The 126,363-nt window shown below is 32.0% G+C and overlaps 17 protein-coding genes and 1 non-coding gene across 30 annotated transcripts; 11 read left to right on the top strand and 7 right to left on the bottom strand.

The window, feature by feature from the left end:
• Positions 1–9,111: 9,111 nt before the first annotated feature.
• On the bottom strand, positions 9,112–12,058 carry LOC101211195 (transcription termination/antitermination protein NusG). The gene is made up of 5 exons (XM_004147848.3): positions 11,521–12,058; positions 10,929–11,107; positions 10,250–10,553; positions 10,056–10,159; positions 9,112–9,526 (listed from the first exon to the last, which is right to left on the bottom strand). The coding sequence occupies exons 1-4, from the start codon at positions 11,935–11,937 to the stop codon at positions 10,079–10,081; spliced, it is 981 nt and encodes a 326-aa protein (XP_004147896.1). The 5' UTR covers positions 11,938–12,058; the 3' UTR covers positions 9,112–9,526; positions 10,056–10,078.
• Positions 12,059–12,620: 562 nt separating this feature from the next.
• On the bottom strand, positions 12,621–14,959 carry LOC101211447 (fructose-1,6-bisphosphatase 1, chloroplastic). Its single transcript, XM_004147849.3, has 4 exons — positions 14,421–14,959; positions 13,763–13,987; positions 13,009–13,515; positions 12,621–12,923 (listed from the first exon to the last, which is right to left on the bottom strand). The coding sequence occupies exons 1-4, from the start codon at positions 14,841–14,843 to the stop codon at positions 12,852–12,854; spliced, it is 1,227 nt and encodes a 408-aa protein (XP_004147897.1). The 5' UTR covers positions 14,844–14,959; the 3' UTR covers positions 12,621–12,851.
• A 763-nt stretch (positions 14,960–15,722) lies between these two features.
• Positions 15,723–18,434, bottom strand: LOC101211927 (fructose-1,6-bisphosphatase, chloroplastic). The gene is made up of 4 exons (XM_004147851.3): positions 17,928–18,434; positions 16,757–16,981; positions 16,151–16,657; positions 15,723–16,008 (listed from the first exon to the last, which is right to left on the bottom strand). Exons 1-4 carry the CDS (start codon positions 18,360–18,362, stop codon positions 15,937–15,939), a joined length of 1,239 nt encoding a protein of 412 aa, XP_004147899.1. The 5' UTR covers positions 18,363–18,434; the 3' UTR covers positions 15,723–15,936.
• A 1,874-nt stretch (positions 18,435–20,308) lies between these two features.
• LOC101219027 (laccase-7) lies at positions 20,309–24,258 on the bottom strand. The gene is made up of 5 exons (XM_031883891.1): positions 24,128–24,258; positions 23,096–23,247; positions 22,190–22,563; positions 21,149–22,117; positions 20,309–20,592 (listed from the first exon to the last, which is right to left on the bottom strand). Exons 1-5 carry the CDS (start codon positions 24,248–24,250, stop codon positions 20,462–20,464), a joined length of 1,749 nt encoding a protein of 582 aa, XP_031739751.1. The 5' UTR covers positions 24,251–24,258; the 3' UTR covers positions 20,309–20,461.
• A 7,879-nt stretch (positions 24,259–32,137) lies between these two features.
• On the top strand, positions 32,138–35,323 carry LOC101212170 (transcription factor MYB1). 3 transcript variants are annotated; one of them, XR_004216261.1, is made up of 3 exons: positions 32,138–32,562; positions 33,362–34,588; positions 35,114–35,323. XR_004216261.1 is itself a non-coding variant. In XM_004147852.3 (2 exons), the coding sequence occupies exons 1-2, from the start codon at positions 32,223–32,225 to the stop codon at positions 34,153–34,155; spliced, it is 1,134 nt and encodes a 377-aa protein (XP_004147900.1). In that variant the 5' UTR covers positions 32,138–32,222; the 3' UTR covers positions 34,156–35,318. The 3 variants fall into 3 exon arrangements, 1 of the variants encoding a protein (XP_004147900.1); XR_004216262.1 differs by having other exon boundaries at positions 33,362–34,916; positions 35,114–35,318; XM_004147852.3 differs by having other exon boundaries at positions 33,362–35,318.
• A 3,946-nt stretch (positions 35,324–39,269) lies between these two features.
• Positions 39,270–43,379, bottom strand: LOC101212414 (serine/threonine-protein kinase BSK6). The gene is made up of 10 exons (XM_004147853.3): positions 42,914–43,379; positions 42,565–42,785; positions 42,327–42,462; positions 41,897–42,030; positions 41,709–41,814; positions 40,981–41,066; positions 40,608–40,796; positions 40,301–40,465; positions 39,913–40,026; positions 39,270–39,615 (listed from the first exon to the last, which is right to left on the bottom strand). The coding sequence occupies exons 1-10, from the start codon at positions 42,993–42,995 to the stop codon at positions 39,373–39,375; spliced, it is 1,476 nt and encodes a 491-aa protein (XP_004147901.1). The 5' UTR covers positions 42,996–43,379; the 3' UTR covers positions 39,270–39,372.
• Positions 43,380–47,602: 4,223 nt separating this feature from the next.
• LOC101212659 (phosphatidylinositol:ceramide inositolphosphotransferase 2) lies at positions 47,603–51,790 on the bottom strand. 2 transcript variants are annotated; one of them, XM_031884310.1, is made up of 13 exons: positions 51,437–51,790; positions 51,246–51,335; positions 50,952–51,038; positions 50,794–50,862; positions 50,160–50,240; positions 49,881–49,952; positions 49,647–49,704; positions 49,458–49,560; positions 49,244–49,339; positions 49,104–49,150; positions 48,889–49,016; positions 48,706–48,796; positions 47,603–47,910 (listed from the first exon to the last, which is right to left on the bottom strand). In XM_031884310.1, exons 1-12 carry the CDS (start codon positions 51,467–51,469, stop codon positions 48,713–48,715), a joined length of 948 nt encoding a protein of 315 aa, XP_031740170.1. In that variant the 5' UTR covers positions 51,470–51,790; the 3' UTR covers positions 47,603–47,910; positions 48,706–48,712. The 2 variants fall into 2 exon arrangements, with proteins under 2 accessions (XP_031740170.1, XP_004147902.1); XM_004147854.3 differs by lacking the exon at positions 47,603–47,910 and having other exon boundaries at positions 48,429–48,796; positions 51,437–51,789.
• Positions 51,791–56,422: 4,632 nt separating this feature from the next.
• Positions 56,423–64,461, top strand: LOC101212893 (signal recognition particle 19 kDa protein). 3 transcript variants are annotated; one of them, XM_011655371.2, is made up of 4 exons: positions 56,423–56,645; positions 57,653–57,844; positions 58,013–58,112; positions 63,975–64,461. In XM_011655371.2, exons 2-4 carry the CDS (start codon positions 57,668–57,670, stop codon positions 64,103–64,105), a joined length of 408 nt encoding a protein of 135 aa, XP_011653673.1. In that variant the 5' UTR covers positions 56,423–56,645; positions 57,653–57,667; the 3' UTR covers positions 64,106–64,461. The 3 variants fall into 3 exon arrangements, with proteins under 3 accessions (XP_011653673.1, XP_004147903.1, XP_004147904.1); XM_004147855.3 differs by having other exon boundaries at positions 56,503–56,650; XM_004147856.3 differs by having other exon boundaries at positions 56,513–56,650; positions 57,630–57,844.
• LOC116403580 lies at positions 57,207–57,308 on the bottom strand. The gene has a single exon (XR_004216385.1). It is a non-coding gene; the product is annotated as a U6 spliceosomal RNA (small nuclear RNA).
• Positions 64,462–65,643: 1,182 nt separating the features above from the next.
• On the top strand, positions 65,644–75,429 carry LOC101219268 (calmodulin-binding transcription activator 3). Of its 5 annotated transcripts, none has more exons than XM_031884385.1 (13): positions 65,644–65,809; positions 66,121–66,222; positions 66,859–66,978; positions 67,422–67,537; positions 68,450–68,538; positions 68,778–68,823; positions 69,195–69,462; positions 71,075–71,265; positions 72,031–72,333; positions 72,415–73,106; positions 73,275–73,848; positions 74,125–74,442; positions 75,165–75,429. In XM_031884385.1, exons 2-13 carry the CDS (start codon positions 66,183–66,185, stop codon positions 75,237–75,239), a joined length of 2,832 nt encoding a protein of 943 aa, XP_031740245.1. In that variant the 5' UTR covers positions 65,644–65,809; positions 66,121–66,182; the 3' UTR covers positions 75,240–75,429. The 5 variants fall into 5 exon arrangements, with proteins under 5 accessions (XP_031740245.1, XP_011653671.1, XP_011653672.1 ...); XM_011655369.2 differs by having other exon boundaries at positions 65,644–66,028; XM_011655370.2 differs by lacking the exons at positions 65,644–65,809; positions 66,121–66,222 and having other exon boundaries at positions 66,947–66,978; positions 67,422–67,560.
• A 1,356-nt stretch (positions 75,430–76,785) lies between these two features.
• LOC101213304 (proteasome assembly chaperone 4) lies at positions 76,786–79,810 on the top strand. Of its 4 annotated transcripts, none has more exons than XM_004147857.3 (7): positions 76,786–76,961; positions 77,093–77,230; positions 77,865–78,033; positions 78,152–78,220; positions 78,680–78,755; positions 78,847–78,911; positions 79,334–79,810. In XM_004147857.3, exons 3-7 carry the CDS (start codon positions 77,875–77,877, stop codon positions 79,412–79,414), a joined length of 450 nt encoding a protein of 149 aa, XP_004147905.1. In that variant the 5' UTR covers positions 76,786–76,961; positions 77,093–77,230; positions 77,865–77,874; the 3' UTR covers positions 79,415–79,810. The 4 variants fall into 4 exon arrangements, with proteins under 4 accessions (XP_004147905.1, XP_011653670.1, XP_011653669.1 ...); XM_011655368.2 differs by lacking the exon at positions 76,786–76,961 and adding an exon at positions 77,331–77,486 and having other exon boundaries at positions 76,989–77,230; XM_011655367.2 differs by lacking the exon at positions 76,786–76,961 and having other exon boundaries at positions 76,990–77,230.
• Positions 79,811–81,429: 1,619 nt separating this feature from the next.
• Positions 81,430–86,248, top strand: LOC101219506 (probable sugar phosphate/phosphate translocator At1g48230). The gene is made up of 10 exons (XM_011655365.2): positions 81,430–81,824; positions 82,165–82,471; positions 82,689–82,796; positions 83,155–83,186; positions 83,294–83,344; positions 83,614–83,675; positions 83,765–84,026; positions 84,215–84,480; positions 84,567–84,661; positions 85,726–86,248. The coding sequence occupies exons 2-10, from the start codon at positions 82,388–82,390 to the stop codon at positions 85,888–85,890; spliced, it is 1,125 nt and encodes a 374-aa protein (XP_011653667.1). The 5' UTR covers positions 81,430–81,824; positions 82,165–82,387; the 3' UTR covers positions 85,891–86,248.
• Positions 86,249–92,223: 5,975 nt separating this feature from the next.
• LOC101213546 (pyruvate dehydrogenase (acetyl-transferring) kinase, mitochondrial) lies at positions 92,224–95,640 on the top strand. The gene is made up of 6 exons (XM_004147858.3): positions 92,224–92,643; positions 93,758–94,019; positions 94,218–94,398; positions 94,574–94,721; positions 94,799–95,012; positions 95,415–95,640. The coding sequence occupies exons 1-6, from the start codon at positions 92,395–92,397 to the stop codon at positions 95,471–95,473; spliced, it is 1,113 nt and encodes a 370-aa protein (XP_004147906.3). The 5' UTR covers positions 92,224–92,394; the 3' UTR covers positions 95,474–95,640.
• A 755-nt stretch (positions 95,641–96,395) lies between these two features.
• LOC101219743 (glutathione S-transferase U8) lies at positions 96,396–97,744 on the top strand. The gene is made up of 2 exons (XM_004147883.3): positions 96,396–97,125; positions 97,230–97,744. The coding sequence occupies exons 1-2, from the start codon at positions 96,808–96,810 to the stop codon at positions 97,572–97,574; spliced, it is 663 nt and encodes a 220-aa protein (XP_004147931.3). The 5' UTR covers positions 96,396–96,807; the 3' UTR covers positions 97,575–97,744.
• Positions 97,745–101,472: 3,728 nt separating this feature from the next.
• LOC105435370 (probable glutathione S-transferase) lies at positions 101,473–102,521 on the top strand. Its single transcript, XM_031883828.1, has 2 exons — positions 101,473–101,884; positions 101,978–102,521. Exons 1-2 carry the CDS (start codon positions 101,561–101,563, stop codon positions 102,326–102,328), a joined length of 675 nt encoding a protein of 224 aa, XP_031739688.1. The 5' UTR covers positions 101,473–101,560; the 3' UTR covers positions 102,329–102,521.
• A 2,456-nt stretch (positions 102,522–104,977) lies between these two features.
• On the top strand, positions 104,978–106,138 carry LOC101213782 (probable glutathione S-transferase; the record flags this gene model as incomplete). The annotated part of the gene is made up of 2 exons (XM_004147859.3): positions 104,978–105,364; positions 105,503–106,138. Coding segments are annotated over 2 exons (729 nt in total), but the record flags the coding sequence as incomplete, so codon positions are not given.
• Positions 106,139–107,159: 1,021 nt separating this feature from the next.
• On the top strand, positions 107,160–108,186 carry LOC101214027 (probable glutathione S-transferase). The gene is made up of 2 exons (XM_004147860.3): positions 107,160–107,513; positions 107,670–108,186. Exons 1-2 carry the CDS (start codon positions 107,199–107,201, stop codon positions 108,021–108,023), a joined length of 669 nt encoding a protein of 222 aa, XP_004147908.1. The 5' UTR covers positions 107,160–107,198; the 3' UTR covers positions 108,024–108,186.
• Positions 108,187–121,809: 13,623 nt separating this feature from the next.
• On the top strand, positions 121,810–124,510 carry LOC101214270. Its single transcript, XM_004147861.3, has 5 exons — positions 121,810–122,568; positions 122,659–122,964; positions 123,044–123,395; positions 123,488–123,622; positions 123,739–124,510. Exons 1-5 carry the CDS (start codon positions 122,278–122,280, stop codon positions 123,846–123,848), a joined length of 1,194 nt encoding a protein of 397 aa, XP_004147909.1. The 5' UTR covers positions 121,810–122,277; the 3' UTR covers positions 123,849–124,510.
• The last annotated feature ends 1,853 nt before the right edge of the window (positions 124,511–126,363 follow it).

Here is a 126,363-nt window from a genome sequence, read left to right as displayed (position 1 = left end):
AAGACAATCTTATATGATAATGTAGATCGGAGTATATTAAGTATTATTTTTTACTTATTTATTATAAAATCAATAAATCATCATTATTTACATAACATGTTATTAAAACATTAAATTTAGTTGAAACTAATTAATACAAAGTATTTACTCTAAAAACGTTTTTAGAAGTATAAGAGAATGTCATTTCAACCCAAACTTGGTTTGATTAAACTAACCCAACTAAACACTCACCAAATATGGTAGTTAAGTTGTAATACAATTTAATTGGTCATTGTTTAACATTTTTTATATGTCAATTATTCAATTTGTACCTATCACATTTTGTTGGAAAGAAGATATTTGATTATCTTGGTTAAAATATTTACACAAAGACGAAAATAACCAAGAAAAAGTTGACAGATAATAGATGAATTTGAATGAAAGATAGCCATATAATGTTAGATTAGAATATGAACATTAAATAACATTTGATCCAAAAACTTAACTCAATATATTAGAATATGGTTACTTATTTTTAGCATATTCATCCAAAACTTGTTGATTTTTTTTTTTTATTGTATTTTAAATGTATGAAGTCGTGTGACTAAGTTTAAGCACAATTTGTGTTTAAGCTATTGATTTAAAAGTTAGTTCTACATTGTCCTTATTTATAGCATTTTTGTATAGGTGACAAATTCAACCCTAAAAAAGGAGATTTTTCTCAAACTCTAGGCTATTTTAATCTAACATAACCCACCCATCTAAATGTGAATAAAGGCTACCATGTATCACTTTCAATGTTAGAATGGTTTGCTAAAATTTGACGTAAAATGCAAATAACACTCTTGTGATTAATAATTCATGTGTAATTAGGCTTTAAAGGTGACCCAATTCCCCTAAATTTTCCTCACCAAAACCTTGAAATCTTTTCCAATTAAATTTCATGGCATAGTTTTGTTTTAAAACTATTAATACATAACACATTCACATTTGTTTAAAACTATTAAGTAAAGTGAGAACTAAAATGGATGATAGCATTTTTGTTTAATTAAAACTGAACTATTTTTCATTCACGACCTTCACTTATTTTTCTATTATATTTCAAAAGATTTTATAACTAATTTTAAATGGAATTGAATGATAATGACAATCAAATAAAATGGTTATAGCCAACATGAGCTTAACTCAATTATCACATGTATGTTTATGTGAAATTATAAGTATAGCCTAATTTAAAAGTGGTTTATATGATTGGAGATTAATTTAATATATAAAATAGAATATAGGTTTAAATTAAGGGTAGTTTGAAGTAAGTTAAAGAGGAAAAGAAAAAAAAAAGGAGTGAAGAGTAAAAGAGAGAGAATGATTAAGGTAGGGGGAGGGGGAGGGGAGGGGAAATAATGAATAGAAAGAAAGATGGGAAATAATTAGAAGGAAAGGAAAAATGATGGGGGGGATATGAAAAAAGAGGGAAATGGAAAGGGGAATTTTGGGAAATAATGGAAACATAATTAACCGTTGTTCAGAAAAAAGAAAAAGAGAGTGTTGTAAAGTCACGCGCTTCTTGCTTCTTTTTTAAATGTATTATTAATAATAATATTAATGAATGGGGGGACACTTTGTTTTGGTGACGCACCCAATGCTCTTTCTTTTTCATTCCCCATTTCAATTTCTTCTTACATTTTTCTTCAATTATTATTTCCCTTTTTTTTCAAAAAAAAAAAAAAAGTTTAATTAAAAGCACTATCCTTTTTAGTCACAATTTATATTTTTTCTTTTTGTTCGCTACTTTATTTCATTTTCTTCTCACATTTCTTTAAGAAACATTTACCTTCTAACCAAAATTTCACTCAAATATAATAAAGATGTCTATCAATACTCTCTCTATATATATATTAAGCTTTGTTTCGTTTTCAAAAATTACATTCTAATTGCTTTTAGTTTAAAAATCTAAGTTAAAATTTAAAAATTAATGGAAGAAGTATTTTTTTAAAGGTTATTTTTAGAATTTGACTAAAAGTTTAACTATTGTACTTAAAAAAATATGCAAATCATGGTAAAAAATAAGGAAGAAATATAGCTAAATTTTAAAAATAAAAATTGTTATCAACCTGTCTTAGTTTTCAAATTGGTTTGGTTTATAAAAATATTAGCGAAAAGTGAAAAAAAAAACTTATATATATATATAGAAGGGAAGTGTTTATAAGCTTGATTTAATAAATAACACAAGAGTTGGTTTGAAAATAGAGTCCAAATTATTTTATTTTTAATGTTTTAAAAAAACAAACTTATTAAATACATATATTCTTAGGATGAATGATTTTAGCAATATATATAAGAAATAACTAGAGAGCGTATTTCTAGATTAAAAAAATGTCTATGTCAAAGTACAATAACATGACCAACTTTATTTTCTTTTCTTACGGAGGAATATGATCATCAACTTGATCTTGGCTACAAGAATAGTTAATTTGATGTTCAATTTTCCATTCTTTAAAGCATTTTTTTTAAAACTACTATGGAAGATAATTTTGAGCCAAAAGTGGTTTTTAACATCATGATAGATGCACTTTTAAGGTATACCTTAGTTTCAATTTTTTATGATATGATTTTTAATGCTTTAAAAAACATCATGCAACAAACTTACAAAGAATAAATTAAATATAGAATTTAAGTTAGGTGTGCAAACTAAGATGGGTTTGGATTAGGTATGAGACGACCATTGAATTAAAAGAAAATATATATGAGAGTTTATGTTAAAAAAATAGACATAATATCACGTAAGTTTAAAGTTATATATGATTTTATTGTCTTAATTACAATTGATATTAAATCAATCCCGTCCCTTATAAACTTAGTCATGCTTATGTGCAATTTTGAGTGATGATGAAGAAAGATAGTCTACCTCGATCAAATATAGTCAAAACAATACATGATTTAGTGTGATTTCGTAAAAGGAAGAATGACTAGGTTAGCAAACTCTCTTTGAAATTAAAGTATCAAACAAATATATGGTTATTTGTTCTTGTCATGCATGCTTATCTTGTATAAAAGTTTATTGTAAGACAAGACAACTATGATTAAACATATAGATGAGATGCATAAAGATGCACGTGTTTTCATCTGTTCAATAATTATTTTACAAGCAAGAATTTCTAGTATATTATAGGAGTATTGTAGCATTTGAATGAATATTTTATTTTCTCTCTTATTATGAAAAAAAAAACTCTATCTAAGGAATTTAATTATAAAAGGAAAGGATTTAATAAATTTAAAAAAAAAACTGTAAATGACTATATATACGCAAATCTATACTTTCACTCAAGCCGATTTGTATACATTATACAATCCATGCTTGAATTTGAATACCGACAATTTGACAGTGAGACAAAACATAAATTTTTTTCAATGTGTTTTTGTTAACCTTCTTAGATATGAAATGTTGATTGATCTCTATATGTTTTTCATTATGTCACAACTTATATGATTTTCTGTTATATTGACGGTTGTTTTCACTGTCATAAAATGTTTTGAATGAACTTTGAGTTTCAATCCTTAGTTCTTCCAAAAGCTTTTAAATCCACATCCCTTCACAAATTCCTAAAGCTAGAGCTCGATGTTCAATCTCTACAATATTTAAGCTACAATTGGTTGTTTTTTTGCTTCTCCAAGTGAAATGTAAATCTTTGATGATTTGACTCTCCAACCCAATTAGCATCCCTATCTAGTTTTACCTTTTATGTTTGAAGACTTTTAAAACAACACCCGTGACCTTGAGTAAGTATCTTAAAATCTTGTTAATATGCTAAGATATGCCTTATCAAGCATCTTAAAATCTTGTAATTAATAGCCTAAGATAATGTTTAGTTTAAAATTCCTTCTCACTTGTCGACTTCAAATATGTAAAAGACTTAACAATTGAAAAATAATATTAATCGGGAGAGAAAATAATAATAGGAGAAGTTTGAACACAAAAACGTCCTACACCATTTGCTCTAGTACCATGCTCTAATACCACTAAAAGTAATTATAAATATCATTCTCCCCCTCTTTAAATTAGAAGTATATTTCATAAAGACTAGTAAATTTTATATTATTTTTAATAAAACATCCTATGGTGAAGATAAATCTACAGTGTGAATAAAAGAAATACAATAGTCGTATAGAATAATAAACTATTCCAGTTTCACATAAATTTTAAATACTTTTTTGCATTTAATAGATAGAGATAGAGATAGAGAAAGAGATGAAAATGGTAATTTAAATATTTGTATACGTTTCGTAAGATACAGAAGGTATTTTGAATAGAAAAAGAAGGAATGATTTAATGGCAAAAAGTAGGAAGAAAATATAAAATGGGGGAAGGTGAAGGAAAGAAAAGGGGGAAAAAAGTGAAATAGTGGACGACGTGTCGGATTGGGGGACCGTTGCACAGGAATAGAGGAGGAGGAGGGGCATGTGCGGTCTTTTCACAATAGAAAATTTGAAGGACGACAGTGCGCGTGCTTTTCAATTGTCGTCTTGCATTATCAAATTACCAAACAAAGCCCTTCAAAACTACTACTCCTTCCCTCAAATTCCCTTTCCTCTCTATTATTTCCTCATTATGCCATTTTCTCACTTCTTTCTTTTTCCCCCCCAAAAAAAATACTCTTTCTTTTTTCTTCTTTGTTCTGCCTTTTGTACTATGGATAGGATTACATTTTTACTCATTTATATTCAAAATTACAATTTTTTAGAAGAGTTTTTATGAAAATAAAAAAATATATATTTACTCTTCTTGAAAAAAGCCAACGTCAAAATTCTGGATTTTTCAATACACTGTCCCTTTTACTATTTTTGACAATTTTTCAATTTTAAATGATTTTGTTTAACACAATTAGTTCATTATATTTTATGATAGACAAGAGACCATAATATGATCATAATTGAGATTATAAATTATTATTTTCTAGATTAAAGTGATAAGCTTTGAAATATGATAGTGTGCTTTGCTTACTCAAAGAATTAAACAAAGAAAAACTAATTGTTTTTCTGTTTTTTTTTTCTTTTTTGTGAAAAAGAATTATTCTTTATATATATTATATTAAAAAAAACAAAATATATTTTTCTATAGTCTATCCACTCCTCATTTTCCTTAAAAACTTTAGAAATCATATAATTTTTGTTCACCTACCTCGTCTCCTATGGCATTGTTGACCATTTGATATCAATTTTGTTGATTTTTCTTTCCAATCTAAGTTTTTATACTTTCTGGGGTCCACTTAAAAGCTATCACACTAAATCAAAACTTTTTAAACCATAGAAAATAAATTTGACATTAGCCTCAATTCAAAAAAATTCCAAAACAACAGGAATCAACAAATAAAATCTGGATTCAAATCATAGATACCAAACTATATAATAATACTGTTTTTCTAAAATGAGCACAATTAAATTCATACCTTGTTGAATATAGAATTAGAAGCTTAAATTTTCTGGATCCAAATGGGTGTAATAAAAAAGAAAAAGTAGAATACTTTTAGACCTTCTTTTTCCTGCTTTTTCAAAAGCAATCTCTTTTAAAAGATCATATCACACATGGTCCCATTAGCTTGTGAACTTGGAAGATGGTATATTCTTTATACAATATCACCGTAAATCATATTTGGATACCTATAATTTCTTTTTATGTGTTTGTAAGTTACTATCAATAAATTATTTAAGTCTACCCAAATTTTGAACTTGCCCAAACTATTTTAAGTATGGTTAAGATAGAAATTAAGCCAAATTACAAATTTGGTTTTGGAGGATTGTTTATAAAGTCCTAACACTAAATCTTCACATTTTTGTAGTCATATTGAACACATTGAGATAAGTGTTTATTAGAATTTAAGAGATTAACATGAAATTTATTTATGTTTAAAATATCATTTAGGTTCATGTATTGTAGAGTTGTTTAATTTTAATTTTTATGCTTTGTTTAATTTTAGTTTTTGCCTTTTTTTTTCCATAAACCTTAAATTTATTTTCTATTATAGTTTTAGTGTTTTCTAAAATTATTTATTAGTACTTTTTGTAATAAAGTTTCGATTATACATTGTTGTTATGTTTATTTATTTTTGATAAAATTTAAATTTAGAATGACAAATTTTAATTTTTAAGTTTTACAAGTAAGTGGATTAAAATAGCCACGTTGAATTGATTATTATAGACAATCATTATTATAATATGTGAGTGATGATGAACTATTTTTTAGCACAAACTATTTTATTATGAGTTATAATAATTCATGTTTGATCTATTTTAGTTCAAATAAAAAAGAAACGAGAAGGAAGATTTAAAACAACTTTGTATTATATTATTAAAAACATAAACTATTATACCTCGATATCTAAATATTGATTAATTAATTATAATAGTTTATTGTAACTGGTTAAAAAATTGTGACCCACGATGATCTCTAAAATACTAGTTTTTTATATTGTTAGACAAAAAATTACAAAGATGATAACGATCGACGATAATTTTACAAAATACTTATACTTTCATTGTAAGATTGTGTGTAGTAATTTTGCATGGATGGTAAGTTTTTGACAAATGTTTTATTTTGTTTTTATTGTTATTCTTAAAAGAAGGAAAATACCTCTTTTATTTATTTATGGGTATGGGTGAGCATGATGGACCAAAAACCGAGCCGGTCGATCAAGATCGATTTCGGAAAGTTTTAAATCAAGAATTTTCAAAAAGTATTTTTAAGTGAAACTAACCCGACCAATCATTACTCATCGATGCCGAGATCATTTGTACATTTACTAAATTAACTATGATCAATAGTCGATTTTGTCGAAAAACTGACTTTGATCGATCATGTTTATTGGTTTGGTTAGGAGGTTTGTGTGGCCTTCAATCAATGCTTTGCATATAATTGAATATGTCCTCTCCATAGGATTCATGGTAGTGGATCCCAATATATATGTAAATGGACAACAATTATCAAATAGTTGAAACAACTTCCTACATATCCATGATAGTACTTTGGCTAAAGGTAACAATGGACTAAAATGTTAGAGTGAACATAACTCAGTTGACATGCAAGAGTTTCCGTAATCATGACGATTAAAGTTTTCTCACTTTTATTGTCCAATAAAAATTAATTGAAACAATCAATATATACATATCTTACCTTTACTATTTTTTTTTCTCCAATTGAAATAAGTATTCTTTTTTAATTAAAATAACTAAAACATCTAATAATCTTTATTTACAAATGTTGAGACTAATAGAGATGAATAGGAGACGAGAAAAAAAATATATCAAACATTCCCTCTTCTTTTATAAATATTTCAATTTCATACCAAATTTGATTGTTAGGTCTCATTTATTAACTATTTAAGTTTTCTTTAGTAATTTATTGTCAATTAATTTATATTTTATTTGCATATAATTAAGTAAAAATCAAAACTAAAAGTAATAGTTTTTGTTTGGAATTTTTTTTTTTGTAAGATTTCAAATATTTGCATAGGAAATATGAAACTCATGGGAATGGAATTACACATTTTATACTTCTAAATTTAGGTTAGCTTACCTAAAAATTTGAAAACTAACGAGATTATTTCTAACACTCTTACCTCGTCAACTTTTAAGGCACTTGAACACATATCATTTAGGTGCTACTTGGCACGTGAAATCTAACTCATATCAACATAATTGGCCTCACTTTCAAGCATAAATCCATTTCTTCTCGTTGAATCTAATATTTAAATACGTTAATAAAACAACTTAAGGGTACAAACTCTATATTAACACATTTTCGGGGTAATACACTCAATTATTATCAAGTGTATAACAATATTTTAATAAAATTGCAAATATAACATTGATAGATTTTCATTGCTTATAGACTCTTATAGTTTATCAATAATAAACCAATATTTTCGACACGATCTATTAGTGATAGACTTTGACAAATTTTGATATATTTGCAATTTGTTTAAAATGTTGCTACATATACTGAAATTTTAAATCTAATTATTATATTTACGACTATCTAACAAGTGTTTGAATTTAAGACAAAGAAATGGAAATGGAAGTATGGTCCCCTGTTTGTTGAATTGATTACATTTTTTTTTAAAAAAAGAACTAAAGTAACTAAAAAAGATTTCTTGTGATTGATATAAAAATGAAACAAAACATAGGTTGGAAATAAGACAACTATTTCATGGGGTCTACTCGTATAATAGATGTGTGGAGGGCACATCATAGATTGATACCAACATTAAGAGTTGTCCCATAATAAAATGAGTGAGTTGTCCTATAATAAAACCACACCCCCCTACTTCTCATACTTTCTTATCACTTCATTTTATAACTCTCAGATTCCATGGAAGCATCAAATAGAGGAAGTTATTATAAAAAAAATGTTGGATAGAAGGGTGAAGGTTGTAATGTGGGGGCAAAGCAAGAGAGGTAGTGACTTAACAACAACACCCACATGTTTACATTAAATTAAGATTTTGAGGCAAAAGGGACATCAGCCCATGTGAATTGTAATCCATTGGGCACCTCATATCCCTATTGTTTATCAACATTTTTCTTTTATGTTCTTACCATTTTTAAACAATGGAGGTTTGAACTAAATGATGGGACCATGGAAGGCCACAGATTCTATCCAAACTCTACATTTTATTGAAGTTTTGGAGAAGTTAATGAGTATTTGCAGGTACAAATTGAATAGAGGACCAATCAAAGTTTCAAACATTAGTATGCTATCAACACAGTTTTGGAAATAATTTAGAACATACCTACTTTATACAATATTTTCCTCCATTAAGGCAATCATGTAGGGGTGTTCATTAAAACTGACAAAGTTCAACTTAATAACAGGATCTTACATCACCAAAAATATAATTTTTACTGAAACAACATTTTGGTTTAGTTTTGAATTAGGATGTGAAAACTGAACAGAATTCAACTGTTTAAATTGGTTAAAATTAAAAAAAAAAAAAAGTGAATCAAACCGTTTATATTAGTTAAAAGTTAAAACAAAATAACAAAATAAGTCATATTTATATACATATATGTATTATAATTGAACCAGATATTTAGTTCACTTTGGTTTGGAGCAAACAAACAAGTTGGTTTGGCTTGGTATACATCCAAAATCAAACTTTTTAGTTTGGTCCGGTTTGACGGGTAGATCGAATCGGATCTTGAACACCTCTATAATTATGGTGAATTTGTGACTTCAAAGATATTTGAATTTACAAGAGCTACTCAGGTATGATTTCATCATGATATTTCCTAGTTTAATTTTCTCAAAAGTCTAACAAGAATACATTTGGCTGCCAATTCCTTCAAGATCCTATTTGATTTCCAGTAAGAATCTCCGAATGCAGAGTAATTTCAAAGAAGCAAAGCTGATTTGTGGACATGTTCATCAACGTGGGCTGTCTGTCAATTCAAGCAACAGTACTTTTATGTTCTTTGGTTCATGAATATGCTTTGAGAGCTGAGAGCTGGAGCTGCTTGCTTATTCTCCAACTCCATGAGTTTCGTCCACACTTTACTGCAAAACAGTGACAGAGTAAAGTGAAGAGTGCTCAGCTATCAAAGGCGCTCTGATTAGCATTTTCTAAAGGAATAAAAACAACTCAAATCTTGAAACAATATTCTTGGAAAAATCTTCCTTTTCTTTAAATCTACAACTCGTACAAAGATTGAGTAGGAAGGGTTGACTAGAAGCGTTACTTCATAACGAAACAATGACATCTTTTACTTCTATCTCAAACAATGTCAAAATCTTGAAGACATGATACTAAGTCTGAATCTATTGTGATTTGGAAAAGATTCATCACAAATAAAGGCCTATTATTGACGATTTCAACAGTGCTTTGAATGATTTGAAAAACCAAAACAAGATCCTAGCAAGTTCTTGTGATGATTAAGTATTGACTAAGACCAATGGTTTGTATGGCTTTTCTGTTTTCCACTTGAACTTAATGGAATAGATGTGGGTTTTGACTGATTATAACATTTTGCATCAAAGTGGAAGAAAGAAACCTCAAATAAATGGGTCTTGTGATTGCTTTACTTACCATGACTGAGAAAGTAAATTCATTCATTTTGTCTCTACTATAATATCACCAATGTCAAGATCTACAAGGGTTTCCTTCCCAAATAGTGTAAATCCCACAGTTACCTGCATGAAGGAAATCAATCAATTAGGACACAACTTTCTTCTAATTATTCTCTTTGTAGCAAACTCTTCATCTAAAAGAAAACAACATACCTTTCCACTTTTACGGTTCAGCTTCTTAAGAGAGCCTTCAAATTCTGCAAAAGTACCTGATGCCACTCGAACTGTTGACCCTGGCGACAAAGTATTAACAGCTTTTTTGGGTCTTCCTTTGTGCTTCGTAGCAGTAGTACCATTTGTATCTAAGTCAGTTTTGAGTGCGCTAGTATTTGGAGCTTCCTCTTGCTCTTTCTCTAGGAAAGCCTGGTCGTGTCTTTCTTGCTCATCCTTTGCCTCTTTGAAAATTGCTTCCATGTCAGCTTCGGATACTGGCTTTGGTTTGTTTATCTGTCGTTTACTGTATATTGCCAAAACTATATCAGAACAACAGACTGACTGAGAACACATAATTGACATAGAGAAATATACAGCTTCTATATCTAAAATTTCAGATGAAAGTTACTGTCGATCGTAGTATGAAAATCTGAATTTTGAATCTAAAATTATTCCTAGTTTTGAAATCCAGATCAAGTTATGAATCAGTTCTGTGCCATAACCTCCTAGACTCCAGAATCTATAGACTACAAGAAATACAAATTACATAATCCCAAAGGACCAATGCAGTTCTCTCATTTCCTGTCAGGAGTCTCAAGTAATTTCAAGTAGAGTGTTCCCAGAGAACAAATAGTTGCTCAACTGATTTTACAAAGAAGAAAACAAAATAAAGACTCACGTGTTTCCGACCTTGGCACCAACAAAGCCTCCAACTCCATCACACTCTCTAATGAAGTCATGAATCTCCTTGTTCATGACACACCTTATAAATACAGATCCAGGAAAAACAGCTTTTGGTGTAACGGTGTAAGTACCATTCTTTAATTTCCTCTTCTCCTTAACCGACGGGTAATATATCTGCAATCAACTGAAGAACTTGAGACGTTGATACACATTATCGTCTCTACTGTTTGTAGCAACTAAAAAAATAAATCCCATTTCTTCATTCCTTTTTAGAAAACCTTTGTTTCTTTGGCATCTTATGTAAAATTGAAAAAAAACGACCGCATTATTTAATCTTTTAGCTGTTGTTTCAAATCCTTTATTCTCCAATCTAAGTACTACATTGCAAGATAATCAAGCTAATGAAATATACATATACATTTATGTTTACAGAAACATTTAAGCATTCCCTCAAGTTCTCAAACAATGAAACTCAGTAGATTTTCATATATTGGATTCTGTTAATGAATTTCAAAACCAACACAAAAAAATCCATACAATTTGTGCCACAAACCCAAAATCCAAACAGTGGAATGAAGAAATTGCACCTTAAAATCGAGGTCAGGGTAGTTCCTAGCAAGACAACGAGCAAGGCGTTCGACAATTTCTTGGCTTCGAACACGAGCAACACGCATAACCCACCATTGAGGACCCAATTTAGCGAGGTAATCAAGATTGAGCTTCTCAGTCCAATTGGCAAATTCCTTCTTGGGCTTCCTGCAGAGCCTCTCCTCTACTTCTTCCCTCCAATTGGTGGTGGTTTTGATCTCTCTTCTCTCGTTCCTCAGCTTCCTCCGCTCCCTCACCGACAGCTGCTGAGCATCGTCAGCGGCGGCGGCGGGGGTTTCGACGGAGGCGGAGACTGATAATTGGGTACGTCTGGAAGAAGAGAGAGAGAAGGAAAGTGCAGGGAAAGAGGTAGAGCAAAGGGAAACTGAGCTCCAAACCAGAAGCCCACAGGCCATTTTGATTACGGAAACAAGTTTCCGATTATTGGGTCGGGTGTGGAGTCGCCGGTGACGATAAACGCCAATGAGAGGTCGTTATTGAAACTCCCATTTGTCGGATTGGTTGAGGAAGAAGATAATTTGGGTTGCGAGCCGATTTGTCAGCATTGAGAATCAGTGATACATTTTCTTGGGCCGGGCTGGATAGTTTGAGCCCATTTGGAAGCCACAATTTAGTAACTTTACACAACATATTTAGTCCTAAACATTAGTAGTAATTGAGTTCTTTTACTTTTAATTTTATAACCATTTTTAATAGTATTGACTTTGTATTTTAGAATGATATCAAGTCTTTAATTAGTTTATTAATTCAAAAATATTCATTAAATTTTAACACTAATTTCTATGTTACGGAATAAATCAATACAAAATTATAATGTACGAAACAAAGTTTAGAGACTAAATTGTTACAAAGTTAAAAGTAGAGAGACTTAATTAATTACTTGTGTAAAAGTAATATTTTTTTCCTTTTCAAAATAACATCAATTAGCAAGGTTTATATTATCAAAATAACATATTATCAACTTTGAGATTAGAGATTCAGTTACTCTTTTTCATATACGCATAGTCAACCTTTAGAGTATTTCACAAACAAAAAAAAGATGAGGCTACGTTTTTAATAAAAATAATAAAAAGAAAGGTAGATTTGCAAGTCTCATTTTCTTTTTCTAAAAAGAATTACAACAAATATCTAAGTTAAATAAGAGATGATGTACAACAATTTCTACCATTTCATTGATGTATACAAATATTGGAATTTGAGAAAAATTCATCTTCATAATGCAATAATAATCTTAGATCACCTAGCATGAGGAAATTAAAAGAGATCAGATTTCTAGAGAGAGAGAAACCATTTGAGAAATACAAAAGAATCAAGCCAAAAACTTCTGCAATTTCTCCACTTCCTCTGAACTTCCAATGAATATTGGTGAGCGCTGATGAATCTGCCCAATAGCATCACATCAACAAACTATATATATAGTTATACACACACACACACATTATTCGTACCATAAATAGTCACATTACCTTGGTCGGTTCGATGTCGAGTATTCTCCTCTGACCATCTATTGCCTTCCCACCCGCTTGTTCGACCAGATAGCTCATTGGCGCACACTCGTACAACAATCTAAGGTTCCCATTTTTATTGTTAACATTTGCAGGGTTTCCATATATCCCTCCAACAAGCAACATTCTATGAATTTCCCCTACCAAACAACCGATGTAGCGTCCGGAGTAAGACTTGCCTGAGGACGTCGGTTGTCGGAGATGATCGATGTACTTCTGCAACTTGTCGTCCCAAAGATCGTAGTTCCCTTCATTGAAAGAATAGATCTTACCCAAGGTTGGGATTTTGATGTTGGGATGAGTTAACACAAATTCTCCATAGGTAGGGTCCAAAGTGAAGGCAAAAACTCCTTTTCCAATAGAGATTGTGAAGACAACTGAGCTTGAATAGAGACAGTAACCAGCTGCTAACAGATTGTTTCCAGGTTGACATACATTCATGATGCATTTTTGTTCTTCTTGATTAAGCTGTAGTAATGTAGAAGATCAACAATCATATTTCTATTATTTATTCAACTAATAATTTGTTAATTCTCTATGTGCTACATAAAACAACCATCTCTTATATAAGCAATACGTTCTATGTTTGTTGATCCATCAACTTAAACTTTCGAGATAATTAGTACGTTAACAATAAGATTGAACCTGAGAAGCAGAGAGGGTTTAAAAACGGGAGATGATTGATAGAAGAGATATGGGGAAGAAGAAAAGTTACCACAGAGTCATCATCAATGTCAAAGAGACATTGCTTATCAGGTGCATAAATCCCAAAAATGGAACCAGTGGTCAATGCAGTGTCAATATTAGCAGAGCCATCAATGGGATCAAACACAACCACATAGTTTCCAGAGTATGTTTCTTCCACTGCTACTGGCACATCTTCTTCCTCTGAAGCTATGATCCCTGTTCTTCCACTCGATCTCAGGCAGCTGCAAAACAACTGAAACATTTTTCCATAACCATTTAGGCCTTATTTACTTTTTTAAAATTAAATCTAGAAACACCTTTTTCATCTCTGCTTTTCTTGTTTGATATCTACTTCTTTTTATTCATGTTTTCAAAAACCAACTCAACATTTGATAATTACAAAAACAACGTTCTCAAAAAAGTAGTTGATGAATTTGACTAAGAATGCGCATTTTCAAAACGAACATATTGTAAAATTTTGATAATTTCTTTAAATAGTTTTTGTTTCAGAATTTAAATATTTAGTCGTAAGATATGATTGAAATTGTAAGCAAACACTTTCTGTTCGTATTTATTATTAATCTCAAATTAAAATAATTTGAAATAGTTATAAATAACTAAATTTTATTATTTTAATCAATAATAAAATTTAAATTTAAATTTCATTTCGTACTCTAATTAATCACCTCATTTGAAATGACGTCGAGTTTCTTCTGATCTTCACCTTGAACATTCATGGTACCATGGGCGCCGGTGAGGTTGATAATGCTGGATCTTTGCAGCAACGAAGCAATCTGTTTGCAGGCCAGAGAGATACTGGAGAGGACGATGGTTAGTTCCGCGTCGATTTGTCCCGATTGTTCTTGCTTCAGTAGCCACGTGGTTAAGTTTTCCACATCGAATCCGGATCGGATCGGGTTCTTCGATCGGATTTCCGGTTCGGTCGTCCCCAAGCTCACAGCTCTGATCGGGAACTTGGCTGCCGAGGTGCCGGAGAAACTGTAAGGGCGGCGGATGGAGAAATTGGAAGAGGGGAAACCACCGGAGCTGGAGAAAAGAGAGGTGGAGAAGAGAGTTTGTTGAGGCGAAGATGAAATCGTACGAACCATTCTCTCTCTCTCTCTCTCTCTCTCTCTCCTTACTCCCTCTCTTCTGTTTGTGTGTTTGTGGTTGTGGCTTATCTCTTTGTGAAACAATTGTGTGATTCTGATTGGTTGAACAACACAGTTCGCGCTTCCATGGCTGCAGTACGTACGAAATATAGATGGGTTCTCAATTCTCACGATTGTAAGATGCACCCTAGATGAAGTACTTGTGTATTTTTATCTTTCAAACTAATTTTTTTTAAAGAATTATGTTTTAAAGAAACTCTTACAATTTTTTCTAACCAATTTAATTATGTTTTTTTTGTCATTAAATTTTAAAAAGTGATTAATTGTTATATAATTAAAGTTTGGGTTTAAGGTTTACATTTGGAAAAGGCGAATCTTTTAAGATTATAATACAAATATTATGTCAATTGAATGATTATCATGTTGGTTTCAATTTTGTAATTGTTAAGTTTAGTTGTTGTGAAACTGACCATTAAATATAAATAGAAAACATAAAAACAGATTTTGTTTTGATTATGTTCATGACTATAACCATATTATAGATTCAAGATGTTTCATCGTTAGCGTTAGTATAACATAATTTGCTAGTAGCATCCGAGCATGGCAAGACAATGAACAATATTCTTATTTCATGATCACTTCTATACTTCCTACATATGGCATTAATATAAAAAAAAAAAATTAGGATTTTGCTAGTGAGTACCATACTTTATCGTAAAAGTAAGATATTGAAATTAGTTATATTAAAAAGCATGTTCCTCTTTTGATTGGTAATATTATAATAATTTCCACAACCGTCGTATACAATTGATAATGACTGTATTTTCATGAACTTAATTTGTTTTTCTTTAATTTGCTGTTTTATCGAAGAAACAATGATTTAATCCCCTTCTATTCTCAAACACAAAAACTTTACAAAATATGAAATAGGCAATAGTTGATACGGAAGCAAATATAAACTACACAAAACCTCAATTTTTTTATTCAGCATTGAAGTAAGCTTTACAAGAATAGAATACAACTGATATACCTTTTTTCTTCATCCCCAACCAACCAAAATCCCATTACCTTATCTTCCCACATTTATCAGTCAAGCTAAATACTTCTCCACTTTCTCCACTTCTTCCACACTTCCAATATACAGAGGCACACGTTGATGGATCTATTCAAACAACACAAAAGCAAAAGAAAATAAAAAACTCGAATCAAACCTAGATCACAATTCCCATTTAACTCTCTGTTAAATCTCACTATTAGACCAAAAAAAACAAAAATAATACAAGCAATGGATTAGACAAACTAACCTCTGTTGGCTGTATGTCAAGAATTCTTTGATGGCCATCTGAGCCTTTGCCTCCAGCTTGTTCCACTATGAAACTCATCGGTGCACACTCGTACAAGAGCCTCAGTTTCCCATTCTTGCTCTTCTTATCTCTGGGGTAACCATAAATTCCACCATAAAGTAAGGTTCTATGGAAATCACCCACCAAACTACCAATATATCTAGCAGAATATGGCTTCCCACTCGGGCCTGGATCCTTCAAATCATCAATGTACTTTTTCAACTTGTCATCCCACAATTGATAATTCCCTTCATTAAAGGCATAAATCTTCCCAGCCTTGGGAATTTTGATGTCCTCTTGTGTTAGTACAAATTCTCCATACATTGGGTCTAATGTAAACGCAAAAACGCCTTGTCCTATGGTGAGCACGAAGATTATGGAGCTTGAGTACATGCAATAGCCGGCGGCGAGAAGGTTGCTTCCTGGTTGGCACACATTCACAACGCATCTTTGTTCTGTTGTGCCTAGCTGCTCTTCGGCAATTTATCAAACAGTTAAAGGACATGTTGTGATGGCTCATTCTTTTGGGAGGGGAAGTTGTGGGAAAGAGAATGAGGATTGGCTTACAGTGGAATCGTCGCCGATGTCGGCCAAGCACTCATCGTTTGGGCTGTAGATGCCAAAGATGGAACCGGTGGAGACGGCGGCGTCGATGTTGGAGGAGCCATCGAGGGGGTCGAAAACGACGATGTAGTTGCCGGAGTAGCTCTCTTCTACGGCCACTGGCACGTCTTCTTCCTCCGATGCTATAATCCCTGTTCGCCCGCTTGATCTCAAGCAATTGGAAAACACCTATGGCAATGTATGACTCTTGTTTTTATTAGAACTTCTAAATTCAATTTATATTACATTTCTTTTCATAATTCCTCCCCAACATCACTCTTTAATTTTTATAAACATTTCATAAATTGTTTAGAATGTTCAACCTCAACTGCGACTTAGGACTTAGAGTGTGTGATAACTTAAAACCACGCGGTGATTCAAATTTTCGTCCTTTATCACTTACTCTACCATTTCAAATCTTCTTCCTACATCACCTACTAAACCAATACAAATCTCAATTACACTTCAAACTCTAAAGAATTTCTACCTCGAAGACATTTTTGAGATGTTTATAAAAGTTAAAAGTAATATTGCAAATTTTGAAAACATTAAGACATTTTTAAAGTAAATGAAAATTTTCAAGAGTAATTTTTATAATTTACAAGTCTATGTCATGGTTGAATTTAAGAGACCATTTTATGCAAAACATTTCAAAAGATATTAAATGAAATACGTATCAATATCAATTCATCAACTAATATAATTAATATTTTTAATAAATTGGTCCTTTTTCAACTACATCAACTTAGAGGTTCCATTATGTCTTCATGTAGTTAATATTTCTCAACTAAATGATAAAAATAAGATGGTTAGTTTTTGCAAATTTAAGGTCTTATATCACAACTTTTTATAATCTAGAATTTAAAATTTCATGTCATTTTTCTTACACCTAAAGAAGTAAATCCTACTTCCTTTAGATTTTCTCCTATAGTTACTAATATATATAAAGGATAATGAGGAGTTATATAAACATATAAATTAGATGTTCGTTTACAAATATAACAAAATACAAAAGAATATATAGCAAAATTTAAAATTCTACAGAAAATTACATATTATTCAATTTTTGTAAAAGAAGTAACAATTTTATATTTCTAGTTATTGTTGTAGATAAGCAGGAACTAAACTAACGAACCTCGTTGGAGACGACATCGAGCTTTTTCTGGTCCTCTCCCTGAACATTGACGGCTCCCTGAACTCCGGTCAAGTTGGAAATACTCGCCCTCTGCACCAGCGATGCGATTTGCTTACACGCCATCGAAATGCTCGAAAGCACAATAGTCAATTCTGCGTCAATCACTCCGGCTTGTTCCTGCTTCAGCAACCAATTCGTCAACGTCTCGATCTGAAACGTGCCTTTCCTTTTCGTTTCCGCTTCTTTGGCCGCTCCAACGGCCGCGCACCGGACGGTAGAAGAAACACTGCTGCCGCTATGCCTTCTATTTCCACGGCAAGGTGGATGGACGACGGATGAGAGGGAGAGGTGGAAGGGAGAGAGGCGAGAGAGAGAACGAGAGATTACTGGAGAGGAAACATGGCAAGGCGACGGCGTCGCTGCTGCTGAAGCCATTGAAGAGGATTCTTCTTGTTTTTAGTTCTTGTTGTTGTTCGTCCTTCCTCTCTTTGTGATTGATTTAGTTACATAGTTTTTGAGTGTTGAGGGGATTTGTGAGGTTCGCAACCGTTTCGGCGATTTTGGGACCCACTTTATCTCGCTCTTTTATGTGATGATCCTTCATCTGGAGTCCAATGCAAGATTGGTCCGCTTTTGGATTTCATTTTTGTTTGGGCTTTTTTGGGCCTCCTTCAAGCCCAATTATTTCTACGTTTAACAAAATATTACCACAATTTAAAAAAAAAAAAAAAAATCGGGGTATAACTCAATTTACGTACCGATGCATTAGTAATCTCACGATTATAATTTAAATCTCTCGGCCTCCATTCTACTACATAAAAAAAATAGACCTTCACCAAGTACTTAGCTACATTTATATTAGTTGCATTTCATATAAATGTAATTTATCTATGTACACATCAAATTGTCTAATCATAATTTGTCACGTAATAAAATGTTTGTACTTTATTTTTTGAAATTTTTTAATTAATTTTTTTTTGGTAGATGAGCGTATGAGGATACAAGTAGGTATTTTGAAAAAATAGAAAGTGTATAAGACACACTAATGAAAATTTATAGATATAAGATTCAATACTATGAAACATTTTTCATACTATTTTTATTTACTTTTGGAACGGTGTGGTGTATTTAAAAGATAGTGAGGTAATTGATATTGGTGTAGGTTTCATTAATATTTTATAAAGACATAATTTTCCTTACCAATAGTCTGACGTGGAAGAAAAGAACAAGGGGATCTCATATAATTACTAGATTAGTTAATTATTTAATTGACAATTGATTTTGAAATGAATTCATATCCAATCTATTTGGAAGATGTGTTTTTCCAACGTATTTTTTAATGCATTTCTTCCGACCTCGATCCCTATTGACATTCATGAGTCGGAAGATCCTTTTTCTATGCTTTTTCGTACATCTTCCAACGAGTGTGTGTTGGAAAACGCAAGTCCTTTTTCCTGTACTGATGGGTAAGGGATAAATGTTTATGATAAAAGAATGTTCAACAATGGCAGCAGACGCCAGTGAAGAAGAAGAGCCAAACAAGTAACAAAGAATTAAAGGGATAATTATTATTGCAATAGAGATTAATTGAGATTTAGAGAAGAAAAATAAACATAATATTTAGAGATTGAGTGAGGAGAAATTATGGGGTGTAAAATAAAAAACTAGCGTTGCTTTGATTTTGCAGCTCATTGAAAAAGTCAGAAAATGGTTTTTGAATTTACATAAAAGGAAACAAATTGAGCAGCGCTGCTCTTTATATATTGACATGTCTCGCTAGTTAATTACTTGTGAACCCTAATATAATTAGACAGTTAAGTAACAATAATTTATTAAAGTCACACCACCCATTTAAACATAACTTAATTGTTTTAACTTCTAACTACTATAAATATAAAAAATAACATGAAAAAATGTGACACACTTATAGAATATAGTTTCTATCTACCTAAATTAATTAAAATTAACTTTAAAAACCAAACACAATATAATCTCTTACTAAAGTTTCCAAAACACATGTAAATAACTATTTGAAACTAAATAATCCAGTCACATATAGATGTATTTGTGACAAAAAGGAAAAACATATAGATGTATTTGAAAAGCATTATTCTCTCATTCCAACCCCAAATTCTAAAAATATCATCGGAATAAATGCTAGAAATTATATTTGATTTTATTATTATTATTTATTGTTTTTTAGCAGGAGGTGTGTATATCAAATTAAACTTAAACATGTGTGTATATTCGTAAGATGCAATACCTTAAATTTAACACACTAACTTTATACTTGGGGGTCCATCTTTTGATCTTGCAGTTGTCTTACCAAAAAAGAAAATATTTTATATAGTTTTAATAATCATAATTCGCTTTGATTGAAATAATAAAAAAGAAAATTATAAACTATAAACTTAATTTGACAATAAAACAATTATTTTATACTTGTGGGATTCATCTCCAAACGGTAAAACATCAACTATAAGAAACAATTCTTGATTCTCTTCAAATTTGGAGGAACTTTATGAACGATATTCCTAGCATTTGGGAAGATCGAACGGCGGTGGAGGCAGCCTCGTCGACGGAGTTGGTCCATTTTCGACCTCAAAACCCATGGCTAATCCCCACGGTAAGTGAACGTCCAGATGGCAGTGCATCAACCATACACCTGTAAATTTAATATACTCAATTCCTTTAAATAAGATTTGAAATAAATGTTAAAATATTATTTTAGTAAAATTTCAATCTTTATACCTTCAATAAATCAACTGTCTAATTTTATTTGTGTATTTTCGAGAAATCTTAAATTTATTTAAAATTATTTTTTTCTAAATTAAGTTTAATTATTAAAGTTAATTTTTTAAATAAAAAAACTAAAGTAAAATAATAATAACAATTTTCATGACGAAACTAAAACATATGTGAAGTAAAAACGTCATAGGCAAAATGAACGATATAGACTAAAATAAAATAGAGTGATAAAAAGGTGTTTTGAGATTTGAAAAATTATTAAGAACTCTACTTTAGTAACGAACTGAAATATGGATTATTTAAAAACATTGTCAATTTGTATCAAAACTTTCAAATTTGTTCCTCAACTAGATCAAATAATTATACATTTAAAAAGTAATAATAAATAAAACTAGGCATAGATTGCCCGATGGAGTTTTTATGATCAAAAGATAAAAGTGAATAAAGATATTAATATATGTATAAATAATGACCTGGATTGTTGGCTTGGAATCGGATGACAGCCCAGCCGCCGATGGGGACGGCGATAGTGTTCCGAATTTGTGGGTTAACAAAATTGAACATATAGGGGTCACGAATCGGGTCGTAATTCCCAAATCCTTGAGCCAAAACATGGAAGTTAAATCCATGGAGATGCAATGGATGATTCTCCTTCGCAATAAAAGCAGTGTTCTGAAGAACAATCTCCACCGTCGAATTAAACTTCAATTTCTTCACCTTCGTCCCCTTCGGAGCAAATATCAAAGAACTATCCAATCCTAAACTCGAATTCGTATAATCAAATTTCACCGCCGGCTCATCCGGAAAATCTCTACTATAAACTCCCTCCACCTTATGAAAATACGCCTCCAACATCGACAATCCGGCGTCGTTTGGTATCACAAAAGACACGTTATTCATACTTGCTGATAGTCTCTGCCCGTTCGGCCCGCCACACGTGCTTCCATTAACTGCCCCGCATGAGGCCAAGTTCAAACCAAACGTCACAAACATGTGATTATCCACGTGGCGAGGAACTGGGACCCAGTGGCGAGCCCCAACGAGACCAGTTATGTTGGTGTAGAATTTGTGTGCAGTTGGGGTGTCGTTGAAACCTGGGAGGGTTGGCATTATCGGAGTGGTGGAGTGTGATGCGCCGTCGTAGGTTACGACTGCGCGAGTGATGGTGTTTGGAAAGCCTATTTGGGGTTGTGTATGGGCGTAGGGGCTTGCTGCCATGTAGTATGAGCCGATGGGTTGGTTGGCTTTGACGAGGACGTCCGTGGTTTGGCCCGGAGCTAGGACGATGACGTCGGTGATGTAAGGGTCGGTGTAGGTGGCGTCGACGGCGACGACGGTGAATTTGTGATTGGCCAACTTGAAGAAGAGTTGGTTGTTGAGTGCAACGTTGATTACTTGAAGCAAATATGTTTGTCCACGTACCATTTTTAATTCATATGTTTCTATCAACAAAAAGTTAAGAAGATATTTCTTATAATAATATTATAGAATGAGATTTAATATAATGAACTTACGATTTTGGGAGCAAGGGTAGAGATTTCCCGGGAGTCCATTAATGGTGTAGGCATCAGAGGCATTAGGACCGCGACCAGTGGCGAGGCCTTCCTCTTCAACTTGGACAACGTTGGCATTCCACCACTCTCCCAACAATATTGGAACTTTCTTGTACGGGGTTGGGTACGGTAGTGGGAGATCAAACTTGGGTCGGATGAGAAGGGCGCCGTGGACGGTGGCACGTAGCCAAGACGAGTGAGCATGCCACCACAGAGTTCCTTCTTGTCCTTTGATTTTGAATCTATATGTGTACTTTTTGCCTGGTCGTATCGGACATTGAGTTATATTTTCTGGCCCATCTGCCCACCCGCTTAGCAACTGGAATACTCCATGCCTAACCATTTCATGAAGAATGTTAAATTATAAGTTTAATTAATTAGTCCCTCAAATAAGGATTATTCTAAACTATATTAGGTTAAAATGAAAATTATGTATAGTAGTTAAAATCAAGTGTTTTTAGATCATCACACTTTTGTTTTTAACCATTTATATTTGGATTCAATAAATTTTTTTAAGTAATGAGATAAAATTACAATTTATGCTCTGTTTGAAAAGAAAAGGAGTAGAAATATGAATGCGTTTTTGTTGGGATGGTAGGAAAAAAAAAGATTTGAAATATGAATGTTTTTTGTGCTGGATGGTAAGAAGAGAAGAAATTAAAAGAAAATTAAATTTACTAATATATATGTTGTCAAATTTTGATTTATTAATTGGAGGTTATATTAATATGACAATTGCCCATATAAGTAATTAATGGAGATATACTTAAAATGAATGTAACTATAGAGTTGAAATAGCTTCAAACTACAAATCATTTTCTTTTTCTTACATAACAAATTCAATACTGTATTAAGAGAGAAAATTACCAATGAATGGTTAAATCGTAAGGGGAGTTGTTGGTAACATGGACAATCAGAACATCCTCGTCTTGAACATGAATGGTTGGACCGGGATATTCACTGTTGACTGTTGTTATCACTTGATCACGACAAAGTCGTCGAACACTCATATCTTCCACCTATGAATGAAGAAAAATATTAATTTTCTAAAGAAATAAATGAAAATAATAAACAAGTTAATTCAATATAAAGTTTAGTCTATCCATGTCCATTTCCTTCACTTTAAAAAAATGTTCGATAAATTTCTAGATCTTCAATTTTTTGGTGGGATATGCTTTAGATTTTAAATTTATCTTGCATATATCCAATATTTTTAAAAAAATTAGACGCTCAATCAAAAACACAACAATTAAAATTTTGACTACGTGAGAGGCATTATAAAATACAAAAATAAAGATTTTTATAATATATTTGAAATACTTCAAATTTATTAGACTCAAAATAAAATTAACACAAATTTTCAAACTTCAAAATATCAAATAACAGACAGATTTTGAACATCATAGAAGGAAACTTGTAGTTTAAGTAAATATATATTGTGTTTGAAAACAATTTCATCATTCTTTTAAAGAAAAAACAATTAATGCCATTGTGGGGTTAATTATAATTATATAAAGCTATATATTTTAAAAAATAACAAAAAAACAAACCAAACTCGTTAGTATAAAATTGAACATTTTGATTTGTATTTGAAGAAAATTATATAAATGTTACTGGTTTGGATAGTTTTTTATTAGAAAAAAAGAATTAAAATTGAACCAAATGGAAGCTATATACCTTTTAAGGTAAAACTCTAATTCTAGCTAGGTATCTTTTAATATTTTGATTAGTCTATTGCATGCATGCATATATATTTGTATATTTGTTGCTTAGAAATAATTTAGAGCAGCATTATTATGATGCATAATTATTATTTAGAAAAATACAAAAGGAATGAAAGAAGAAAGATGAAAAAAAAAATAAAGACAGAAAAAGAAACAGGAATGAAGAATGTTTTACAGAGAAAGAATGTTCAACAATGGCAGCAGAAACCGTTGAAGAAGAAGAAGAAGAAGAAGAAGAAGAAGAAGAAGAAGAGGCCAGAAACAGAAGAAGAAGAAGAAGCAAATTACAAGAAGCCATTAATATAATTAAAATGAAGAACTTTAAAAATAGAATAATTGGAAGAGGGAGATGGAACAAGAACTGAACACAATTGATCTTGTATTTATAGATACTCAAAATAATAAGATGGGTGTTCTAAAAGCTATACGTAATTAATAATTAATCAATATATTCCATTTTCAGCTCATTGGAATTGAAAATGGTGGCCTTTGAATTTTCTTAGTTTTAAACTCAAATTTTCGTTATCCAACAGAAAAACCAGTTAGAGTGGATACTGAATATATATTAATAAACAACCAACAAATCCCAACGTGTAATCAAACATAAGGTCCTAACTAAGATGGTTGTATTTTTCTCACAATTTTGATAAATTAGCTCTAACGTTTAAATTGTATTCATATTTATGTTATTTGCAATTTTAATCTCAATATTTTAAGGGTGTTATATAAATTATAATAATATATAAGTTTTGGTGTCAATTATGTATTGTTTATGTTTTTCTAATTATCTTATAAATGTCTAATTGTCTTCTCATCTATTATAGTATCACTAGATCATGATAACTCAAATAAGAACTTGATCTAAAAAATAGATGGAAGAGATCAATCAAAACGAAAAGAGATGTCATCTCGATAAGGTATATTAAGGATCCCACATTTTTAGTCCTAAAACGTGTTACTTTTTTTATTATTATCAATTGGTTGTGGCATATCGATGAAACCTCTCTTTCACCAAACCAATATTATAAAAGTCAAATTTATGATTCTTCCATCCTAACTAAGTAAAGAAATATGGTAGTTTTAAATCTATTATTTTAAAAATATTTTTTTATTCCGTTTTTTATCAAATATATAATTTTAGATGATGTATTTTTACAACATGATTTTGGTTTATTAAAAACACTTATAATTAAAAACCACTATATGTGGAACTATATTCCATAATTATAACAAAGTTAACTATGGTTTTGAAGATATTTAGAAAATAACTTCAAATAACAAAATTGTTCGCAATTTTTTTATTAAATTAATTAATCATCTAGTTTCATGTATTTTTAATTAAAATGGATTGAATTCAAATTTTGTGTAATCTAAATTTTTTTTCTAATGTAAAACTTGAATATAAATTAGTTATTTAAGATTTTTGTGGTTCATAACATTAAGAATTTTTATTCCTTTTATTATTATTATTATTATTATTATTTATAATATGTTCTATGTGTTTGCAAAAAAAAAAAAGTGTAAACATAATTAGTCTAAGAGGCCGCCATTACATATAATTAACATTTATAAAAAATTGGAAGCAAAACCGTCTTAGAATTTTCTTTTTAAGTTAGGTAGAAATATTCACTAATTAGTTAAATATTTTATCTACAAAGAAGACTTGTTGATGATCATGCTTAGTATTATTATTTTAAAATATCTTTCAAAATAAATTATTAATTAATTAAGAATACCCTTCACAATATAATTTTTGTTAAAATCTTTTTATCTAAGTCATCTTTTTCTTTTGTGTTTACTTAAATCTTTTTTTCACATAAACGATTCTATTATTTATTTATTCTTAGAGTGGGAAATCTTATTTTAAAAACACACACACAAGTAGTGAACTCTTCCTTGTTCATTATTCTAAAAGATCAAGATCTCTTATATACAACAAAAAAGTATAAGTTCAAAGACAGAGACATGAAATATTACAATATATGATTCAAATTCGTCTTTAAAAAGTGGATTATGCTTTATTATTATTTTTTATTTATTTAGATCTTAATATCTTGTGTTATAAAAAATGATTTCAATTAGTTGAATAGACTAACAAACCTATCAATACTATTTAAAATGCCATTATTAAATAATATCATTGTTCACGTTGACATACTTACCAATCTTTTTAACCCATTCTTAATTTTTTTAAAAGAAAGAAGAAATATTTATTTAGTTCCTCAAGTATAAAAAAAAAAAAAAAAAAGCAACAAATTAAAATGACTCTACTATTATTACTACACATATTTTTTTTAAACAAAATACTATTGTTTAAAATGTGAAAATTTGTCTTATTTATTAATTTTATATTCTTACATATTTTAGTTTAGAAATATTCATTCACCATTGATATTTTAGAAATGTTCTCCTCAACTGGTACATTTTTAAACTTTGCTTTTACCTTTTAGATTCATAAATGTTTAAAGATGCATTTGTAATTGATTTTTTTTTTTTTTGTTAGAAATGATTTTCAAATAATCTTTTTTTTTTAAGATAAATTATATTTAATCAAATATATGTTAATCTCACACACTATTTTCAAATTAGTAGGCTCTCTTTTAGAACTAAATGTCACTTCTTCATCGATTTCAATAAATTTTTAGTTGTGTTTTCTATTTAACCTTCAAATTTCAAAGGCATATAAAAATTAAGTATTTTCCTTAATAGTTAAACTGTATAACACCAAATATTACAATTTAGACAATTTTTTTAGAAAATAGATTATAAAACATAAAAAATTCAATATAGTAGGTTTAATTTAGTTATTATATTTGAAACACTCTAGCTAATTTCCTTTTGCTTTACCAAACATTTAGTCTAAAGTTGAAATTTGTCCAACCCTAATTTGCTTCATATTACCTACATCTTTTTCTACAAAGAAAAATATGAATATTTGAAATTATTTAAAAATTACAATCTTAAATTTATAAGTCAAAAGCAAGCTCGGTTCAATTATTTATATATGTGTGTGAACAGGGATGTTAAAAAACGATAAATTTGCTAGATATTCAAAGTGAAGGAAAAAAATTTATTAAAAGAAAAAGTAAATGAAGAAAATAATGAAAAAGAAATTGAAAAAATGGTTTATATATATGGTGTCAAATTTTGTTAACTTGTCAAATTAAAATTATGGGGTTAAATGGACTTTTTGGAACCTATGGAGTCCTGTGTTTCATCAATGGATTAGGTAATTTTACTTGAAACCATAGATTTATCTTCAAATTTGACCTTAATTGCTTAGTCAAGAAGTAAATAATATTTTGTGAGTTTTTGAAAATTACAAAATTAATTAGATCAACAATATATTATAGATAATGTATAGCTTTAAGATTGTGTTTAAAAGTAATTCAACCTTTTTAACTCTAAAAGATGTCTAATTAAATTTATTGTTATTGACAATCATTCTGATTTGAAAAATAGGAAGTGATAAAGTTAAACGTGAGGATAATAAAACCAATAAAGTTGTCTTATCTCTTAAACCCTAGTCAGACAAAAAAACAAGTCTAAAATAATTATTTCTGATAATGAAAATGTTACGTAATTGGATGACAATGCAATTGACCCGTCTCAGCCTCGAAGGCAATTCACCAAGTTTCATTCGATGATTGGGAAATACAAGCTAGAGGGTAAGATTAGGTTTAATTAGTGTTATTTGGTGATGAAGTATGATCTAATCCAATGGGTTAGATCCTATATTTTTTTAAAAATGAATTATAAACTATTTTGTTAGGAGGAACTAACATTTGTTAAAAGGAAAAGTCAAAGTTAAAAGTAATTAATTCTTATGAATATTCTTCCTTATTTAATTGCTCCAACTTGTAAATTAAAGGCTATTATTTAATCTGTTGTTTGAAACAAACATATTTTTAAGAACATCGTGAAGTCAATTCTGTTGAGCAACAAAATATTTTAAAACTAAACCCAACTACTTATCATATGTAGTAGGTTTTATGGGGTTATTTTTAATAAAATAAAATTCCAATTTTATAGTTTGAAGAAAACAAAGATTATATTATTCTTTAGGTTTCAATTTGATTTTACATCTTAATGCATTTGTTTCCCTTATTTAAGTAATTTTAATTCAAAATCAAAATTTCATAATATGAATTTTACTTTAGTCTTTTGGTCATTTGCATATCATTTAATAAAATATTCTAACATTCATAATTTTAAACAAGTAATTGTTTTCTCATATAATTGAAGGTTGAATAAGCCTCATGTCAGAGGTATGTTAAGCCCTTGACGTAGGTATTAGAATTTGTGTGTGTTTTATGGGTGTATTATATTATTTTATGATGGTTGTTGTGGATTTCGTGCACGTTTGCGTGGTGTAGCAAAACATTTTATAATAGCAATTTCACAATGTGATGATGTAAATGAAACTATCAAACTCAAATCGGTACTGTTTTCTTTTCATTTTATATGACATTCTTTTAAATAATTAAATCAAATATTTAGAAAAATAATATATATAACTATGATAAAATATAGAAGAAGAAAAAACAAATAATAACTTAAAAGTGTATAGAGAATTTTAAAAATACCCTCAAAATTTAATCATTCAATTTTTCGTTAATTCATTCACAAAACCTTTACAAACTTAATTTCAGTAAGACAATATTGTGCATTAAAAATGTTTGACAAATGCATAATTAATTCTTAGCTCAGTGTTGTTTTTCTCTATTTTTTAAAATCAATTCCGTATTTAACATATATTCAATTTTATTTAATTCATTAGATTTTTTTTGTTTCCTTTAGCTTATCAAGAATTTTCGCTATATGTAAAAATATATATCCCAATCATCTAAATTTATAGTGCAATTTGATGAATTTAAAATTGATACAGTTTGATAAGCAAGGTCAAAATCTTTTTTTTTTTTTTAATTAATTAAGAGTTTGTTTGGATGGGCTAAAAAGGTATTTCTCAATATGCCATTTTTTTAAAAAAAATAAAATAAAAAAAATAGAAATTTAGAAAAGGTGAAATTCCTTTACTAATTTCTCTACTTCCTCAAAAATTCATCAAATTTTAGCTATGTATATTCTTAGTTCAAAATTCACCACATGTGATTGTTTATAGACAAATTGATAAGTAGGTAGTGGATTTACATAGACACCAATAATATACAAGAATGAGATGTATGGATAACATATAAAATGAGTGAATGGACGCATATAAGGTGATTGACATGTTAGTACTTTTAATATTTATATTAACTTTTTTAATGAAAAAACAATTTAAAATTCTTTGAAAATGTTTGAAAAGTTATTTCATGACGTTGTTAAACAATATAAACTTTTAAAAATGGTTTGTTTTGGAAAGTTAGACTAAACTGTGTTTTTTTTAAATTAAATTTTTTTTGAAAAGTTTTAAACACATATTTGATATATTTCATATGCACTAGCTCAGGATTTTTATTCAAATCCTTTACCCTAATTTATACAAAAGTAATAACAATAATAAAAAGATGATGAAATGTGATATATTTGATGTGTCGTCAAATAATCAGCAATAGTGGACGACATGTCGTTTAGAGAGGGACGACCGGAGTCGCACTTTGGACCTCTGCCGCCCACAGAATGGGCCCAAAAGTGGAGCCCATTGAAAACAAATATTTGGGCTCGTATTTTAATTGCAGGGGCTTTATCGTCATTTGCGCATAAAGAAATTAAAAAGTTGAGAACCAAATGACATAAATGGCCTAAAAAGTGGGTGAAAATCCATATGATTTGGAGAAATAACACAACAATGTTTGCAAATTTAGGGGTTGTTTAGTAGGATTAGAATGTCAGATTTTTTTGAATGTTTTCGAATTGATTTGAGTTAATTGAAAATTATTTATAAATGCTGAAATTAATATTTTTATATTTAAAAAGATGAATATTTGTATTCTGTATTATAAACTTAATTCAAATTTTAAAATTAAAATACATATAATAGAACATAAACTAAATGGTACTATGAAATGATTAAAAATAAAAATAGCATGAAATCTGTTCATAAATTAGTAAATACCTAAAAGGATCATGAAAATGGCAACAAAAAATTGGTTTTGACATATTTGTAAATATATGATATCATTTTAAACTTTTTAGCTTTAACACTAAAAAAGCATAACACTCAAATAGTCTATTATGATAGACTTTCTATGTCAATTTTAATAGGTTTATAAGGAATATTTTCTGTTTTGTTTTTGTCTTTCTCGGATAATATTGGTAGAAATCGACCATATGATATAATACGTGATTTCATGCGTCGGAGATTTGTCCCGAGTTTTTGTGAACATAATAGAATGCATCCCATGATTAATTTTTTAGTTGTAACAAAAATACCCTCGTAACCAAATATATTATTATTATATTAAAAAATGAAATGACTTGCTTAGTAAGTGTCACCACCAATTCCCTATAAACTTTTTCAATTGTTTAAGCTTTCTCTCCTTTTCTTCCTTCCACATTTCATATCCTCCAAAGCCGGTAAGGAAAATAGGTGATTATAGCTTACTTTTGTGTTTCAAATCAAGTTTTTATTGTAATTTGCATACTGATTACGCTAGCAATTGTTTCTTTTAGGTATTTTTGTATGTTATCTCGATTCTTATTTAAAGATCTCGAGCCTAGTTGTTTTATATTGGTACTAAGATTAGTATAGAGTTTCAAATCTCGGTTGAGTTTTAATGATTACACCCATGAGTTTTGGCAGAATGCCTTGAGTATTTGTTTGTGTTTGGTGGAGAATGAAAAAAGATCGAAAAATAATATGTCGAAGGTCAAATGAAAGAGTTGAATGTCGTCATTAATATAAATTTGAGAATTTTTTAGGAAAAATTTATAGAATCATTGAGATAAATTTTGTCGAGTATGAGTTGATTATGAGGTGTTTGTATAATGTGAAACCCCTTATATCATTTTTTGTTATTTGTAATCAAGAAGATATTCATTTTTTTAACCGGTGATGATGTGTATCTCAAGTAGCGGTTTTGGTTTATAAGGTAATGATATCATCTCGTCAATCTAAGAGTACTTTGATGTCATTTACTATTCCAATGGCCCAAAAAACATTAAATTATCATCACATGAGCCCAACGTTCAGTTAACTTCAGAGTACATTGGTGTCTTGAATGAGGTCCAGTGTTTGAGTCAATTGATTGCATGTGTCCTTTAGACTCAAGTAAAGAATACGTGCGTCCTTTAGAGATGGAAAGTGATTCAGATGGATTAGTTAGCATGGATCGACAAATTTTATGGACTTGGATTTGGGCTTCAAATCTAAAAAGAATATTAACTTAGATAATGTTTTTAAAAAATAAAACAAACTCGTAAAATATTTACACTACATAGAACAATTTTGAAAATATAAAAAGTCCATGGTCCCATAATGTTAAATACCAAAATTACCTCAGTCAACACATTATAAATTGGCCACGTGCACACTATACACGACCGTGTAAATTTTGATACACGATCTCAGGCATACCATGTCCTAAGATGCCTTAGGATGAAATAGTTTCTCATTTAGTTATTGGATCTCAAACCTTAGTGACACAAAGATTGTATGGAATTGAAGAATTTTGTCTTTATTTTATTCGATCTCTTGCATACATTGCATTGAGATGAAAAACTTTTGTCTTTAGCTATTCAATCCCAAGCCTTAGTGACACTAAGATGACTTGAGATGAAAGAATTATGCCTTTATTTTATTCGATCTTAGGCATACATTATCTTGAGATGTTTATAGATGAAAGACTTATGACTTTAGTTATTCAATTTTGGGTTTTAATTGCAATGAGATGACTCGTGATTAATAAATCGCAAAGAAGATATAAATCACAAGAGTATATAAAATTTATGAAAAATGATGGTATTATATAAAATTTATGAAAAATGATGGTATGTGATGAACTTTTTTATTTCTTATTGGGGCCGTAAATATTTTAAGTTTTTGTAACATTTACCTAAATTACTATTTTTATAAAATTCATGAACTTATAATTAAATGATTTTTAAAAGTATAAAAATGAAAAATAAGCTAATGATAAAACAAATTGAGAGGGGCATTAGAGTAATTTTAAAAACGAACGGTTTGGTAAATGGAATCGAAATGGGAAAGAAAGGCTCCGAAACATTTGCCCTATAAATTCACGCGGTCGTCTTTGTTTCGTATTGAAAGTTGAAACGAGAGCGGTTAAGTCAATAACCTGACTGAGTTCCGTGTACGGTTCCCGGTGATGGAGGGCACCGCCGCTGCCGAGATTGCTGCTACCGCCCCCGAAGTAGGAGGAGTAGATGCATGCGATGCCGTCGCTTCCGTCGCCGACTGCGGCAGCGGGGATGACGCACTGCCGATGGTTGGCGAGGGAGAAGCAACTGGTGGTCGTGGCGGCAAAGATAGAGTTAAGGGACCTTGGTCTCCTGAAGAGGATGCGATACTCAGCCGTCTTGTGAGCAAGTTTGGTGCGAGGAATTGGAGCTTGATTGCTCGGGGAATCGCTGGGCGATCCGGAAAGTCTTGCCGTCTTAGGTGGTGTAATCAACTCGACCCTTCCGTGAAACGCAAGCCATTTACTGGTATTAGACTCTATTTCATTGGCTTGGCTGATTCTTTTACCTCTCTTGTCAGCTTGATTTCGAATGGTTGTTAGTGTAAGCGTTTGGAGAAGAGAATTGAGCTGTTTTCTTCTTGATTTAAAATTGTGATATTTGATCTTGGTTGATTCTGTGAAATGTATATTGTTCTTTTGGAAGCCTAAATTTTTTGTTGGACATTGCTCTATTCTTTAATTTCTCTTTCGTCTAGTAGGGACTATAATGTGGTGCCATCATAAATCAATGAATGAAAATGACATGTGATTTTGGTTTAGTTCAATGGAAAGTAAATTACTCAAGTTGAACAGGAAGAAGTATGACGTGGATTTTACTTTTCTTATTTTGCCTTCTATTATGGTAATAGTCTTTATGAGCTAAATTTAGTGATCAGTAGGTTCATTGTTATGAAATTCAACATTCTGTGTGTAAATGTGGAAGCTTTTTAAAATAATTCTCAAATGTTGAAGACTTGGGAACGAGACTTATGTGACCTAAACTATGTATTTAGATTGTTAATCAAACTAGTGAAAGCATATAGGAGACACCATCTCTCTCATTGTGTTTTTATATGATAAACGCATTTTTCCTGTTTTTCTCTGTATTGCATGAATCAATGCTTTCATGGGCGTGATCAAATATGCATTGGAATCCTTGGTCCTGGTTCTGTCCTGTTTCAATGGTGGTCATTTTCTTAAAACTAGAAAATTGTGCAGTTGTGCAATTGTGCAATTTTATTCCTGATGAGTACTGCAAGTGGCTTAAAGATTTGAAATGTTTTCAGATGAGGAGGATAGGATCATTGTAGCGGCCCACGCTGTACATGGAAATAAGTGGGCAGCGATTGCTCGGCTCTTGCCTGGGAGAACTGATAATGCTATAAAGAATCACTGGAATTCAACTTTACGACGTCGGTGCACTGAGCTTGAAAGAATCAAGTTAGAATCTGGGAACGTAGTGGATGATGCTAGTTTAGAAAAAACTAAGGGATCATCTGAAGAAACCCTTTCATGTGGAGATGTGAATTCCTTTAAATCCATGGATGGAAAGGATGCTTGCTCGCGGGAGCAATTGGATGATCAATATGAAGACAAGGTCCCTATTGTCGTTGAGGGCCAATTTACTCATGAAGTCAATGAACAGCCAACTCTTTTCAGGCCAGTGGCTCGAGTAAGTGCTTTTAGTGTATATAACCCTTTGGATGGCCAAGGATCCTTGAGGCCGTTTCTACGACCTGTTCCAATGCAAGGGCCATTAATTCAAGTGTCAAAACCAGACGTTGAAGCTAGCAAATTTCTTGAAGGGGTTTATGGTGATCGATCAGTGCCTCATCAGTGTGGTCATGGTTGTTGCAAGAGCCATAACCAGGGATCTCCTTTAGAATCTTTATTAGGGCCAGAATTTGTGGACTTCTCAGAGCCTCCACCATCCTTCCCCAGTTTTGAACTAGCTGCAATTGCAACTGACATAAGTAACCTTGCTTGGCTGAAAAGTGGATTAGAGAATGGCAGTGTTAGAGCAATGGGAGATTCGGCTGGAAGATTAAATGGTTCTCAGATGCAAATGGGGCATTTATGAGAACTGGGGAATAACAGGCTAGCTACTAGCGTCTAGCAGATATGATTTATTTTAACAAGGATTGTTTATACAATCCCTACAGACTACAAGATTTGACCTGAATTTTATGGCACCGATGGGACACAGTGGATGGAGTTTACTGGATCTGTACTTTGTTTTGTGATTAGTTAGTTTCACCCTTTCCCACCTGTACAGCTTGTTTCGGCTGCTAGGAATCATGGATAAGAGGGAAGTAAAGCAACCCTCATGTCTAAGTTTCCCAAGTCCCTTTTCTTATTTTTGTTTCTGACCACAAACTCTTGAGTTAAATGTTGAATTTTGTGGTGTTGAGAGGGCTAAATCTTTGTCTGCAACCTAGTACCAAGTTCCTTGTAACATTATTCCAGCGGATGAGCATTCCTGGATTCTTTTTTGATAAGTGTACAATGGAAAGGTATGGTTCTCTTACCTCAGTTGCATATGCTTGTTCTTAAGGTACACTGGGAATTGGGATTCAGTTCAGCTTTTGTATTTTAATGGATGTAGCTTATGTATTATACGGTTATACTGATCATGTGACACAGTCCCTTCTCAAACCTAAGGCTTGTATGGAGACGATCCGTTACATTCTGCATTTCTATGCTCATAACAGATATGAAGATACTTGATGTGAATGGAATATGTTCTTGAAATAAAATTTCTTTAGGCCTCTGTGATGTGAAGAAAAGCTTTAACACTTCTATCAAGTCTAAATGCCAGTGTCTCATCTGGTGCTCCAATGGGTACACATAGACTTTACTCTAATAGGTTATAATAGAAATATCCGATTGACTTGTTTTCCATATTTTCTTTTTAGATTTTAGAGATACAACATTGATCTCCTTGGTTATATTTCGCTCATTCATGAATTCCCCCCTCCCTTTCCCATTTTTTTGTCTCTCTTGTTTTTTCCCTTTTAATTTCCAACTTTTTGTTTCAGGGTGAATTGAAGCTACAGCCTTCATCGTGGTAGAGTAGCAATCCAGAGATAATTCTAACTGCTCGTTAGTTTTAATTTAGCATAACTCTGAATCATTTTTATCTGATGGCTGATGATCGTCGTTGGGATATAAATCACTATGATGTATGAAAAATTTGAATTTGAATGTTCAATTTTGAGATAATATGATTGGTTATTTTGTATTTATCCTTCCATAATAGAAGTAGTTTTTCATATTTGTTCACATATTCATTTTTACCTATATTTGAACGTATGTTAATGAACAGGAGCCTTACTATATACCATCTCGATGTTCACTTGTCTTCATGGAAAGGTTTGTTTGCATTCTGTTTATCATTTCATTCGTTTGATTTATCTGCGTTAGTTAAGATTATGGAAATACTTCATGGGATTTCAATATTGTGTAGAGATAAAAGGTGTAACTTTTCTGATGTCTCATTGAACAAACCCATGGTAGCTAATCCCCGTTTTCTTTAACACATAAATGTTGTAAAGTCGGATGAGTTGTCCAATAAGATTAGTTGAGGTGTGTATAAGTTGACTTAAACACTCACGAATGAAAAAAAAAAAGAAAAAAAACAAAAGAAAGGTAATCCTTATTTCAGTGGTTGTGAAGTGTGAATGAACCAACAACATAAGATGATGGCTTTCCTGGCATACCATCTGTCTATGTTTCTTGGTTTGATTTTTTATTTGACGTTTGGTTTTGGGGAACCTCATGGTCGTGGGAGTCTTTGTACGAAGGTTACTATTTCTTTATGTCTTTTGTGACTCTTTTTTAGCTTAGATTGAAGCAAAGTAAAAGAAGTTTAGATCTTGAATTTTCTGGACTGATTTCGGAATTTAGTGTTTTGTTTGATAGGTCATAAGAACTGTAAATATATGTATGTTGGATATTTTGTGAAGTTACTCCACTTACAGATTTGGAAACCATTTTTTACGTTTTCAAATTTATGCTTGTTTAGTTATAGTTGTAGGTTTTTTAAAATGATTTCTTTTTAATATTTAAAAACAACAATAATAAAATAGTGAATTACAATCTGAGAATAAATCAAATTAAAATATGTCTCCATATTTTGCAATTTAGAAAATTACTGATTTCCTCACATTTGTATATGGGTGAGATAGAATCTGAACTCCAAATTGACATTGATTTAAAACAGCTAGCTTAAGCATGGCTTAGAGTGACATGTAAACTTTGAAGCTAATTTTTATTTACTCCATATTTTTTTTTGTATAAAATGAAACAATAGGATCTAAAATATAATATGAACTCAATTGAATTTATATCTCAAAATTTTCCTTAATACACAATGAACTATATTTTATTCTAATACCTTCAATAATACAATACTTTCTTTTAGCATCCAAAAAACATGAAGCCAATCCTTTTCTTTGTTGTATTTTTTTCAAAGTCTCGTGGTTCTTTCGATCATGCTGATTAAAGAAGGAATAGGAAATTGGTCAATGAAGAAAAATTCATTGAAAGGACCTGTAATACATACATGTATACATACGTATGTAAATATTACTTGCTAGCATAAAGAAAAAGACTAAAAGAAATATAGATTTGGAAAAGAGAAAAGGAGTAAATATTGAATTATCGAAAAATAAAAGATAAAAAGATAAAACGACTGAAAGTTTATTTTAAAACATTTTGTTGTAGTATATTTTTTATTTTACATTTTAAAAGTAGCACAGTTCCAAAAATAAATTTATAAATTTATTTATTTTTATCAATTTTGGCCAACTTCAAAGATTTTTCCAATTTTGGCCAACTTCGAAGATTTTTCTCAAAATTTAAAAGATCGTTTCAACATAATTTAATTTTTCAGTCCATTTCAGCATTGAGATTTTGAGTTTTGTTTTTAAATTTCAAAATAAAAGGTATTTTCAAATGACCAAAATATTCTTGGAAGTCCGAATGTTTGATATTCATAAATCCTAAACCTGCTCATTTTGATTGAGACAAAACGTGTTTGCTCCCAAAATTGAAGAGATTTGACTAATTTTTACGCACCTGAATTTCAAAAAGTCACCTCAAGATTAAATATGTGAAGGTAATTTAGTTGAACATTTTCATAATCTATGACTGAATTTTAAGTTTCGGTATAGTATTTTTTGTGAAATTTGAGGCGGATGGAAAAATATGTAGTTAGTTTTCTATTGTAGTTGGATATAGAACTATATTTTAAGTTAATGCATGTGGTTTTATTTGGTGAATCTCAATAATTTTATGAATTTAGGCTTGTGTAGATGAAGAATCTCAGTCAAGATTAATTGCATTGTTTCAAGATTCGTTGAATGAGTACTGAGATGACCTCGAGATTTAAAACAAATTTTTTTTTTCTGTTTCATTAAACGTCTGAATAGGAAGGAGTGTAATTTTGACATTTTCGAAAATAATTAACCTAAAAAAGAGCTCAAAATCACAAATTAATGAAATTAACTACAACTATTTGTCATACTTGTGGTATGCAAAAAAAAAAAAAAAAAAAAAAAAAATGTGACACATACGATTTTTTCTAATTTTTCTAATTTTTTTTGTCATTTGATTTAAGCGTGTTCAAATAACCCGACAACCTAAACGACATGTACTACCTAATCCAAATTGTAAGTTTTGAATTGGGTTAGTTTTTATTTTGGATTGGGTTGGGTTGAATATTTTTATATATTTCTTTCGACTTCAGTTGGGTTAAGTTACATTTTTAAAATTTCACATTGACCGAATCTAAACTAAATTATTAAAATATATGTTAGAATTTTTTTAAAAAAGGTTTATAATAGATATGTTGGTTTGAATATTTAGCATTTGAGTTCTTTAAAATTTTAGTTATTTGAGTTAATAAAATTTTTAATATGGATTTGTTATTGAATGAGTTTTTCTTTTCTTTTCTTTTTTGTTGCAAAGCTAAAAAAAATAAAAGAAAGTTAATTAAAATAATGGTATCTTGGTCAAAAGGAATTGAATAAAATAGGAAATTTAAGAAATAAAATTCATTGGACTTTGTTTCACTTTACTTACTCTCTCTATCTTCTATTAATTATTCTTTTGCCTTTTATAAACATTGAGAATCTCTTCTTCCTTTATTTGTTTCTTTTAAGTGTGTCTTTAATAAAAGAGAGCTTAGAGCTGAGATGTATTATAAATGCAATCTTTTTTTCTTTAATTTGTACGCACACATCAATCTAAGTAAATCATTTTAAGTTTTGATTTTAAATTTGTGTTGATTAAACGACTTTTGTGGATTCAAGATCAAGCTATGTTGCTTGAAAATACAAATTTTGAAATTAACTAGTATATGTTGGCTCTTCCATTTCAATGTGCCATCATTAAATTGCTCTATCTAAAGAGTAGAGATTTCAAGAAGAAACATGCAAAAAAGTTGCCAATTTTTTTTTGATGATTTGAGGGATGGGTTGATTAAATTGTATGCATTTTATTTGGAATGAGAATCAATGATTCCAAACCGAGTAAAATAACACATGTCAATTTTTTTCAAATAAATTCATTTGACATCATCTTGGTAGCTAATTTTATTGACAAAAGTTGTAAAAAAAGTTGACAATTTTTATAACTTTAATTTTTGTAATGGAAAATTTGAGAATATAATTGCAATTATTAGCGTTTGCACTCTTTGGTAAATAAAATCATTTAAAATCACTTTGGTTCTTGATCATTTATGAAACAAGTTCATGAACTTTTATTTACATCGATTTAGGCCATTTCCTTTTAATATTACAATTATTTAGTCTCGGTAATGATTTATTCCATACACTTGAAGTTTTGTTACAATTTAGTTAAAATATAATAAATCTCTTACATACGTACATCAATAAACAAATTAGCTTATAAACTACGTCCAAAGTTTTAAATGCTAAAAATAAATCCTTACAAAAGTTAAAGATGTGTGTGTATATAAATGGTTTCCTTCCATAACTAACAGGGTGAAATGTATTTCACAATTTCCTTAGAACAAATTTTGCTTATACTAATAATATTTTTCTTCTTCCAAATTCAATGGGATCATAAACAAAATGGACATTTAATTGGTCACAAAGAAACCACAACAATTTTTCAAGTATTTTTGTGTGTAGCAAAATGGTCAAAAACAGAAGAAAAAAACTAGAGGAATAAAGAAGACAGATAGATACAAGAAGCTACAATAAATTAAAAGAAAAAAGAAAAGGAAGAGCATAAAAAACAATGAAGAGAAACACCTGTACAATTCTTTTGATCAATTTTTGTTCTTTTTGGCTTCAAATTTAGTGCCCTCTTTTAGAGCTTCTTGGGCATCATTCTCCATTCCAAGGCTAAACAAGCAAGTTGCTTGAAGATAAAAAGCAGTTGCCCACTCTGGAGATATTGCTTGAGCTTGCATTGCATCTCCTAGAGCTTCTTGCCCCATATCATTCATCAGGTAAGATAAACACCGTCGGGCATACACCGTCGGTGATACCATTGTCCCACCGTCAATGAACTACACAGAACAATCATTTTGGTCTTATATTATGACTCTAACAAGTCCCCTTGGGGGGTTCTGATACGAATGCCATTTGAAAATAATTAGAGTACCAAGAACATACTAGCAATTAGTTAGGAAGTACGGAAAGAGGAAGGCAAGTAATATTTTGGTGAAATGAAATGTATTAAGGCTTGAGAGAATTCTACTTCGAACACTTGATTTAGCATATATATTTGTTGTCGTTCATATTTCAATATATTTGGATTCTATCAGGTTCAAAATACAGATCAAAATGAGATGAAGAACACTCACTTGGGTATAGCAATCAATGGCAGTTGCAAAGTCTCTAGCTCTGAAAGCTGTATCTCCATGTTTCTTAGAATTGAGAGTCTCTTGCATTTGGCTGGTCCACATTTGAAAGGAAAGCTGAAAGACCAGAAAAGAAGTTGTATGGAGTTAGTGTAATGAGATTAGCAATTCTCACTGTGCTATTTTTGTTTGCAGCCTTGTCAAACTAGATAGATTAGTTCTCGACGAGAGAGGATGACCATGAAAAGGAAATGGAAGAAATACAGCACATCTAAGACCAAGATTCTTGTCAGAAAAGTGTGACAATATAGAAAGTCGTAGACTATATTGTGTGTCGAGTTGGCGATTTTTGTGGTCTTGGTAACATTTTGTATTGGTAGTAGTAGCTTACCTCATTGGCAATTCCCTCATCATCCTTGTATCCATTCTTATCCAGCATTTCATGAATGGCAGTTAGATCCTTTCGCAAGCATGCTTCGCCAAATGGTGTTAATGATAGCGGTTGGGTTGAAGTTGCATTCTCAGGTGTGATGCCCATCAAAACGTACGACAGAACCTGCTTGAAAATGACTGATCAGTAATCTGAGCCATTAAGGAATTAGGAGACAACTCCAACAAACAATTAAATGGAACCACAGAAACTCAAAAAAACATCGTGTTTAAAATAAGATATCCTTGTAAGAATCCAAAGTGTAAACCTCTGTATCTTTCTGAAGTGGCATGAGAGCAGTCACAAGAGACTTTGCGTTCGGCCTCTCCCGGGCTTCATACTGTAAACAGCGAGATGCTAATCTCACTAGTTCAGTTCCATCATCATTTGAGAAATGGCCCTCCAATGCAGAATCCATTAGCATCAGGAAGTTTTTCCCACGAATTAAATCAAGTGCCTAAATTCATATATGAACAAGCATGCACAAATTTCAATAGCTTTAGGAAGCAAATTTTAATCCCAGGAAAGAAAGGTATAATATTGATTTTAGTATGAAAAAAATGGTAAATGTTAAATCAAGGAATATTTGTTCAATTATAAACTAAACTAAATATTCAATAGGCAAGAAAAGTAAAACTTACATGGCTGGGAGGGATATGTTTGCCACTAAGAAGATCTAGCAGCAGAGTACCATAGCTATAAACCACACTTTCCGGTGTCACTCTACCTGCCCATAAAAAAACATTTATGCATTCTATAAAAATAACTATGAAGAAACAATCGACAGCATGCATGCCAGTATTTATTCTCTGAGCTTCAAATTGTCACAGCTCAACTCAAACCTTAATATTTTTTAAGCATTAGGCAAATCACTTTTATTTTTCTAATCACTAGGCGAAGCATAGAGATTTTAAGCCTCGGTGTGTTTCAAAGGTGGAAGCGTCATTCGAGAGAGGGGTAAGTCTCTTATGGTTCAACAAAGACGCAAGTCACTAGGCTAAAACTTAGAGCCTTGCCTCAAGGCGAGCCTCAATAGCTTTTTAAAACATTGGGCACAGTAAAGACCCAAAGGAGAGATGCCAAAAGCACAGTCCCATATAAAAGAAGGTAACCATTTCTTTTGTGATAAACACGTTCTTAAGATTAAAGATGAAGTGGAGCACTGATTGTCCAATGTAACATGTGATACGACAATGAACAGATCTTTTAGTTTGTCACTAAGTAGGATTCACTTAAGTATGAGAACCTTTGAGCCTTTGTGCATCAGTGAAAGAACATGCAGGTATTTGTATATTCAGAGTTTTAACCGTGTTTCCTTTTTTTTTATTTTCTGGGGAGATGAAGTCGATAATGGCAAGGCAGAAGATACCTGTTCTCAAATACTCGGGAGGAGTAAAAGCCAGGTTTGTACTGTAACTCTTTCCATCCCTGCTGTTCTTCATAAGGCCAAAGCATGAAAGCCTGGGATTCCCATCCTAACTCACATAACAATTCATTACAACACTTGACTCTTCAACATAAAGCTCAGCAAAAATGACAAGGGAAGAAAACACTCACTTGATCAAACAAAATTCGGTAAGCATTTAGATCATGGTACAAAGCTCGCCCCTTACCACTGCAATATTCCAACGCTTGTGATAAATACAACGCCACCCTCAACCTCATCGCCCATTTCATCGGATGTGACTCCCCTATCATTGAAGTCATGAGAAAATAAGAATAACTATCAACACTCATATTTCTTTCACTTTCTAACATTAGCTCCACAAGCTTAGCAACATTTCATAGTCAATGTACATTAGGTAAGGAACAAGATTGTCAAAGAAGGGAGTGTTTGGTTGGTGAAGGTCACATTCCTTTGAGAAAGTTCCAAATATTTCACAAACAAACAGTTTTACATGATTTGAGCAATGAGTTAAGAGCTAATTAAGGTAATAAAAACAACCCTTATCTAAGTAATTACAATAAACTCCTTGCAAGGGCTTACAATGAAAGAGATGTTTGGCTAGAGTTTCATTAGGCATAAACTCAGCTACAAGCAACCTCTCTTCCCCTTCACAGCAACATCCAATCAGATTCGCCAGTCGCTCACTCCTCAAATTTCCCACCGATCTTGCTTCATCCTGAATCAAATCCATTCCCATCCAAGCCAAAAAAACAATCAATTTCAGACATAAATTAAGCAAAACAAAACGAATTGAGAGCATTAGAGCAAATTAACAAACAAGAAATTGACGAGTATCAGGCCATGCGAGCTTGGTAAACCGCTTCACCGCGATCCACCGGCCATTATCGAGCTTCCCTTTGTAAACCACATTAGGGGCTTTCTCTCCATGCTCCGACACTATGTTCTCCGACGAAAAGCTACCGGTAGCCGCCTTGAGCCGCTCGAAGCTGAATTCACTGAAACTCGGCCATAAGTTCCGGTCGTTTTTGTTTCCATTTTCTGCAATCAATGTTGAAAGGAACTCAACATTCTTAGTCAGAATCACTAAAAGGAACCAACAAAAAGTAAAAAAAACAACCAATGGGTTCTAAATAGATTAACCATAGATGATTAGAAACACAAGATACCCAGATCAGAGGGCTCCAAAACGGAGGGTTTGAGGTGGGAATGGAACCAGCAAAGCGAGAATTTAGAGCAACGGGCACCCATTAATGGTGGAATACGATGAGACTATGAAGAAAAGAAAAAGGGGAGATGAATAAGTTGAGACAAAATGATCAAATAGCTTTCATTTTCAGAAAAACTCCTTCGGTTCCTTCAAATTTGAGTAATGGGTGAAATGGGTGAGTCTCATATTATGGATCCAATCTCTAGTTGTTTCACACTCTCTGGTCTCTCTGTATTCCAAATGCTGCTTGCTAATATAAACTTTTTTCCTCTTAATCTCTTTTTTTTAAAAAAAAATTAACTTTTGTTCATTCTTCTCTCTCTTGCATTTTCATGTGAATTTTGATTTTACAAAAGAGAGTTGGCTTTCTGGATTCAGCTTTTCCTTTTCTAATCTCATCATTCCACTCTTTCTCTGTTGCATCTTTCTGAATTCTTTCCTTTGATTTCTTTAAAAAAAATTGAAGTCCTTTAAAGAAATTAACTTTAGAAAATATCAAATTGCTCCTTTTTTTTTTTTTTTTTGTCAGCTTTCATTGAAAAGTAGACTCAGAGTTGAATCAAACGGTCAGATTTGTTTAATTCTTTAGGAAAGTCAAACAAATCAATGACGTAAAGCCGTTCGTTTTCTTAAAAAGAAAACTCAGCATTTGGAATTAGAATTTGGAATTTTAGATGAACAGTGGTTGACGAGACATAATTTGTGTAAAGTGTAACTCGTTTTCTCTTTTTAATGGATGTCTTTTCCTTTTTAGAAATTATAAAAAAGAAAGTTAAAATATTTCTAAAAATATTAACATTGATAAGATTGGATTTTACAATTAAGGTGAAATGACTAAATAGAACGTTGCACAGATAGATTGGATTTGATATCTTGCTCTTTCACTCTTCATCTTCTTCCACTTCCATTCACTCTCTTTTTATCTCTGCAACACAAACTCATCATCATTGATCTCATTTCTCTCTTGCTCTCTCCAACTAAAACCCACAGTTAATTTTAACGAAACTATTCCTGCAACACAAAACTCATTTCATGCAATCAGTAGCGAGATTGGAATCACAAATATTTTGATTCTAACCAAATAACTAGAAGAGAGATGGTGGTTTATTTTGGGAAGATGAAGGGTTTAGCCTTGTTAATGAAAAGTTGTGGGTGGAATCCTATTAATCACAATAATTCATAAATGATTTTGTGTCCTTTTTTCTCAGTTATTTATTAATATAGAAAAGATATTTTTGGATGAGTTGTATTTTTAAAGTAAAATTTTGATTAATATCAGAAAAGTGAAGGGGTATAAAAGCAAATAAAGATTTGGAAAAGGAAAAACATTCTGTTGTATAAATATAATACAATCAAAATAAAGGTCAAGTTTTGATAGGTTAAGTAATGTCATGAAGTGCATGTGAAAGCCCTGTCTTTTGCTTCACTTAGAGAAAAATAGCAACACATCATGTGCTTTTTCAATTCAATTATATACATTACATTCACATACATACATATATATATATATATCACATTTTATAAATATTATAGGTCACTCTACTTATTTATACAATACATTTAAGTTCAAAACTAAAAAGTGGAGCTTTTAGAAGTTAGGTTTGTATTATTTTATAAGTTTATTCATATGATATGTTGTATTTATTTGTTATTTCGAATTTTTTATTTTGTGGTTGATAAGTTTTTGACAATTTTATTTCATTTATTTGTATGGACTAACGAATCTATTTGATATAATTTTAATTTTTATGTAATGATTGTATGTCAATTTTAAAAGTTTGAAATAAGGTTATGAACTTTATTACTGCCATTCTCAATATTGACATGTTGTTTAAAATTCAAACGTTACACTAAAAAAAATGACAATGGTTGTTAAGAACTTAGAAAGAAAATAGCACAATTTTTAAAAGTGTTAAGCATTCAGATTTTAGAACAAATAATGAAGTCGTTTAGTCGTGTATGTTAATAAGGGGTGAAATCAACGTTTTTTTTAATTTTAAGGTCAACAAAGTCCTTGTTAAGTCACCTCAATCTTATGCCAACATAATCAAAGTTTGTTTATATACATGACAGCTCTAAAAAAAAGCAGCTTTTTGTAAACAAAAGAAAAGAAAATTGTTTTCAAACAAAAACCATACCAAAAAATTAGGAATAATTGTTGCACAGATTTGCAGAAAAGATCATGCTAGTTGTTCATAGAGCAGCATGAAGCTGGCACCAGCCTCATAAGAAACTAATAACATACTATACGTCCACACAACCTGTTTGTCAAAATGCCCCAATCAACTTCCACACGCAAAAACCATCTTCTCTCTTTAAAATTCCAAAACAGGAACTCAACCAAAATGGGGTTTTCAAAACTTTCGTCCCCATCTCAATAATTAAGCCCAAAAAGAATGATTAGCTTTGAAATAAGAAAGAAAAAGACAATGGAATGAGGAAGAAGGGCAATGTTTTTGGTCTGACATACGGTGGCGCTATGATTATCACCACCCCATTTGGGTGTATGGACGACCCCTCATTATAGTGAAAAGAGAAACTTAGTTCAAAAATTGGTCAAGACATGCCTTAGTCATCATAATTGCATTTCATTACATACAAACCATCATTATTGTATTCATAAACTTAGGGTTAATTTCACCCTTTTAGGTAAATCCTAGTAAAAATATGATACTTTAGACATATAAATTCTATATCTTTATTTTTCGTTTTACTCGTAAGACGTCTATTATTTGATATGTATAATATATTCATCTAACTCTTGTTCAAATCTATTTTGCTCTACTTAAATACATTTTGTCTATCTAATAGGCTCGAATATGAATCACATCATAGCTACAACTTCTAAGACTCATCAATTCATTGTTTGTTATGTGGGGATTCTATTTAAGTCAAAAGCATATCTATGATACTGTTGATAAGAAAGAAAAAAGAAAAAAGCTTTATAGGGTAGCCAATTTTTAGTTAATTTATAAGGTTACCCTTTTGAGAGGAATTGATGATTGGTTTGGTGGAGTCCATGTCGATGAGTAGAGAGTGGAGAGGCTTGAATTGCGCAAGCAATGCTTTTTGTTATTGGGGCCACAACACACAAGCCATGCCTTTTAGCCATCAAACCCAACATCACAGCATCGTCAAATTTATTGTTTATATTCTATGGGTCCTCCCATTTGATGTCAAGTGTCCACCATGACACACAATATCCAACTTAATTCTAAAAAAAATACGTTCTTATCAAATTCTTTCAACTGTTTGAAAAAAAAATAGTTTATAAAATAAATCTATTTATGAAAAACAATCCAAATCCATTTTTCTTTTTTTTAAAAAAATTGAATTTTAAATAATCAATGAGTTAATTTAAACGAAAAACTTCTCCCACTACTTTTGACGATCTCTCTAACTGACTTTTGATCACCACTCTGGCAACTGTTATTGCTAATTTTCAGTCACCACCATCCCCGCTATTGTTACCAAACACTCTCTAGATACCACTTTTGACAAATTTCAATGGCCACCATCGACAATCTCCAATGACCACCACCAACAAAGTCCCTTATAGTAATTTGATACTACTAAAGTAAAGTAGATGAATAATTAAACAAATTTCTATATGAAAACAAACAAATTATCATATATGTGTGCACTCTTAATTTTTTTTATAAAAAATGTTTAAATGAAAATGAATTTTTGAAAAACATTCGAAAATGAGTAAAATTTCTTTTGTTAACGATAGCTCTCTCTCTTTTGTTTGTTACTTTGGATTGATGTTTGATTTTAACAACTCCATTTTCCAATTTATACTAATTTTATCTTCTTTTTCAAGTTTGGTAGACATTTTATTCTAAATTTTAATTTTCGAGGTACTATAATATATTTATTTGAATAAAAATGTTATATATCACATCAAACTTGAATAAGTGATACTATATTTTTACTTTTTGGTACATGAATCTTAAACAACAAATTCTTATTCTTGTTTGACTTCCTTTCTAACCCTTTAGTTTTTTCAAAAAAATTAAATTAATTTTTTAACTAATATTTATATATAAGAAAGAAAACAAAAACAAAACGTAAAGAAAAAATGTAATTTAAAAAAATTAAAAACCAATAATTATCAAACGAAGTTGTGATGTTTTAGAGCATTGATCACTCTAGTTTAATTTTAATTTTTTTTCTTTTATTAACAAATAAAGTTGGTTATTTTCCAAAGAAAAGTTCTTCACCTTAATTATTGATAAGTAGGATGTAGTGTAGTGCACTACGGGCAAATTGAGATGATACCACACAAATTTCCATATGCATACAACTAATTGAAAATAATGCATTTATGAAAAGAAAAAAAAATGTAATTAATGATACGAAAAAAAGAAAGAAAGAAAAATATCGTGATTAAAATAAACTTGGCTTAAAGGTAAGACTAAAAGCTATTGTAGCAGCCTATGTACTAAAATCACCAAATTGGAGAACACAAAAAGGTTTTGTTTTTTATTTTTAGTTTCAAATAAGTATAGGGTTTGTTTAGTGCTTTAACCAATTAGGATCTAATTGATAGATAATTTGAAACAAAAATTTAAACCAATTGAAAATTTGATTTATAATAGTTTCTTTTTTTAGATACAAGATTGAACCGTTCTAGAGATGGAGGTCATACTACTTAACCAAGTTCACTTTAATTTTTGCTAGTTAAGTTATACAAATTGAAGATACGTTCTTATTCTTCCTTTTAAAGCTTCTAATACTTAACACAAAACTATTCACTGTCAGCTTCTAATTACTGTCCCTTTTAAAGAAAAGAAACTTCCATTCCTTCAATTTAAAATTGGAGGACTTAAAGGTAATTTGGACAATTGTCCAACATTTACATTTTCGTGGTTCTTGAACTACCCAAAAAAAACACATTGATTATATCCTGTCTGGGACCCTTCAATTCAAACAGTGACTTCCGTTATAAAAAACCTGTATTGATTGAACATAATGGATTTAGTCGAAAATGAATCAATAGGTTAAGATAAACCCCAGCCTGAGCCAATATGAGAAAAGAAGAAAAGAAAAAGGGGCATGTGATTGGGAGCAGCAGATTGGTTTAAAAATGAAAACACCTACCTGTGAGAGTGTGATGTTTTATACTATTTTCAATGATAATAATAATTGAAGGACTAAAAAAAGGCAAAGAAGGGTTTTCTGTAAGAGAAAGATTTGGTTTAGAGGGAATGGGCAGGAAAAGAAAAGCATTGATATTGCTGGGACAGCACATGCAAGATCCTCATCATAAAAAAGAACATCATGTGCTCTTCCCGCATGTTAATTCATTTAACTTTTTTCAATTCAAACATTTGGCTGTTCTGTTCTGTATGTGGGCCTCCACAATTGTCCTTCCACCCTGTTATGCATGGCTGTGTACCCAATCAGGTGATGCTTTGTCTAGTGTTCATTGTTCTAAATGTTTTGTCTATTTCTATCACTTACAACTGGAATTCCAAACTTTTGATTCATTTAATGAGCTATTTAAACGTAGAATTGTAGAAAGTAGAACAAGATGCTGCAAAATTGTCAAAGAAGCATAAATCAAAGTTACTTCTTCTTCTTCTTTTTCTTTTTTTTTTTTTTTGGGGGGGGGGGTCAAAATAGAGTTAAAACTACCAACTCATATCAACAATCACAGAGATACAGATTTATGCAACCCTCCTAATTTCAATCTAGATTGAGCAGTTTGATATAAATATCTTTTCCGGGCTCATTTGGAGAACTTACTGTTGCTCTATGTAGCACCATTAATCGAGCCATTGATATGAACTGCATTTCCCTCTTCAAGAATCTTGCCATTTACTTGAGTTCTCAGCCTCTGAGTAGTAACGAGTAATAGTCAGGAAAAAGAACCAATATTTGGATTCAATTCACATTATCTAGAGCATAATATTAATGCTTGAAACATACCCTATCTGCAGGATCCCCCGAGTTTCCATTGATGAGCTTGTGGTTCTCATCTTTTGGCTTGGTATCTCTATCTTTTGTACTCAACGGTAATAGTGTAGATACAACGACATTTGTTCGATCAGGCAATTCTGGAATAAGAAACTTGAGTTTTTCAGTAACAATGTTTAATAAGGATCCTTGAAATTGAGAAATGACAATAAGAAAGTAGAAGTAACCTGGCAATTTCTTATCAACAAAGAATACAACAAGGTTTACTGTATACCTGCAGAAAGATAGATGTTTTGGGAAATTTAAAATTTAAAGCAAGATTATATTCTTACATACGAGTTAGCAAAAGGAGTGGCATTTTTCTTACCATGCTACTACAACATCAACAGTGTAATGTTTGCGTGAGGCTACAATTAAGAAACTCTGAACTATAGCAAGTAACCAGCCCAACTGCTTTATAAACCTAAAATGTTGAAGAAAAAACAAACCATCAGCTAGAGTTCACAATTTTAGTGCATCTGCACCTGACTATACACTATAAAATTGATTACTCTTTTGTTAGTACTTTTAGAAGAGAATACCTCTGAGTACCATATATCTGATATGAACGCACGAAAACAAGAGTAAAGATCATGTGCGAAGAGAAAATTAAGTCTCCACAACCATACAATACACCCCTTGGAACTGAAAATGCAACAAGACAACCATATGAGAAACAATGTCAATAATAATATCCCTAATGACTTTGAACGTTCATGACAATTCCTTACATATCAAGAAAACTTCGAGGATACTTTTGGGGGGAGGCAGCGTGGCAAGTTTTGAACCCTGCACAAAAAAGATGCAGAAGTCACCAACATTTTCAATTTCTAATAGCCATATTGGAATTATTACAAAATAAGAATCTTGTATTGATCAACCAAGTTCACGGATGAACAAAAGTTAATCTCAACTTACCCTTCAGACACAAAGATAAAAAATTCAGATATCAGGAGAAATTTTACCTCACGGCAGTGGTAGTTTGGGCCAGGGAGTTGGGTAGAATAGAATGTCAGAATACGGAGAATTTGAGAAGCCTGCAAAATACAAATAAAAAGGACATACAAAATCAATGTTTGTGTTATCCAATGTGACGGAAGTTCGATGTAACATCAACTACCAAGTTCTTAAAATATTTTCTTTTGAGAAACCAAACATGAAACCGAGTTTTACAAGGGTGAGGTGCAGGGGAGATGATTGGGGCTCAAACATATAACAAAGCTAGAGTCCAAAACAGTACTTACAACTAAAAATGCTAGAACCCGGCACCATAAAAGAACTGTGTAGATCTTCTTAGTTTTTAGAATGAAAGGATGAAAGGTCCACTGCAACAGAAAGTTCCACCATTAGCAACACTAAAGAAAATCCATGTATGCTAAGGAAAAGAGAACTGATACCAGAAAACAAAACCAGCATTGTTCTAAATGAAGAAAAGTAAAAAACAATTTTTTTGTCAAGTATGCATATATTTTAATGAGAATCAATATTGCAGAGATTGGACTACAAAGGGCATTTTATTTATATGCCACTGAAATTTCTACTCGAAATCGAGGAACCAACAGAGAAAACCCCCTTTTTTATGACAATGGCATTGCTCCTCTAGAAACATGAATGTTCTAAAACATTTAAGCCTTAGAGAGCAGCCTTCAGTTCAGTATGCACTGCCCTACTCATGAGGTCTTCATCAATGTTGAATGTATGAAAGGGGAGCAAATAGAGTATAGAATCTGAACCTTGTTAGGAAGGTTTGAATGTTTAATGCAAAAGGTGTACATTAACATGCTAGCGGGAATTCATCCTTTATGTAACCAATAATAAAATCAAACAGATTAAGAGATGAAAGAAAACTAATAGGAAAACCAAAGAGTAGAACCTCACCAAGAAAAATGATAAAAATATGAATGAAAACAAAGTCTCACTGAGGTAAGCTTTATCGGGTCCAAGTTCCTACATTCAAATACAATCAAAATAAACAAATAAGTTGAAGATACTGTAATTATAATTATAAAAAAAAGATGCAATATTTTAATACTAACCGGAAGAAGATAGAAGCCAACATCCTGAAGTACTGGACCAGGCCTATGTATATAATGAACACCTCTAGCAGCTAGACCATGTATGTACTATCCACAAGAAGTATTTCTGATGTCAGATTAAAGAAAGAAAGAAACAACACAGAACAAAAGCTCCAAACACTCAACTCTTTGACATAAACATCCAAAGAACGACTACCATCCTCTAGAATTTATAAGCATATTTGAACACTATTGAAACTTCCTAAAAGTGGTAAAACCTGAAAATGAATACAAATTAGCATCGTTAAAGGATACCTGACAAACAAGTCCCCCGAGAAGGTATTTCCAATTTTCTGCAAGAAGAATGATCTCCGTGGTGATTTCGGCACAGACTCGTTTCCATAGCTTCTCCCCCATAACAAAAAACAAAAAAGAACATATTAAACAAAAGTAAATTCATAGAAAAAGGTGTATTAAGAAATGAAAATAAAGAGAAAGAAACCAACTTTTGAAGATTCCCGGCGAATGTAAAGATTCATTTTGAAGGCGTGAAATACCCAATTCCATATTATACAAGAAAAAACCAGGAAAAAACAGAATCAATCATGGCGAAAAGAAATAGAAAGCCCTCGATGGAATGGGAAGATAAGTTTGGATTGGGTGGCAAAGAGAAGGAAGAAGAATAAAAAAGGAATTGGAAAAAGTGAAAATGAAAATTGAGAAATGGGGGAAATGAGATCTGTTGATGGAGTTTTAAAGAGATCAATGAAGAACAAAGAGATTTACGTTGAAGAAGAAGAAGAAGAAGAAGAAGAAGAGAAGCCAGCGAAGACGGAGTATTTGAATAAGAAAGGCGACAACGCGTTGTTTTGAAAATTTTAATTTATTTAATTTTTAAGTAAAGGCATAAAATTAAATAAATAATAAGAATTCTTTCTCTCTTTTTTATTTTTGAAAAAAGACGTAATGTTCGTTGGCTAAGGAATGGGAGACTGCCGGACTGACGGCCACGCGAATGCAACACGGGATTCCGAGTCTTCTATAACAAAGAGATCAAATCATCATTGAATTTCATTTCCACATTAAGTACCCCTATGTTTATCTATTTCTAAATATTATCCTATTGTTTTTATTGCCTTCCTTCCTATTTGTAAATGTTTCTACTTTTTTTTTCTACACCTGACTAACACAACCATACGATATACTTTCTCAACATAATTGAATCGATCATCGTCCACTCGTCAACTAAATGACGACTTTTGCCTGAAGATTTGGACTTAGACTCCATGTGTTACTACGAATGCACACTACAAGTAAACAACATCAAATTTAATCACATGAGTCTACTCCTTAGAATTACTTGTGAATCAATGGTGTAATCGTAATGATATTTTACTAATTGTCAACCTCAATCACAATATGGTTACAGTTTTCATAGTTCACCCATTTTAATAGTATCAATAAGAAACTTTTAAGAGCAATAGAATGGAACCTCATATTCATTAATCAACAGAATGACCAGTGAGATAAACGTGGTTTAATAAGAAATTAAATCTCAATTGATTTTTCTTAGTAATAACTACTACAACAAGGTGATGGTGGGAGATCGAATATAAGCTTCAATTTATAGAAGAAAAATGTTATGTGAATTATGATTTAGCTAAGTTGAGTTTTGCAAATATAAAATTGTTATTATTCAAATGTTGTAGACTTAATTTAATTTGTTATTTTGTGTTGTGAGGATTAAATATTTTAAATGTAAGTCACTTTGAATTCGTCAACTTTGAGCATCTCAATGGGTTGAATATGTTAAAAAGTTTAATTAGTTTAGGTATATGCTTTTGTCCGATAATTCTTCATAATATTTCTCATCTCTCTTTATTTGATTTTCCGTCCACGTGTCACATGAAAACAAATTCCCATTTTTCTACCTTTATTTTATTCTTCGTCTGTATACTTTTTTTTATTCAAAAGAAAAATCAATGAAATATAATCAACTTTTATTATTATTATTATTGGAAAATCTCTATTTAAATACATGGTTAAGTTTCAATGAAAAGAATTGTATTTTAAATGAAAATTGTTAAATCCTAACATAAACAAAATAACAGTCATATGCGTATGGAATTAAAATATGTAATTAAGTAGTCTATGATTTCTGAAAATTTAAATGTAAACACTGAACATTACTAGAAAGAAATTCAAATATATAGAAGAAAAATTAGGTCATTAAATAAGAAAAAAGGAACATTTAAATTTTGGGCATGTTAAAAGGGTACTTGAAATAACGCAATACAAACCAGTTCGATCTATCATAAAAATTATTCGGAAAGAGAATGAGATTATTTTAATGTTATAAAATCTAGGCATGCGACAATTTTATTGAGATTCTGTTAGGTATGTTTATATTACCTTCGCTATTAGAATGAAATTGTATAATGTAGCTATAGTCCTTCATCTACCTCACTTTTTTTAACCTTTGACTATTAAAGAGAACATTTACCCCGTTTGTTTTCTTTATTTTCACTTAACTCTATCGTCATTCATCTTAATTTGAAATATACTTTTAAGTTCTTAGTTGTGAAAAAAGTCGTTGAAAATATATTTGACAACCACTAAAGTTTTTTAAGTATATTTTAGAATGTTTTTATTAGGAAATTGTACACTTTTTGAAAAACATTTTCTTCTCACTTCAAACAAATAGAGTTTTGATTTTTCCTTTGTTCATTTCATTAGTCTATTTTACTTATTTTGTGGGATCATTATTATTTAAAACAACTTACTTCTTTTGGTTCGGTTGTCACTAATTCAAGTCAATTACCAACTTGCACTTTGATTTGACATCCACCGCTCATGCGCTTGTTGTTTTTCACTCTTCGTCGCATGATTATTTTAATCCTCGATACTTTTGTATGCTATATTTGGAGTTGACCTTTATGTCTACAACTTTGTTCCTTCACTGATTTTTGCTTCTTCTCTCATAGAAATCATGCGTTAAAAAAATGCTAAATTTTATGATTTCGAGGATAATGAGTAAATACATGAACACAAAATCTATCTATTTGCATAATTTTTACTTCCAGTTATTGCACGTTCCTTGGAATTCCTTCCTAGTTATTCTAAGTAAGAAGCTTAAATAACTTGTAATTTTACAAGTTATCAGTTTACGTTTTGTTTTAAATATACTAGAGTTACTCATGTAATTTATTCTTTTCAAGTTATTGATAACTACAAAAGTAATATTTCCACTAAATTGATCAATTCCACATAATTTCACGTTTCTATCTTTTTGATCTATTATTTTCTGTATTGCATCGAGGGAAATGCATAACTTTAAGTTTGGGGTGGGACGTCGATCGAACCTTTATGTCTGTTTTTATTATGTTGTGCATGATTTATTTGGTATAATGGTTAATATGCATATGTTATTTGAAATTTTTTAATTTGAGTCTTGAAAAGTCTATGAAAAGTTTCTTGTTGTGCGCTTTTGATATTGATCGTCCATTATGAGACTTAGAATATGCATGTGGATTATTTACCATGGAAATAGAAGAGTAATATCCTTGTTATAATCTATTGTGTTCTTTAAATCTATCATACCATGAGCACGTAGTCACCTTTGATTTGCAAGCTTTAACTTACCACGAGCATATGAAATATTAAGTATTATGTTTTAGATCTAGTTTTTATTTTGCATAAAATAAAACTTTTTAGTTTTTAGCCTCTATCTTCTTTCATCATAAAAAATGAGTGGGCTACCCCATTTGAATCATCTTTTCATCTTTGCCTTTTCTAATTCTCTCGGCATACTTTTTCCTTGGTTTGATTCCAACCCTCCATGTGACGAGTGCAACGTCTCAAGGTGAGGGTAGTGTCAACATTGAGGGAGCACCTAATGGTTGAATTTACATGAGATATAAATAAATTTGGAACAAACTAAATTATATCTAAAGTTTGGCAGCATCTCCTCTCAAATATGGGTTAGCCAAACTGAAAAGAAAGAAATTTTCACTTCTATATATCTCTGTGCAAGCTTCAAATTCAAAAATCACAACAAGTGTGTCTCATCACACACTCATCAAACACTCACCTAGGCTCAGGTTTTCGGACCTTCGGTCGCGACCTCTTTCAGCCCCAGAATCCTCTAACAACCGTAGGTGGTGCTACAAAAACACATTCATATAGCCTTAGAGAAATCACCTTCTCGTTCATCATAAACATCAAATAGTCATATTTTAAAACCAAGTGCAATCAGAAACTTGAAACACATTTTTATAAAGTTCAAGCCATACACATTCTTAAACTGATGAGTAAACACATCGTATAAGTAAAAATGAAACTGTAGTCATAAAAAGTTTAGGGCACGAAAATTTCCAAGTGATATCATAAAAATATGTCCAAAAACAGTTTGAGAATGAAACACTCACACTTATTTAGTAAACATGACTCATTCAACTTACTCAAGCACTACAAAACTTGTGAAATCTCTAACGCATAACCCTTAGGTTTCACAAAATCATGATTTGATACCAAATTGTCACACCCCGCTCTAGGTTTTTTTTCTAACCTAGATTATTGTGACATCAAAACACTTTCTAAAAACAATCCTTTTTAACTTAAACTTCTATAAAGCAAGTATTATCACACATACACACACACGCACGCACGCACGCACGCACACACGCACACACAATTCCACCCTTGTATGGATTAAATTGTCGTTACGTTCATTGATAACACATTGGTCTATTTGAAAAGGAAGGAAAATCATGATGGACATCTCAAAATAGTATTACAAACATTACGAGATAGGAAGTTGTAAGCTAAGTTTAGCAAATGTGGGTTCTGGCTTAGACAAGTGATATTTGTTTTGATCACGTTATTACACCTAAAGAAGTATTGGTAGATCCTTAAAAGTTGAAGCAGTACTTTGGCTCACAACAATTACTGAGGTACGTTGCTTTCTTAGTCTAGATATTATTGAAGTTAGCTCTTCCATTAACCAATTTGATCAAGAACTCAAATTTGTATGAACTAAAGTGTGTGAACAAAGTCTTTAGGGACTGAAAAGATGACTTATTGCAACACCTAATTTAACACAATCCTAATATCTGAATCAATATTCATGTATTTTCTTTAGCTGACAAATAATTCATATGTAAAGTGGAGATTTAAAACTTTAAGAGAAAAGGGTTATTGAATGATTTTAGAATTAAACAAGCAAAAATCAAAATATGTTGTGATAACTAGAGCACAATCTACCTAACTAAGAATTGCTAGTTTCACAACATAACATATTTTGATTCTATAAAAAAAAACAATAAAGTACAATTTACAAACACTAAAAAGAAATATTTCAAATATAACAAAATGAATCAAAGTGTTTATTGAATATGGAAGTTAAAAGATATATGTAATAGTATATATTGTTTCATCTTATCAATATTTTTAAAAATTTATCGTTAAACTAAGAATCGATAACAAATTTTAAAGTATGAAAGACTTAAACCATATTATTTTACTAATCAAAGGATTCGGTTGGTTTGTGGTTTTTATTGGCAATCAACTCGGACCGGCCAAATTTATTACTTTCAGGTTCACGGTTCAACCCCACCTTCATCTTACTCTTCCAAGTCTTCCATCTCCGTCGTCTCGTCTGTCCGACATCCGGTTTCAGTCTCTCTGATCGTCACGGTTTCAGCTGTTCTTCATTCTGTGAGGCACGCAAATCTTAAACTTTTGTTTTGATCTGTTTGACGAATTTGTATATTATAAATATTTTTCCTTTAGGGTTATTGCGATGTTTTTGTTTGTTTGAAGTATGTAATCGATATCATTATGAATTATGATGTGTTGTAGACAGAGTTAAGTATTTTACACTCTTATCTGAGGGGTTGTTAGACCAATTTTACTTGGGTTCTTGTACCAAATACCCCATGGAATAATTTTCTCATTCAAACAAGTGAGCAAAACTAATGTGGCTGTAGGTGTTGTATACGGAGCAGTGTTAGGCTTGATTCTTTTTTAAAAAATGAACGACCAATGTCACAAGTACCAGTAGTTATACAAGAACCATGGTGAATTGGTATAGGAATCCTTCGGTTAGAGGTGTTAAGGGGTTACAACTACTTGTGCAAAATGGATATATGCACACTTAAGTATATAATAAGTGGAGGAGACTCTTAACCAATTTTGTTTCTTACCAAACAAATAAATAAAAAGTAAAAAGATATTTTCTTAAATAATAAACAATCGATAATAAATTTGGTTAAATTCTTTTTTTTGGATCATTTCTCGATATACGTGTGTCATCCTTATGCAGTGGCGATGCTATGTTTTCTGTATCGTTCCAATTTTGTCTAATGTCTCTGAAGGGACTACAAATTTGGGTTGATGATACTGGGTTGCACATTTACTCTCTTTTTCCATGTGTTTCTGCTTTCTACCTGTGTCAGTTATACCTCGGCTGAATCTTTATTATGACCCAATAGTTCTGATATTTAATGCTCAAAGCTGGAAATCTCACTGACGTTTCAATTCGTAATGGCCCAATCTGAATGTGCATGTGATAGGCAGATAAACAAAAACTGAAATGAGTTGGACAGTTTCTTGTCAAGACGCAAGAGAAGAGTTTTATGAGTGTCTGAAGAATATATTAATTTTTTTTCCCTATATATGATTGAATATGATTTGTGATAGGTATCTTTCATGTGCTATCGTAGGAATTTGGTTGGAACATGGATGGAGAAATTCCCAACATAAAGAGATGGGTAGTACTGTATCCCATCTATATTAATTCAAAGAAGACGATTGCTGAAGGAAGACGTATAGGTGTTAGCAAAGCATGCGAGAATCCTACGTGTGTTGAGATCGGGGATTGCTGCGGTCATCTCAAACTGCCTTTTGCTATTGAGGTTTTCTAGCAATGATATCTCTGTCATTGATAAAGATTTCCCCTTTCATATTAATTTTTGTTCTCCCTGCTGCTTGTTTGCGTCGAAGTTAGCTACACTACATTGAGTTTATATGATCCTATGATAATTGATAGAATGTGTTAATTTATATTAACACCATTTCCGCAGATTGATAAAGCTTATCCTCGTGATTTCATGCAAAGAGGGAGAGTGCGGGTTCTGCTGAAGAAGGAGGATGGAACTCTGTCTAATCCAGCTATTACTTCCAGTAAGGCTTCTAGTTGTCTCTTTGGACCCTTTTCATCCCTTGGAAAAAAGACTTCTATTTATAACTGAAGTTCCAGTCTAATAGTGTAGTATCCTATCCCATAGTATATAGGCTATTGAATTTTGGCATGCATGAAATACATTAACTGTGTGGTTTTTACATCAATTAGATTTATTAACATGGCATTAGTCCATAAAGGGACAGTGGAGACTAGCCAAAAATCAGGGAAGCTCTCTAAATCCTTCACCCATTAATATTGAAGTTTTTGTCTACTTTTCATTAGCAAGATTATAATAAACTGTTAATCAAACATATATTTATTTATTCAGCAAAGAAAAGTATTGCTTCTAAGTAGTTCCTTTCTGCATCCATTTCATTTATGAAAAGGAGAACCTCCTTCAAATGATGGAGACACCCTTACGTCTTTTAGGAGCGTACAATGAAATTGAGAATTCTGTTTGAAGCACATTTCAAATCCAAAGTGGCAACAAAGCAGCTCTCTTTATGAATGAAACAAATTTCCACCCTTTTTCTCTTTATATCGCCTCTTTGATTTCGCCTTTCCATACTACCTTTCAGCAGATCAAATCAACTGAGTTTATGGTGCTGAATTTTGGCTGGGGGATTTTCTAAAACTATACTACTTGACTAACCAACCAACTTGGTGTACTAACCAAGTATGTTTTCTGGAAAATTTCTCTTATCTTCCCAATATGGTGAAGATGTTTATTTATAATAGGTGTTTTCAGTTATGTAACTGTTAATAGGTTGTAACAATCTTAACAACCTTAACAACTTTACAATTAGTTACCTAAGTAGCTTATTTAGTTACATCAAATCTACCCCACCCAAAATCAACTCGTCCCTGAGTTGGACTAATTAGCTAACTGAATTCATCTGGGGCATGGTAGGTCTTCAGGTCTGCTACATTGAAAACAGGGCTGATGTGTAGGTCGTCTGGCAGTTCAATTTTATAGGCATTATCACCATACTTTGCTAGTATTTTGCAAGGTCCAAGTTGTCTGTCTTTTAGTTTATTGTATGTCCCTGTTGGGAACCGGTTTTTCTTCAGATGTATCATCACCAGATCTCCTTCTTTGAATTTGACTTCTCTTCTTTTCTTGTCTTTATCTTGTTTATAAGATAAAGTTGTTTTCTGTAGGTGTTCATGTACCTGTTTGTGCAGATTTTGTATTCTTTCAATCATATTTTCTGCTTCATTGTTGATATCTGCATTTGATGGCAAATTGGCAAGATCAAGTGCAAGTCTAGGACTTTTAGTCTCCCGGTTGATCTATTTTTCATATTATTGAACGCGAATTCAGATTGAGCTAACGCTAGATCCCACTGTTTATGCTTTGAGCCACTTAGGCAACAAATTAGATTCCCCAAGGTTCTGTTAGTGACTTCTGTTTGACCATCTGTTTGTGAGTGTGCTGTAGTACTGAATTTAAATGTGGTATCTAGTTTCTTCCACAGAATTCGCCAAAAGTGGCTTGGTATGCCATGTAGTCAAATTATCTCTCGAAAGAAGAGATTAGCAATATAGACAGCATCATTAGTCTTCTTGCAGGGTAAAAAGTGGGTCCTTTTGCTGAATCTGTCTACAACTACCATTACAGTATCATGCTGTCTTTGTGTCTTAGGTAATCCCAATACAAAGTCTACTGATAAATCCTCCCATATAGCTGTAGGAATCGGTAAGGGGTTGTATAATCCAGCATTAGTACTGGTCCCTTTAGTTGTTTGGCATATAGGGCATTGCTTTACAAAGTTATTTGTGTCTTTTCGCAATTGTGGCAAATAGTATTTGGAGGAAAGTATTTCAATTGTTTTGTCTTGCCCAAAGTGACCAGCTAGTCCTTCGGAGTGTGCCTCCTTTAGTAGAGCTTCTCTTGGGGAAGTATGGGGTATGCACAATTTTTCTTCTTTGAATAGAAATCCATCAACAATATGAAATTCTCTTGTTTCGAGGTGATGAATGCATTTGTACCACATCTTGTTGAAGTCAGTGTCATCTTCATATAAGTATGGTAAGTGTTTGAATGCTATCACCTCGGATGATAATATAGAAAGTAAGGAATGCTTTCTACTTAGTGCATCAGCTACTTTGTTTTCTTTTCCGCTTTTATGCTTGATAACAAAGTCAAATCTCTGTAAAAAGGAGATCCATCTAGCGGGTATCTTGTTGATAGATTTCTGAGCTTGGAGGTATTTTATGGAGAAATGATTTGTTAATAGGAGAAACTCTTTAGATAGTAGGTAATCTTCCCACTGCCTTAATGCTCGAATGAGGGCATACATTTCTTGCTCATAAGGGCTCCACATCTGTCTTGATGGGCTGAGTTTCTCACTGAAATATTCAATTGGATGGTGTGATTGAGAAAAAAGCTCCAATGCCGGTCTCGGAAGCATCTACTGTAACTTCAAATGGCTGTGAAAAATCGGGGAGTTTCAAGACTGGATTATTACTCAACTTTTTCTTCAATACTTCAAAGTCTTGTTGTTTATTTTCCCATAGGAAAGCTCCTTTTTTCAAACAATCAGTAATTGGTGCAGCAATGGTGCTGAAGTTTTGGATAAACTTTCTGTAGAATGATGTCAAGCCAATGAATGCTTGAACTTCCTTTGTTGAAGTCGGTATTGGCCAATTTCTAATGGCTTCAACTTTCTTTTCATCCGTTAGTATATGATTCTTCCTGATGGCTATTTCTTCCACACAAAAGATGCATTTCTTGAGGTTGATGTATAGTTCATTTTTAGCCAGCACTTCGAACAATTGATCTAGATGCACATTATGTCCTTCTAAAGATCTGCTGAAAACCAAGATATCATCAAAATAAACAATGACAAATTTATTAAGGAAAGGGTGAAGTACTTGGTTCATGAGTCTCATAAAGGTACTTGGAGCGTTGGAGAGTCCAAATGGCATCACAAGCCATTCAAAGAGGCCTTCATTTGTTTTGACAGCCGTTTTCCACTCATCTCCAGGCATGATTCTGATCTGGTGATAACCACTCCTCAAGTCAATTTTGGAAAAAATCCATGCTCCTCCAAGTTGGTCAAGTAACTAATTTATTCTTGGAATAGGAAACCTGTACTTCACTATAATTTTATTGATTGCTCTGCTGTCAACGCACATCCTCCAACTTCCATCTTTCTTTGGTGTTAGCAGCGCAGGGATGCACATTGGCTTAAGCTTGGTTGAATATGTCCTTTTTTCAGCAACTCTTCAATTGCCTGTTGTAAAACAACATATTCTTTTGGTCTTCATTCTGAATGTGGCAGATTAGGCACTGTAGCCCTTGGTATTAGTTCAATATTGTGCCGAGTGTCTCACAAGGGAGGCAATTCCGTTGGTTCTTTAATAATGTTGGGGAATTTATCGAATAATTCTTGTACTTCTTTAGGGATTTCAATAAGTTCTCCTTCCTTTTTCTGATTAGTCACAACTAATCCCAAAATATCAGCTTCACATTCTTTAATCAATTTCTTTCCACTGATAGTCATAAAGAGGCTGTTGAATTTCTTATTCTTGTTCATCCCCTCTTCATTCTTCTTTCTTAGAGGTAGGAGGATTACCTTTTTATTCATCCATTGAAACTCAGGTATTTTCTCTCCCCTTGTGCAAGGCTTGAGTATCATACTGCCATGGTCTTCCCAAGAGTATATGACACATCCATTTCAAGAACATCACATACAACTTGGTCTTTGTAATGTTGCCAATGGATAATGGGACAGAACATACTTTTGAAATCTAAGCTTCTCCTCCTTTCTTTATCCATCCAATCTTATAGGGATTGGGGTGAGCTTCACTTTTGGGATTCAAGGCTGTTACTAGTTTTCTTGAAACAAAGTTTTCACTGCTGCCACTATCTATTATAACATTGCAAATCTTTCCTTGAATCATGCATCTTGTTTTAAACAGACTATGCCTATGTGGTTGATGCTCTTCTTTTGGAGTGATCAGTATTTTCTGTAGAACACAAGATAGGTTGTCTCCTTCGTCAGCCTCAATTAATTCTGCCTCTTCTTCATATTCTTCATTACTTCCCTGGTTTAGATCCTCTTCAGCATCTACTACTGCAACTGTCTTTCGCTGAGGGCAGGAGTTTGAAGGATAGCCGGCTTGTCCACACCTATAGCAAGTTCCTGAAAAAGGCCTGTTATAAGGGTTTGTGGATTTTTTATTAGCTTCACCGGTCTTCTTTTTGTTGTTCTGATCATCCTTCTTTTCTTGTTCTTTATTCTTTTCTGCCGCAGTAGTTTTATTGATCACTTGGGGTGCTAAGGTACTTTTGGATGTGGAAATTTCCACAATCCTTTTATTGTAAATTTCGATCGACTTTCCACCATTTCTTCTACTGCATAAGCTATGGCTTCTGATAACCATTGGAAACGTTGAAGTTTTACTCTCCCTTGGGTCCACTTGTAATTCCCCTGTAAATCTGGAAATCAAATGCTGTTCGTTTTCTATTAAATTCGTACGAGCTCCCAGCCGGTGACAATGTATTCTGCTGTTTTTCGAGATCCTTGTCGGCAATTCTGGTACTGTGTATATAGGGTCTATTTGTAGCTGGGAGGTAAGAACCTTTGCTTCATTAATTTCTTCATGTTTTCCCATGATAGAATTGGGTTCTTCCCTTGTTTTTGCCGATTGACTGCTACGCGATCCCACCATGTTGATGCTCCACCTTTTAATTTCAATGCCACCAAATGAACCCTCTTGTGCTCAGCTGTTTCCATGTAATTGAAATTTTTTTCAGTGTTCTTGATCCAGTCAAGAAAAGTTTCAATATTTCGTTTACCGGCGTATATAGGGAGGTCGATCTTCATCTTATATTCATATGCTTCTGCCCTTCGTTCTCTGAAAGTTGCAAATCGGCGTCCTCTGTTATTAATGGTAGCATCACTTTCTACTTCTTCGCTCGAGGAACTCCAATCTTGATTTTCTGGCCACTGTTCGTCATGTCTGTCTCTTCTTCATAACTGGTTCAGTCTCCTCTCCCGATGATTTCTATAGCCTCCCTGTAATTCTGCACCTCTTCTTCTTTGCGCTTCCCTTTGTCGTAAATTCGGCCGTTCTTCTTCCAGTTGTAATGGAACCATTGCGTCTAATCTTCTAACTACAAAGGTCTCTCGAATTCCCTCCAACGAATTCTCAACTGACAGCAAACATCTGGTTGATGTTCTTGGAGAGAGGACGGGCATTACTCCTGCCTCTTGTTGTTCCTCTGCCGCTGGAGCTTCACTGCAACGATTAGCCATCGGTCCCATGTCCGATGAAGATGTTTTCTGGAAAATTTCTCCCATCTTTCCAGAAGATGTTTATTTATAATAGGTGTTTTCGGTTATGTAGCGGTTAATAGATTGTAACAATCTTAACAACCTTAACAACTTTACAATTAGTTAGCTAAGTAGCTTATTTAGTTACATCACAACTAATCCCTACCATTGCACCTGTTCAATTAGTTAGGATAGTGTATCTTTCTAGCAGATACTACCGTAGTCCAACCTTCTTCCAGAAAAATCTGTTTTTGTAAAGGTTGTGTTAATTTAGGTGTTCAAACAATAAACCTTTAGACTTGTGCCTATTTGATCTTTGAACTCTAAAAAGTGTTTAATTGGCTCTTAAACTTTCAATTCAGTTCTTGAAATTTAAATTTTATGTATAATAGGTTACTAAATTTTTAATCTTGTGTCTAAATATCAATCTTGTGTCTATTAGGTCATTTCTTCATTTCACATTTTCTAATCCTAAAACCTATTACATACAAAATTGAAAGTTTATTTATTCTTATTATCAGTGGAAATAACCTCAGGATTACAATTTTAGATATGATGTATCCGGCTATATTGCAGGAAAACAACTGATGCTTCGTATAGCCGAACTTGTTCCTAGACATCCTGGAAGGACAAAGAAGCAGGAGCCTGCATCATCATCATCAACTGCAGGACCTTCAAAAGGCAAGGGTGGAAGGAAGAAGAAATAGTTATAATACATAATTACAAGAAACAGATTGTTATTGACCAGGCCTCATATCTTAATTCTTAATGACACTTGAGTATCGGTGTTCTGCTCCGCCCCCAACGAAACTAGACAATCGGTTTGTTTTGAACAATTTTGTAAAATAGTGGATCCTGGAGTTTTTTTTTTACCGAGATAGGAGAAAAGTGGATGAGAATTAGGTTTGAATTATTCGATCTTTTGCTTAAATCCTTACAGTTGAAATAACCTATCTGTGAGCATGGTTTACATGTTTGGAGATTGAAAAATGTGGAAATTTCTCAATACTTTGTTGTCATAGTCAGAATCTGGAAATATGAAAATTTTGAGACTTGATTATAATCTTAGTAACAAACAGACTTGAAACTCTCCATAAGCTGAACTTTGGAAATCGTAGGTTTGGAAAAGGGCAAGTTTTTCACTATCAGATTGTTCTACATTGGGTTGTGTTCCTGGTGCACAAATGCATTCTTTTCTCAAATTGAATTTATAGCGGGTTATTTTACTCTCAAGTTTGTTGAGTTTATATTTTCATGACTACAATTGAGAGTTAGGGCTTTACCACCTAGCCTTAGAATATTATTATAATGTACCTCATTCAAGTTTTAAATTTACTCTATATACTTTTAATAAATCTCTATACTAAAATATATATACTAAAATATAGTAGAAACCAAATTATATGAACTAAAATAGTATTTTAAGGTCATTATATTGAAAAAAGTTAGAAATTATAAGAAGAAGACTTTTGACTATTTTAGTTCATTATATTGAAAAAAGTTAGAAATTATAAGAAGAAGACTTTTGAAGGCAAAGATTGATTGATTGAATTTCAAGCAGTTAGGAACTAGAACATCAAAGACTCCTTTTCCACCATCGTCTATGCGAATATTTAAACAAATATGCATATAATTTTAAACAATCAGGATGGATAGAATACATTTGTAGATATAAAAATTCTCAAATTTATACCATTGTATTGAATGTGGTATATGTTATGGTAACAAAAAATGAAGAAGATAATTGTATTTATTTTCTGATATATTTGTGTATTCTTTGGGCTCTCGTTTGTTTTCTCTCCTTCCTCTTCATCCTCACACATTCTCATCTCTCTGGATCACAAGAGTTGGAAAAAGAAATTGAGAAGCCTGACGTTGAAGAAATAAATAGAAAAGTTTGGAATTGAAAAAGGAAATAAAATGTGCTAAAAAATTTGGAAGTTATCAAAATTCAAACAGAAAAACTTGATCATATTTGCGGTACATGATTTATAGTTTAATGGAATTGGGAAGGCCAATTTAAATAAAAATGAAATAGCCTCTTGTGGTGAGGGTCGAATACAAAGACCCAGGGCCAATATTGGAGAAAGAAACAAAAGATTAAATAAAGATAAGGAATTTAGAAAGAGAAGATTGAATAAGTTAAAGTTGCTTTCATTTTTAAAAATTCCAGCATCTTACTCTAATGAACAAAGAGATTGAATGTATGGATGTTGATGTAATTTGGAGTTGTAAACAAAATTTATAATATTTGAAAAAGTTAGAACATTCTTTTAAAAAATATCTTATATTCTATTTAAGGTAATTTGTGTAGAAAGTCGGAACAAATAAATCTTTGCCTGAAAAGGTGGCCAAGTCATTTTGAAGAACGGGAACGCGTGTTCGTCAGCATGGTTTACAGGGAGAAGCGGGTAATGTTGATCATTTCAAATTCCACCTGATTCCAGAATTTTGATGGAATCCGTAACCCAAACCCCATTCGTGTGAATGCATTTGCAAACTCGTTGACTGTTAACTCATCGTCTCTTTCACAAAAATTCTATTCTTCTTCATTTTCGTTTTTCTTCCATTCTTCATCGTCCTGTTGCATTCCAACTCAACCCCATCTCAGAATCATTGCGCTTCTTAGGGTTAAATCTTCTTCCCTTCTTCTTCCCCTCCCTTCCATGCATTTTATTAATTTCTTCGTTTTTCTTGTTGTGGCGCTTCTTTTTCTTTGCAGGGTCGTTTCAGGAGATTTTGATTCTAACCGTTGGTTGATGGTGATGAGAAATTGTGTGTTTGATGGCTGACACCAAGAGATATGTTCCCATTCAGCAATTAGGTTGCCTTTTTGGCTTCATTCTTGTTGTTTGTTATATGTGTCTTATGATGGATCCCAACTTCTTGATCATGATCTTTTTCTGTTCATCCGTTTGTTTGACATCTTAATTTTTGTGTTGTGTTTTGATTATGTGTTGCATGCGTATCTTTCTTAGTCTTTTTACTTCCTTTAATCAAAATGTGAAGTATTTGGGCATTTCGTTTGAAGTTTATTAACCGAATGAGTGTGTGTTTGTGTGTGTGTATTTATTTATTTGACTTTTTTCCGTTTCGATCTTTCGGTTGACGAGTGTTCAGCATTCTGTATGTATTTGCTTATTTATCTTAGCTAGCAAAGAGTTATATTCAAAGAATTAAAATCTTGTACTCTTTGTTTGAGTTTGTTGAAAAGAAACCTCTCGAACTGTTGTTTATTTTTAAGAAAGCATGAATACAAAAGGATTCATGAATGATTTAATAGACACTCAAATGAAACAATGAAACTTAGCTGAGTTAATTACGTCCTCAGATGCTTGAAATTTCTGTATTCTTCTTTTTAAAATTTTAGCGATTTTATCTATTTTTGGCTGTGGCTGGCCAATTTATTTATTTATTTTTAAAATTTTGAACGTCGGTCCCTATTTTAAAATTCTGACAGATTTGGTACGAATATTACAAGAAGCACAGAGTAGATGGCTTCGGCCAGCTGAAATATGTGAAATTCTTCGAAACTACAAAAAGTTTCAATTAGCACCAGATCCTCCAGTTCAGCCTCCAGGTTATTACTTTGACGTTCCTCAGTAGTTTATTCCTATATAGCTGCTCTCTTTTGATATAGGTAGACAATTTTGTATGGAAATGCTAGCCCTTGAATTGAATTAATACTGATGCACTTTTGGTGTGCTTCAAGTTCTTTTAATTTTTTTCTTTTTCTAGTTGTTGCAATCTGATCATGTCTTGCTATGAATCAGTAGGAACACTGTTGAAACCATGTGCAAACAAAATACTATTCGCAATGTTAGTTAATGTTGCTTGGGCAAGCAGTGCCATTTTGTTATCTTTTGAAACATTTCTTATAAGGATTGTGTTTATTTCAATACTGATTGCTCGAATGTTGCTTAGATGAGAGGCTGCTTATTCTATTGAAGTATTATTCCTCCCAGCTGTTTTTTGAGATTTTCTGCCCCTGCGCAAAGTAACATAATTACTCTTCACTTACAGCTGGATCCTTGTTCCTTTTTGATCGCAAAGCACTTAGATATTTTCGTAAAGATGGTCATAGATGGAGGAAGAAGAAAGATGGAAAAACTGTCAAAGAAGCTCATGAAAAGTTGAAGGTGTGCTGTTCAATCTGTTGGTAGTAAGTTAACTTTTTCCCCTTTGTTCATGAGTGATGGGGGGCACTTGAACATGTAGAGTTAGCAAGCCACGGCCATTGTTAGATTGATTTCCATTTATTCATGTCTACACTGCTGTATTCGATTATAAGTATCCCCAAAAGATTATACAAAGGCAAACATGTCTACACAATTCTGTTTTCTCGATATTTAGAAGCTGGAGGTACTTGATTTGTACTTTTAAACATTTAAGTATTATTGTTGTTGTTTTTGTTATTTTTATAGGAATGAGAACTCCTCATTGACAATTGGGAAGATGAATTCTAAGCACTCCAAAACCAAAATCAAAAAGTACTTCTAAACCCCAAATCTGAAATTAAAAATTTCATTAAAAATGGAACAAATTACAAGAGGTTTCCCAACAAGAAGGAATCCGATTGCGCAAAGCTTTATGACACTCCATGAAGCTGCAAAAGTCCTTATCAAAACCAAGCTTTCTTCCCAAGGAACGTTTTTATTTTTGAAAAGCCTCTTGTTCTTTCAAACCAAATACCTAAAACCATGGATAGACAACAAACATAACCTTAAAAGGAACAAGTACCAGCATCAGAATGTGTGGATAAGGCTTCAATCGCGATATTTTATTTTGGTTAGGTGTTTAGTTTTCTTTCATAGAGAAGAGTCTAGGTTATCTGAAAGTTATCTTCCCTCTTTGTTTTACATTTTTTTTATTGTACTAGTTGCTGTCATTTTGCAGTTTGCACAAGTGTTTGTAGCTAAGTCATGCCAATTCATCTTTATGGTGCATAACAGTTTTTTAGTGTACACTTTTCACCCTCTCTTTCATCCTTTTGGACAGAAGTTGCTCAGAATGTTTCATCTCATGAATTAATTGTTTCCCTGTTTTTATAGGCCGGAAGCGTGGATGTTCTGCATTGTTACTATGCACACGGTGAGGACAATGAGAATTTCCAGCGAAGAAGTTATTGGATGCTTGATGGGTGAGTTCTTCTGCCTCTCCATCTCTCTTTCCTGGTTATATATAATTTTAGGTAGTTATAGAACTGTTTCATGGTTAGGAGGACTTGCTCTTACGCAAAGATTTGCTCATGCATGTTTTTAGGTTCCGACTTCTGGTCATATTTTAGATCCTGTTGAAGAAATTCCTGTTTTTTATTAATTAATAGTCTCCAGTCACATTTTTTTGTCTTCTTTATCATTCACTTTTTACTGTTTTCAGGCAATTAGAGCATATTGTCCTTGTACATTACAGAGAAGTAAAGGAGGTATTATGTTAGTCTAATTTTCCCCACCCCTATGTATTTCACTGCATCTTGTAAAGGTTTTCAAATTGAGCCTTTTTTTATTGTGCTCATAACTCATGGAAAGCACATTTTCTGACCAGCGCTATTTCCCTTATTTTTTCTTCTGCTTATTTTGAAATGCTATCGTGCTGGGTATTTGAAGACTGAAACCTACTGTGTCCTAAAATTCATATAGCGGAAGTCTGATTGAGTTATCAAACAGGAAAATGTATTAAATTCTATGGTTGTAAATTTTACACTTGTCCACTGTGCATTGGCCTTTTAATCTTCTTGCTCCTTTTCTTTTCTTTTCTTTTTTTTGGGTGTTGTATTGACCTCGTCATGGGATGTAGGGATGCAAGCCTGGCATGTCTCGTGTGTCAGTTGATCCAGGGTTACAGGCTGAAGGTTGTCAAGGTGGTTCAACACCCTTTTTCTTGCAGGAGCCCTCATTTGTTGGCTCAGTTCATGCTTTACGTCCATTCAATCCTAGTCAAACAGTGCCCTCAAGAAATGCGGGTGTGGATTCCAGTGGGAATCACTCCGGAGTCTCTTCTCATGTGCATCAAGTGTTTAAATCCAGCATCTCACCTGCGTCTTTTCCTGCAGGTGATGTTTCAGGTAAGACTAAAATGCTGCATTTTCGCTCTTCAACTTGGATTATCATAAAGAAAATTATATGCCCCTGCAATTTGTTACCTAGAAAATTGGAGCCAGAGGACTAGGGGGATGCTTGGGAGGAGTTTTAGAAGGGTTAAAATCACTTCTATAATATTCAAAATGTCTTTGAAACATGGCTTTGATCATGGTGGAAAATCAATTTATTTTATTACCATTAAATTTTCTTTTAAATCATTAAAAATATGTTATAGATTAATTTTAACCATTTTAAAAACACCCAAACAACACATAATTTAAGATTTCTTTGATTTCACCTTTACAGTTGTTTGAGCTTTTCGAGAACCATTCTTTATTATTGCAGTACTTAAATTGGTGCCACTAGTGTAAGAAATGGGAATGTGGATGTGGGATTGTGTTAGAAATGTGAACTTCTCTATCCTAATTAACTGAACCCCCAAGGGATCAGTTCAGGCTTCTAGTGGCCTAAGACAAAAGGGACCCTCTATCTCCCTTGTTTTTATTGTTGTGAATGTCTTTAGTCGATTCATCTTAAGGGGTTGGAGAGGAAGATCATTGAGCCTCTTAGGCTTGGTTATGATGAAGTTGCCTTGTCCCATCTCCATTTATGAGAAGGTTTGTAAAAAACCTCGAGTGCTGTGCCTCTTGGAAGAAAGGTTTTATTTCCAAGGCTGGTAGACTAACTTTGATCAAATTTGTGCTGAATGGAATTCCCGTGTACTATTTTTCCCTGTTTAGAGCCCCCAACTCAGTTGGCAAAAGCCGTGAGAAGTGCATGAGAGACTTTCTGTGGGAAAGGGTTCTCATTTTGTTAGTTGGGTAGTTGTTGGGCGCCCTGTGGATCAGGGTGGGTTGAAGATGGGTAATTTAAGGCTTCAAAATAAAGCCCTGTTAAATAAGTGGCTTTGGTGTTTTGCTCTAGATCCCGAATCCTTGTCACATGGGATCATTGTGAGTAAGCATGATACCTATCCATTCAATTGGGTCGTGAAAGGGATTAAAGGCACACACTGGAATCCTTGGAAAGATGTTGCACTTGAGCTTCCCTCGTTCCCTTTTGGTTTATTGCATTGTGGCCTTGAAATTGTCCTAGATTCAAGCAAATCTTCTGTTAGATACCTAGTATAGGGTAGGGGTATAAGGGTAATTTGATATTTAGGCAGTTACATGGTTATAAATAAGAAGTTGGTGAGGGAAGAAGGGGAGATCATTTTGTGAGAGAATTCTGCAAAACTTCCTTGAGAGAGAGGAAAGGTAGAGAGGGTAGTCTTCTTTTACTTCTGTTAGTTTTTTGCAATTTCATTCCAGAATTGAGATTACCAATTCTGTCTTGTAATAGTTGAAGTTTATATCATCCAATATCAACACAATTTCTTGGTGTTCCATCTTCATCTCATAATTGTGATGAGATTCTATAAAAAAATCGTTTATTGCTAAGAACCTATGAAACTGCATTGGTTCTTTTTGGGACTTTGTATTAACAATTGTTTGTTACTTAACAGTTTTATCCTAGGGAGTTTAAATGGTCATCTTTTTGGTTTATGTCAAGTTGTCTCATTGGTTTATTTTTCATTCTTGGGTTGTGATGGTGCAGGATCATCTGATTTGTATGGACAAGAAATCGTGATTATTCAATCTGCCACAATTGATCCCATTACACACAAGGCAACAGATGCTAGATTTGATTCTGGTGGATTAGTAGAAAATATGGTAAATAGTGAAAGTGGCTTGATTACTGATTCTAAAGTACCTGCTGTGAAACCAGTCTCTCAAAGATCTGTTCAGGTATGTTGATTGGAGTTTTTGGTCGACACTCCTTTTGTGATTTGGATTTGTGAAATTACTTATATAATATCATTAGAACACGTGAACCTGAATTTATGCGGTACATTCTTTGCCTGCAACATGTGCACAGATACACATACTTTCTTTGTTATTTCTATTTGTATATTAAGTTCTTCTAAAACGAGGTTATAATTTCATCACATCCATATGCTGTCAGTGTCAATCAATTGTATGTTGTCTAATAAGCATTTACCATGGAAAAACCTTGTGTACTTTTTTATTGCAGTTTCTTACTGTTTTTTTTTTTTCTTAATTAAACTAAATTAGTTTAGTTAGAAGGAAATGGATATTTTCATTAATGAAGCAAAGACAATAAATACAACAAAAATTGACGGCCTAAAAAATTTAGACCTATAAAACAGAAGAAAGAGAAAACAAAAGGGGAACTGCAACCAAAAATTCCAAACGCAACACTGAAAATAGAACTAAGAAGAAATAGATGCAGCCAAATTCAAATTAATATATTGAAGAGAAAACCCCCTAAGCCTCGAATCAAGAAAGACAGAGGCCTTCATGTGAGCTATTTCAAAACAATTCAATCCAATAATGGTGCTTGCTTTAAAAAACTATTAAATTATTTTTATATTGTTAGAGCACCGACACTAAATTTTCTTGTGTCAGAAAAAGAAGCATAGTTTGATCCCAACTCCTCTATTTGGTAATTGTTATGTGTACTGATTTTGATGTGGTAGTTCTTGTGTTCAGATTGGAAAGACGACCAATGATAATTTGGACCTTGAAGGTCTTGGAGAACTCAGAAAACTTGACAGTTTTGGCAGATGGATGGATAAGGAAATTGGAAGAGATTGTAATGATTCTTTGATGACTTTGGACTCTGGTAATTATTGGTGTGGACTGGATGCTGGAAATGATGAGAAGGAAGGTTCCAGTTTATCACATCACATGCAGCTGGATGTTAATTCACTTGGGCCTTCTCTTTCCCAAGAACAGTTATTCAGTATTTTTGATTTTTCCCCAGATTGGACATATTCTGGAAATGTAACAAAGGTATCGACGATTGTATGACATGTTTTTGTCCCTTAGGTTCATCAAGGTTGGGTGTTTGACCTTTTTTTTTTATACATGAAGGTCCTAATAGTTGGCTCGTTCTTGGGCAGCAACAAACTTCCTGTAGAAACACAGTGGGGATGCATGTTTGGTGAAGTTGAGGTTCCTGCAGAAGTTCTGACAAACAATGTACTTCGATGCCGAACTCCTCCTTTGCATGCTCCAGGGCGTATTCCCTTCTACGTGACATGCTGCAATAGGCTAGCCTGCAGTGAGGTTAGAGAGTTTGAATATCTTGAGAAGCCATCAACCCTTTCATTACCTAATGCTCCCAAGTGTGCACCAGAAGATGAATTATGGTTTCAAATGCGTCTGATAAGATTATTGAATTTAGGTTCAGAGGAAAATTTGTCGAATTGCTCTACTAACAAATGTGAGAAATGCCAAATCATAGGTTTGATAAATTCATCCAGAAGTGATGTTGCAAAATGGAGTATGCCAGAAGGTTCATTAAAAAGTGATGGGATGAACCATAGGGATTATATGATCCAAAGTTTGCTGGAGGACAAACTATGCAAGTGGCTGGCATGCAAGGTTCACGATGGAACTATGGGAACCCATGTTTTAGATGATGAGGGCCTAGGTATCATTCATTTGGCAGCTGCTCTTGGCTATGCGAGGGCCATAGGATTGATAATTGCTTCTGGGCTCAGTCCAAACTTCAGAGATTCAAATGGAAGGACAGCTCTTCACTGGGCATCTTACTTTGGGAGGTTAGGTTTATGTCTTGGATTTTAAGTTTTAGTTGTATTCTTTGTGTCTTTCTTTTCCGGTTTTTAAGGAGTTGTCCTTGGGAATTTCAGTTCCATTTTTTTAAAAATGTAGAACTTGAAAGATCTTTTAACAATCTTTCTGACTGTTATTTTGTCCTGTGGTCCTAGGGAAGAGACTGTCACTACACTGGTTAGCTTAGGCGTTTCTCCGGGTGCTGTGGACGACCCAACTTCAGGATTTCCAAGAGGACAAACTGCTGCTGATTTGGCATCAAGTAGAGGGCATAAGGGTATTGCTGGATATTTAGCTGAAGCTGATCTTACAGCACATTCGTGTACTTTGACTGATGGTGAAAATTTTAAGGATAACATCAAAGAAAATGCTAACGTTGATGAGGCTATTGAGCCAGCAGATGTTGTACCATCACAATTGGCAGAGGATGAACTACTTTCTCTCAAGGGCTCTCTTGCTGCTGTCAGAAAGTCTGTTAACGCTGCTGCCTTAATCCATGCTGCTTTTCGTGCCCGCTCATTTCGTCATAAACAGTTAATGGAAAATGACAAGGGGATGATACATGAAGGTTCACCTGACTTGGTAGCTCTTGGCATTTTAAATAAGGCTGAAAAAATTCATTATGAGGATTATTTACACGTTGCAGCTTTGAGAATACAACAAAATTATCGTGGCTGGAAGGGAAGAAGAGAATTTTTGAAGATAAGAAACCGAATTGTAAAAATCCAGGTACTTGTGCTTGAAATTTGCGTTTCCTAATTTTTTAGATTATGCTGCTACAGGTTACCTTAGGAATATTAGTGGTGGTATATTAGTCGTTAGGTAGGTAGATTGCCTGGCAGAGTGGGTATAAGTTGGGGGATAGGCAAATTATGAGAGAATTAGGCTATTGTGGGAGATACATAGCCCCCTTGTGTAAGTTTTCTTCTTTATATTGTAATACAATTTCTATTTATTTTCTTAAGATCTAAGATGCTGAACTTAGGCTTCAAATGTTGCATTCAGGCTCATGTGAGAGGATATCAAGTTCGCAAACAGTATAGAAAGGTCATTTGGTCTGTTAGTATTGTAGAAAAGGCAATTCTACGCTGGAGGCGGAAAAGAGTTGGTTTGCGAGGGTTCAAGGCTGCAGGGGTGACGGGGGAAGTCGTTGCCCCACATCCAAATATGGAGAAAAGTGATGAATACGAGTTTCTACGAATCGGCCGCCGACTTAAATATGCTGATGTTGAAAAGGCTCTATCCAGAGTCAAGTCCATGGCTCGTTCTCCAGAGGCTCGCCGTCAGTATATGAGATTGGTGGCAAACTTCAACAAATTTGAGGTAACTTACCCTATACTTATTTATCCGTGTTTTCCGTTCCTTCATATAACTATGAGAGAATAAACCAGCAAAAGATAGGCATAGTAGTACCCTTCCATTTTAGGATTTTTTTTTTCCAATGTGTTATAAGTAGGTGCATTGCTCTCAAAATTCTGGTGGTGTTTTTTGATTGATTAGCACTTAAGATTTCAATGTTGTTTGGCTTCATATTGGAAATTTTTTATGCAACTTTGGGAACATTTAATAGCACCAAAGGAGCATAGTGTTGCTGTGAAATAATATTACATGGAACTTTCTAAAAACCTTTTTCAATTAGTTGCACTAGCATTTTCTAGAATTATGCCAAGCACACTCTTTATGGATTTTTGAGATTAGGGTTTACTCAAGTTAAAAAACATCAATCTAGTTTTGACTCCAAAGCATTCTGAAAGTTGTTTGTATTACATCTTTAAGATGAGTTGTACTTATAATTCTGAAAGGCACTTTTTGATTGGATTAAAAACACTTCATTTGTTTAAAAAATTATGACTTTATTTAAAAGAACAAATCTTGAGGCAAGAGACTAATCTTTGATCTGATTGAAGGAGTGGATGTCTTAACATGTTTTGTGTCTGTAGAGAAATTAGTTGTGGCACTTGTGGCAGATTTTAAAGTGTTTCATTTAAAGATCAACATTTCTAACAAAAAAAACCTTTTGGGTTTGTTTTGAACAATTGTGACAGATAAATGATGAAGAAACCAGTGGGAGTTCACAAGAAATCCACGAGGAAAAGCATTTTCCTTCATTTGCAGCTTGATCAATGAGTTTACATTTGTAAATGTCATTTTTAGTCTCTTAGAATTTGTAGGAAAATGCTGACTAATTGCAAAGGAAACACCTCTTCTTTTTTGGTCACTTCAGTGTAAATAATTCAAATTTTGAAACGTTGTGTTCCTATGAAAAATGAAAAATAAAGTTCATAAATAAAGTTCTTTTAGGGCGGTTGATTTTAGGTTCTAAAGATAGCTCAAAATTAGGGATGACGGTCAAGCTAGAAACTAAGTAGAGAACCATAGATTATGATAGCCCACCCGATGCAAAGCAAAATGCTTGGTATCGTAAAATACCTAAATAAAACCGAGAGTATGTTTAGTACGGGTAAACCAAACGGTAGGAAATTAATTCCTCTGTGATCGGTTAGGGTTGCTCAATGTTAATGAGGTCTGAACCCCTACGAAGAAAGTCTTTCCTTTGTCTTAAGCAAAACCAATACTACTTAATCTTAGAGTTCTTTATCTAGCTTCAAGTCTTGACTGAGGGGTCAGATTTAAGGAGGGATCCTTCTCGCTCCATAGTAGAGGGAAAGTAAGCCTAGGACACTTTTAATTCTTTTAGAGCATGTCTAGGCGTCAAAGTAGCTAGACCTTAAACTTAAGAATATGATTTTGTTGAATAAATCTAGTTAAAATTTAAGCTCAATCGATTACTTGCATTCTCTTTGATGATTTGAATGATGTTTAATCTTGATTAAGATTTATTGTTAAGGCATTGAGTTTGTAGCTCGGTTGACTTGCAAGATTATCATCAATATCTACTTGCACAATTGAGTGATTTTTCTCTTAGTAATTTTTGTATGAATCTCATGCTTGCTGTTGAATGCCTGATAAAAGTAGAAAACTTAAATGGGGCATTTTAAGTGGGGTGGGCAATAGACTACTTACCTTCTTGCATGCTTAGTCTAATTTTGTTAAAATGATTCATTTTAAAATTAAACGTTTGAGGTTATATTCTAAATCAACCTAATTCTAAAATTAGAGTTTTTAAATTAAAATAAATTTGGTTGAAAAGTATAAATAATAGACAAAGTACTTAATGTGATTGATAATGGGTAAAAAAAAAACTAAAAATAAAAGGGATTAAAACAAATTTAGAAAGAAAAAAAGAGAGAGAGTATAGACTCGGCTAAAAAAAATCACTATATTTATCTAATTTGTTTAAAAACAACCACTTATTCTTAAATTTTTTTCAAAATTCACCTAATTTTCCAATTCACCCAAAAAAGCATGGCAATACACTCATTCGTGTATCTTTGAAACATTTTTAAAAGTTTTAAAACTATTTTTTTAAGTTTTGAAAGTTGGTTATTTTTTACCTAAACTCAAATGCATAATGCATATTAATTACACTGGACACGAAATAATTACAATTAAGTAAAGTGAGTATTTTGATATTTTATAAAATATCCTACAAATCAAACAAATGTTATTTGCTTAAAATCAAAAGAATAAGCGATTTTACATTTTTCAAAATCACCATGTTATATCTCTTATTATGTATTGTTTATATTTTGTGCACTGGACACTTGTATAGGTTTGAGTTTTGAATTGGTCTCCATGTTTTAAAATTCACTAAATAGTATTCTTTATCGTTCTTCAATTCTTTATTCCTTTCTTATTTGCACTTCTGTGTCTTCCATTGTTTTTGATTGCTTGTTTCGTTTCTTCTTGGATTGAGAATTGAGATACTTCCCCCAATTTTGGTGTGTTTTTCTTTCATTTAGTTCATAGGGTGCCCTAAACCCTCATGAATTGTCCCTTTTTTTTTTTTTTTTAGTATTTGAATTTGAACATTTTAAAACTATATTTTAATCTGTTTAGAAATCTCATTCAGAAGACCAGCTTCTTCTGTTCGTCCTTGGGTTCTCATCTCAACCCTCACTGTTGCTCCTTTTCTCGCAACGACGCCACCCATTCGTCCTTCAATTGAGTTCGTGTTCTTCACAGCTTAGGGGGTTTGGAGAAGACGAAGGTAACTCCGCTTCTTCTTGTTTATGAGTTAATGTTTGTGGGAAAGGTTATTAAGAAGAAGAATAAAAAGAATAGTTTTTTGTTTGTGGAGAAAATTGAAGAAAAAGAAGAAGATTTGATTGTTGATTTTTCGATCCGGGTCGGGCTTCATTACCACCGCCCCTACTCTTCCATTCCTTTTCTCTACCGAAACGAATCGAACTTGTGACCAGCGGATAGCACGCACCCCCCACCACTAACAAGCTACCAACGTTTCGGTACCGCCCCCACTCAAGTTGACTCTATAAAACTATTTGTTTCTGGGGTTGGATTTGTATACTCTTGTCTTAACTGGAATTCGAATCCACTCGGTCATTATATTTCAACATTGCGATATGCTGGAATTTGATATCATTGATTCTTGATTAGAAACTTTGAAAATTTCACTTGGAGTTGTATGTTTGCATCTGATGCTCCAATCTGAATCAAGTGTATGTTTCCAATGGTGCTTAATTATATTATTCTTTTTCTTTTAATATTAGTTTGTCTGTTATTGTTTAAGACTTGGAGATGACGCTTCTGCGCAATTTTTCTACATAAAACTGAGATAATATCAATATTGTAGTTTTTTAGTTTGTTTCTTTTTCTTTGTTTAGGTTGATAAAAATGTTACATGAAGGTCAAATCTCGAAAGAAGAACAGTCATTTGCTAGTCCATCAAATAGCAATAGCAATGGTAACCTTGATGATGTTCGGGTTACTTGCTTCAGTGAAGCCATAAATGATGTCCCCATCCATTTTCAGATTATATGTCTCTCCAAACAGGTTTTCCATGGGTTTCCTAAACCTTCCTTTGTTAGAATCAGTGTGTTAAATATTTCAAAGTTCAGTTTCTTGATGTTCTTTTCTGTCTTATTTGTTTGTTTTTATTTTTAATCTGTAGATATATGTATGGATTGGTTGCAATTCTGCAAAATTTGGAAATTTGTATGCAGCTGCCCCCACACGACCTGTAAGTTGAGCCCTTCTACACTTTTTTCTGAAGAAAGAAACACTGATTGACTGTTTCTCTTTGAAGCACTTTAAAGTTTAACTAGTGGGTATAATCTGTTTCTCTTGGAAGCACTTTAAAGTTTAACTAGTGGGTATAATCGGCTAAAGATGCTTTCAACCATTCCAAAAGCTATTTTTTTTTTTTTTTTTGTTAATTTTATGTATTTTCTGTTTCACTTTTGGTGTTTGAAAAGCCCTCCTGAGCAAGTGCCTAGGTACTAGGCACATCCTCGCCGTGAACCTGCACTTTGTTTTTTCCTTGGGCCATATGCTTAAACCCCAAAAACCTGGTGCATATTGCGCCTTGAACATTAAAAAGAATGCGTGTTCCTCAACTTTTCCTTTGTCAATTCTTCAATAATATCAATGCATAATCCTTGCTCACAGTCATTAATATTTTGCCACTGAAATCTTGCAGAACAATACAGTGAGTGTTACTTCCATACTTGGAGGTTCATCCGATAATACAGGATCTAGCATGGCACGTAGACTAGGTAGTATGTAAATCTAGTTTTGAACTCTGAATATTCAAGATGTCATGTCTTCTAGTGATCCTACTGATACACTTGTTTTCTCTTTTCCTAGTGTTAAAAACCGGTCTAAATATCATCTTGGCTAGCAATATTCCGAAAAACAGCCCCATAATCGAGGTTCGATTACCCTCCTCTTTCTTACTGTTTTTTCTTAGAGATGAATTAGGCATGAGATAATTGGCCTATGAAAGAACCATACCAGAATATTTTGTTCGATTGATAATCACTCAATCCTTTTTTTTATCAGTATGTTGGGTTTGTTATCTACTTCATAAAAACATGTAGTATGTTGGCTTTGTTATCTGCTTCATAAAAATGTCTTAAAAATGTAAGTCAATTTTGACTACTGAAAAAGAAAATAGTTTACTAAAACTTGAGCTTTGTTTTATAAATTCTATACAAATTCTAGTGCCTTAAAATTTGAAATTTAAATAAATGAGAAATAAAAAACTAAATGGTTATCAAGTAGAGTTCAATCATTATCACACTTTCCCGTTTTGGATTCCTACTTAGCTGTTATTTTTGTTTGATCATTTTAGGTCGCTGCCGAAAAGGTATTAGTGCAAAAGCTGGTCACTTTAGGGTACGTAAGGCCTAAACCAGAAGGTCCATCTAGATAATTGGTTACCATGATTAGTCTTCTTTGCAAGATCCAGAGAAGCCTTACTCTGGTTGCTAGCTGTTTTCTTCTTTGCAATCTTATAGCTGAAACTCCGGGCTTGAATCTAGGCTAGGATTTTGGAGGACGATATACCCGAACATACAGCCTATCAAGGCACTCAACGGGGTTCTATTTTACTTGGATCTTGCTTGGATATTTATTAAGAACATTATCCATTTTTTGTTATAATATTGGATAAATCGATAGCTAACTACAAAACGGTGTAAATACGTTGTAATTTGTTTAATAGATTGTTTATCTCTTCCCTGTTATCATCTTGTTTAATCTTATTTGGTTGTCCATTTTCACTAGTTTTCTTCATTTTCAGGAATGAAACTGGTATTTATTTGATTCATTTTTCATTGGCCTTCCTCATTAGATTCTGTAAACTATATATTTATCATAATTTCACTCAATTGTTCTTGAGATGAATTTTTGGAATGAAAGTGAATCCTTAAACATTTTATCTAGTTTATAGTATATAAAACTTATGTAAGATGTGAGATTAAGTTATTTGTCAATTAATTGAGCATTTATGTCATTGAAGACTTGAAATTATCTAGGGAGGCTACCATGAAATAATTGTTGTGGGAGCAATTTCTTTTATTAGTGTTGTTGATGTCAGAAAGAGATCAAGCTTCTAAGTAAATGTTCTTCTCAATATACAAATGTATCACTCAAGGTCTTTAATTGTATTTATATTTTTCCCTACGAATTGAGTGGTTCAAATCCTCCTATTTTCAATCGTGTACTAAAAAGAACTTTCCCCGAGTTCTTTCTCATTCATGGATGTATAACATATATGGACACTGTTACACGTATATAAAAAGATATAAAAAAATATGTCACATGACAATTCAGTTATCAAATTTAATTAAACCATCTTTTTAGTTATCATTCTTCAATTCTTCTTTATCAATAGTTGATAATCATTTTTGGTTAGTTTTTAATAGAGTTGGTTGGGAGTAAAATTCTCTCTATTGGTAATGAAATAGAAGTTGTTTCATATATTTTTTTTTTTTTTAGTATGGTCGGTTAGTTTTTAGTTAGGAGTAAGATTAGTTTCTTTGACAAACAGATAAAGTTTTTTTAACAAAGATAGAATATGAATTTTTTTCAATATTTTACGGGAAGTAATTCATTACACCCACACATTCTCCTAAAAAATAATAGGAATATAAGGTAAGATGAAAGTGTTATGATGTATTTGTATTTTGAGCAATATTTATAAAGAAACTTTGGGTGTTAGGTTTCCAAGGTTTGTGAAAGTTATTGGTTTTTCAATTCTAGTTACTAAAGGGGTTTTGGGTGGTACTCAACCTCAAATAAATAATATTATTGCTAAACTCGTTAAGTGATTCATTCAATTGTGCTATCGATATTGAAACAAAAATACATTGGTTTGAGAGTTGACCTAGTTGCATCCACTCGAATTCAACCCAAAGCGGAGGAGGTTGACACTACCACATGCACCATCTTTTAAAGAATTCCTCACACGAATCAACTAACACAATTGCAGTTTTCGCCTTACACTCATGTCGAGCATCAGAAGATCACCTATCAAGCCATGATCACTAACATTACAACATCATCTAGAGATTCACCAACAATGCACGACTACAAAGACCACTCTATGCATGATAACAAGGGATGAAGGCTTCACTTTCTTACCAATCACAAGAAAAAGAGGAAAAAAAAAAAACCTATTCTCTTTACTAAATAAGTCTAATTGGATGAGGAGGCTATCTATGACCACCAAACACATGACTGTCCAATAAAAGACAACAAAGGATCTCACTAAATCACTATACACATGGAGAGAATGGACTATTAGGTAACTCCTTGTAAACAAAAAAGAGAGATTCAATTTTGATTCATTTACATTTTTGTTTCTTTTAGTCCGTTCAATTTCAACAATTACACAATGGAAAATCGAAGCTTTATCTATATTCCAAAAATCAAATTGTTGAAACTGAAAATCACATGGGGATAATGTTTGAAAGGTCCATTTTTGCAAAAGGAAGCCTTTATAGAAGGCAGAAGCGTCATCTCCCGTGAAAGGGAGTTGGAAGCCTAACAGCCTCTGTTTTGTGTTCTGTTCTGTATCTTCGAAATCTAGAAGCCATTAATGCACTCTTCACAGCGTACGGTTCCGCCAGTTCTTCACAACAGACGATTTTAACTTTTTCAACTCTTTCTCACTCTTCTCATTTCTGTTTCTCCATTTTCCCTTTTAACCCATTTCTCTACAATCCTCCATTTCCCCTCTCTGCATCGTCTTCTTTCTCACCGCCAAGTTGGGTTTTTTGCTACTGCTGTGCACTTTTCTTCCTTCAGATTCCCGCCAACGTCTCGATCCCTTTGTTTTGGTAACACCCTTTTCTTCCGCCTTTCGTCTTTCATCGAATTCTGCTGTGGTTGTCATTGAATTTCTGTCACTTGTTTTTGCCGCATTCTTTCAGATCTACCCTTATGTGGGTTTTGTTTTCGTTTCCCAATTGGTTCACTTTTGCATCACATATGAGTTATACCCCGACTCTAGTTCTTGTACATGATTCGTTCTTATTGTCCTGGTTGGTTTGAATTTGGCAAATCGTGTTGCTTCTTATCTCTTACTACCTTTTCGATGGTTACAATGTAGCATCTGGGTTTTGCTTATTGGGAGAGATAAATTCGGTATTCTTCTTTGACTCCGGGCTTTGTTTTCAGGTGCTGTCCTGCATGGATATACGTATACAGTATAGTAGACACTGTACCTGTCGGTTTAACCAATAAATAAACCTTATTGTATAGCGTAGAAGACGAAATCTGATTGCAGGGTTTAGATAGAAGATGCCTCTATCTTCAGATCATAGACAGGGGTGATGAAAAGTTAGTTGTAGAGGCGGAACTCACCTGTTAGATCAGTCAGCGGAAATTTTCATTGGCCAAAATGATCAACAGACCACTTGTGCTGACTTACCTGTATCTTTTCATCTACATTTTGCTATCATCTGGAGTTATTTTGTACAACAAGGTATTTCAACATATTTTTTTCCTTATTGATCAGATTTGAAATTTGTTCCAGTTTTCATTATCTCGTCTCTGTTAATGGTACAAGTAGTAATCATTAGTTTAACTATTTCACGATCTGAATTTAAGGTGTAAGCATGCTCGCTGCTTAATTGTTGGCTGTCTGCTAATGTTTAATTCTCATGTGATGCTTATTTTTACTTGTTTTTCTAATATTGCAGTGGGTGCTCTCCCCAAAATACTTCAATTTTCCTTTGCCTATTACACTTACAATGATTCATATGGGGTTTTCTGGCGCTGTCGCATTCTTCCTTGTCCGTGTGTTCAAGGTACGATTTTATAACATTATATATGAGATTTAGAGAATTCAATTTACTTATTACATTCTTTGTCAAATTGGATTCCTTGGTCAAGAGATGACTGTTAAGTTGGTGTTAGTAACTGCCATTGTTCTCTTGCACTTCCCTAGTGGTAGCCTCTTTTTAGCCATGCAGAAAAGGGATTAGGAAGTTCTACACAATTTTCAACCTGTGATAGCTAGTAATAGTTACCAGCAGGCAACAATGCTTCAACCAAAAATTCTTGCGTGTTTTGGATAGCCCACTTCATCCATTTCCTGTCGCTCAGTTAATCTACTTTTCCAAATTTGGGTAGCTAGAGTAATTAATGTTGATTCCAATTCTGCAGGTTGTATCTCCAGTCAAAATGACTTTTGAAATGTAAGTGCTCTGAGAAATGAAAAGCTGAGGTATAATTGGTTTTTGCTGCCTTTTTTGTGTGTAATATTTATCTGTTCCTAATGTGTAATGTCTTTCCTATTGGACAGATATGCAACTTGTGTCATCCCGATTAGTGCATTTTTTGCATCAAGTCTTTGGTAAGTAAGGTTGTAAAATTAGTCATCTTGTAATAGTACTTGAAAGAATTCCCATTTAGGAGGGATGGACATTGTTCTTAGGTTTTGTAAGTGACATTTTTTCTTATACGTTGGTTTCATGTATTATAATGTTCTAAGTTTCTAACTCGCTTTAATAGGTAAAGGTGCTAAAAAATGTCATGATTTTCATACTATTTTTGTAAGATTGTTTGAGGTCCTTTGCGTCATGTTCACATTGGTTTCAGTATTACTAACTATTAATATTTCAGGTTTGGTAACACTGCCTACTTACACATATCTGTGGCCTTCATTCAGATGCTTAAGGCTTTAAGTATGCAGGCTTAACTTCATGCTTTTTGCACTTCTAGAATGAGACTTCTTATAAATGTAAATTGATTAGATTTAAATTTGATTTTTCAGTGCCAGTAGCCACATTTTTAATGGCTGTTGTGTGTGGTACGGACAAGTTAAGGTGTGACGTTTTCTTGAACATGTTGTTGGTCAGTGTTGGGGTTGTCATTTCCTCATATGGTGAGATCCATTTTAACGTAGTAGGCACAGTTTACCAGGTCACGGGTATCTTTGCAGAAGCTCTCAGGCTGGTCTTGACGCAGGTCCTTCTACAAAAGAAGGGCTTAACTCTAAATCCTATCACCAGCTTATATTACATTGCTCCATGCAGGTAGAGTGTAGTTCGATGCTTCTCGACTCAAAGTAGTCAAGTAACTTTGTCAATGGATTATCAAGATTTCATTTTGAAGCAGTAATAATTATTCACTGTAAATCAACTTATATGCGACAAAAGCTAGATTCTAATTTAATGGGGGTCAATTGAATTAGCTGCTCACTTTGTGTGTTTGATTCATGCAGTTTTGTTTTCCTGTTTGTTCCTTGGTACTTGTTGGAGAAGCCAGAAATGCAAGTTGCTCAAATTCAGTTCAACTTCTGGATCTTTTTTTCGAATGCACTGTGTGCCTTGGCATTGAACTTCTCTATTTTCTTAGTAATTGGAAGAACTGGAGCCGTTACTATTCGAGTTGCTGGTGTTCTCAAGGACTGGATACTAATAGCCCTCTCAACTGTTATATTTCCTGAATCTACGATAACAGGGTTGAATATCATTGGCTATGCAATTGGTAATCCTTTCTAGGGGAGAATTTTTCCCATTATGACTTACTAATTTAATTCGATATTCAACTTACCAACCCTTTTCTCCATGCAGCATTATGTGGCGTCCTCATGTATAATTACATAAAGGTCAAAGATGTTCGTGCATCTCAATTGTCATCTGAAAGCATTACAGACAGAATTGCAAAGGTTGGGGCTCTGAATTATTCACATCTCATGGCAGTTTTAATAATTTGAAGTAGTTCCTTCTCCACTTGATGCAATGTCTCATAGGCTTTATGTGGTACTAAAAGTGACAATCTTTTTTAGGTGGGAAACAATTAGTTAGAATATAAGTTGGGAGAAATGAGGAGGTAAGACATCAACCAGTTGAGAAATTTGATAATGCCTCTCACATTTTCCCCAATTCTAAGCATCAGGAAAACCCCTAGATTTCTTTCCATTCAAAATTCCCAAACTATAGCCACAACAGCGAGCTCCACAAGCTTCTGGTTTTCATTTGAAGGGGTATCTACCAGTTGTTCCATGTACAGTCAAGTATATTTCCACGTTTAGGACTCAATGGCTTAGAAGTACAACCTATAGAACAGATCTTATTGAAGTGAGGTGTTATTCCTCTTTTGGTACTGAGCTCAAGGAAATTCCTCTAAACCTTTTATGCCTTGGTAGTTTAAGTGCTGGAATAAAACGGCTTTGATTATCCCAGTTTGTATTACTTGGCCAAGTAACAAAGGAAAATGGCTGTATAAGTATGGGTTATTGAAATGAATCAGTCGAACAAATTCCACCTAAAACGTGTCCTTCAGAAAGATCCAACTTTTCTATCCCTGAGAGCTGAGAGTTACGTCTTGATAACTTACAGCTGTGACCCTGAAAATTTGAAAATGTTCTATCCTTCTTGAGAACTCATTGAAACCACAATATTTCTCTTAGCTAGTATATAGAGGGCTACTTTCCTCCATTTCCCACAATAATTTTGGCCAGCAGATGTACGGATGCAACCAATAAAACTAAAACTGTTAAACCACAACGATCTGCAAACTTTTCAATCTGATTTCATTCGCTAAAGGCTAATGAACCTCGAAGTGCTTTTTGAGGTTGATGATCTCAGGGCTCAGTGTTGGAACAAATGCTGAGTACTGTAACTTTACTTGCTTTCCTTTTTCATCTGCTGTCTAATGACTAATCAGCAGTTTGTTGTCTTGACCGATCTTTCAATATTTTCCTAACTGGAACTTTGATGCCTATTACAGGACTGGAAGTTAGAGAAGAAGTCGACAGATATATTCACGTCAAATAGCAATGATGGCAATGGTGGAAATGGTTCGTCCGATATCAATGTTGATGAAGAGGCACCTTTACTGTCATCAAGGTTGTCACATGTTGGTCGCATGCAGGTTGGTAACCACAATCAGTAGCGATATATAAATATGAATAGGAAGGAAAAAGAAGGATGAGTGATAGGAAATATTCAATGGAAGTTGTTTTGTGAGGTTTAGAAGGCAATTATGGATTCATTTGATTTTGTGGCAATGTCTTCTACATGGAATAGAGAATATTGGATTGGGACTAGAGGAGCCTTGGCAATGGCATAATAACAATGGTCTTGATTGAATGTAATATTTTAGGACAATTCTTTTGATCAAGTCATGTAATTGTATTCTTTGAATCAGCCAGAAGCTTTAGGGACGGTAAGTAAAATTTGCGGTCTTTGATCCATGAATGCTGCTATATAGTGAATGTTATATATATATTTTGTATTTTTGTTCCTTTTTATTTTGTTATGTTCTTAAGAAAGGAGATGAGAAATGTACTAGAATTTTTCATTCGTTTTTTAACATTGATTTGTTTAGTAGAGGATGTTTTTTAGAAATTATATGTTTTTGAAATTTGGTTAAGATTTCGTAAGTATTTTCCGAAGTGAAGAGAAGGAAGGTGTTAATTTCTATAGAAAAAAATAAAGATGAGGCAACAATTAAAATTCATATCTGTAATTGAAAGTTTAAATTTACTGCGTTGTTCTTTAATTTTTTTAAGTAAATTAGATAGTTTAATTTTAATCGTGGAGATAAAATAAATTTTAGACTTGGAACTTTAGTTCATTTTTGCTTCTATTGTTTATAAACGTTCATGTTTAGTTTTTTTGTTTTGCATTTTAGAATTTTGTTTTTTATGTTTTGGTTTTTAGAAGTAAACTTATAAATATCTCTTTCATCTCTAATCTCTTGGTTTATATCTAACTTTTTCTCTTTTTTCAAAAATCAAATCAACTTGTTTTGTTTTTGGAATTTGTTTCAAAGATAAAAATTATAAAATGCAATTGTTGATCGAAAACTTTTAGGTCGATCACTAGTTATCATGTCATTGTTCAAATTAATAACGGAGTTACAAATAATCAAATTTGAGATCAATTGAAGGTTAACATATGCTCCAAGGCAAAATTGAAGAGACTAACCTTGATGTTTTCATCATGGTCATTTGATTGAATAAAATTAATTTGATCAGTTTTGATATTCTTATTTATGTTAAATTTGAATTGAGCCTAAAAATATATTTAATTTGGGTCAAATGTTAAATAAGATCCAAATTCATATAGTTGTTCCAAGAGTCTAAGTCCATGCATCAACCAAGTTCAATCCTACAAAGCCCACCCGAGAGCTCTACAAATAGACAAGTTCTCTCATTTGTAGGCTGAGAAATTTTACACTCCATAAGGCTTAGAGAGAATTCTCTAACACAACCAGGACGACACAAACTCTTTTCAAAATACAAGTTTCTTCCAAGACTTAAACCTCAAAAACACCCCGCGTACCATTTCCATACATCAGTTCAACTAAAAGATGATGAGATGATCAAATCTTAGAAATTGAATCGCATCACATCAAATCACACACAAAATCAATATTAGTACAATTTCAATTTCACGAAATACATTTCTTCGAAAACCTCATACAAACAAAGGTAATCACGTAATGAGTTGTAGAAGTATAAGACAATCTAAAATTAAAAAAACAACAACAATATAATCATAGATCAGATAAAGAAAACAAATTTATAATCTAGATTTATAGTTTATCTATTCTTAGTCCGATTGGATCTCCGACATAAAATAAAATACTTTAGATTTGAATGCATTATAAAATTATTGATAAAGTTGTTTATGGTTCTTTTATCGCTTTTTATATTTTCAAACAACACATTCATGCATATCATTTTAACTATTTTCATAATACTTAATTTCATCTAAAAATTTTGTAGGTTCCTTTGACAATCGCCATCATTTTAAAATTAACTTCGATTCGAACTCCATAATATTTTATTTTTTAAAAGAAAAAAAACGAACAATTAATTAAACAAATCTTTTGTTGACTTTGTCTAAAGAAAAAGAGTAAGATTTGGAGGAGCCAAATGTCACAATTAGGAGGGATGAAGAATGAAGTTTCTCTACCAATTTGGATGGGAACAAAGTAATGAAATAAATACCTCAATAATAATTAGTTGTTTTTGACATTTTTGAGGTCTCTCTAACTTTTAATCTCTTGCTTTAAATTTAGTGTACTAAGGAATCTTTCAAATTATATCATTTTCTAAAATGTTTATTGGTGTGTTTTTTTTAGTTCTAGAGCACATGTCAACAAATACACATTGATCACATATGTTGATTTACTGTTTCCACAAATGAAGCAATGACACATGTGATAAGTATTAGGACAAAATGATAAGCTAATTTAGAGAAGACATGAACATTATAGATAAATGACAACGGAAAGTTGGGTAGCAAATAGCAATAAACTAAAAGGGCATAATATATGAAGAAAAGCTACCTAACAAATATGGTATATTTCATTCACAACCTGTCGTCTTACTTTCTCCAATTATTTCTAACATACATCACTTCCTCAAATCAATCAATTTCTCTCCTTTAATTTTCCACACAAACCCTCCAAAAATATATATTATCCTAATCTATCAATCAATCTTAACGTTAAAATATGAATGTCGTCCAAAATATCAAAATCTTAATTTTATAGAAATTTAGTAAACAAATATTTTCTTAATTTCAAATACGTATAAACAAATTTTAAATACATAAGCATGTTTATGAGGTCCTTGCAAAAATAGCAAAAAACTTTATGATAATAGGATTTATGTCACTACATTTTTTAAATTGCAAAAGTAGCAAATTTAAAAACCAATAACCCTATAATTACTTATAGCCCTTCGATTGTTTTATAATTACCGATAGTCGTTTGATATCACTAATTTATTTGCCGAATTCGTAATATGCAAAAAATATGTGTCATGAGCGGTTTTTTTTCTAAATGTTTTTGTCATTTAATGCAATTTTTTCATGTTTATTATTTAAATTAGATCTATATTATTAGTGGATTTTTCTGCGATGTATTGGAAATATAGATTCACTTCCCGTATCGATATTGAATCTATAAAAATGTGGAAATATGGATAGAAACATCGGATGAAAATTTAATACTATGATTGTGATTATGTTATTTAATATAGGAGTGTTAAAAAAAATGGATAGTTGCAAATTTAGCAATTAGATTCAAAATAATTAAGTATATAGCAACATTTTTAAAAAAATTTCAAATTCTATTGATGATATACCATGTTGTAAATATTGGTCTACCAATGGTACAAGTCTATCAGCGATAGTTTTGCTATATTTGTAAAAAAAATTAAATGTAATTATATCATTAATTATTATTTCTCAAATGATCATTCATAGCAATTATCCTAAAAAGAATTGGTAATTCATTACCCAACCCAAACTGTAAGGGTTGGGTTAGAAAATTAGAGAAAAAACAATTTGAGCGAGGTTGTCGCATTGTGTAAGTAAAGGGTAAGATTGACCTAACCCAACCTGATTATATATATATATCGCATTGCACCTTGAATAATAATTTGTTCATCATACACATTGAAAAACAATATAAAAAGTCATTTAAATTATGGAAATATGAGAAGAAGAAAAAAACCAACTAGCCAACCTAACCCAAATTTTTTGGATTGGTCCATAATTTTGGTGCAGTCCAACATATGAGTCTTGATTTAATATTTGAAATAATTAATAAAAAAATTAAAGCAGGAAAAGTTTAATTTTATAAAAAGATATTAGAAGCCATAAAAGAATATGAAGAAATTTGTTTATGGTAAGAAAAATATTAATGTTGGAAATAGAAAAAGAGGGAAATTTGTGAAGTAAAGGAAGTAATGTGTAATGGAAAAGGTGAGAGTTTCATTTACGAAAAATAGTTAATACTTTATAGGGTATAAACTATAAAGTAGAGTAACAAAATATGGTGGGGGCATGTAATAATGAATGATAACGAAATGGATGCTATTTTTTTTAGGCGGAGATTCTCAAATTGAATGTCTATCTCACCTATTGATTCATACCTGAATCTGAAATTTCAAACAAAGAAAAGTAAAAAAAAGTTTGTTCCACCAATGCATTCAAAACTCATTTTATTAACCATTATTCTGTCCCAAAATTAATTTTGGAACACTAACTTTCTTTTTTTCTGTGGGTAGCTCAACCATTATCTCAATTTAGTAAATGACTAAATGGACATTCATAGTTGATGAGTAAATGTTAGTTGGTTTAACCTTCTAAATATTTTTTGGAATTTTTTTATTAAGAACCTTTTCAAACCTACACCAACTGACTCTCTTTCATTTTATGACCGATCGACTTTGGATTAAAAGTAGTACGAATTTTCAAAAGTTTCATTAATACTTTTAAACAACTTTAATAAAAACTTCAAAAGAAAAGAAAAAAAAAAATGAATACTCATACTATCAATATTTAGTTTACGCACATCTGAACTAATCTCAACGGACAATCCGCTTAACCCTACAATAATTAGGGTAGAAAATTAATTTATAGCAGGTGGTTATCATGAATTAAATTTACGATATCTCTGGTAAGTATTGAGACCATATACCATATCTATAATGATTACTTTTGTGACTTTTTTTTTTTTCATTTAGCATGTGTTCTCTTGAGTGAATACCAATATCTTAATTCTTTGTCCTCTCTATTCTGTTAATTTCAAAACTAACAAGGATGCGGTTTTCGAGGTGTACAAAAAAAATTATTTGTCCATATATTAACTATTAACGATAAGGTTGTTTTAGAGTGAAGTATTAAATCTTTCAACTTTATTTTAAAAGTCCGACAAGCAAAGTTTATAATTTATATTTGATTCCAAATTGGTATTTTGAATTGTTTAGACAAATAAAGAGTTGAAGGATATATTTTCAAAATAAAATAGGAAGTAAAAAGTTAAAACAATTATTTTCATTATATTATATTATATAGCCCATATGATATAATGAGTAGCTTCTTTTATAATATTTAATTTCAATTATGTATGAAATAATTTAGGCAAAATTTTAAAATGAGTTATTGTTATTGAATAAAATAAAGAGAGAAAAAAAAAGAATAATTGGAGAGGGCAATGGGTGACGTGTCATCCAACCTTATCCACTGCCCCACTTTCTCTCTTTCCCTCTTATCCACTGACACGTGTCATCCCTCTTTATAATTATTTTCCTTCCTCAACTTAAAACAATTTCTTTTCCAACCTTTACTGCTTTTTCTTTCTTTCTTTCTCTCTTTTTTCCCTCTAAAAGGAAGCAGATAAATTCGAACATTATTCTTAATAGTAAAATCTAAATTAGAATATTCATTTTCCCCCAATTTTACAAGTTTCCATCAATTCAAATACCACATCAATCTAAAACATTACCTTTTTCCCAACTCCCGATAACTTATTTCACATTTCTAATTCTTTTAATTCTATTCAATCAATTTTAATTGTAGTTTTAAAATTGTCAAATACATCATCATTTACTAAATTAATAATTAGAATAATTTTTCTAATATGATTTCAAAGTTTAATTAATAAAATTAAAGTTCCATACAATGTTTGTATTATCATTCGTTTAAATTTTAATTAATACAATATTTGAAAAACAATGGAGTGAATCAAATCTTTAAATTAATTAGATAATACCAATGGTTAAGCTATATTGGTCCTATAAATCACACCTAGTTTGATGGAGTACTCCAATTTAAATTTTTATTGATTGTCATGTACTTTTATTTAGTTACCATGGTTGAATTTATATGTATTTGTTAGTTGGATTACATGTACTTACTATCTATTTTTCTAATTTGATAACGTTATAGAACTTTGAGATTATTACAAATATAAGGAAAGAGCATCCAAAATTTTAACTTTGGCTTGATATGTTCCTAACTTTTTTTAAAAATAAATTTTATATCTAATTATAATAATAAACTATTTTTAAAAATAGTAAAATAAATTAAGATATTTAGTTGGTAATATTTTGTATTCATTCCTTATTTTTTTTCTTCTGTCATTATGTAAAAAACTGAAAATGTAATAAATAAATAAATGGAATTTAATGAACTTGCCCAAATAATAAAAAAGAAAAAAGTTTAGATAAAAACGAAATATTCAGAATTTTTAGGAATATAGAAAAGATTTATTATTTGATAGATAAAAGGAAAAAACGTATATTCTAATCTTCGTGTAACTAAGAAGATTAGAATGGGAAATAAGAAGGAAGTAGTCCGAAAGAAGCAACAAACAGAGTATGTAAATCCAAATCATCTTTCCACCTGTTCCATGACTGCGGTCTGCTTCAAAATTCCAACCCTAAAAATTTATCTTTCGAGAGGAAGAAAAACTGTAAACTAACTGCTTCCTTAATGCCTCTACAAAAGGCAATTCTAGCAATACGAGCAAAAACCACAACACAGTCTTTAGCTTGAAAAACCCCTTTCAACTTCGTCTTCTTCTTTCCTTGCATGCCAGTTTTTTCTCCCATTTCTTTTGTGGGTTTTTCGTTTTGGGCTCTCTGTTTTAGCCATGGCGGCTAAGAAACTCTGTGAGTCCTTTTCCAAGAGCCTGATCGACGATGTCCAGAAATGGGGTTGTATGAAACAAACTGGGGTTAGCTTGAGATACATGATGGAGTTTGGCTCCAAGCCCACTGCTAAGAATTTGCTCATTTCTGCTCAGTTTCTTCATAAGGAGCTTCCAATTCGGATTGCTAGGAGAGCGATTGAGCTCGAGAATCTTCCTTATGGTCTCTCTGTTAAACCTGCTGTTTTGAAGGTCTTTTTTTCATCCTTCTCTTGCCTTTTTTTTTTTTTTTTTTTGTCTTATATCTGCTTTGCATTTAGTTGAACTGGTTGTGGTTCTTTCTGAATTCTCGAATTTATGAGGATTTTTTTACTGAGCATCTTCCTAATCCCTCTCCGTTTAACCTACTGTTTGAAAGGTCTTTTTTCACCTTCTTCTTGGGTTTTCTCACCTACATCTGCTTTGCATTTAGCTGAATTGGTTGTGGGTTCTTACCGAAATCTCGAATTTATGAGGATTTTCTAACTCTGAGCAATTGGGAGTATATTAATTGATTAATGTAGTGTTTTTGTTTCTGGCTGAGTGGGTTTCATTTCTCTCTTCACTGGCTTTCGATTTTGGTTTCTAATAATCACTTCTTGTGCATTTTTCTGAAAAATTTTTGGACCCTTTTTTGTGTTGCTAATTTGCTTGTTTGTTTGAGGTTTTCAATATCTGATGCCAATATCTTATCCTGCTTCAGTTAATTGTACAATGAATCATTCAGGGCAGGGCATTTGGGTCTATTCTGTACAATTATTTAATTCTCTATCTGTTGCTGTTGTAGGATTCCATTTTGATCAAGTTTTTCTTTAGTCCTGGTTAACTGTTCTTAGCTACTGCTTGCTTTTTTATTGCTTTTAGCTTTTAAGAGCTTGAATCTTTGTTGTTGAGACATGTTTTGCCTAGAAAAGTACATGCATTATCAAATGCTTATCTTTTGGGGGTTGTTTAGGAACTTTCTTCAAAATAGTTTTTTCTTTTATTAATAATAAATTTTCTAGGAAAACATTGAGGCAATTGTTTCGAAAAGTTGTTCTAAAGTTTGTCTATGTTTGTAAACAATGAGCTTATTGTTCGTCCCAAAATCACATTCTTGTGAATAGTGGTTTCGACGTACAAAGTAATGTGAACACGTGTAAGTTCTTTAATCACAATCTTTAATCAGTAGCCCATTAGTTTTCTATTTTGAGTTTCAATGTGTATGAAATGGCAGATTTCTGTATATTATATTTTCGGTACAATCTTTTTGCTGGTTTTACTTTTTGAAGCTGTGTTTCAGTTTTTCAGGGACACGCATTTACTCTTTCTCTAAATGTTTCCTTAGGTTCGCGATTGGTATTTGGATTCTTTCCGTGACCTTCGGTCCTTCCCTGAGATAAAGAATTCAGATGATGAAAAGGAGTTTACACAAATGATAAAGGCAATTAAGGTGAGACACAACAACGTGGTTCCAACAATGGCTTTAGGTGTTCAACAGCTTAAGAAAGGCCTACGTCTAAATAATGTTGGTTATCAAAATCTTCATGAGATTCATCAGTTTTTGGATCGCTTCTACATGTCAAGAATTGGAATTCGCATGCTCATTGGTTAGTCTAATTTTAATTTCCTTAGTCAGAAGTCCCAAGTCCCATTTTTTCTGCCTTCCCTACTTCCATCTCTATTTGTCTATATAATTTAAAGTTCTCTTTGAGGGCAGGAGGGGAATATCAAAATCTAAGTCATGCCATTATTTTGTGATTTCTCGAGCCTTAACATTTGGTTTGTGAAATCTGTTTGTTACTCAGGACAGCATGTGGAATTACACAATCCCAATCCCCCTCCTGACTGTGTAGGATATATACACACAAAAATGTCTCCTGTGAAGGTTGCGGAGAGTGCCAGTGAGGATGCTCGTGCAATCTGTTTACGTGAGTATGGCAGTGCCCCCAATATCAAAATCTATGGAGATCCAAGTTTTACATTTCCGTAAGCCCTTAATTTTGACTCCACTCCCATGTTTCAATCTTGTAAACCTTATTCTTTCTGCTCTGAGTGTTTCTGCTACTTTTTACCAATATGGTTATTTCTGGGCTTAGATTTTGAGGCAATTGATCTCTGTTCTGTTCTTAACTTATATGTTTTTTTTTTTGTATTTTTATAGTTACGTTCCAACACATTTGCATCTTATGGTTTTTGAGTTGGTGAAGAACTCATTACGTGCCGTTCAAGAGCGCTTTATGGATTCTGATAAAGTTGCTCCTCCAGTGAGAATCATAGTTGCTGATGGAATTGAGGATGTCACTATTAAGGTATTATTCTTTCCAATGTTAAGCAACTTCATTCTCAATGTAGTCTCAAAATAACTTTGGATATGATTCACTTGTAGGTATCAGACGAAGGTGGCGGCATACCTCGAAGCGGCCTTCCCAAAATTTTCACTTACCTCTACACCACTGCCAAAAACCCTCTGGATGAACATCCAGATCTGGGAACAGCAGATTTGGTGACAATGGCTGGATATGGTTATGGGCTTCCTATAAGTCGTTTGTATGCTCGTTATTTTGGTGGGGATCTGCAAGTCATCTCCATGGAAGGATATGGTAAGTAGTTCTTGCCGTTTTAATTTTCACAGTTCTGTTTCTTGTACATGGCTATTTCGTTGCTCGCAAAATCAACCCTTTGCCTATTTCGTCCCTTCTGACTGACTATTCATACAACTAGAGAAACAAAGAAAATTTTCAAATTCCCTTCCTATCTATTCCTCTAGAAACTGAAATCATGTCCAGTTCTCGAATTGATATGAATGATGGTCACTCGTTCTACGTAGTTGTAGTCGGGTGGAGTGTTTTATTTACCTTCAGCTTCTAAATTCCATGAATTGCAGTTCGATAGGAAGTATGTTTGTGTCTATAACAATAGTGATTGTTTAGTTGAATTTCTTGATCTGTCTGAGTTTTGAAATGTTCATTTAACCGTCATCTTGCTTCTCCTTATGAACACAGGAACAGATGCCTATCTTCACCTGTCTCGTCTTGGGGATTCACAAGAGCCTCTGCCATGAGTAAAGGAAGAACCCCATAGGGAAATGTGGTATTGAAATTGATCCAATTGTAATAACTTGGAATTTAGCCCTTCCCCCTTTGTATATTCTGCCTTTTGCATGGAGCAAAAATGCATTTTCTCACTACCATTTATTCTACCACTGGGTTAACTTTAACCATTTCATTAGAAGTTTTTTTCCTCCCTCCCATAAAAGAGAAGTTGCTTGTTTAAAAAAATAAATAAATTGAAAATTGAAATACCATTGAAAGACTAAAAACAGGCATAATTTATGGTATGTTTGCTGACATTCCAGTTCAAACACTGTTTTGGGGAGAAAAAGAAAATCAGTGAAAAAAACCTATTATATTATACCATTTTTTTCAGTCTTTTAAAACCCAAAATTGTAGAATTCTACCTTCCGGCAATTTCTGTCATTTATGGTTGCAATAATTCTCCAAGAAAAAATATATGTTTTAAATATAAAAGTATAAATTTAATTCTTTGTACATAAATCCGGAACATCACCACTTGAAGGCCATCAGCCATATGTTCCTTAACTCCATAATAGTTCCACTTCCACCCAGAGGCTGAAGGACTGGATTTCTAATTTAATATTTGCCATCTTTCTTTTTTTAAAAGCTTGGATTTAATTTTTTGACTTCTTCGCAATATACCAAAATTTTCTAAATTTATTTGAATTAGAACACTATTTTTAGTCTTTCACACTTTTTCAACATAAACACAAATATAGTAGTTTATCTCCAACTATGTATTGTTTGACTTAAATAGACGTGTTTATTGTTGTACTTTGTATTATCTTAAATTTAATATTGAACTCTTGAACCTAGGTAATTATATAAATTATTTTGATGATATAAGCTTAATTCTTAAATCTGAATCTCCAATTTTAACACTTTTAAAACGTTAAAAGTTTAATTATTTCTATCAAAATGTTTGAGAGTGTAATTACCAAATTCATTATATTGTAGAAGTTATTTTGCAATTTACCCTTACTGTTATCTTTTATAAATATACGAAACCTTGTCCGCCCGGCGCCTTTACTGATGAGTTAAACCAATGAACTCAAACCTTTTTGTTTTAAAATATTTGAAAAACATGACATAATGGCTTACGATGACATTCAACTTTCCGCCTCAACTAAATGGAGATTTTCTACACACTTCCAAACACTAAACAACTCAATCTCTATTACACTTAACAAATCAAAAACACTTTTCCCTCTTCCTACCCAATTCCTAATTCCTATATATAAATGAACCACCTCTTTAGCTTCCTAACTCAGCTTTTTGTAATATCATTGTTGTTAGAGAGAGGGTAGTAACATTTTTGGCGATGGGGGAAGAAGTGGAACTGTTTGGTGGATGGATGAGTCCATTTAGCCGGAGAGTGGAGTTGGGTTTGAAACTCAAAGGCATTGATTATAAATATCATGAAGAAGATTTGAAGAACAAAAGTGATTTCCTTTTGACTTACAACCCAATTTACAAGAAAGTCCCTGTTTTTCTTCACAACGGAAACCCCATTTCAGAGTCACTTATAATTCTTGAGTACATCGATCAAGTTTGGAACTCACTTTATCCTTTCTTTCCTCAACAAAATCCCTACGAAACAGCTCAAGCAAGATTCTGGGCTAAGTACATAGATGACAAGGTATGTAAGTAATGTTTGTGTACATTTGTTTATTTTGTTGATCACTGCTTGCTTTAACGGTATCAATGTGTTTATAATATATATAATTTCAATTCATGATATAGGTTTTGGCTGCTACACTGAAGGCTGCAAAAAGCAGCAAAAGAGAAGAGAAAGAGAAGGGTTTGGAAGAAACAGAGGAGACATTAAAACCACTTGAGAAAGAGCTTCAAAACAAGAAGTTTTTTGGAGGAAATCAAATTGGATTTGTGGACATTGTTGGAACTGTAATTGCATATTGGATCCCAGCCATTGAGGAAGGTTTTGGATCTGAGCTGTTGACAAGTAAAAAGTTTCCAAAGTTAACCAAATGGAGTGAAGAGATTGTAAAGAACAGTGTGGTCAAACAGGTTTTGCCTCCAAAATCTGTCCTTGTGGCCTACCTGCAAGTTGTTTTAACGGCCAACTAGAAGATTTGTTGCTTTCTTTTGTATCTTCAATAGACCACCTTGGTTATGTAATAAAATAAATCTCTGACCTTTTGGTAAAGGTTGAGAATGTACTCTTACTCTATATTTTACTCCTTTCCAACCATCCTTTTTATAATCATCCTAATCTATTTTCAAATACATCAAACAAATCAAAATATTTACAAATAGTATTTTCTGAATGAGAACTTTTCGATAAAGATAATTTTGTTCATGTCATTTTGAGTTATATTTAAAATGGAATTAGAAGAAAATAATGGTATTTCACCCATATAATAGTCTAAGTTCAGCTACTTTTATTAACAACTTGAACTTTAACGAAGACAACTCCTCACATGTTTAAGTTCATAACTTTATCAAATCATTAAATAAAAAATCACAGCACTCCTTCAAGCATGATTCACTTTGTTGGTTAGAAACTTTTTAATATATCTTGAGTCACACTCCTCTTCATGCAAACCACCAAATCTCTAATGAAATAGTTGTCAAAATTCTCTTTTTTAATTTAATTTTTTAACTATGTGATTGAATTAGAAAAAAGAGCAATATTTAAAATGTTGTTTTCATGCATCACGCTCAATTACACAAAAGAAAAAAAAAAGTGTATAACTTTCTTTTAACCATAACAATATTATTTGAGTATACCACAAAATGCACTTATCTTTATGCATCTCACTCTCACTCTCATTATATAAAAAATAAAAAAATAAAATATATATATAAAAAGAAAAAAAGAGTTCTCTCATCGCTTATATATAAGAAAAATTATGTTGTAAAAAGAAATTTTAAAGTAGCAAAATTTAATTAGTTTAGACAAAGCATTAGTGATGGAGAAAATTGAAGAGCAAGCAATAAATGGCATACGCAGCAGCTTACGACACCCTTTAGCCTCTGCCCCAAGAAATTCAAACAAACGAAGGTTGACCTTTCTTAGCTTTCATTCCTCTATTTATATTAATCTAAATTAAACCACACACCCTTTTCCCATACAAACAGTGTCTCAATCAATTTGGGATATGGCATAACAAGTTCAAGTCTTGGGCTTTCTTGGTATAGTCGTTTTGGTTGCAAGAGTGGAGCTACCTCTCATATTCAACCATGCATACCCCATATGATCTAGAGCTTAGATCGAATCCCTTATTCACATCTAAGTGATTTAAGAATAGTCTAAACATTTATGTTGTAAAAATCGTGTATTAGGAATTTCCAAAAAAGTTATATATTAGTTTATGTTAGTTTTGTTGTTGATCTTTTGCAAGAAAATTTGAAACGTATGAATGTTGTTGACCATGAATAGTCAAAGACAAAATAATAATGAGAGCTTTTTGTGAAAACAATGAGAGAGATGGTTGGATTAAAAATTGTCTGAACAAAATGAGTTTGGGTAATTATAATTGAAGTAGAGTCAATTCGGTCTTTTTACAATGAATTATGGTTTTTATGAGGGAGATTATTTAAGTCTTGTTGTTGGGTTGTTTTAAGAGTATTAAGATGAATTGAGTTTTGGACTCGTGTACTTCTTCAAGTTTACCCAAAAGAGCTTCTTGAATCTTGTAGTTCAAGTATCGAATTGCATGTCAAGAACAATTCAAGTGGAATTGATCAACAACGTAACTTATTTTGTGGAGTGTTCTAATCCTTGGATAATTAAGGAATCTCTTCTTATTTAAAAATATTTGATCTCTCAAGTTAATTCGTATCTAACTCAATCCATCTCATTAGGGTTCTTAATTTCAATTACTAGAGACTACATATCTCACACCCTAAGTCTCTAGTACCATTTATTTTATAAATTGTGAAAGCATATTTAAAATAGTGTACTCTTTCTAAAAGTAGGAGTCTAATTGTTTTGCTTAAACCACTTGCTCGCTCTGATATTATGTTAATTAACGATTCATTTAAAAACTTAAATCGATAGGTGAAGATAAAATTAATAATATATCATCTATCAAATACGACAAACATGGGTAAATTAATACACAACCCTATTGTATCTCAACCATCCTAGGAAAGAGCTCTTAGTCTTTGGTTAGGTTTTGAGCAAAGTGTATATATATATGGATGACAAGACGTGATAAATGCAAAATTAATATCAATCAAGACCATCTAGTGATTAAAATAATCATATTCATTTATACAATTTAATAGTTCATATCTTTGAATTTGGTTGGGTTTTAGGGTGGATTAATAGTTAGAATAAACTTTTTAGTTTTGGTGGTAGAGATAATATCACATTTCTATTTGTAATTTGAGAATTTACGAATTTTAAATGACAAGACGTGATAAATGCAAAATTAATATCAATCAAGACCATCTAGTGATTAAAATAATCATATTCATTTATTCAATTTAATAGTTCATATCTTTGAATTTGGTTGGGTTTTAGGGTGGATTAATAGTTAGAATAAACTTTTTAGTTTTGGTGGTAGAGATAATATCACATTTCTATTTGTAATTTGAGAATTTACGAATTTTAAATGAACCGTGTCACTGTCTCCATAAAAAAAATTGCATATAAAAAAAAATAACTCATGATACTATAACAAATATAACAATTAGACATACGAGTATAATTAGATAACAAGTATAGATCCTATTATCATAATTTTTTTTGCTATTTTTGCAAACACCCTTCGATAAAAGTTGTCTATATTAATAAATTCTTAAAATTTTCCCTTTCAATTACATTTCAAACATTAAATTTTAAATACACGTTTTTCCTTCCAAACCAAAAAATATAGACATATTTTCAAATTGGTTGAATTGAACTTTTTTATTATTATTTTTATTGAGAATGCTTAACAAAGAAACTCAACTTTATTTCTTTCCAAACATTTAAAAGGAAGATTTTTAAAAATAACAAACTATTTACGATTAATAGCAAAAGTTTATATACTTCTACCCATTTCAACTATACCATAAGTGAAATTTTAAAAACACCCCAAAGCTTGGTTCAAACCCAAGTCCATTAATCTCGATTACTTGAACTATCATTACATATCAATAATAGAAACTCAATGATAGATAATAATAAAAGTCTATCATTATCTATCATTAATAGTTATTTATCACTATCTATCCTAAATATTTATTAATAGACAATGAATCTATCGTTTATGGATGTTGATAAAAATCTATCATAAAAATTGATAAATGTCTATCTATAATAGAAATTGGTAGAGTTTATTAATAAAGACGGGTGTATGAGTAAGTAATACACAAACTACATAAACAAAAAATTGAGAAGTGTTAGACAACTAATTCACAACTAATTCTTCAATTAATCTAAGGAGAATAAAGATGGAAATGGACTCTTTAAGGAAGAAGATGAAGAGTATAGTGACCATAACTCTATGAGTAATGAGGAATGAGATACATTATATTATAATAATATATACCTAGATCTAACTGTTCAGTAATAGAAGAAAAGAAACAAAGGAGGAGGAAGATGAAGATAAGAGGAAGCAGATGAGTAAGAAGAAGGTTAAAGATATGAGAATAAATAGAAATGACAGTGTCGGATGGGGTAGAGAATTTGATGTCGAAAAGAAGAAGGGGAAGAAACAGGTGGAGTGTTTTAAAAGATTGATTAATGCTCTTGAGGATGCTAAGATGGAGCTGAGAAGAAGAAAGCAGAGAAAGAAGAAGGGTCGGCGATGAGAAAGCGCGAGGATGAATTGGCGATTGATCAAACCTCGAAAATGGAGGGTATATTCGGTATTATAAAAAAAAGTATTACATAATGCCTTACGACAACATTCAACCATCCACCTCAAGAAAATTGAGACTAAACAACTCACTCTCTTACACGAATCCAAACACACTTTTCCCTTCTCTTCCTACCCATTTCCTAATTCCTCTATATAAATACTTCCTCTCATATTCCAAATTATTCACAATAAAGACTCAGCTTTTGTGTATTATCATTCTTGTTATTAAAAACAATCAGACAGAGATTAGCAATATCTATGGCGATGGGGGAAGAAGTGGAATTGTTTGGTGGATGGATGAGTCCATTTAGCCGGAGAGTGGAGTTGGGTTTGAAACTCAAAGGCATTGATTATAAATATCATGAAGAAGATTTGAAGAACAAAAGTGATTTCCTTTTGACTTACAACCCAATTTACAAGAAAGTCCCTGTTTTTCTTCACAACGGAAACCCCATCTCAGAGTCACTTATAATTCTTGAGTACATCGATCAAGTTTGGAACTCACTTTATCCTTTCTTTCCTCAACAAAATCCCTACGAAACAGCTCAAGCAAGATTCTGGGCTAATTATATAGATGACAAGGTATGTAAGTAAATTTGTTTATTTTATTGATCACTGCTTACTTTAACGGTATCAATGTGTTCATAATATATATAATTTCAATTCATGATATAGGTTTTGGCTGCTACACTGAAGGCTGCAAAAAGCAGCAAAAGAGAAGAGAGAGAGAAGGGTTTGGAAGAAACAGAGGAGACATTAAAACCACTTGAGAAAGAGCTTCAAAACAAGAAGTTCTTTGGAGGAAATAAAATTGGAATTGTGGACATTGTTGGAACTGTAATTGCATATTGGATCCCAGCCATTGAAGAAGCTTTTGGATTTGAGCTGTTAACAACAAAAAAGTTTCCAAAGTTAACCAAATGGAGTGAAGAGATTGTAAACAACAGTGTGGTCAAACAGGTTTTGCCTCCAAAATCTAAACTTGTGGCCTACTTCGAGTTGCAAGTTGTTTCAATAACCAACTAGACAATTTGTTGCTTTCTTTTGTATCTTCAATAGACCACCTGCGTTATGTAACAAAATAAATCTCTAACCTTTTGGTAAGGTCGAGAATGTACTCTAATATTACCTATATATTTTGCTCCTTCCCAGCCATCATTTTCTTGATGGCTATTTTCAAATACATAGAATAAATCAAAATATTTACAATTAGTGTTTACTAGATGAAAACATTTGGAGAATAATCATTTTGATTAGGTCATTTTGAGGCAGTTTAGGAGAAGGATTAAGTTATGAGGCAAAATGCTTGTAATAAATATCCTTGGGCTATAGAAAAAGTTGGAATATGATAATATGTATTTAGAAAAGATTTACCTAGGTAGTGTTATGAAAATTATTTTTATTAGTTTTTTAAAATTGACACTTGCAAAAATAACAAAATAAGTTTTAGTAATTAAGTCCATAGTGCACACACTTTATTATTTGCAAAAATTATAAAAACGAAGCTCAGTCCACAAATTAAAAGGTAAAATGTCACAACTGCCCTCGTTACTAATATACCTTTGATACACCTTGTACATGTCTGATACACCTAATACACCCCTTAATACACCTGATACTTCTTGATACACCTAATACATTTGATTCATACACTTGATGCACTTGATAATCTTTGATACATTCGATACCTTTTTATACACACCTGAAACATTACTAATATATGTTTGATACACCAGCAGATAGTCTGCAAATACATTTAGTATTATTCACTTATACAATTGATTGATTAAATGCACTTGATATACTTGAAGCTCTACTTATACACTTGATATATTATTGATTTACACTTGTAAACTTGATTCATATACTTGATAATGATTCACTTTGGTGATATGTTTTAACAGTATATTGTTGATACACTTGATAATGATACACTGAGTTACATCATTTATATACTTAATAATACTCTAATGAACTGCATAAATTTGAAAAAACGAAAATCATGTAGTAAATATATCAACCAACTAATACGTATAATATAAGTATATCACAACACTGATATACGACACTGAGACAAAATAAAACAAAAAAAATTAATGTAAAAATATAAAAGAAAATCATTTGGAATTAGATTTAACTCAAAATAAACATGAAATAAAGTAAAAAAAAAAAAAAAAAAAAAAGAATCACAAATGAAGTTAAATTACTCTGATCAACAACCACTATATAATATTTTATATTGAAATTATTGTACTATTGATATTTTAAAATTAAGATTAAGACAGAAAAATAAATAATGTTTCTAGTATAAAAATAAACAAATAATTAGGATCTTAAAAAGTTGAAGAATAAATAAATAATGAGTAGGACATTAATAAGTTATTGAAGAACAGTTTTGGAATAATAACAAATTTAAGATGGAGAAGTGAAATTTTTTGTCATATTTGCAAAATTTTAAAATAATGTGTTATAATTGCTATATCATATTCTTAAAATATTATCCTATGCAATTTTCTTTTTTAAAATTCGTATTCTAAATTTAATACACAAATTTTGTATATTTGTTTTAGGAAGTTTTTTTAAAATAGTAGATTTTACAAAATATTTACCACTTATAGCAAATTCTATTGCTCATTGATATGTTATAGTGATAGAATCCAAAATTTTGTAATAGCTTGTAAATATTTTAATTTATTTTGCTATTTTAAAAAATGTCCCTTTAATTTACCAATTTGTCATATTTTTGTAAAACAATTTTCATTAGTTTTATGTCAACTTTCAATGTTTTTTATGCAAACGTTTCGTACCAATAAATTATTATTATTTTTAATTTGTATTCTAACTCTAATTTACCAAATCGGATCATAGTCCTTGTAAAACAATTTTTAGAAATTTCTTCAAAGACGACATCCATTTTCAACCCTTTTTAACGTTGGATTGCGAATAAATTGTACTTTTATTTTTTAATTGATATTCTAAAAGCAATACACAAATTGTATAAATTTAACCATTGATTTAAACCAATAACTGGCAACATAATTTTCATTCAAACGAAATAATATACAAATAACAAAATAGTTTATAGAAAGAGAGTTATAAACTGAACTAAATTAGATAGAACACGATATAGGTAATAAAAAGTGCATTTAAAAATGAAGGGTGGAAGCAGGTTTGCATAAAAAGAATTATTCCTCCTATAACCCAGTGTAAAAAATAGGAAGATGCCTAGGTGAGATATGATCAACGGTTGGTCTAGAGTAATTTGTATTGAGTTAATGTAAGGACCGTGTGGTGCGATGTTTTTGGTTAGTAAGAAAACAAAAGACCGAATGGAAGTAAAAGTTAAGCATTGTAAACAAGGTTTTGTACAAAAAACAATAAATTATTAATTCCCTCAATCACATTAAAGAGAGAAAAAAAAACAAACTATTGTTGTTAAGAAGAGATTTTTCTCATCACTTACACACATCAAAAGAAAAATCATAAAAAGAAAGTTTGAGGTAGCAAAATTTAATTAGTTTACCCAAAGTCTTTGTGATCGAGAAAATTGAAGACCAACCAATACATGGTTTACGTAGCAGCTTACGAAGCCTTTAGCCTCCGCCCCAAGAAATCCAAACAAACAAAGGTTTACGTTTCTTACCATTTATTCCTCTCTATCTGTATTAATTTAAATTAAACCACACACACACCCACTTCCCACATAAACACCGTCTCAAATCTCAATCTCAATCAATCTTAGATATGGCAGAACAAGTACAAGTCTTGGGTTTTTGGGGAAGTCCTTTTAGTCGCAGAGTGGAGCTAGCTCTCAAGCTCAAAGGCGTAGAATACCAATACTTTGAAGAAGATTTGTTTCATAACAAGAGTGATTTGCTTCTCAAATACAACCCTATTCACAAGAAGGTCCCTGTTCTGCTCCACCACGGTCAACCCATTGCTGAGTCTCTTGTGATTCTGGAATACATTGATGATATCTGGAAAGAAAATTATCCCATCTTGCCCCAACATCCCCACCAAAGAGCTCTTGCCAGATTCTGGGCTAAGTTTATTGACGACAAGGTATGCAGAAGTTGTTAAATTTATCATAATTCATCAAAGGGGGGTTTCTTTTTCACCTAAAACCTCCCTTCCCTTCTTCATTATTATATCGAATGTATTGTATTTCAACTACTACGGTCTTATTCTATTCAAAATTAGGTCGTGGGTGCAGTAGTGAAGGCTGCTGGAAGCAGAGGAGAAGATAGAGAGAAGGCTATAGAAGAGGCAAGGGAAGCATTAGAAGCACTTGAGAAAGAGATTGAAAAAAACAATGAACTGTTTGGAGGAAATGATATTGGGTTTGTAGACATTGTTGGGACTGTGATTGCTGGTTGGATTCCTGCCTTTGAAGAATGTTTTGGGTTTCAGCTGCTTACAGCTGATAACTTCCCTAACCTAATCAAATGGAGTGATCAGCTTGTTAACCATTCCATTTTCAACCAGATTCTCCCTCCAAAATATGAGATTGTTGCCTGCATGAAAGCTAATTGGAAAATTTGAAAACTAAGGAGGATGATTTAACCAATTTGGTATTGATATTTCATTGGAATGTTTAGATAAGTTCAAGAAGTTAATCAAAATGTCTGTCTGATGATGATGTTGCTGGTGGACATATCATTAAAATAAAAAGGATATTATATTTTTATTATCATTCAAGTAAAGTCATTAGTCATATAATCAATCGTTTGCTTAATTCTACTTTTGTGATTAGATGGGCAAATTGAAGACATGTATACTCATATTTTTCTTTGCTACTCGTTAGACCCTAAATTTATGAAAGTTTTGTTGGGACGACATTTGTGAATTTTTGGTCGAATGGAATCGATCTTCCAACAAGTGCTCACATACCATAATTACAAATCCTAATTAACGTTTAAAATTGATTTAGATTTAATAGCATGAGAGTAGTTTTACATAATTCATTCCATAAATATGGGTTTAACATATCCATACGGATTAAGTCTATAGTTCAAACCTATCACTTCAAAAAATTGATAGGTATATGAGAAACGATCCAACGTGTTGATATTATAGGTTATAAGTTCTAAAAAAATGTCAGGAAAACAAAATCTAATTGTCCTTTAAATTTTTAATTTGGATCTAAAAAATACTTGAACATTCAACTGCATCTAATAAGTTCAATAATTTAAAAATGTTATAAGATTTACATAACATATACATGGTAGAAGGTGTTTGGAAAATGAGTGGGCTGTAAGTTTTGAAAAGTTGTAAAGCTTTGTAGTCCACATTCTAGAACGTTTTATGTAAAAGTATAAAATTGATGTACTTGGTCAATTGTAATACCTACAGGGTCTTTTGGTTGTCATCTCCAACCTTTTGATCTAATCAAAATAAAAATAGGAAAAGATAATTTTCTACATTTAGTTTTAAAAAGAAGATTTAGGTTATATATATTTATATATAATATTAAATATTATATTTTAACATATGAATTTTTTTATTAAATACAGAGTTGAAAATTTGTTTAGAAATCATGAACAAAAACTCAAAAACAAAATAAAAATGTAGAACATTGAGATCTAAAAGATCATTAATGATTATACTTATAAGTACAATATAAGGAGATTTAATTAAGTACCCAACCAACCATGAATTGCGCTTAAAATAATGGTGGATGTGTTTGTAAAAGAAGAGAAACCCAATTTGAATATGACACACTTTGATGTCGCATTGGCTTACGACTTAAACGAACATATAAGACCACAAAAATAGTTTTATAGCATTTGAAGTAATCACTTTAGGAGTGGAGTTGGTATTAAAAGAACAGAGCATATCTATATATTAAGGTAAGGCTAATAGGAAGCAATAGTTGAAAGGAAAAGGAGATCAAATAATGGGAGAAAAAGTGGAGGTATTTGGGGCATGGTTCAGCCCTTTCAGCCGTCGTGTAGAATTGGCTTTGAAATTGAAAGGGATTCAATATGATTACATTGAAGAAGAAATATACAAGAAGAAGAGTGATTTGATCCTCAAATTCAACCCTGTTTACAAGAAGGTTCCTGTGTTTGTCCATGGGGGAAAACCCATAGCAGAGTCCATTGTTATTCTTCAATACATAGATGAGAGTTGGAAGGACAATCCCATTTTGCCTCAACATCCTTATCACAAAGCTCTTGCTCTCTTTTGGGCCAAGTTTTTGGATGACAAGGTAAGGCAGTCTTTTGGGCCCATTTTATCATTTGTGTTTTCTTCTGGTTTCCTATTTTCCAGAGAGACATATATGTGTTAGATCGTAATTGTTATTGTTTGATGAGTAATTATTAGAGTGCATCTGATGCTCAACCTTTTTTAATATAATGGGCAGGTGCTACCTTCATTAATGAAAGCAAGGAGATCAGGTGAAGGAAAGGATAGAGAAGAGGCAATAGGTGAGGCAAGGGAAGGGTTAAGAGCACTTGAAGAAGAGCTTAAAGGGAAGAAATTCTTTGGAGGAGAGAAATTGGGATTTGTTGACATTGTTGCTAATTTCATAGCATATTGGAGTCAAGCCATGGATGAAGCTTTTGGTGTTCAAATACTTACCAGTGAATTGCAAAACCTTCCAAGGCTAACTCAATGGTGTCATCACTTTCTTCAACACCCCATTGTCAAACACAATCTCCCCCCCAAAACTCAACTTCTTGCCCTTTTTAAGTCTCAATTTGTGGACACAAATTAAATGATCATGCTTCCAAATGAACATTCTTCATGAACTAGGCCTACTATATACCACCTTAATTAAGCAGCTTTTGTAAAATGATGTATCTTCAAATTTGAGAATTAAACCTGCTGTCTCTTTGATCTGTTTCAATAAATTTAAATTGAATCCTCTTGTTTGAATATTATTCTAACTTATAATTTCCACTTTTTGAGTTTAAACTTGATTTATTAAGGAATCAATGTCTTTGAGTTTCAACGTCTATAGAAGTTGTGTGTTAAAGTATTGATGTAAAAGCATGTGGGATGTACATACTTTATGTGTTTATGTGTGTTGCTTAAGTGAATAGATTTAAACATATATAGGGTTAGAATAAAAATAAGGTTTGGATTAGTGCAAAAATCATAAATGAAAGAACAAAAGTTGGAGACATGAGGTTAAAAGGAGGAAGATCAACAACAATTGTTCACAGTGATGAACCACACAATTCTACACACCCTAAATTTATAAAGTTAAAAACTTAAAAGACATAATTGAAATATTAATGTTATAAGGTGAGAGTTTTAGCGGAAGTGCATGAGAGTTCTTTTTGGATAGGCTCTCTCCAAATTGGGCCTCAAACTGAGCTTCTAAGATTGATGGAAATTTCATTGAAATAAGAAAAGAAAAATAAAAACTTTCTATCAAAATTGCTTCGGCATTTATCGGGGGAAATGAAAATTTGAAGGCCCGATTAAGACATTGCATTGTCCCTTTGTTTGAAAAATTAGGTGTAGCAGACTCATTATGTTTCTACACTTGAATAATGGGTACAAATATCTCCATCAAAATCCTCCAATCCTATCACCATCATCAATGCATGCATTCTCCATCTCTCCTGATGCAATAGTAAGAGTAATGAGAGAAAATAAAACGTATTTTTTAAAATCATTTTTATTCAATAGAAAATCAAAACGCACTCTTAAGAGCCGCTTTCACATAGAAGCATAGGAAAAAATCCCCCAAAATCATTATATATTTCTTAAGACATTCACCAATAATATAGCAATCTTTGACCCAGAAAAAAGGTTAACAAAAAACGTATGGAATTTTGACCATAAAAACAAAAAACCCAACATCATAAGGTGATGATGTGTCCAATATTGGCCAAAAAATTGAATCTTTGAAAAACCCCATGACCGAAAGAGGAATATGAAAGACAATATTTAAAGTTGAAGCATGTGAAGAAGTGTGTGTGTGAGAGAGAGAGAGAGAGAGAAGAATTAAGAAGAAGAAGAAGAAGAAGAAGAAGACGAAGAAGAAACAAGAAGAATCCAAAATGTCGCATGCAACCAACCATAAGTCTTTGTCAATGGGTTTCTTTTAAACACTAAATGACAAAAGTAAAACAAACCACTATAAATATATTCAACCTCAAAAAAACCACCAATACTTACAACTCACTATCACTTTTTCTTACATGAATTTAGTTGAATGACAATTAATATATAAAAGCATATTTTACTTTCTAAACATAGTCTTAGTTGTCCAAAAATGCAACTTATCACATGACAAATTATTCTCTCTTTTTTTTCTCCAAGTAAGAGTAGGTTAGAAAAGAAGGTGAAATTAAGTGTAAGGATCCATGGGCACAATTTCAAAGAAGTTAAAAGGAGTATAGATAAGTAGAAATTTGGAGATGATTATATTATATATTAGAAGAGTGGTTGGAACAGAGGAGGGGACAGATGGTCAAAGTATAGGGAAGAAGAATATGCTAAAAATACATAAAAATTTGACAGCTAAAGCCCAAAGAAAGGTAAAGGACAGAGGAAATAAGGCATCCACAAGGCCTTTTCCCGGAAATCAAGCTCACATGCCTTCCCTCTCCACTTTTTCTTCTTTCCAATTTTTCTAATCACTTCTCTTCTCTTCCCCCACTTTCTTTTACTAATCTCGATGTTCTATTTTTCATTTTTTATAAATTAAGTTATCTTTTATTTCTTTCGTTTTGTTTTTTTGACAACTTCAATTAAATGATTCCCATTTTTTAATTCTTCTATTCACTTTTAGAAATGTCTCTCAAATGAAATGATTTTTCATGCAAACACTTGATCAAAATTCTTTGGTAAATCATCATGTTTTTTTTGGACGAGTTATGTATAGGATTGAGTACAACTGCACTCACACCATGTTTACTATGTACAAACGCAATAGACTAAATACAAAAAAATGGGATTCATTTCATTGTTTGAATTCATAAGTTAAAAGGGTATTCAATTAGATTACGTATAAGAATTACATTGTATCGTTACCATTTTATAGCTATTGTTGTTGTTATAGTTGAAAAATTTTCAACTTTAACATCTTTAATGTTACTATAATTGATATATATACCGCTTGACTAGGGATGTTCATAAAATATTTGAAAATCAAACAAATTTGATAAACCCAATCGAAATTGATTGCATATGGTTTGGTGCGTTTTATGTTATGTTGAAACCACTTCTTATGTGGTTCGGTTCGGTTCAGTTTTAATGTTTTAAACCTATTTTAAAATTGAATCAAACCGTATAAGTTTTAAAGAAATGTTCATAAAAGTTTTGTTTCTAAAATTCGGTTAAATATGTTAACATGTGCAGTTCGGTTCATTTTTGTATGAATTTTTCTTTTACATTTTGTGGTTCGGTGCAGTTTTAGCTTGAAATCGAAGAGTAAACACCCATACGCTTGACCCTAGAAAGTTAAGATAACGATAAGAATTGCTATAATTTTTAGTACGAATTTTAAGCATATGCAATAAAAAATAATCTAACTATATTCCCTCTTTTATCTGTTTTTTATTTTAATATTTTTAGAATAATAATTTTGAACTCTTATAAATATCTAGATCATTAGATATTATATGAAAGCCAATAAAAGTAAACTTTTCCAATCATAGACCTAATACTCAATCTAAACTAACTTCACCTTCCATAGAGAGGTATCTAAAAGATAACAAACAAATCTATTCTTTCATATATATATAGTTAAAATAATACATAAACTTTTCTTTAAACTACTAGATTAATAGAATTAACTTCAAAACACATAGTTTAATTAACATTGACTACATAAAAAGAAGGGACATCGTATAGAATGAGAAACAATGGTTTATTGTTTAAGCATTGAATGACTTTGTGTTATTCTTGGCAAATGATTTTAGAGGTGTGATACCCCAGTCCGTTGTGTGGATAAAGGTTTGTGTGGACTACAAATATGTAAATAATTTGGGAGGTTGAAAGTCAAAAACAGAGATTAAAGAATACATTTTTCAGTGTCTGACATCAAATAAAAAATGGATCTCTCCACCTTCAAATCCAAAAACAAAACAAAACATAGGGTAGGAAGGGGCCCAATATTTGTGAAGATGTCCCTAATGGAGATATAGAAACAATAAGTAAGCGTGCTGCGTTACCCATAATAATGGCCAACAAATTATAATGCTATCAAATCTTGCGTAGGCCAGTCGGCCAAGGAAACCACCAATGTTTACTAATTAAGTCTCCATCTTTCAATCTGTCGGTGTTGCCGGTGCCCCTTCCACGGCGGAGATAAGCTGTTGTGTATTGGAATTTGGGTGAATAATGGATTTATTGGTGTGGGGATGGAAGAAATGGGATGTGGGGTTGATCATAAAATGTAATGTAAATGTTGGGAAAATAAATGTGAAGGAGGAAGGAGAGGGGTTGGGGAATGGTATGGTTTAGGGAAAGAGGGGGTAAAGGAATTTAGGATTGGAGGGAATTTTGTGGAACAACTTTTGGGCAATCCCCATTAGCTCCCCTATGCACACACACATGATGTATTTATTTCTATATTACATTTTCTTCCAAGACTTAACCCACTTTCTTCTGCCTTTGTCTTCATCTTTTCACTTCTCATTCACCCTTATCTTTTGTGTTCTTCACTCAATCTTTCCACCAAACATTTAATTCTAAATTCATATCCCTTTTTTTCTTTCATTTATTGTTGTTGGTTGGGCTGCAACTCCAATTAACTTATAAAAAATAAAATAACATACAATTTATATTATTTTTGGATTGTCATGAAAAACGAAAAAATATTAAAATTGCTTTAGCTATGCCTTAGGATTGTTTTGGTTAATATATGCATATTTCATAACCATCCCATTTTTAGATTTTGGTTTTTTTTTTTAAAATCAACACGTTTTTTCTCCTTTCTTACAACGATTTGCATCATTCTCGAGTATAATTGGTGAATTTTGAACCAAACTTCAAAACTAAAAATACAACTTTTTAAAAAGTTATACTCTTTTTAGTTTTCAAATTTTGGCTTGATTTTTTAAAATCGTTGATAAAAAAGTAGATAAAAATGATGAAAGTATGTGTTTATAGACTTAATTTGTAGAAACAAAAACAAAAATAAAAAATGGTTATCAAACTACGAAACGAAATCTTAGTTTTAAAGAACGACAGTAAAGTAGAAATATATGAAAAGATAATGTATAGGAACAAAAGATTTGTTGAGAAAAGTTTAGAGTACACTTAATTGAAACTATATATACTTGTAATAAAATTTAAAAGACATGTATGTATATTTATAAGAAAGAAGGAGTAGGGAGTATGGCATGAAAAGCATATGAAAGGGTGTGGATTTTAAGAAGAAGAAAAAAAAGAGAGAATATTTTGACATTGAAAAAAAAGAAAGAAGAATTAGATGGGGGGAAGCAAAATGTCATTAATTTTGGTCCCTACAAAAGATTTTGTTGGAATGCAATATAAAAGTGAAGTTGGATTAATTGAAAACAACACAAAGGGAATAGAAGCTGCCTTTTTTAAAAAATTTATTTAACCATATGGAACCAAAGCCTAAGCAAAAGCAACGCCCACCTCCCTTTCTTTTTCTCCCCTACATTATCCATAACCGCCTCATACATCATTTCACTCAACAAAACACTTCTCTAAGTTCAATAATATCCTCCTCTTCTTTCTTTTAAGTCTCAATAACACTTTCACTTTCAACATTTTAATTTTCAACCATTTAATTTTGCTTTGAGCTACTATTTATTACGTATGTACATAGGTTTTGGGATTGCTACATCAATTTTGTGCATTAGCTACATAAAGCTATGGTTTTAGGTATAAACGGTGAATTACTTTATGACCATTTTTACATGACTTTTTGAGTGAAACCAAAAGTATATAAAATTGGATTGGCAAAGATACTTGCATGCGTCCATTGCGACAAGGAATATAATCCCCCATTTGACAAGGGATGAGGTTAAATCAGAGACACTAAACGAGTTTCCATCCGGCCGTGAATAATTTTTATTACTTGTTAATATATGTATATATAGCTAAAGCATTTTTTAAATTTTTATTTCACAATTAAATTAACATAACAATTTTATTAAATATATTAACTCTAAATAAATATTAAAATGTTTTTTATATTAATTTAAATGTCAAATTTTAATATTTTAATATTTTAAATAAAAATATGAGAAATTTCCCGTGAGCCCACACCCCGAACCCGACTCTCAAAATAGGAAATGAGACGGAGTCAATGATTAAATTTTTCACAGGAACAAGAAATGAGAAATGACTCCGCCCCACCCCATCCCTGTTGTCAACACTAAAGTAAAGTCAATATAAACTACTAATTAATGTAAAGATATTGAAACACATCAAGAATTAATAATTTCAAGTTTTTATTTAAAACTATTTTCACTCATGACCAAGTTTTTTATTAAGTATATGACTGACAGAGTTGGTTGCCAAAGGTGATCGTCAAAGTTGGTCATTGAAAGTAGTAGTTGTGTGAAGTTGGATATTGAATGTGATTGCTAGAAGTGAATGTCAAAGGTAGTCATTGTTCCATCAAAGATGGTTACCAGAATTTGGCTACATGAGGCTACTTATTGAAGCATGTTGATGGCAATGGCTGTTGCTAGAAGTGGTCAATGCTCGACACCAAAGATGGTCGTTGAAGCATATGATCATCAGCGATGATTATCGATGGAGCTAGTTGATCGCAAGCTAAGCAAAATCATTGAAAATATTGAAGGAAGTGAAGGAAAGAGCTACATGTTGATGTGTAAATTGAGAGAAGAAAATATGAAAATTTTCAGTTAATGTGTAAATTGCGTAGATAGCCGATTTATTTAAGAGTGAACGTTAATGTTGAAGGGAAGTAAAAAGTGAGAGATAATTGGTTTGCAAATTAGAGTTAGGACTAAAATGAGATTAAAGAGAATGTTGAAGGACAAAAATGAGATTGGAAGGCAATAGTAAAGCGTGAGTTACGAAAATGGGTAGTGATATTTTGTTTTTCATTTTTCTTCTTATGTATATCTTCTCACAAACCCTAAAAAGGAAAAAGGGGAAAGGAAAGAAAGAAAAGAAAGAAAAGAAAGATATAGATGAAATCGAAATTATTATAATGGGTGGCTATATCTACTTGCTTTGCTAGCCTTACCCATTCTTAAGACTCACTCAAAAACCCTAAAATTATTATTTATTACCTCTATATCAACCTAGGGTTTTTCTCTCTCATCCCTTTGTGGTGGTGAGAACTGAAACTCCACAAGAAAGAAAAGCCCTCAAAAAATGAATCTCCGGCGGACCCCATTGCCTCTCCTCCTCCTCCGCCACTCACGGCTCCAATTATGAAACTTAATTAAACACCACACCTTAGCCCTTTACAAAATTTTAATTACTGTGTTTTTACTTCTACAACTTCAATTATTATTCCTTTACCATAAAATATAAAATCAATTATTCTTTTCAAGTCTCTCTGCCCTGCCCTCCCCATGTTGTAAAATTCAATCAATTTCAATTTCATTCTTTGTTATCAAAAAGTACTGTCTTTTTATCAACCCGTTAATTATTTCTTTATTAATAATCATTATTAAGTTGTTTTTCTCCTCTCAATTTTATGACAATAACTTTTTCGTATGTTTTTCTAGTCTAATAAATATAGAAAGAGATATCATTTGCATAAACTAAAGTTTTCATCTTCAAATTCTTTCGACAAATTATAGGATTAAATGTTGAACTATATGTAAAAGTAGAGCTTTATTTTATTGAGTTAGGTTCCACAGAAAACGTAATAAACAGAGTTGTAAAATGGATTTGGAAGAACTAAAAATTGTAATAATAAATTCTATTTTTTTATAGTTAATATCCTAAATCCGGAAGAAAAAAAATCTCTCCCTCCATGTGGGATTTGGCATTTTGATTATGGGGTTACAATGATGTTTACTTGAGGAATGTCCTTTTTATTTATAATTTTTTTCTGTTCCCTCTCTCTCTCTCTCTCTTCATCTTTACAAGACAACTTCAAACATAAGCATCAAAAGAAAAAAGAAAATCAATTGTTAAAGCTAGAAATAAAGAAAGAAAGAAAGAAAGAAAAAGAAAGAATTGACAACATAATTTCATGTGGGATTAACACACAACACAACATGCTGTCCCCTTTTAATCTCCCATACCCAACTATAATAATTGAAATAATTATAAAATTACACATCATCTCTCTTTATCCTCTGTCCAAAATTTCCAAAATTATAGCCTAGGTAGCTCCAGTTTCAATGTAAAAAATTAATACACAATCCACTCCAAATATACATATAAAAGTTGAGAAAGTTGAATTTGTTTAGAATCCATGAATACGTAGGATGAAGACTTAAATAAATAGAATTAAGAAATGAAATAAATTGGAATAGCATGAAATGATTATAATAATTATGATGGTTTGGATTAATAGGATATTTGTTGATTTATAATTGTCTCTCCCCCCTTATCATTCAAACATGCTACCCATAATCATGGCCTCACTATAGGAAGAAGAAATATTTTTGTTTAAGAAAGAAAAAGAAAAAGATTGAGTGAGTGGAAGGAATAAATGGGGGGCACGTTGTTGGTATGCTGCTCATTAATGTATTTCCTTAATTTATTGAACATTTAAGTTAGCAAAAACGACAGAAGCAAAGTGGCTGAGACATTTATTGCAAATACAATAACAAAATTAAATTACAAATAACATTATTAGATTATAAATTTTTGCATGGGGTTTGGTCTCTCTTAAGTCGGCGGCCGGCATCCTCTCTGTTTCTTCCATTTGCCTTCTTCTTCAACTTCTTCTTAACAATGACGGCGCCCAGTTCTTCCACAAAAATACACCCCAACCATAACCCTACTTCACAAATTCTTCAACTATGTTGACAAATGGAACTGTTTTCTTTTTCTTTTTTTCTTTTTTTTTTGAAGTACACAACTCTAATGTCAAAGGAGAATATGTATAAACATGCAACAAAACATAACTAAAACGAAAGTCAATCTTTTTTTTAAGTTATTGACTTTGTTTTACATTCTATTTAACAAGTTAGACTAATTCGCAAATAATGTTCTCTCCATAATTAAATTATAGGTTATTGGAAAGTAATAATAATAAAAAATAAAAAAGTTTTGGGTGCGGTTAAATGAGAAAAAATGATATAGATTTCACAAAAAGGAGGCAGAAGGAGTGTACTGGTGGGTGCTTTTTTGCACAAATTCAAACTATTTTTCCTGGAATTATTATTATTTAATCAAATTAAATTGATTTAATTAGTTATTTTTAGAAAAGAAAAGAAAAAAAGAAAATCCCTGGGTCCGATGGGAACAGAGTACAGAGAGAGGCAGGAAATCAGATAGCACCATGCCGACCGAGTCGGACCCACTTCATTCTCTTCACGCGCCCACATGGCGGTGCCTAAACAATTCCAAACGGTCGCAACCTTCAACCCTAGCTTCCCACGTCTTTGCCACCTCATCTTCTTTTAATTAATTCTAATAATCATAGCTGTAACACTATTTAATTCTCGGACTTTACCTTATTAATTTAAATTTAGTTTATGGATTACTATTGGTGTCCACGACGGAAGCCGATTCATTTCCGCCGTCCCACGCCGGACTGTCCAAACATTCTCTTTCTTCTTCTTCTTCTTCTTCCTTCCTGATTGAATTGGTTATGAAAATTATAAGAAAGTGAGTCCACAATTATTTGAAAATTTTTAATTTCTTGTTAAGAGTTAAGATGGGTGGAATTGGAAAAGAATAGTGTTTTTGTTGGGTTTGACCGAGGTGGAGGGTAGAGTTGGGATTTGGAAAAGTTGAAAATATTTAATATTCGTACAGAATTTTGAGAGTACTTGTGTCTGTCTATGTACGACACGTGTCATGTAATATTCATCATTTATTCATGATATTCATAAATATGCATGCCCACCTGCCTCTCTTCAACACTAAAAATTCATTCCTCTGCGTAATTAATGATTCTTTTTAATATCATCCAACTATTTTCCTTATTTATTACAAATATATATACTTTAGAGCTGCTTCCAATTCCATATCATTTAATATCTCACTTCATCTAATTAAATAACTATAAATTAATTACCATATTAGTAAGTAACCATAAATTTTTTATATTCAATACTTAGTAATGATGTATTTGCTTAAATTAATTAAATTTTATAGTATGATTAGTATATTATTATTGTTAATTAATTAGACAAAGTGAATTTAAAGTGAGTTTAGCATGCTCGTAATTTGGATGATCTTCTATTGGAGAAATTGAATGTTCTTTATTGTTGTTCTCGTCGTAAAAAAATCACAAAATATAGTGTCAAAACCCATAAAATAACCATATATTTAAGGAAGCAAAATGAATTTTGAAAAAATGTGTCAGATTAATAATTCGAAATTTTAATAAATGATTTCCGTTAATTAGAGATCTCGTTTACAATAATATGATTTCAATACACAAAATATTAAAATCATTTTAAGTTTACTTAAAAATACAAAAACGTGGAATATGAGAGTTAAGAGGATGTTCATAGACTAAATTTGTGAAAAATGTGACGGTTGGTGGTCAAATTGTCGAACAATGTTGTTAGAGAAACTCTCATGACTCACAGTTAAAAGAAAACTTTGTCATTATTTAAAGCAAACATTTCATTGCTTACCCAAACAATTTCTTCAAAAACACTTTCACAAACTCTAGATGGATATATAATTAGAACCTGCCCAAATAGTTCAAGTGTATTTTTTATAATTTAATCTATACTTTTACGAGATATATTTGGCTTCCTTTGTTACTGTTTGGAAAGAAGAAGTGAAATATGGACTAAGGTCTCAAGAGACAAATATTAAAATACCAACATATAAGTATAACTTAACCGTAATTAACATATTTTATTATTTACATATTAGAAGTTCTCAACATCTATTTACACTAAAAAACAATGTATATATGTCTAAAAATCACTCATAACAACCTACCAAAAAAAAAAATGTATATATGTCTAAAAATCAATCTTAACAACATACCAATTGAATCATACTTTATACTCATATTTTGTACTATAATTTCAGAATTAAAAGAGAAGTTCAGTCATGCTATTAAATTTTCATTGACTTGTGGGGTAGCTTTTACATTTTCATTAAATTTAATATTGACGCTATTCTTAAAATATAAATTTAAAAAAGTAGGCAACAAAATGTCACTCATATAAATTAACAAGTATGGTTTAACATGTTTAAAAAATAGTAATTTTTTTTATGTATATATATTTTAATATATTATGTAAATTTCTTGCTTTAATGCTTTCATTTAAAACATATTTATGTTTGAGAATAATTCAAATTGATTTATTTTAGAGAAATAAAAGGGTTGGATAGAAAGTTGGATATATTGTGAATAATAGTAATAAATCAATGAAAAATGAAAAGTATATTGTGGGTATACTTACTTCCCCTTATAAACTATATATATATATAATACAACTAAATTAAATTGTTTTAATAAATTCAACACCCAACAGCTATTTATCTACAATGAACCTCAACAATAATGACTGAATTATCATTACTAAATTATTAAATACTATTTTTACGAGGTTAGGAATTGTTGTATTATTTATTGGTAAATTTGAAAGTTTTGTTTGAATTATTAATTTTATATCTTATGAATTGAAATAAAAGAATGAATAGGGAGAAGTAATTATTTATTGGGGGGAAAAGATGAAGAAGAAAAGAAAAAAAAAGGAAAAAAGAGAAAAAGAAAAAGAAAAGAAAAGAAAAAGAAAAGAAGGAGAAAATAGGGTGGTGGGAAATATCTTGTACTGCACGCAAATCTTGGGGCAGGCTTTAACCGAGTTGATGGCTCTATCACGTCCTTATCACTCCAGGGTCAAATACGTCATTCTCTCTCCTAACCTCAACCCAAACCCTCTCCCCCCCAATCCATAATTCTTTTTGTTTTAAATACCCCCTTTTTTCTTTTCTTTTTCTTTTTAATTTCCCTCAAATTTCTTGCTTTTAAGTTGTAATTTGTTTTTTCATAAAAGAAAGTTCATTTTTTGTCTTTTTATAAATTTAATTCAGTTTCTAAAATAGGTATTTTGTTTCAATTTAATTATTTAGTTTTTAAATATTATAATTTTATTTTCGATATTTTAGTTTTGTTTTAATTTAATCGGTTCATTTTAAGATTTTAATTTTGCTCTTTCGCAAATTACTCATTTATGGTTATAAGTGGTGAGGCATGTTATTAATTTTTAAATAATAAAAATTTTATAATTAATTAACTTCTATTATTAAATTAATTAATGGATATTGAGTGAGTATTTAACGAAAAATTGAAATAAATAATATAAAATCTTGAAATTTACTAAACAAATAGAAATAAAATTTAAATATCCACCGTATAATTATAACATTTTGATTCAATCATATTTCAAACTTACATACCATAAAAAAAATATTTTAAAAAAAATATTTTTGGTTTAATGTTTGAATACATGAAGGAGATATGAATGATCTAATATCACATTTTAACGAAATACCCTAAAGATATGAAAATAAGATTAAGAAAAACATAAAATAAAGTGTACTTGACTTATAACAATTATACGTTAGGTAACCTTTAAGATAAGTAAGAATGATGTTATCAGTTTTATATATACTTCAAAATTATTTTAATTATTTAAATCTACTTAACTATTTAAGTTTTTCTTTTCTTTTAAATTAAGCTTACAAATCACACTTGTTATTGTTTTTTTAATTTAACTATTTCACTCAAGAAATTGACACAACACAAAATTTGATGGTTATTTTGGACTTTCAACAAGTCTTATAGTAGGCTTTTAATTTTTTTCTTGAAATTATAAAAGTAAAGTAAACTTTTTTTATCCTAATAAAATACAATATATTTACAAAAAAAAAATATAGCAAAAATGGTAAAAAATACAAAAGTTTTTTTAAAATAAGAAATTAACAACATCTTTGATACTATATACTACATTTAAAATTAATTAATTGATACTGAAAAGAAGATGTAAATAATATAACGAATAAGTTGAACAAAATCTTATATTAATTGTGTGGTGAAGACAGAGATTCTCAAAGTATATATAAAAGAAGAGTTGAATGCAAAGAATAGTTTATATTGCAATCTAAATAAGTAGAAAATCACAAGTAAAATATGTGCTGACGATAAGTTGGAAGTCACTTTTAGATAAAATGAAATGATAAAAGTCTAAAAGTTTAGACTAAAAATAGATAATACTATGTTATTGCATGCTAAAGACGTCTAACATTTCATGATTCGATGACGTTTTAACAATCGATTTTAGACTTTCTAAATTTAACTATTTTAACTCATATAACAAACTTAGTTTTCATAAATGATTGAACAAAACGTGTCAATCAAAACATGTCTGGTCTAATAAAAGATATATCTAATCTATCGTCAGGATGTCATTAATGTTCAGTATTTTCGATCCATCCACGAAACAAAGAACAAGTGTCATCACCAAATTTTCATTAAAATTTTAATACAATTTAAAAGCTATACCAAAACACTTAAAAAAAAAAAGGTTGATATCAAACTCAAAATGTGGTTGAACCACTTATATTTGAAATAGAATTAATATAATAGAATGAAAGTGTTTAACAATGCAAACCCACTAAAATATTACTTAATGAATAAGTAATTATTGTTAGGATTAATAATTGTTGTATTAAGTATTTAGTAAATAATAAATTTAGATTATGTGTTTCTTCGGAAGTCGCGTACTTAAAATGCGGGTTTCTTCCCACTACAAACGAAACAAGTGAGGCCCACTCCCCCTCTCAAAGCCACCGTTTCCACCTCTCTTACTAAAATTACTTTTTCTTTATTCTTCAAAATTAGTAAACACTTTTTTATATTTAAATAATTAATATGGAGTGTATAAAAATGTATTAATGTGATAGATAATGATTTTAATTTATATGTATTAGAAATAGAGATGTTTAGAAAAGAAAATTTAGATATAGTTTTGTTTAGACTTTGTAGTTTGAATGATGTTTTAGTAAGAAAAGAAAAAGAAATTGTGGAAAAGTATGGAAAACAAGAAGAGTGAATATACATAAATATTAAACAAAAATGGAGAATGAAAAGAAAAGATTAAATTATTTATTATTAATTACTTAAAAAGAAGAAAAGAAGAAAAGAAGAAAAGAAGAAAAGAAGAAAAAGGAAAAAACCCTAAAGAAGAGGGGAGGGCGTAAGTCACATGGTGTGGAGGGAGTGGAGTCCATTTGCGAGGGGGATGGACCCCACAAAGTCCCTTGTAAGTGGACCATAACTTGCCCGGCCACCAAGGAAACCGTCTCCCCACTAACGCCTGCGAGTATCTTCCACGCTCCGTACAAACGCGCGTCTTCTCCTCCTCCCTCTCTTTCTCTTCTTTTATAAGCTTTTCCTCTTCCTCTGCTTTTTTAAAAACGTATTCCGAGGCTTCCTCTTCCGACCCTTCTTCTTCTTCTTCTTCTTCTCTGTATTTTATTCCATTCTTCTTTCTCCATAATACACATATACGGTCACAGTCCTTCTCCTTCTTCCTCCCTCTCTCTTTTCCATTTTCCTTTTCTTCTTTTTTTTTTTTAGGGGTTCCCACCACTGTGTGCCCTTCTTAAACCCCTCTTTAACCCTATTTCCTCTGTTTCTAATCTTTCTTTTTCTTCTGATTTGACTGGGACCCTTTCCGCCGCTTCAAACCCTACTCATATTCACTCTCCTTCTTCTTCTTCTTCCCTCTTTTTATTATTAAACCTTAACCAAGCCGCAAAACACTATCTCAAATATACTCTTCTGCTTTCACTCCTCTCTCTGTTTTCTTTTTTGGTCTACTCTCGATAACTAGTCCTTGTTCTTTGTTTCTTCTCTTTTTTCCTTTGGGGGTTTGCTTTTTAAGCTTTCTGTAATGGCTGAGAGTTTGGATGATGGGGAGTTTTGGCTTCCTCCTAAGTTTCTTAACGATGATGACTTGTTCATTGAGGAAAAGTGTGGGGGTAATGATCTTAAGAGTGGGAGAAATGGTGTTGGGTTGTACCCATTTGGGTCTTTTGGGTTTACTTCTGATCTCGGTTCGCCGGTTGAATCTCTGGTTGGTTCCAGCGAAACAGAGAGTGATGAGGAGGAATACATCGCTGGATTGACGCACCGAATGACGCGTTCCACTCTGGAGGATGGTTTTGGACTTGACAACTCTCACGTATGAGTTGGATGTTATATTTGGTTTCTTCTTTTTTTCTCTCTCATTTTTTGTTTGCTTTATGATTTGAACTCTCTTTTGTTTTTACAGGTTTGGGGATCTTCTGGTTCACCACAGTCAACGTTGTGCGCCATGGGAAGTGGATGCGGCTGTAAACAGAGCTCTAGCAGGGGAAGCCCCAATGGACATTACCAAGCTTCTCATCCACAGCTAACTTTGGATCTACTCTATGCTGCTGCCGGTGAAGTCTCGAAGATGCGGATGAATGAAGAAGCGTACGGTTTTATTAACTCTTGTGGACCTCTTGCTCCGCCTAGAAAGCCTTCTCCTGTCTCTGTTCCGCTCAAAAACCGCGAACCCGACGTCGAGGTTTACCAGCAGCTGCAGGCTTCTCAAGTAAGTACAACGGTTCATTCCCTGGAGTTTTTCATTCGTCTCTCTGCTTTGTCTCTTATGGGATTTTGTTTTTATGCAGTTTCTGCATCTGAGACGACAGCAGCTTATCGAGCAAATGAACTCGGCCGCTCGTGTGGGACAAACAAAGGGCACTGTGAGACAACCTCAACCCCAAATGCCGCAAAACAGAGGAAGAAATAACGAGTTCTTTAATGGTAGAAACTGCCGCTCCGCAACTACTGGCTTACCGTCCCAACCCACTTGGGGGGCTCCTCCTCGGAAACAACACACTGTGAATCCCCCAACGAACGGTTCTGGCATGAGAGCGGTATTTCTAGGCGCTCCTGGCGGGAAGAGGGAATGCGCCGGTACGGGGGTGTTTTTACCTCGACAAGCCGGCGCTGCCATCTCTGAAACACGCAAGAAACCAGGTTTGTAACTAGTCAAGATTCACCTCCGAGTCTCGATTTTCCGTCCACTTTGGTTCTATTATTCTCATTTTAACGACGGTTACTTTCAACAGCTTGTTCGACTGTTTTGGTTCCTGCCAGAGTGATGCAAGCCCTGAATCTGAACTTAGACGACATGTACGTTCAACGTGTTCATCCCCCACAACTTCAATCTCGTTCGCCTCCAGTTTTCAACGCAGGGAAGAACGGTAAGAATACGGGACCACCATCATCTCTTAGCCTCATTTCTTCAAATTTTGTAAATTAATATTGCACAAATTTTTTGAAGCTTTACTTAGTGTTCTTGTTATCTTGTTGTTCTCAGATGTTTCTGTAAGGAACAGAAGTGAAAGTTTACAGCAGAAGGGAAACCTCCGAGCGGCGGTGCCGGCAGTAAACCATGAGATTGGGCTTCCACAAGAGTGGACTTACTGAAGCGACAAACACCGCCACTATAGAATAAAGAAAAAAAAGAAAGGGGGGCGGTGATTAGATATTTACTAACTGCTGTGTTAAATTTTAGGGGAATTAAAAGGGTAGATTAAGATAAAAGAAAAGTTAATGAAGGTTTGTTAGATTTTTAATGGGTTATTATTATAGGGAATAGAGTATTTGTTTAACAGGAAAAGAGGGTAAGATAAGAAGGGATTGAGGAAGGTGTTTCTACGGAAGAAAAAAGAAAGGAAAAGAAAAAGTGGTTTTTGGTTTTTTTTGGGGATTAGGGATTTTAGATTAGAAGATAGAAATAAACTTGTGTTTAAGTTTTTGGGGGGTGGGGAGTGGGAGTGGGAGTGGGAATGGGAAGTTTATTGTTTAATTTTAATTTTGGGGCTGAAAAAGCCAACTTAGAAATGAATGTAATGGGAAAGAGAAGAAAAGGAAGACAAAAAGAGGGGTTTTTCCTTTTCTTTTAAGTTTTTGGTGTTAGAAAAAAGGAGGGGTTTATTAAGTAAGTTGGCTTCTTTTGTTTTGTTGTGAAGGGCAGATTAGGAACTTTGTTTTGGATTCTAATTTGTACCCTCCTCTCCTCCCCTCCCCTCTCCTCTCCTCTCCCCATGCACTAATAAAATAACATATATAACAAATATTTTACTTTACCTTTTTCTTCTTCCTCTCTTCTTCACTCTTTTTCCTTACCTTTCTGTTGTTCATGCATTTCTTATTAATGATATTCAAAGTGGAATTCTAACAATACCTAATCAACATCTAAACTTTAAAACCACACAGACTATGTATTTCTTAAATGAAATTCTCCTGTTCCAAAGTATATTGTATGGTTTTTAAGTTAGACAGAATGAATTATTCAAACATTTAACCTTTTACGTCTAACTGTGTTTTGTTATTTTAATTGTGGGTATGTTTTCTTCTTTTGGTAACAAGTGATTCTTTTTTGGCAATAACTTAAATCGATGGTTCTTTTCTAATTTTTTAAAGACTGCTAAATTATTTCAAGTTTTGAGGGATTAAAATTGAAATTTATTTTCTAAGATAAATGAATACAATAAATCATAAAAAAATAAATACTTCAATCCACGACCATAAACAATGAATTACTTAAAACAATTGTTTGGAATAAAATAGAGCAAGGAAAGGAAGGAAAAGCGTAGCATGGGAACTTTAAAAGGAAATTAAAGCCATAAATTTGAAGCCACCAAGAACTTGAAAAGTTAAATAACTTAAAACTTCAACTGGAAGGGAGAAAATGACTTTTACTTTCCCCGAGAATGTGTTGTATATTCTCTTTTGCCTTAATTCCTTTTTCTTTTTACTAACTTTTTCTTTTATTTTTTCAAATCCCCCATTTAAATTAAAAAATGTCTAAATTTAGTTTCAGTTGAATACATACGTATATATATATATATATTCTTTTAGGATAATATATGTTTTTTCAGTACGACGAAAAATTCAATCTTTAACGTCTCTAATAATAATTGGGCTAATATATAGTTTAGTTCATAATATCAAGTTAGTTCTTTGATATTCCTAAATGTTAAAATTGAAGAAAGTGGAAGGAAATGGGAGCTTTGGGTTGAGTTTTAATGGAAAGCATCTTAGGTGTTGGTTGTTGGTACGCTTGATCCACCGATGGTGGAGGTTTGGGGCATAGTTGATGGGTTGAAGTTTATTGCCTCTCGAGGGCTATGTTCGATCATTATGGAATCTAATAGCTTCATGAAAACATGTACTATTGACAGAGCAAGAGGTTATTCTGATTAACATGACTACCTTTGGTGGTGAACAAATAATCTTGGAAAACAATTTTGTAAATCGTCATTGGGTGACCAACAATTTTTAAAAAATAACGTTCATAATATTTGATTTACTAGTAAAATTCCAAAAGAAAAAAAAAAGTATAGATAAAAAGAGTATAAGTTCATAATAGAAGGATTTAAGTTGAAATGTAGGGTTATTATATAATTAGATGGGTCATTGATTATTATGTTTCTCTCAAATAGCAAGTGATGGCCATGTGAGGTTTCTCTTTGACACTGAGACCTTTTTTTGCTTTGAATGGAAGCCTTACCCCTCCCTTACTCCCTTAATTAGGTCTTCTTTGGCTTTGTCAATTCCTTTCTTCCATTTTCTTAAATAATAAATTACAAAGCTATTTCTTCTTCTTCTTCTTCTTCTTCTTTCATTTTTGACCTTTCGCCAACCCAAATCCCCTCTTGTTTATCACAAAATCCCCATCATTATTTTAGTTATTTCAATAAAAATCTCTCCTTGTATTTCAAATCCGGCAGGTTTTTGTTCCTTTTTCTACACATTCCTTTTTGGTATCAAATTCAAACTATGGCCGGTGTTGTTCTGTTTTCACATTTTGTTTCTTTCTCTCATATCAACCCCATTTCTCCTCCATTTTTTATACCATACTTTTTATTTTTCTTCTTACCTCTCCAATTATTTAACCTTTTATATATATATATATATTATATAAATATGGTTAGAA

Source organism: Cucumis sativus, chromosome 4 (genome assembly GCF_000004075.3).
Source record: "Cucumis sativus cultivar 9930 chromosome 4, Cucumber_9930_V3, whole genome shotgun sequence".
NCBI classification, from domain to species: domain Eukaryota; kingdom Viridiplantae; phylum Streptophyta; class Magnoliopsida; order Cucurbitales; family Cucurbitaceae; genus Cucumis; species Cucumis sativus.
Note: the sequence above shows the minus strand (reverse complement) of the source record. Positions and strands in the feature narration are given on the sequence as shown.

Excerpts from the sequence above, each read along its gene's own strand:
- LOC101211195 (XM_004147848.3), bottom strand. The coding sequence starts at position 11,937 with ATGGCCTGTGGGCTTCTGGTTTGGAGCTCAGTTTCCCTTTGCTCTACC. Across the intron at positions 11,108-11,520 it reads ACCCTGACCTCGATTTTAAG|ATATATTACCCGTCGGTTAA; the intron begins GTGCAATTTCTT and ends AGTTGATTGCAG. Across the intron at positions 10,554-10,928 it reads GGTGCCAAGGTCGGAAACAC|TAAACGACAGATAAACAAAC; the intron begins GTGAGTCTTTAT and ends GGCAATATACAG.
- LOC101211447 (XM_004147849.3), bottom strand. The coding sequence starts at position 14,843 with ATGGTTCGTACGATTTCATCTTCGCCTCAACAAACTCTCTTCTCCACC. Across the intron at positions 13,988-14,420 it reads TCGACGTCATTTCAAATGAG|TTGTTTTGCAGCTGCCTGAG; the intron begins GTGATTAATTAG and ends AAAATGTTTCAG. Across the intron at positions 13,516-13,762 it reads ACATTGATGATGACTCTGTG|CTTAATCAAGAAGAACAAAA; the intron begins GTAACTTTTCTT and ends ACATTACTACAG.
- LOC101211927 (XM_004147851.3), bottom strand. The coding sequence starts at position 18,362 with ATGGCTTCAGCAGCAGCGACGCCGTCGCCTTGCCATGTTTCCTCTCCA. Across the intron at positions 16,982-17,927 it reads TCGATGTCGTCTCCAACGAG|GTGTTTTCCAATTGCTTGAG; the intron begins GTTCGTTAGTTT and ends ACATTGCCATAG. Across the intron at positions 16,009-16,150 it reads TTGACATACAGCCAACAGAG|ATCCATCAACGTGTGCCTCT; the intron begins GTTAGTTTGTCT and ends TTGTTTGAATAG.
- LOC101219027 (XM_031883891.1), bottom strand. The coding sequence starts at position 24,250 with ATGGCTTCTTGTAATTTGCTTCTTCTTCTTCTTCTGTTTCTGGCCTCT. Across the intron at positions 23,248-24,127 it reads TTGTTGAACATTCTTTCTCT|GTGGAAGATATGAGTGTTCG; the intron begins GTAAAACATTCT and ends CTTCATTCATAG. Across the intron at positions 20,593-21,148 it reads ATTCCAAGCCAACAATCCAG|GTGTATGGTTGATGCACTGC; the intron begins GTCATTATTTAT and ends TTAAATTTACAG.
- LOC101212170 (XM_004147852.3), top strand. The coding sequence starts at position 32,223 with ATGGAGGGCACCGCCGCTGCCGAGATTGCTGCTACCGCCCCCGAAGTA. Across the intron at positions 32,563-33,361 it reads GAAACGCAAGCCATTTACTG|ATGAGGAGGATAGGATCATT; the intron begins GTATTAGACTCT and ends AAATGTTTTCAG.
- LOC101212414 (XM_004147853.3), bottom strand. The coding sequence starts at position 42,995 with ATGGGTGCCCGTTGCTCTAAATTCTCGCTTTGCTGGTTCCATTCCCAC. Across the intron at positions 42,031-42,326 it reads AGCCAAACATCTCTTTCATT|GGGAGTCACATCCGATGAAA; the intron begins GTAAGCCCTTGC and ends CTTCAATGATAG. Across the intron at positions 40,027-40,300 it reads ATGAGGGAATTGCCAATGAG|CTTTCCTTTCAAATGTGGAC; the intron begins GTAAGCTACTAC and ends CTGGTCTTTCAG.
- LOC101212659 (XM_031884310.1), bottom strand. The coding sequence starts at position 51,469 with ATGAATCTTTACATTCGCCGGGAATCTTCAAAA. Across the intron at positions 51,336-51,436 it reads TTCGCCGGGAATCTTCAAAA|CTATGGAAACGAGTCTGTGC; the intron begins GTTGGTTTCTTT and ends ATGGGGGAGAAG. Across the intron at positions 49,953-50,159 it reads GGGTTCTAGCATTTTTAGTT|GCTTCTCAAATTCTCCGTAT; the intron begins GTAAGTACTGTT and ends TGTATTTTGCAG.
- LOC101212893 (XM_011655371.2), top strand. The coding sequence starts at position 57,668 with ATGGATGGAGAAATTCCCAACATAAAGAGATGGGTAGTACTGTATCCC. Across the intron at positions 57,845-58,012 it reads AACTGCCTTTTGCTATTGAG|ATTGATAAAGCTTATCCTCG; the intron begins GTTTTCTAGCAA and ends CCATTTCCGCAG. Across the intron at positions 58,113-63,974 it reads TAATCCAGCTATTACTTCCA|GAAAACAACTGATGCTTCGT; the intron begins GTAAGGCTTCTA and ends GCTATATTGCAG.
- LOC101219268 (XM_031884385.1), top strand. The coding sequence starts at position 66,183 with ATGGCTGACACCAAGAGATATGTTCCCATTCAGCAATTAG. Across the intron at positions 67,538-68,449 it reads AAGCTCATGAAAAGTTGAAG|GCCGGAAGCGTGGATGTTCT; the intron begins GTGTGCTGTTCA and ends CTGTTTTTATAG. Across the intron at positions 71,266-72,030 it reads TCTCTCAAAGATCTGTTCAG|ATTGGAAAGACGACCAATGA; the intron begins GTATGTTGATTG and ends TCTTGTGTTCAG.
- LOC101213304 (XM_004147857.3), top strand. The coding sequence starts at position 77,875 with ATGTTACATGAAGGTCAAATCTCGAAAGAAGAACAGTCATTTGCTAGT. Across the intron at positions 78,034-78,151 it reads TTATATGTCTCTCCAAACAG|ATATATGTATGGATTGGTTG; the intron begins GTTTTCCATGGG and ends TTTAATCTGTAG. Across the intron at positions 78,221-78,679 it reads CAGCTGCCCCCACACGACCT|AACAATACAGTGAGTGTTAC; the intron begins GTAAGTTGAGCC and ends GAAATCTTGCAG.
- LOC101219506 (XM_011655365.2), top strand. The coding sequence starts at position 82,388 with ATGATCAACAGACCACTTGTGCTGACTTACCTGTATCTTTTCATCTAC. Across the intron at positions 82,472-82,688 it reads GAGTTATTTTGTACAACAAG|TGGGTGCTCTCCCCAAAATA; the intron begins GTATTTCAACAT and ends CTAATATTGCAG. Across the intron at positions 84,481-84,566 it reads TATCATTGGCTATGCAATTG|CATTATGTGGCGTCCTCATG; the intron begins GTAATCCTTTCT and ends TTCTCCATGCAG.
- LOC101213546 (XM_004147858.3), top strand. The coding sequence starts at position 92,395 with ATGGCGGCTAAGAAACTCTGTGAGTCCTTTTCCAAGAGCCTGATCGAC. Across the intron at positions 94,020-94,217 it reads TGGAATTCGCATGCTCATTG|GACAGCATGTGGAATTACAC; the intron begins GTTAGTCTAATT and ends TTTGTTACTCAG. Across the intron at positions 94,722-94,798 it reads TTGAGGATGTCACTATTAAG|GTATCAGACGAAGGTGGCGG; the intron begins GTATTATTCTTT and ends ATTCACTTGTAG.
- LOC101219743 (XM_004147883.3), top strand. The coding sequence starts at position 96,808 with ATGGGGGAAGAAGTGGAACTGTTTGGTGGATGGATGAGTCCATTTAGC. Across the intron at positions 97,126-97,229 it reads CTAAGTACATAGATGACAAG|GTTTTGGCTGCTACACTGAA; the intron begins GTATGTAAGTAA and ends TTCATGATATAG.
- LOC105435370 (XM_031883828.1), top strand. The coding sequence starts at position 101,561 with ATGGCGATGGGGGAAGAAGTGGAATTGTTTGGTGGATGGATGAGTCCA. Across the intron at positions 101,885-101,977 it reads CTAATTATATAGATGACAAG|GTTTTGGCTGCTACACTGAA; the intron begins GTATGTAAGTAA and ends TTCATGATATAG.
- LOC101214027 (XM_004147860.3), top strand. The coding sequence starts at position 107,199 with ATGGGAGAAAAAGTGGAGGTATTTGGGGCATGGTTCAGCCCTTTCAGC. Across the intron at positions 107,514-107,669 it reads CCAAGTTTTTGGATGACAAG|GTGCTACCTTCATTAATGAA; the intron begins GTAAGGCAGTCT and ends TATAATGGGCAG.
- LOC101214270 (XM_004147861.3), top strand. The coding sequence starts at position 122,278 with ATGGCTGAGAGTTTGGATGATGGGGAGTTTTGGCTTCCTCCTAAGTTT. Across the intron at positions 122,965-123,043 it reads AGCAGCTGCAGGCTTCTCAA|TTTCTGCATCTGAGACGACA; the intron begins GTAAGTACAACG and ends GTTTTTATGCAG. Across the intron at positions 123,623-123,738 it reads TTTCAACGCAGGGAAGAACG|ATGTTTCTGTAAGGAACAGA; the intron begins GTAAGAATACGG and ends TGTTGTTCTCAG.